Source organism: Trachurus trachurus, assembly GCF_905171665.1.
Source record: "Trachurus trachurus genome assembly, chromosome: 3".
Lineage (NCBI taxonomy): Eukaryota > Metazoa > Chordata > Actinopteri > Carangiformes > Carangidae > Trachurus > Trachurus trachurus.
The window spans coordinates 36,824,437-36,968,615 of record NC_139893.1 but is presented as its reverse complement, the minus strand read 5'-3'; the positions used below and the strand labels follow the sequence as shown (position 1 = coordinate 36,968,615).

General features: G+C 43.4%; 4 protein-coding genes and 1 pseudogene across 5 annotated transcripts; 3 read left to right on the top strand and 2 right to left on the bottom strand.

The window, feature by feature from the left end:
- Positions 1-1,321: 1,321 nt before the first annotated feature.
- LOC311001840 (uncharacterized protein) lies at positions 1,322-7,534 on the bottom strand (the record flags this gene model as incomplete). The annotated part of the gene is made up of 6 exons (XM_083993019.1): positions 7,522-7,534; positions 5,783-6,295; positions 4,754-4,956; positions 3,284-3,404; positions 2,389-2,566; positions 1,322-1,725 (listed from the first exon to the last, which is right to left on the bottom strand). Exons 2-6 carry the CDS (start codon positions 6,284-6,286, stop codon positions 1,322-1,324), a joined length of 1,410 nt encoding a protein of 469 aa, XP_083849145.1. The 5' UTR covers positions 6,287-6,295; positions 7,522-7,534.
- An 18,833-nt stretch (positions 7,535-26,367) lies between these two features.
- Positions 26,368-27,531, bottom strand: LOC311001830 (carbohydrate sulfotransferase 6-like; the record flags this gene model as incomplete). Its single annotated transcript, XM_083993009.1, has 1 exon — positions 26,368-27,531. One exon carries the CDS (start codon positions 27,529-27,531, stop codon positions 26,368-26,370), a length of 1,164 nt encoding a protein of 387 aa, XP_083849135.1.
- Positions 27,532-49,966: 22,435 nt separating this feature from the next.
- LOC311001823 (NLR family CARD domain-containing protein 3-like) lies at positions 49,967-57,054 on the top strand (the record flags this gene model as incomplete). The annotated part of the gene is made up of 5 exons (XM_083992994.1): positions 49,967-49,983; positions 50,169-50,297; positions 51,694-51,920; positions 54,956-55,245; positions 55,390-57,054. The coding sequence occupies exons 2-5, from the start codon at positions 50,188-50,190 to the stop codon at positions 57,052-57,054; spliced, it is 2,292 nt and encodes a 763-aa protein (XP_083849120.1). The 5' UTR covers positions 49,967-49,983; positions 50,169-50,187.
- Positions 57,055-63,851: 6,797 nt separating this feature from the next.
- On the top strand, positions 63,852-88,304 carry LOC311001816 (uncharacterized protein). The gene is made up of 13 exons (XM_083992982.1): positions 63,852-63,885; positions 64,630-64,803; positions 74,575-74,751; positions 75,016-75,192; positions 76,074-76,240; positions 76,577-76,759; positions 83,289-83,677; positions 85,724-85,776; positions 86,022-86,236; positions 86,416-86,684; positions 86,826-87,011; positions 87,099-87,240; positions 87,707-88,304. Exons 2-13 carry the CDS (start codon positions 64,634-64,636, stop codon positions 88,066-88,068), a joined length of 2,490 nt encoding a protein of 829 aa, XP_083849108.1. The 5' UTR covers positions 63,852-63,885; positions 64,630-64,633; the 3' UTR covers positions 88,069-88,304.
- A 1,124-nt stretch (positions 88,305-89,428) lies between these two features.
- On the top strand, positions 89,429-113,661 carry LOC311001806 (annotated as a pseudogene). The gene is made up of 3 exons: positions 89,429-89,543; positions 90,098-90,783; positions 113,561-113,661. The product of its transcript is annotated as an uncharacterized misc_RNA (transcript).
- Positions 113,662-144,179: the final 30,518 nt, after the last annotated feature.

Genomic DNA, 144,179 nt, shown 5'->3' with positions numbered 1-144,179 from the left:
CAACTTGGAATTGAGCGCACATGTAGAAGTGCCGAACTCCTCCCTGTCCACGCCTCCATTTAAATATGCAAATCAATGTAAATTAGACCTGCACCAAAGATTCCCTTCTCTTCACGGTCAGATAACACCATAAAAAACTGTGAGGAAGAGCAATTTAACAAAATTTGAGTTGAAGGTGCTCCTCGATAAAGTTGAGCCACGTAAACATCTTTTTTTTTTTTTTTCTGTCCTCCGGCACCATCACAAAGGGCAGTGGGAGACTGTGTGTGTGATATAAAGGTGAACGTGAAGTGGACGTCCGCTGTCATCCCAAATGAAAGCAGACAATGTACTCGATAATTAAATTATGTGAAATGGATTTACGATTTTCATTTGCTCTTTTTTATACACAGATCGCGTAGTAAATAAATTGCCAGGGAGGTTGATAAAGACACATGTCCAACTTTACGCACGTGTTTATTGACATTAAGTACTTCACACGTGTGTGTAGTTTAACCAGCAAAAAAAAAGAAAGTCACTGACAGTGTGATATTTGGGTGGACATGCTCAATGTGCATCGGGGGTTTATAGGACAATTAAACAAATACATTTACTTTGCGCACGTACAGTGCCAGCCTATGCTGAATGAATGAATCGTGCGCTGAACCAGCCATCTCGCCACAATGTTTGTGATCTGTGCATTTATAGTATAAAAATTCTTCCTGTTCACACAAACAAATCCATCCCATGAGGACGTTTTTATGGCAACGTGTGTGAAGTTTATAGCTCCCCAGCGTGGTCAGCACCTGTATGGATACAGACAGCTTGTGGCTCCCCGCCGTATCTAATTGCAACACATGGATGGGTTGTTCATAAATGTGTCTCTGATGTGCACATTACTCTGAGGACTAATTGTTTTCACATTATTAACAGTTTCCCAGCTTCACCTCTAAGTGTCGCCAAAGGAACAACAGCTGTAAAAACGTGCGTACGCCAGCCATGGAGTTGGCGTGGGGCACCGCACTTTTCCGCGGCCATTTCACTTTTGATACATCTGAATGTTGGCGTGGAAAATGACGTACGCCACTTTTTTGTGCGTACGCAACATTGATACATGAGGCCCCTGGTCTCTTCTCCTCTGTGTTGCTAACCCTCCTCTCCTCCATGTGCATTTGTTTTCAACAAAGCCGATGAGAAATTAATCCATGGAGCGGTGGATAACGTTGTGACATATGATATGTTGTCAGAAAACAAAAGGCGGCCTTTGTTGCTCAGGTGGAGGCCGTCTCTGAAAAGCTTCCACCTCTTCCAGAAAAGGTCAAAGTTGTTGATGAACCCAAGGTCATGGTCGCCGCAGACCGAGGACAGCCAGGTGTGGAGGCTGTACAGGCGGCTCCCACCCCCCCGACCCCCCACCACAGGCGATGGGACCAGAGATGAAGACGTTGTGGTGGAGACGCGTCACTGCCTGGAAAAGCTCCTGGAAGTCGCGCTTCAATAACTCAGACTCCTGTTTCTTGACGTCGTGGGTGCCGGCGTGGATGACGACGATGTCGACCTCAGGGTGGGACCTCATGATGTCAGGGAGTTGGACCGTGATGTCCTGGACGGTGGCCTCAGGAAACCACAGAGTGCGCCCCCCGCTCAGTGTCACGCCCTCCACTATTGAATCCCCGATGACGAGAGTGGACAGAGGAGAGGAGCGAGGCGCCGGCCTCCTGGACCTTCTGCTGCCCAGTCCCTGAACTGTGGATACGAAGCAGAAAGAGCTGAAGAACTGGTCTGAAGTCGCAGCAGGAACCTCCTGAAGGATCTTTTAAATCAATCAAATCAAATCAAATCAAATCAAATAGCCTTTATTGTCATTGCAACAGACAAGTGCAACGAAATTTGTGGTGCCACATCCATTCCAGGGCTAAAACAGACTAAAACAAGCTAAAAAGGACAACCTCAAAGACACGCATGTATACTCACACAAGAAAAAAATAAATAAGTCATCCAGTTATTAAAAATCAGTATTATAATAAAACCTGTAGGAATAAATAGATATTGCACAACCTTTTAAAGGTACTTTCATGGGGGTCCATGCCTATGTTCCCACAGCCCTATATTCCCACAGTTCTAAGATTTTTCTCAAAATTAGGCCCTATGTTCCCACTGGACTCTCTCTACCTATCTGGACTCTATCTATCTGGCCTGTCTAGCCTCTACCGGGTCTTTTTACTAAACTTAACCAACTCTTTTCTTCATTGCCTAAACCCAACCAATGGTGGGACCAAAGGGCTGTGGGAACATAGGGCCTAATTTTCAGTGACAACAAAAGTTAGAAATGTGGGAACATAGGGCTGAGGGATGCTCTTTACCCCCTTGGGACAAATAAAGTGTTTTTGAATTGAATTGAAGTGATACCTGCCAACGCCTCCTGCAGCGAGCGCTCCTTCTGTAGCGGCGCCTGGTACCAGGGCCACAGACCACACACCACCTCATCAGCATCCTCAATGAGGTCAAAGCTGTGATGGTACCGACCCTCGGCCTGATCGCAGAACGTCAGGCTCTGCCTCAGTGCGACATCAGCGAAGCGGAGCACCTGAAAAGTGGATCGGACCAGAACAAGATGAGGAACAGTAGTGTTAGTCGTCGAGCTAACCAGACACAGACCTTTTGACTGAACTGGCTCAGCGTCTTCAAACGGTCCAAGGGGCGGCAGCGGGCAGACATCTTGATTTTAAGTCGCGTTCTGAACAGACACTAGTGAAAAGAGCTGAGTGCCCTGCACAGGCCTAGAATCTGGGTCGAGCCCCGCCCTGGCACAACGGGGTGGAGGCCCAGTCCGGCCTTACAGATACTCAGGCCCGAACTCGAATCAAGCCTGACTTTTTTTTTTTTTTTTTTTTTTTAAACCTCTCCTCCCATAATAACCTGTAGGCTCTTAACGTTGCAGACATTTAAAAAGTTTAATTGGACGTTTCAGCCTGGTGTATAGCTACGTTCATTATATTTTGATTGAAATGGATGAAGTTAAATATAAATGTATTTACCGACTGTATTCTCCTATTTAATGAGACTTGATGCACAGGTGCAGTTATAGGCCTCTGTTAACCAATTATTAACTGTTAACTGATAAGATTATAATGCTCTTTTGAATATCTAGGGAACTGATCAGGTCCATTCAGTCCCAACAGAATCACAGAAGGTGGTCATGGCTTGATCTCAGGTTCTGGTGTTGGAGCCCAGTTTTGTGATGTGGTCTTTATCATGACCCAGGACCGGTCTCTATTGGTCTTAATGGAACTTGACTGATTACCTGTCCGTCCTCCAGGTGCAGGGCGATGGCCACATGATCCCAGACGTAAAACTTCACATCCGATTTAGGGAGCTCCACAGCCTCCACCTGCTGCCTGTCAGGTCTCTGGACCAGCTGGTACCTGCACAACATGAAAACACAGTAAACTGAGCTCCGTCTTTGTTCAATGATCCTGTTTTCTGCCCGTTCAGGTTGTGTTCACGTTCACGAGACACACAACCACACTGACTCGCTTCAGTTTGGTCAGGTCATGTTACATTTATCCAGTAGGTGGCAGTGTCAGGTTATATACAGGAATCTTGAAGTTAATTCTAATACCTTTTTAAGACTTTTTCAAGACTTTCTCAATATTTTTCAATACCTCACCACCACTTCAAGCTGTAACCACTTACATCAGTGACACTTTTGAATTAACTGTTTTAGTTTGTTATAAAAAACTATAGACCACTATGATACAACAGAATTCAAAATAGGCTAGGATAATAAATCAAAGGCAAAGTTTATAAAAAAAAAAAAAAAAAACATTGCTCCACTCTCAAAAAAAACAAACAACAATCTTCTTTTCTATTTTATGTACCAGTTCATCTTTGTTTTTTGACAAAATGAATAAATTCACACACTTTTATAATGTTTTCTAGGACTCAAACTCTTGGACAGCTAATTCAGAAAAAATGCCTTCAAAATTTAAGACTTTATAAAGTCGTGAAAAGACTTTTTAATACTTTCCCAAAATGTATTTATCACCTATTAAAGGGACAGTTCACCCAAAATTCAAATTTCACTCATTATCTACTCACCCTCATGTCAACTAAGAGCTGTGAGAATTTTCAGAGTCCTCCGTGCCTTCTCTGAGTTACGGGGGGGTCCGCGCAGCAGTATTTGTCCATATAATGGTTGTCAATGGATACCAACTTTCTTCGTCCAAAAAGACACACCAAAAAACATCCAAATACCTCCATAGTGCTCGTCTGTAATGTCCCTCTTGTATTGAAGCCCCGACATGAGAAATTGTTGCGAAAAAAATTAAACAAGTCTATATTTTAAGCTTGTTTGTAGCGGAAGCTCCCAGTGTCTCAGTTCACTGCTCTTCCTGTGTCAGTGCAAATCACCGACGGAACAATTTCTCATGTCGGGGCTTCAATACAAGAGGGACATTACAGACGAGCAGTATGGAGGTATTTGGATGTTTTTGGTGTGTCTTTTTGGATGAAGAAAGTTGGTATCCATTGACAACCATATAGACAAATACTGCTGCGTGGACCCCCCCGTAACTCAGAGAAGGCACGGAGGACTCTGAAAATTCTCACAGCTCTTAGTTGACATGAGGGTGAGTAGATAATGAGTGACATTTTAATTTTGGGTGAACTATCCCTTTAATACTTTTCAAGACCCCACGGATACCGTGAGTGTAAAGCTCCTGCTCCTGGTCACCTGATGGAGACCAGCAGACTGCTGTGCAGACTTCCTCACCTGTGTGTCTCACACATGGCCTGACACCTCCACATGAAGCGTCCGTTTCTGTAATCGCAGACGGCGTCCGGGTGGTCCCTGAGCAGAGGATAGTCCTGGTAGCTCTGATTGGCCGGGCTGTGGACCAGCACCACGTACATCACTTCCTGTTTGTACAGGACGGTCTCGAACACCCTCATGACGGGCCGAGTACCGCGGCAGAACTGGAGACAAAAACACAAGGTTAGTGGACGACAACATCACATAGCAGAGCGTCTCCATGGAGACAGCCCAGCATCAACAGTCTGTTGCTGCAGCACAGACGGTATAGACAAATCTGTTTCTATGAAAACTGAGCGGCAGGTGTTTCATCCACAGTTCACCTGGACCACACCTGGTTTATTCACTGTCGGCTCAACATGACTCAGCGTTTCACTGCTTCATTAGATTTGAAATTTACAGAGTCAATTGGGGATGTCTGATAATATCGGCCATCAGATAAAATTGGCCTTATGTTGGCATATAAATGTAATATCTGTCCATATTGTTATCTGTTTTTCTGCCGATAATAAAAACTCTATGCCTGGATTTCTGGACGCCAAACTCATTTTTTACCTGCCATTGGCGCTTGGCGGGTGTTAATTTTACACTCTGGTTGTCGGTGTGTTTTTTTTTTAATTGGCGGGTTTGATTCTATGTGTTTTATAACATTGGCAAGAAAAAAAACCATCGTTGATCGTCCTCTCAATCGCTATCGATAGCCTACTTCACAAATAGTTTTTAAGTTATGTGTATTGTGATATATATACAGTATATATATGATTGATATAGTATGACTGATTGATTTTGATTGATTGATAATGAAATTGTTTCATCATCCATCCTATGACATCACTGCTCCTCCATCTTATGACCATTAGATCATCTATTGATTATTATATTAGAACTGACTGGGCAGGTTGTGAACTGGTCCTTTACTGGTTCTCACGCAACTCAGCGACGGTACCGCTCAGACCTGGGACTAGTTGGACCGGGTCGGTCCGGACCCACCTGCTGGCTGTAGGCCTCCAGAACCTCGTCCACAGAGAGGGTGAAGCGGTACGAGCCCAGTCTGGATGTCTGCAGGAAGGCCGGGGAGCTGGCAAACTTCCCCAGGACTTGGCCCTCTGAGTGGTGGCCTGGGACCTGGTCCTCGTTGCGGAGCGGGAAGTTCTGGTCCAGGAGCCGAGTCTCAGCTGAGACCAGGTCCTCCACCTTCACAGCCAGACTCCACCACTGCAGCTGCTCGGAGCCCCGGGGAATCGTGCCCCTGAAGCCTCCGTCTCTCTGGATCCCCCATAAACCGGCCTGATCCGTGTCGTGTTTTAGGTGAGACACGTGCAGCTCGGCTCGAGGCGACTCTGGGACCGGCTCCTCGAAGATGTAGGGCCGGATCTGATGAACCGGGTCTCTCCTGTTAAAGTCTGCAGCTGCTTCTTTCAGCTCAGGCAGCTCCAGGTGTCGCCTCTTCACAAAATATTCATCTGCTCTTCTGTTGTTGGCGCGATGCTCCATGTTCACCTGCTACACATCAAAAACAGGTGAGTATAAGTCCCGCCCCCCGGCCGCAGCTTTACTTCTTTATTCAATGAATCACCGATACCAGCCTGAATTTTACTCAGATCGGAAAGGAAATTACTCCAGAGCTTTTTAATTAAGGTAAAAATGTAGCATAGCCACGGGAAGAATCCTGCTTAGTTCCTCTTTAATTGATCCAAACTAGTGATGCACATTTTGAATTTTATTCAGATCGATAACCAACGCTCCTAAATCAATTATTAACCATTCAAGGGGAATTGCCGTCTTTTTACAATCTTTTTACGAAGATAGTTGGTATCCATTTGCAACCGTTATGTGGACATGCACTGCTACGCGGAGACCCCCTATAACTCAGAGAAGCCACAGAGGACTCTGAAACTTCTCGCAGCCCTTAGTCGACATGAGGGTTAGTCGATAATGAGTGCAATTTGACTTTTGGGTGAACTATCCCTTTAAACTCCAGTATCTACTTTTATTATCCACCTGATATTTTGTCTGACGACGCTGTGTGTCAGTAATGCGGACTGTCTGACGGACAGAGTGCATTAATGCCCCGGCTGCGCTCTGTCCGTCAGACATGACGTCATTTTATTTTTTATTACAGTATTCGGTTACCCGGGTAAGACCAGGTGAGGTTACTCGGTTAGAAAATTATTTGAAATGCCCATCCCTATCGTTAACGGTTGATCACGTGCATCCCTGAGTCCAAACAAATGTTATTTAGTTCATGAAAATAATTTGACTTTGTTAACCATGTGTCTGTAACGTAGTGACTGGCCGAGTTATTAAATACTCTTTATGTCAGTGTGTGACAGTCGCCTGCGAAGTCCATTCATACTGTCGGAACATTAAGAGACTACGTGTGTATTAACTGTATTAGGCTACAATGTGTCATTTTGTAATTTCTTTAGTAAGTTAAGTGCTGCAGGATTTTTTTTTTTAAATCAACAAAATGTGCAGTGGAACAAAGAAGGCTGAAAAAACATGATCACTGCTGTCTGTTCCTGTTCCCTCTCTCCAGGTCACTGACCTGGTTGCCATGAGCAAAGAGCAAAAGCATTTGTTGTAGGCTACAGTATTTCATTCAACAGTGATTCGGAAGTTATACCATAAGTTTAGCAAATTACACAGTAGTGATCGTGATCTATGCTTTAAGACTGGAGAAGTAGAAGAAATGAGTTACACTGGAGTCTGAGCGAAGTAACTAGTACCTGGTAGACTACCTCGTAGCCTACTGTTTTGGTATCGCCCAGGTATCGCCTGAGTCTGGGTTCACCCCATAGACTGTAAAAAGAATGGACGTAGCGTCCGTGACGTCACCCATTGGTTTGGGGGAGTCTGTTTTGTGCCGCTACTACGGGGGTTTGAGCCGCGCCATGTTGGATTCTACTTGCCATATTTGGAGCGGTGCGGCCGTTGGCCGGCCGAGAGCCCGCCCACTGGCCTCGTAGCAGCGGTTGCCGAACCTGTCACTCAACGGTTCTGCGCCCTAATTGGCCAGAGCTTTAAACCTAATAATAGTAAAACGGTAGAGTTTTAAAAAAATTCACCCCCCTCAGAGTGTGTGCGGGGGTAGAAACTATCGATTGAGACCAAAAAAATAAAATGTACCAGGCTGTAAATATGTTTTTTTAAGCTGTAAAATCGGCTATTTTAACATGGGGCTTGATTGGAGTTGCTCCCTTCTGGAGCCAGCCCCCAGCGACAGCCGGGGGGATTGCAGCTTTTTGAACGCGGAAGTGAGCTTCACTTCTCAGACCGACAACTGCCCCCTTGGTTCACCCGAGCTGATACTAAAACGTGAGAGGCTGCGCAAGATGGCGGCCAGTGCAGTTGTGGGAATTCGTGGCTGAGCGGAGTTTTCAATTTTCACTCCTCTCTACTGCTTTTTATGGACTTATCACAAGCCAGGAACTTTTGCAATATTAAGACAATTCTCCCCCGCTTAATCCAACAAAGAAAGTGCTTTGCTATCGACGGTTTTCGTCGAAGCCCACCAAGCGCGGGAACGGGCTAACCGCTACGGTAACTATCAACAAAGACTCTGCTATCAACAGCCCTCATGCTAGGCTAACATCCTACGAAGCTAAACATCAACTAACATGCTCACAACCGAGAAAGGTGTTAAACGCAAAGAAAAAGAGTCGACTGTAACTACCAAGAGTTTAACTACAGTTCCACACAAAGACAAAATGTCAGCGGCTAATTCCAGTGCCCAGGCTTGCTCTGCTGCTCCTGCTGCTGCCAGCTCTGTCACCGACCACGAGTATGACAGACAGAGCCCTGAGTTGACGCCACTTCCAGAGTCCGACCCCAATACCCCAGGTAAACCAGCTGAAAAGAAGCTAAAAGGTGAATTAACACTCTCTCAACTACAAAACAACATTGCTGGTTTAATCAACGAGCGAGCAGACAGTCTGGAAAGCTTGGTCACCCGTAATACTGTAAGCATCGACGCTCTGAAAAAATCAATTGACTTTGTATTTACGGAAGTGGAGACCCTAAAAGCTGACATGAAGGTGGTGAACCGCACATGTGAAAACAACAACCAGAAGCTGTCAGAGGTCGAAATGAGAATCAATGAGGCAGAGCGGTATCAGCGCAGATGGAACTTGAGGCTTCACGGGATCCCTGAAAACAAACAAGAGAACATCAAAGCCAGGGTTGCCGACATTTGCTGTGCCGTTGCTGGAGAGAATCAGGCCAAGATCAAAGAAGATATCGACATTGCTCATCGTCTGGGTCGCTTTAACGACAAACAGAAGATGCCGAGAACAACCATCATCCGCTTCACCAACAGATCGTCCCGTGACCTGGTGTGGAGAATGGCCAAAAACAGCAGCTTTCTCAAGGAAAACAGGCTGAGATTCACGGAGGATCTCACTACCGCTGACAAAGCACTGCGTGAGAAACTTTGGCCGATCATTGAAGCCGCCAAGAAGGAGGGGAAAAAGGCACACTTCGCCGGGGTTCGTGTGATAATCGAAGGAAAGGAGATGCACCCAACGCTGTCTCCACTCTACTCCTGACCAGATGGACACAGCAAGACCCCCTTGATGGAAGACTACAACACTGTCTCCACTACAAGCACATGTACTCTTGCTCTGTTCTTCACTTTGAAACCTGCATGATGAGTATTTGTGCTCTCTCCTTAATCCACAATCTCTACCTATAGGTACAACCTTACATTAAGCACTACTGCCCAATTCTTTTATTTTATTTTTTTAATAATAGTTTTATAACTGTTTATTTGTGTGCACTTTTTTTTCACATTATTCGGCACAATCTCATTCACAGCCATGCAGTGCCTGAGTATCTAAATTAATATCCTTTTTATTACTACTGGGTGACTGTGTTAAATATACATTTTATTTATATATTTTTTTAATTTTAATGTACATACCGTGCTGCGATGTAGTCATAAGCTAAGCATTAGTGCTTTGAACGGTGAATTTCACCCACACCCTAAGAAACGGTATAACTTAATGCATTAATGCCTGTGACCTTAATTTCTTATTGGTGCCCTTTTCCATATGCACTTACACTATTATCAGCACAGTTTATATTTTTTTATTACTGTTAGTTGATTGTGCTCTTTGACATAAACCTGAACTTATACAGTCCTAAGGCGTAGGTTTGCGCTTAGCACTAGTAATCGGGGATATAAGCATATTGCTTAAAATTCATTGTTCCTGAAAAAACTGTTTCATTTATTGAGAGGTGAAAATTGGTTACTAAGTTCACAACACTTTCTACATTGTCCTTATCAATTTGTTCCCTAAATGCCAGGGGTTTAAGAGAAAACATTAAGCGTAAAGCTTTGTTTTTATTTGCAAAACAACAGAAATCTGATTTTCATTTTTTTCAAGAGTCACACACAGTGGTAAATGATGCTTCTTTTTGGAAAACTCAGTGGGGAAACAACCTTTGGTTTTCACATGGATCAGAGAGATCAGCAGGGGTTACTAGTTTAAAAAACAACTTTAATGGTGTTGTCCTACACTCAGAAATGGACCCTATAGGCCATTTTGTAATATTAATCCTTAATGTGGACAACAATATTATCCTTCTTGCCAACATATATGGATATAACTCTAAACCGGAAAATGACTTTTTATTTGATGCTTTAGAATCTAGCTTTCTACAGTGGTTGTCAAAGTATCCCAATGCGCTAATCCTTATGGGTGGAGATTTCAACATTGCTTTGAATAGTTCATAGATAGATGGCCCCCAAATACTAATAATTCTTCTGCTTCCACTCTGTCTATCTTCATGGAAAAATTTAATCTAGTCGACATATGGAGGAAAAAAAATCCTGACAGTAAATCTTATACATGGAATAATAGGGCTTGCACTTCGATGTCTCGCATAGATTATTGGTTAGTTTCTGCTAGTTTAGATGAAAATAACATTACAGCTAATATAATAACAACACCATTAACAGATCATAGGGCCGTGTCACTAACTGTTTCCTTTGGCTCTAACACTACTCACGTGTTTAGAGGCTCTTACTGGAAACTTAATAACTCTATTCTTAAAAATGTATTTGTAATTAAAAAAGTTCATACACTAATTAATTTCTATTGGAACAAAGCTTCAGCTGATAAATGTTTTTTCAGAAACTGGGAACTTTTCAAATTTGAGGTATCCAAATATTTAAGAGAATTTGGCACATCGTTATCAAAATCTAGAAAAATCGAAGAAACAAATGTGATTTCTAAAATAACAGCACTTACTGAAATTTCACCAGAAAATTTATCAGAAAATGACTTACAGGAATTAATTTCACAACAAGATAAGTTAAATGACATATACAGAATGAAAGCAGAAGGAGCCTTTGTAAGGTCAAGGAGAAAATGGTTGAAGGAAGGGGAACGTAACTCTGCATATTTCTTTCAACTAGAAAGAGCACGTGGTAAAAGTAACTCTATTCAAAAACTCAGTATTAACGATGTTATTACTGATGATCCTAAAAAGATAGCTACCTATTGCGCCACATTTTATAGATCCCTTTATAAGTCACAATATAATGTAACTGAAGCTGACAACTTTTTCACTCACCTCACTGAACCAAAGTTAATCACTGAAGATCAAAGGAGTATCTGTGATAGTCCTTTAACTCCAGACGAGGTCCTGTTTGCAATCAAACACTTAAAGCTTAATAAATCCCCTGGTGTTGACGGCCTGACGTCTGAATTCTATATTACTTTTGCGGAGCAACTGTCCCCCTTCCTCCATGCTGTGTTTGCAGAGAGCATCGAAGTACAAACCCTTCCTCCCACCTTATGTCAAGGACTCCTAACCCTAATTCCAAAGCCTGGAAAAGATCCTCTTTTGATTGATAATTTTAGACCGATCTGCCTTCTTAACAACGACTACAAAATTTTAGCTCGAATTTTTGCTATTAGAATGAAATCTGTTTTAGATCACATTATAGATGAAACACAAAGTGGATTCATGAAACATAGGCATATAGCTAATAACATAAGGCTTGTATTAGACCTTATTGATTATTCTGATCTTTGCCATGACAACAGCTTAATTTTGTTTTTAGATTTTAGAAAAGCGTTTGATACCATCGAACATGATTTTATGTTTCAAGCTTTAAAAAAATTTGGTTTTGGTCCTTTCTTTTGTGCAGCCATCAAGACCATGTATAATAATGCTAACTGTTCAATTAAACTACATGCAGGGACATCTCCCAGATTTAACCTAGAGCGCGGAGTCAGACAAGGCTGCCCGGTCTCTCCGTACTTGTTTCTTATCTGCACTCAACTACTTTCAGATTGTATCAAACTCAGCGACCTGAAAGGTATCACTATAGCTGAAAAAGAAATCATAATTAGTCAGCTGGCTGATGACACCACTTTATTTTTAAAGGACGCTTCTCAGGTTTCAGTAGCCGTTGACATAATTAAATCTTTTTCTAATGCCTCTGGGCTCTGCTTAAACATCACTAAGTGTGAACTGTTGGCTCTCAAAATGTGTAATGTTTCCTCTATCTCTAATATTCCTGTGAAAGATTCTGTAACCTATCTTGGCATAACAATTAACAAAAATCAAAGTACTAGATGCTCTCTGAATTTCAACCCAATTATATGTAAGGTACAGAAAAAGCTTTATTCATGGCTTCAAAGAGACCTGTCGATCAGAGGAAGAATCCTGCTATCTAAAGCAGAAGGCATTTCCCGTTTGACTTATTCTGGCCTTTCTCTTGATGTGAACAAACAGACTGCTGAAGCCATTGATAATATGTTGTATAAATTTGTATGGAGAAATAGGATTCATTATATTAGAAGGTCAGTTCTAAGGAACTCATATGAACACGGTGGTATGAATTTTCTTGATTTTTCAACCCTAAATAATACCTTCAAAATAAATTGGATAAAACAATTTCTTAAAAACCCATCCTCAACATGGAACTTTATCCCAAACTATCTGTTTTCTAAACTTGGTGGCCTTAAATTTGTTTTACTCTGCAACTACAACATTGAAAAGATTCCTTTAAAGCTATCTAATTTCCATAAACAGATGCTTCTTTCTTGGGCCTTAATTTACAAGCACAATTTCTCACCTCACAGATACTACATCTGGAACAACAGAGATATATTATACAAACGTAAAACTTTATTTTTTGAAAACTGGTTTGACCATGGTATCTATTTAGTCAAGCAGCTTCTCAACTCTAATGGTTTCTTATTGTCTTACTCTGATTTTCTCAACAAGTACAGTATTCCATTTTCTCCAAAGGAATATGCTGTTGTTTTTGACGCTATTCCGGCTGGTGTTATTATGCTACTTAGAAGCTCCATTACATCTGAACTGTCCCTTTTGGAGTTGGACCCTGCTGTCACTACTGTTGGTCAGATCTGTTTCTCTACTAAGAAAAGTAATAACAACTGTAATATACGTGCCTTATTTCAAAAGGACTTAATCTCTGTTCCAAATGTAATTTCTCACTGGAATAACTTTACTCCAGACTTGAACTGGAAAAAAATATGGTGCCTTCCCTCTAAATTTCTGATTATAAATAAGATTAAAGAAGTTTCTTTTAAAATGATCCATAGATTTTATCCCTGCAAACTATTTTTACGTAGATACAAAAAAGACATTGATGTGAACTGTTCATTCTGCAAACAATGTGAAGAAGATCTTTATCATCTGTTCTGGTCCTGCCCCTTTTCATCTGCTTTCTGGCAAGATATTTGTACTTTTATTTCTCAGAATATCTTGTCTGGTGTGTCTCTTACATATGTGAATGTGCTGTTTGGGTTCCACTCTTATCCTGCGAATAACAAAGATCATTATTACATCATCAACCTGCTTGTTCTACTTGCAAAATACCACATACACAAATCCAAATTCGCTAATCACAATCCATTGTTTTTAATTTTTGAGAAGGAACTCAAACAATACTTAACAACTATTCAATATTCATCAAACAAAAAAGCTATTAAAACCACTGAGTTATGCATTTTATATAATATTTTATTGGATTAATAGCAATGTTTTGTATACTATTTTGAATACTGCGACCCCCTGGCATTGTATTGTTCTTTGTTTTGTATGTTTTACTAAATGTAATACCGTAAAACTTCAAATAATGGCCGAGTCCCAAATTGCCGCCGGTCCCAATTAACCGCCGGGTGTAGCAAAATATTTTTTATATTAAACGCCCATCCCAAATAAACGCCGGGTGAAACATTGTTTTTCTGGTTGCCAAAAAATATTCTATGCAAATATAGCGGGTGTCTCTAGATATTAAAGACGGCCGAGGACCGACGAGACGTCAGCTGGTTGCTCCTGCCCGGTCTGTCCACTCCTCTCATCCGCACTTCAGCACCTGTCCTGGGCTGCTGGGCTCGGCTCGCTCCTCGTTTTAAATGACTATACTCCTTTTAAAAGTAGCGTAAACAGCCTACTGTTCTCTGATTACTCATACGCGTATTTAGTTAGGCTATACGTTGCATTATTATTAGTTACCTATAGGCCTACTTCATTCAATCAAAAAAAAAAAAGGACGGTGGAGCGAGCCAACACAGGTGCTTAAGTGTGGGAGAGAGGAGTGGAGAGACTGGGCGTCCGCAGGGTTTTTGCAACTTGCGGCTGATCAGTAAGGGCGGAGGACCAACATGACGGGGGTCTCAGTCTCCTGGTACCTGTGCGGGCGGGCCAGGACCGCGGAGGTCAGCGAGACCGAGAACGAGTCCGCCCTGGCCGTATTTACAGTAATGCCTTGAGAAACGCACGTATCATTCCACCGCCGCCTGCCGCCACAGAGTGAAGCCTCTTTCCCCAGAAAGAGGTCCAGGTTGAACAATATTAATAAACGCAGGTCCCAAATAAACGCAGGTCCCTAATAAACGCCTGTTGATTTGAGCGATTTAAGCAAATAAACGCCCGGGCCCTTATTTGGTGTTTTACGGTACCTGAATTGTCAATAAAATTTGCCTTAAAAAAAAAAAAAAAAAAGATACTAAAACGTGACGTCAACCGACTGCCGTCCACTGATTGGCCAGAGCGTCGTCACTGGATGAGTCGCGAGCATCAAACCCGCTAATTTTAAAAACAGAGCGGTAGCAGCATCCACTGACTAATCTGTACTGATACTGTTCTGTTGTTATTCTGTCACCTGAGTTAAATGAAAACCAGCTCCGTCATCGAGCTGCAGACGAGTGAGTTTGGAGCTGGAGAGAAATAAGACACCGCCCCCACTGACTGAGGAGGAACTTTGAACAACTGAGCTGTGATGGAAAAGCCGAGCCGAGTCTAGCTGTAAGTGAAAGAGCCATAATAAGACGAAACACAACGGGAAGTGGGGCAGGAGTTACACGCTGTAGCTACTTCTCTGGAAGTTGGGTAAAGTAGGACCGACGTAGTGAAAAGGGAGATACGTTCGCAAGTGTTACCGCAACTTGAGTAATAAACTGCTCCAAAACCTGAACTAAAACAACTCCTCTGTAGTCACACAAACAGATATCACTGAAGATAAGAGTCGGTTCCTACCTTCCTTTTTTAGTCTATGGTTCCTGCCTGAAGAGGCGAGCTGGAGAAACAGACTGAAGCCGCGCGACCACAGACAAATCAAACAGGAGCAGAAACCCGCGTGACGCCGACACGGGAAGACGGGGCTAGCATCGCGTCACCAGGCTCTCGCTCTCTACCATGGGATGTATTATTATCTGGATATCAGACCGGAAAATGGCAGCCGTTGATTTCAATGGAGTTGTTCGCCTGGCGTGTCAACAAGACGGTTTTGTCCGATTGAGAAGGGTGTAGATATCAGCTGCAGCCAGAGCCAAGCCACAGCCTCCACACGCCCCCTCCAAGACACGCCCACACACCGCTACGGTGGCTGTGGGCCTCCACAACCACCGTAGCATGTCGAAAGTAAACCAGTTAACAGAAGGGAAGAAGCAATAATGTAATTGAGCAATTTTAACAACTTTAACGGTTGATTCACTACATTAAATGCCAACAATGCGCTTGAAATAATAAATTGATTTTTTTTAAGAAAAGAAAGTAATGTAATGTAATTAAATAGGACTGCAGATGAACATAACATTTTTTTTGCTGAAACTGGTGCATGCATCTTTTCACCTTTTTTATTTTTATTTTTTTTACTATACTGTTATTTTGAACTAAAATTAATATTTACAATAATAACAATTAGTAGCAGTTATTTCAATTAAAATAGATTGTTTTCACAGGCATACTACAACAGATGACATAAATATCACTCAAAGGTGATCTCTTATGGGTTAACAGAAAAGATAGCTGGCCCTTTGACACAAATAAAATGTATTTAGAACTAAATAGGTTACCATAATTTGAATTAAGTATACAATTCACAAGACTAGTAAAATAAATGACCATACATAAATCTTTGAAATATGTAGGCTACCTTTTGACACAAAAGTTTAAAAGTTTTATTTTAGAAAAATATTATAATGTTTAAATGTTGGAACCTATACCAAGGCAATGTAGTATTCCACCAGGCTGGCTGTGTGGTCATTAAAGAATCAATCAACCAATCAATGAATTCAGACAAATGAAACGACCAGCAACAGCTTTTATTGTCAGTAAAATAAATATTATCACTTCCCAAACTTAAACAGAAAAGGGATGCAGGGAGCAACATAAAATAAAAGAAACAACAAGCAACAGATTGGCCAAATTAAAAGTATTTATTAAGTTAAAACTAAATTCAGTGTGGGGAGCAACCACACACACACAACAATAAACTTAAAGAGAGCTCCTGCTGACACACACACAAACACCAACTAAAGGGGTCGAAGCGCTAATCTGTCTGCGGCCTGCAAGAGAGAGGCGTGTCAAGTAGGGGGCGTGTCATGTAGTGCCGTCACTACACGACACACCCACCCACCCCCAGCCACTACAAGGCACACCCATGGATGTATATAATATAATATGCCCTACACATGTCATATGCCCTACACCGCAGGGCATAAAAATGATCCCAAGGAGAGTGAGAATTGGATCATGTCATGTGCATGGTTTGTGAGGACTGATTCCATGAAACATGTGGTGAGGAGAACAGCATCATTGAAGATGTAGAGGTTTTCACTTGCCGTGACTGTCTTGATGTCTAGCCAAATGTCCCCCACCTCACACAGCGGTGTTTTTGTCCCATTAAGCGCCAATTTGGACTTTCACAATGGAGAGACAAGTTCGTACACTGTACTTGCGCTGATCCTTGCTTTCTGTATTGTCAATAATAGCCATTTCTGGCAAAATATCCAATTCCAGAATGAGTCGCGGCTGCGCATATCAAAGCCAAAATATCTGAAGCATCCTTCCACTTCCCTCAAGTGGCAGCGGGGACTTTCCGTCTTCTTCTCTGTCTTAAGTGTTTGTGTGTGGCAGCACTACAGCGCCACACAGGCCTGGAGTATGTAGTCTACTACCGCGTTTTGGGTCGTTTTCACTGGATCCGTGTGGACGCAGATATTTCTGGAAACAGTGCCATGTTTACGGAGATTTTTTTCAAAACGATTAAGAAAAAGATCGGATTCGGTGAATCCGCGTACGGGGCCTTAGATGTCAGCATGGACAGATTCACCAGGGGTCCCCTCCTCCCATTGCTCACTAATCAGCATTTCCATGAATGGCCCCACTGGTCTGCTCTGCGGGGGATGTGCTCTTGAATGTGAATGTGAAGGTCTGGCCTGATGAGAGGGTACACTGAAAGTGGGGGGAGGTTGAGCTGTGTGTATTAGGCGTTTACTATTGCCTGTATCACCTTGCCACCTTTTGTCCCTTGAGGTTTGCGGGGTGCTTGATGTGGTCCGCTCTTTTGGACTCCTGGATCTGGTGGAGATCTCTTTATCCCTGGTGGGGGGCAGTGAAAGGGATGGGGCAGGAGATGGGGTAGATAATCTTGTTTGAAGACCTGGGTTGCTGGAACGATCCTCTGATCCAGAGGAAGATGCAGGGTGTTCCTCTGCAACCTCCAACTGGACCACCTTTGGCAAGTTGCTCTTTGAGCTAAACAAAAGACAAGACCAATTTGTTACATTTTTATTGTAGAATCTGTACAAATCTAGACTTCAAATATCAACATGTATAATGTAGCATATTAAAAACAGATTAAATGTTGTGACATCATTATTAATTATTATTATTCAAATTACTAGTGTATGAAATGTACTTCATACCTTCTTGGCTGGAGGTGGGATAAAAGGAAGGACATCATGTTTTCATATTTCCATTCCTTTGTTGGTCCAGCTCCAGATCCACTTGGCAGATTTTGCTTTTTTTTTTTGTTCTTAACAAAAGCGTCCCAGAGAGTTCTCCATCTTGGCTTACACAGGTCAACTGAAAAAAATCACACAAATTCATTACTCAATTATTATTTAATTACTAATTATTATGTTTTTGGCACGTGCCCCAGTAAAAAGTGTCTGGCGACGCGCATGCAGCTGAGTCCTTCACAGTTCCTCCTCAGGGCCGCGTTGTCTCACTCTTTATTCTCTCCTCTCGTCAGCTCCAAACACACGTGCACCTCGTTAACTCAGGTGACAGAATAATAACAGTCTCAGTAGCTGCATATCAGTGGGCGCTGCTGCCGGTGTGTTTTTAAACTTGGCGGGTTTGATCCTTGTCGGACGTCACACTAGAGTTTGTTTTTTTCTTCTGTCTAATAGGCCTATTTGTGTATGAGAAACAGTGTCTCAGATGCAAAAAATAAATAAATAAATCAGAAGGACACGTCTGACTATAACGTAATCAATCAATGTCGGTAAAGCGGAATGTTTGAAAAAATAGTAAAGTGCCGCTACTCCGACAATGAAAAAAAAAAAGTCGGAATAGTGGGACGCTTGAAAAATAATATCAATGCCGCTATTCCGACAATTAGAAATCAATGTCGAAATAGCGGCATGTCGGAATAGCAGCATGTAAACGGGAGACACATGGCTCCTGCTCGGAACATTGGAGGAAACAGAGCTTCAAGGGAGGCCTGTAACGTCAGGGAAATCTTCACCTCCTACTTTAAAGGGGACCTATTATGCTCCTTTTAGCACAAACTAAAATAGTTCCTGGGTGTCTGAAAGACATGTCTGTGACGTGCTTCGGTCAAAATACCCCAAAGATCAAACATCACAGCATTCTCAAAAACAGGGCTCTGCAAAACGGTCTGTTTCAGTGGCCCCTCCCTTTAAATGCAAATGAACCACTCCCTCAGCATTGCGTTACCATGACGATGTCTACTACTAGTACCTATACTGATTTGGCCAAAATGTAGTATGCAAACAAAAGCTAAATCTGCAGTAGGCAAATTGCCAGATCTCCAGTATGCATCTGACCAGTCTACATTGTGTAATGAAATGTGCCCATGACCTAGTCTCACCCTAACCAAAGATGGTATAGAGTAGTCTTTGCCATGTAGGCTACTGTAACCATGTAATAAAATAAATTAACTCTTTGACTGCCAGCCATTCTCACAGCAGCTTCCTCCATCTTGCCAGGCATTTTCCAGCTTTTTGACTGATTTCCGTAGACCCAATTATGTACTGTTACTACATACACATTCAACCCATCAAAGGAAAGATGAGGGTCTCTACTTTCCAGCAAAAAAAACCTGTTTGTTTCTATCTTGTTCCAGTCTTGTGAAATTGGCGGTTGAATATAGGTTAGTTTAGCCCAAAATGCCATTTTGGCACCAAAATCTTGAGAAAAAGAGGTTTTTGTGTCGGCTGTCATTTTCAGGTGAACCACTACAATTGGCTCCATTATATTTTGCTTTAGTGATGCCTCAGCAGCTGTACAGTTGTTCTCTTGTAAACAACAACTAAATCAACACTGACAAATGACTTTTGATGACAACAGACAAAACATTTAGCTACTGACACACACTACTGCAGCCTTTTTTCTTTCCTTTTTTTTAGTGTGTGTGCGTACGTGACGTGTGCATGTACGTGTGCGTGTGTGTCTGTGTGTGTGTGTGTGTGTGTGTGTGTGCGCGTGTGTCTGTGTGTGTGTGCGCGCGCGTGTGCGCGGATCAGTTCGACAGGTTTTTGTAGCCGAAACACGGCGCTTTAGATCAGATCCAGCTTCCTCTGGTCAGCAGGCAGCGGTCTCACTCACTCTCTCTGTCTCACACCTACACACACACATCTACATACACACAGCCTACAGCTCTGGCTGACGTGCCCCCTGAACTCAGCCACAGACAGTCTACGCTCACAACAGACACTCCCACCATCTTTAGCTCTCGTCGTCACGTTCGCCGGCGCCGTCCGCTCCTCATCCACACTAGATCGCGGGATTTTCAAGCTGCTATCTGTGATTTCTCGCAAAATCTGGCGACTTTCCAAACGCTCTTGACTAACGACGAGCGATCAACGGGGTTGTTGTTACTAACGTTTGTGCTTTGTATCACGGAGCTGCCGAGCCGCCATGAGCCCCGCCGCCGCCCCCGAAGCTCTCACCGGCGTCCAGAGTGTCACGGAGCGGCGCCGCTGCAGTCAGACAGACACCCGCTCCGCTCCGTGAGGGGGGAAAAACATGCTATATTTTTTATATCTCTCAATCCAAATGTGTTTTTCTGCACTTTATTTTGATGATACAAGTCTGATCTTCACAGAGGAGTAGGGCAAGACATTCAGCATGGCGTTGCAATTAAAAAAACGCTGAGACGAGTTATCGCGTCTTTGGCAGACTACGCTTGGATTCGCTAAGACGAGATAACTCGTCTTTGGCAGTGAAAGAGTTAAAAATATATGCAGACTGGTCAGTTCATTGTAAAACAGTTATTTATTGATGTAAATGTGGTGATTTGTGCACATAGACTACAGAGCTCCGCAGCACTGCTCCTCTCTATCCTCCTTCTCACAGCTTCACTTTTCATTCAAACTAATTCAACTGCCACAATTGTAAGATTTCATCAATGAGACCAACATTTATCTCCTAGTAAACGTCTAAAAATTAGCGATGGTTTTCACTACCGCGATGAGCACGGACGTCTGCCCGGCCAAGGAGGCCTGCAGACGGGCTCTGCCTGTGTGAGGAGCCGCTGCAGCTCCGGAGCTCCGGTGCTGCGGCGCTCCGTCGGTCCATCGTTACGTCGGTCCGACGAACAACGTCGCCCCGGCGGTACGTCGCTTCTCACACAGGTACAGCTTCACTTACATGAAACGTCGGCGTAAACTTCTAAATAAAACTTAGTAAAGTGACGCTACAGCGCTAAAACATGCAGGGAAGAAGCAGGAAGTATTCAGCTCCGCTCTCCGCTGTGACACCAGCCACAACAGAGCAGCATGGGAGGAGGCGGGGCCGGCTGGAGCAGAGACCTCAGCATGACCATGTAGGGGAGTCCGGCACGCCATGACGTCATGACGTGCCTCATGTCAAAAAAAGTCAGTGCAACTGAGTGTAACAGGTGTGCAGAGAAATCCAAGAGAAATCCCAATCATCTAGCAGGGTTTACCTCCAAATGCATTAACCTCAGGATATGACACTTCCACGGCCTCTAGAACCATTATCCAACATTTTAAACATATATAAAAGTCTGAAAAGCTGGAAAAGCATAATAGGTCCCATTTAACTCCCCAGAAGGCAGTGTGTCTTGGCAGGATAGAATGGTGTGAGATTTGCCAAGACATTGAGGACAATGATGTGTAGCTACATACTCACACAGCAGTTGTGTGGTTTGTGTTTGAAAATAAAATATTGCACACAATATATTTGTTGTTTACATACTTTTTAAATAAGTTTTGAGACCACCCCTTAAAATTACATTAAAAAATATTCCAATAGAAAATTTGTGAATTAATGCAGAGATGAAATAGAGATTTGCTTTAAAATGTATTCTTTTTTCTCTTCAAATCCCACACAACAAGACTTGTGATTGTAAAGTAAAGGCAGCTATCACAAGAATAGCCTAAGTTTATTTTCCAAATGAGTATGTGCTTTCCAGAGCTATAAAACAACATCATATAAGGACATGTTTCAGAATTACTAGTACCTGAATGTACTACTTTTTTCTCTCAAGTCAACTGATAGTGGGGGAGAAAATCTAAAAAGAAAAACCCTGTTCATTGTAATGCATGTGTACCCAACGGTTTTCTAGACTGAATAACATGTTAACAAGCACTTAATACAATTTGCACTCATTAATAAAACAGTAATTCGTGGTAATTTCTTTGTAGGTTTAACTCACCATCCACTCCCAAAACTTCGGCAATTTTGTTCCATGCCTTGTCCTTTCTGGTTGTGTCCTTGTAGTGAGGATGTGAGGTGTCATACAAATGTAAAATCTCCTAGTTTTATAATATTCATTCACCTCAGAGAAACACCAAACTTGTCGGCAGATTCCTGGAAGAATGCCAGGGTGGTTGAGGCCTGTTGTTTGAGGCTGCACCAAGATACATTATCTGCAGCACAAATACAATTACATGTCTATGGGGCACTCAAGTATTTAATAATTATAGAAATATGTGCACTTTGTCCAAACAATTGTGCTAACCTTACGAGAAAAACCATCAATGCCTCCAAACAATGTTGTAGTTGAAAGAGTTCGTGAGGGAGCGTCTCTGCACATCTATTTTTTCAGGTGCGTTGGACTAGGATCCATAGGTCCGGACTGATCATGAAAAGAAAGTGGAGTCCCGCACACTGAATAACTTGGTTCATCGAATATTTATTGCTGCAACGTTTCGGTCTAAACGACCTTCATCAGGCAAACCAGCTGAAAGCCTTAGCATCGTGAAAACTACAGCAAGGAAACACAGAAAAGGGAAAGAAGACATTCAAGAAATTACACAGGCAAAACATTTAATTTACAATTTCCCAATTATTACTGGTAACAAAACAACCCTGAAAACTTCACTGCACACAAATTTCATATAGTCTTCAGATAAAAAATTCCAACAATGCAATTAAATCCCAACTCAATATAAAAATAAAGATAACGTGAGCATGACTCCAATAAATCCAGAACATCCCAAGGATTTAATAATAAAACAGAAATTGAGAAATAATCCAATTCCAACAAAGGCGAAAGAAATTCAGCAGCACAGAGGCAGCCCCAACCCAGAGAAGACAATGGTGATGGAGTTGCGTACAGGTGGAGATTACAGGTCTCAATAGTCTCCTCCTTTTTGTACCTATGACTACTTATAAAGACTGGTCACTAGATGGCAGTCCAAGACCATTTATTGATATTCACCAGGCACTTGAGCGAAGGGAGGAGAGAGGCTCAACAGATAGAAAATACAGAAACGAGGAGGCAGAGGTGGAAGCCAAAGATAATTAACTGTTATTCAAAGTGTGGCTCTGCTGGTTCAACATTAAGCTATAAGTAAACTTACCTCCCCTAATGTGACTGTCACCACCTGAAAGATTACACTGTGCAAACCCAGCCCCAGATTCACTTTGTACATGGGATTGTGCAGCTATCACCAAAAAGAGCCCACATGATTCACAGGAGGCTAGGCAGATAAAGTGGAGAGTCATGAATGCTGTTGATTTTTGTTTTAAATAAAGCCTCTTCGTCATCTCACTTATATTTCAAACTGAATTATTTCTATGTGTGGCCTTGCTAATTATTTTTTAAGGCTGCTACACAGAGCCCTTTGTGTGGGGTCATTCCTATGTTCCCACAGCCTTATGTTCCCACATTTCGAACTTTTGTTGTCACTGAAAATTAGGCCCTATGTTCCCACAGCCCTTCGGTCCCACCATTGGTTGGGTTTAGGCAATGAAGAAAAGAGTTGGTTAAGTTTAGTAAAAAGACCAGGTAGAGGCTAGACAGGCCAGATAGATAGAGTCCAGATAGGTAGAGAGAGTCCAGTGGGAACATAGGGCTGTGGGAACATAGTGGTTCAGAGGCTTCAGGGCACAACTTGCTGTCAGCAAATGTAAGGGCGCATTCACACCAGGAAGGTTCGATAGTTCACTTGCTTTGGTGCGGACAAATTTTTTTTTTACTTGGTGCGGTTTGTATTCACATTGCATTTTTTCACAAGCGGATCAACTTTGTAAACAAAAGCACGTGTGTCCCACAGTGGCTCAATCATTGGATAAAAATTATCAGCAGGATCTTCCACGAAAAGTCCACAATGGAGGTCATGAATGCGTTTCTTGCTGCCCTTTCAATTTGGTAGTATTTCCAGTTGCACCTGTCCTGTGCTTATTCATCACTTGGAGGCTATGTGGCCGTTATGCAGCCGTCCCTGTGAAGGATGGTCAGACGACAAACACACAGACGTCTGCATGTGCGTCTGAAGGATGGTGCGCTAAAAAAAAAGGAAAAAAAAGGACAGCACAGCAAAAAAACATACCGTAGGAACCCCGCCTCCGCCTGTAAAGCCGGGTTTCCACCGTATAAACGACCTTTTTTTTCTCTCTCTCTTTTATGGCAACATCCATAGTCCTTAATGATGTTTGTTTGATATGTCAGGTGGAGCTGCCCATCATACTGACGCAGGAAGGCTGCCCCCCCCCCCCGTGTGCGCTCACGTCGGCGCTTTACATGAAAAGCACACCGACTCTGTTCACTAGTTTGCTCCTAAATACAGGCTTTGTAAAACGAATTTCGTTTTCTTTTGATATTATATTGATATTTCCCCCCTGAATGTAGGCTACACCTCTTCTACAACCAGTCTGTCCACTCCAGTCTGGAAAATAATTTCTGCGCCGTGCGTGTGTGAAGTGTGGACGTGAGTGTGCATCTGCCCAGCCTGCGCACGTGTACACACAGAGACACACACGCACACACAGACAGAGAGAGAGAGAGAGAGAGGGGGGCATAAGCCCAATAATGTCGGCGCAAATCGGTGAATTCTCTGGTCGTCCAATAAACGAACGTGGCGGTTATAGGTAAAAATGAGAAAACATGATCGATATTTTTTTGTGTGAGTAATATTTATTGTATTTAACAAAACGGGGTGCTGCCCAACATCATTTTAGTAAAAGTCACAGACTGGTGGACTTCAATGTATTTTTAAAATAAAGTTATGCACAAAAAATCAAATCAAAGTCGTCCAATGAACGGCAGTTGGCAGTTCTAGTGTTAAGCCTAGTCACATTCTGTTAACGGTTATTAATCGGATAATGACGTTCTGTTATCAGTTTAAAAAAAATATTAAGAATGTGCATCCTTAAGGTCTTTGCACACCGAGTCTGTTTTTTCGCATGCGTTTTTCGTATCCGTCATCCGACAAATAGGCTAACGTTACGCACAGGCTCCTTACACACTGAGTCCGTTGCGTTTTATTCACATGCGTTTTTATTTTGTGTTCCAAATTTCGGAGAGGGAGACAAAATCGTCACGCAGTGATGCACTTTGTGGTTCTCTCACTTGTTGAGAAATGAAAGAGAAACATTAAAATATTGTGTCCATGCTGAGAGGAGCCAATCTGCCTGCTTGCAAATGAGCAGCGGAACTATCATGATCACTTCAACAGTTAATTTTAGGATGTCAGTGGTCCAGTTTGATAGATATTGATTATTAGCTCACACATTAAACAGAAGACGGACAATTTCCATGATCCTGAACAGCGGCTGGCGCACGCACACACACAGACACAGACACACACACACACACACACACACACTCAGCAGTGATTCCCACCCGCCCACACAACCCCCTCTTTCTCCCTCTCCAGCCTTGAAACGCTGATGTGATTGGTTAAAAAGGCTCTTCACGGATGCGAAAAACGCATTAAATCGAACCTGTTCCGAAAACTTTAATGACAGACGAAGGTTTCGGACTGGGTGTGTAAACATGATCGACACAACATGAGGTCGAATTTATTTTTTGACGTGCGGCAATTTCGGACGAAAAAAACGGACCCAGTGTGCAAAGGCCTTTAACGGCGACGGGTGCGTCTTCCCCAGCATCTGATAAATGTTTTCCACTGACCAAATATCAAGGAGGCAGCGTGTCTATCTGTGCTCCATGTTGACCCACTCATTGTTGATCATTTCCACATTTTCTGACAACAAAGGAAGCCTGCTGAATCCAAAAAGGCGCTTGGATTTTGCATTTGGTTAGGGAAAGGTTCGGTTTGCATTCACACCGGACGCGAATCGCACCAGGGTTCGTTTGGGACTCTGGTGCGGACCAAACAAGTGAACCGAGTCCCAGCTGCAGAGGTGGTCTCGGTTCACTTGTTTGATCCGCACCAGAGTTCGGAAGTTTGTATTCACACCTCCCCAAAAAGTCCGCACCAGAGGAAAAGGGGGAGCATACATCAGTCCGACTGCCCAAAAGTCTGACGGCTCATTTCTCCGTTCTACAGTGTTAAGGTTAGGTTTAGGGTAAGGTTAAGGGTTAGGGCTACGTAAGTCGGAGAAATGGGAGGTCGGACTAATGGACACAAAAATAAAGAAATGTATGGTCGGAGAAATGGGTAGTCGGACAGACGTCATGCGCCCGAGGAAAAGTCAGTTTCAAGCGGACCAAACGAGCCTGGTGTGAATACGCCCTAAGTGAATCTGGTTCTCTTTTGCAGTTTGGCTGCACATCTGTCTAATATCTTGCATCAGCCCCTCTGTCCCATGTAGTCTCTTGGTGATAATGCCTTTGTCATTCATGTTTTACAACCTATCACTTGGATCTCTGTTTGGTTCCGTGGCACCAGCAGGTCGATGTCAAGTTTTTTCTGTTCTTCTTCACTGTTAACTGTCCTGTACCCAATCAATGACATGGCCTCTTTACACACCTCCTGGATGCGTTTGACTTTGTTGTGTGGCAGCATCGTACGCCAAGCCTCAGACACATGAGAGGTGTTTCGTAAATAGCCTTTTGCCGTCGCATCTTTGTCTGTTCCATGGGTAACTCTGTGGATCCACTCCCCCACCTGCGGGGTCATCTCAAGACCTGCAAATTCATACAGTGCAGATATTTTCTCCAGTGGGTTGCGTGCCACATCCTCATAACGGACCATTTTGTAACGCCCTTTTAAAAAAGGAGGGGGTTTCAGGACGGCCCTGTCATTGATGCGCACATGGCTACGGCAGACTTCCTGCATGACTTCATATGGCACCTCATAAGGTGGGAAGTTTCTCTGCTCCAAGACAGCACCGTTGTCTACGTTTAAGAATCGACTCACCGCCTCCCTAGACCGCAACACAGCCCGTGGGTCTCGGACCAGGTGGATGATGCGTAAGTCTAAGCTTGGATCCTGCAGAAGTGGGTAGAGGGATTCCAGCTCAAATAGACGCACTACTTTATACACCACATGACTGTAAGTGTGGCAGGCTTCCTCCACCTGCTGCATGTTGGGGGGCCGGCACGTGTGTTCGCAGCGATCCGGGTCGCTTAAGTGGCCGCGTGGTACGAAAGAACAGGCTGGAGGTGAGCACAGAGCTCGACTTTGAGACCACACAAACATGGACTGGTTGCTGTGAAGGTAGGGATCCATCACGGAGAAATCACACTGGAACAAACTCCGCAGTAGATCCCTCAGGGCCATTCGCAGCTCCCCTTTCTTGGGTTTCTCCAGCTTATGCCACACGTGCAAAGTGGGCTCCATAAGATAGAAGATAGACGGGTGCTGACTGAACACCTGGCCAAGGAAGGATGAGCCTGATCGCCACGATGCCAGCAGCAGAACGTGAACTTTGCCATTGGAGGAGGCAGAGCTGCAGGGATTGAACTGGACAAACCAGGCACAGAACAGCACCACTGCTGCACCCAGCAGGATCACCAGGAAAAAGATGTTGCTGAGGCTCACTCTGCGGCAGAACATCATGGGTAATGGTCTCTGTCAGTGGCCTCTGCGAGATGTGGATCGTTTTTTTACGTCTTCTGTGGAGCTGTGTTACCTCTGCAACAGAAAAGACAGAGAGAGACAGATATTAAACAGCTCTTATGGTTGGTTTGATAGACTAATACAACGGATAATATGTTCTATACACAAATAACATGGATGGACAAATTAGTGGACTGACCAGAAACATGATTAGTTTGAAACTACAGTTCTGTGTTCAGTATTATGAATGAACTGTGTTTCATTTGGTGGCTTGACTCTGATTCAATCAATCAAACTTTATTTATAGTGCACTTTTCCTACATAGACATGTAACACAAAGTTTCGAAACCCCGCCTTTCCCGAAAATAGACTTCCATTCATCGTAATAGCGGGGTTTTCTATCTTTTCTAAAGACCCCGCTATTCCGAAAAGGCTATTGGGGAAGCCCCCCACACTCCGAACAGGCAGACGGACGTAATCAGAAAGGTCAGAGTGGAGAGCCGTCCCCGGCATGGACACTGAGGATTGAGGAAGCGCCATCCACACTGGGAGGAGTCGCAGGCTGTGCCAAAAGAGGCTCCAGCGCCCAGGCCCCCCGACCCCGACAGACCACAGCCAGCCGAGCCGAAGGGACCCAGGGACAGCGCCCCCAGTAGCAGCCCAGACACAGCTCCCAGCGTGAGTCCGGCTGTGTTGGGTCCGAGATTCAACAAACCGGTCAGGTTTTACTGTTATTACAGGAAGTATGCCCATTTATCACCAATAAACACAGTAGATGAAGGGGGTAAGTGACTGTGTAAGACGGGTGAGGTGGGGGGTCAGCGTCGTGGAGCGGTGCGGGTCTCTGACTGCAGCGGGGACCATCATGTCTCTGCTCCGTGACACTGTGAGACTGACCGCCGGTGAGCGCTGTGGGACAGGACTGGGGCTCACGACAGCACCCGCTAGAGGGTGGATCAAAACATGGTCCAAAACAGCTTCATAATACGCACAAAAATCCAAAAGAAACAAAAATTAAATAAAAAAATGTATTAAATAGCATGAAGGGCTCCATGTGCATGCCTCTGTGACGCACAGAGGAATAAAAACACACCTGCAAACTGAACCACTGCAGGGCGGTCTGGGGACACACTTATAATAATAATAATAATAATAATAATAATAATAATAATAATAATACTAATATTATGTTTATATTATTGCTGTCAAATACAACGAAGAGCCAGTCGCTCGAAACATTGTCTTTTGAATAAAAAATGATTTTTCTACTTTGGGAGAAGACAGTATTGAGTTCTTTCTGCATCATAACTATAGGACAGTGCCATGGATTTATCGGTGAAGACTCAGTGAACTGCTGATATTTTGTCTTAGTAGTGCTGAAATATTACCAAGCACGCTGTCCGCTGTCTCAGTGCTGAAATAACGGGCAGTGTAGCATAGGGGAGCTCTCCCCGGTGCTGAACGCCAGCGGCGGATGCATTTACAGTCTGCAATCCCAGAACATCATACAGATGCAGGTCCCAATAGTCAGGACTGAGTTGGGGGAAAAGGCATTTACATTTTCTGCCCCAGGTGACCCCTATAGATGCATACTGTAGATGTCTGGGTGTGTAAACCTGTTGAACCAGCAGAGCCATCAACATGGAGAAGGTCATGTTCTACTGTGATGACTGATCACAGAGGAACAAAGGTCCCTTCATCATATTACAGAGAAGCATTACCAGCTTAAATTCAAATGAAATTTAAAAATATATAGGATAACATTATTATCATTTACCTAATGCTGATGTATTTGCAGGGTGTTAAAATAGGGGAAAACGGGAGTTACAACACCCAAGTGTTTTTCTGTTAATGTGTCTGCTGTGTGACCTGCAACAGCAAATGAGCCCATCTGTGAGAAGATAAGCTATTTCTAAATAGTAAAACCGGGAGGCAGTTGTCGGGTCAGACCATGGACGAAACAATTTACGGCACTCCAGAGATCAGAGACGGCACACGCTGCCGGAGATGTAAAATATGTATTTACGATGATGATTAACCCCCAGGGCACAGTTGGGACAATGTTTTTTTTTCTTTTCACTGAAAATGCACATAACACTGTCACTACACAAACGGTGCACAAATTCTTGCAGCAAGAGACTCCTGCAGACTACCTGTCTGCCACAGCTGCAGCCACGGAGTGAGAAGGTCCTCCACGCAGGAGGCTCGGTCTCACTAACCTCAGCGGTCCTGGTGCGCCAAAGGTTCTTAAGTATTTTAAATACATATCCAAAGTAATTTGCCTAAAACTGCTTACAAAAAAGTTAGTCTGGAGCCTTGACGTGCAAGCCAGATAAGCGTATTCACGACAATACGTACTAGCTCATGGGAAATGCAGTCTTCATTCCGGCAAAACGCAATCGCTTTTGGCCACAGGGACTGCCAAAATCAACACAAACTGAAAGTTCCTTTAATTAATTAAATACCGATCAGCTTTAATTAAATACCGATCAGAGGTGGAGCCAGTAGACACCTCTGGCAGCTGTGACAAAAAATTCCCCCATATTTGTGCCTATACAACCTGCAGCCATTACAGTCTGCAATCCCAGAACATCATACAGATGCAGGTCCCAATAGTCAGGACTGAGTTGGGGAAAGGGGCATTTACATTTTCTGCCCCAGGTGACCCCTATAGATGCCTATACTGTAGATCAGTGATTCTTAACCATAGGGACGGCGTAGATCAGGCATGTCCAAAGTCGGCCCGCGTCTCTGGCCTCCAAACAGGCTGAATGACAAGAGGGAGTGATCCTTGTCAGTCATCCAGGATCTTTGTCTCTGTGGGGGGAGGCGGGGCCGCTACCACACACACACAGTGCTGCATGTGAACCTGTGAGGAGCAACGCTAGGTAACGTCAGTGTTGCCAACTTGGCGACTTTCCAAACCCTCTTAAAGGTGTACAGAAAAGAAAATTTAATTTAAGCCCACTCTGGATCATAAAATTAATGTAATAACTCATCTATCAGACGATGTAGGCCAAACTTTGTGCAAAATTCTATTTTTGAGTAAATCCAGGATGAGTGTGTGTATTTTTTTTTTCGCATTGGATAATGCAGGCGCACGGATTATACGGCAGTCTGTACACGATTCATCAGCCACTGATATTGGATCCGTAATCCGTCATTCAAACGTCTGAGACACACACACACACACGGAGCTCGGGCTCGCCCCAAGCTTTGAATATCCCGCCCGCTCGATAACGACCAATCAAATTCGTTTTCCTTACTCGGGTAAACTCGTGTTGCAGCTCGTGACAACTCGGCGCGACAAACAGGACAAACGGCCATTTCTGTACACCTTTAACGACTTTCTTTTAGTCAAAAGCGACTAGCGACAAATCTAGCGACTTTCCGGTGCTGTTACAAACGTTTCTGGTTTGGAGACTCGGACGTGAAAGCACGTCATCACTGCTGTTTACAACGGTGCTGCCGTGAGCCTCCCGCCCCCGTCCCTAAAGCACTCGCCGGCGGTGTCACGGAGCTGTCCCGACTCCCCTATATATATACTTATAGCCTACTCCCTATATATATATATATATATATATATATATATATATATATATATATATATATATATATATATATATATATATATATATATATAATTGTTATTTAATGGGCCCCGGGCCAGTTTGTACTATAAAAATTGGACCTCAAGGTCAAAAAGGTTAAGAACCCTGCTGTAGATGTCTGGGTGTGTAAACCTGTTGAACCAGCAGAGCCATCAGCATGGAGAAGGTCATGTTCCACCTGCATCAGTCAGGACCACTGTAGATTTGACTATAAAAGGCTAGAAATAGCAAAAATGTAACAGTGACATTTTTTATATTTCAACAAACTGTGATATCCTCAGATGTACAAAGAAATTCAGTGAAGACAAGCACAAAAATCTATTCACATTGTGTCGTTTTATGTTACATCTGTTCCGTTCACATTTTGTTAAAATATATTTTTTTTCTCTAATATATGAAAGATAGCTGCTATTTTGTTTTCACTGCCTTGTCCTTGCTTCACATTACCACCGCCTGGACGTGATTAATGTGATGTTTAGGAGGAAACTTACCTTGCTCTCTGTGGTTCGTAATGCTCTCTGTTGGGATGCCTGCAGTCCTCTCCACCTCTTCCCTCTGCTCTGTGTGCAACTGCTCGACTTAATTATCAGAGCTTGTACAGCCGCACGCCCTAGGGAACTTGGGTCGTCAAACCAGCTTCTCCTGGCAGTACTATAGAGACAGAGCCTTCTTAGTAGCGACCCCTAAGCTGTTGAACAGCATACCTCTCCATGTTAGAGCTGCACGACCAAATTAGTTTTCCTTACTCGGGTGAACTGCAGCAACCGTGGAAACCAGAGCGATTGATATAACATACCATTATATCAATCGCTCTGGTGGAAACCAGGGGCGGAGTGGCCATCGGGAGGACCGGGAGATTTCCCGGTCGGCCGGCGGCCAATAAACCCAAGTGAGCCGGCCCCGCAAGCTGCTCTGCATGGCCGTGTGGTGATCATGAGTTAAAAGTAACTATATTCACAAGTCCCCACGATAATTTCCAAGCTCTACCTCTATACTGCATTAAAAGTCCACCCTTTATTTATACCCCTTCATGTCTCTCTACCTCTCACTCATGGTTGCGATAGTGAATCAGACTCTCATCAATCCAGCCTACTAAATGATTTTTGTTTAGCCTCCTATCTTTATATAATTATTTTTACTTCAATGTTACAAAACCTCCATGACCACAAAATATAAAATAACCAGCAATTTAATTAGTTTGTTTGTTCTTAAAGTAATGTAGAATGGTGCAAAGCCTCATGGGAAATGCGTCAGCCTGTCACTGTGAAAGTTATCATTAAACTACCGGCTGCGGCTAAAAACAGAACGACTCACGGAAGCTACCCAGCAAACCTGATCAGTCCTGCCCGTGTGTTACGTTATCTATAAGTTATATTAATTTAACAAGACAACAAAGTCCGTGCTTTACTGTAAGTGGGCCAGGGGGCGGCGGTACGCGGACCGCGGTACCGTTACGAGCCGGAACCTCTCACATCACAGCAGCAGCCTACCCTGTCTTCTCCATGGGCACCGAAGCATGTTGGTGAGTAGGACAAGACCCGAAACGAAACCGTGGCGTTTGCAGCGCGCTGTCAGTAAAATCCATTTGTAGAGTAGTTGAGAAGGGGAAATAAAGGAGTAAACATGACTGGATGTAATGTTATGGTCAGCAGTGTTAAGTAGGCTAAATCTGCTTGGGAGGCACTAATTGCAGCTCTTTCACATTCTGTATTTCTGTAATTTCTTTCTTTCTTTTTTTTAACTAGATAAAAGTAACAATGTGTTAAAATCATGGATGTATTGGTTAAAATGCACCAGAATATGGGAAATGGTGTAGCCTTTACAAAAAAAAATCTGGGGGAGGACCCCCAGACCCCCAAGTTGTTTCACCCACATTTTTTTTTTTTTTGCTTCTGGCACTCATATATTTTGCCATATGGAATGACACATAGCTCTGTTTGAGCGGTGAGCGGTACAGAAATATGTAAATGGTGTGTGTGTGTGGGGGGGGGGGGGGGGGTTGGGCCGATGGTGGGCCGGTGCGGTCAGAATTTTCCCGGTAGATTTTGGTGCCCCACTCCGCCCCTGGTGGAAACTCATGGAGGGAGGCGCGACAAACAGGACAAACAGCCATTTCTGAACACCTTTAACCCATTTTAACCTAAAGACAACAACCTCTGATAGAGCGCTGTATATAAGATCCTATTTAACATCAAATCACCATTTTTAACCATTCCTTTTCAGTCAGATATAAGTTCTAACCTTATCAAAGCTTAGGATAAAACACACAAATATGTCTTGTTGTATTAATAGAATGACCAATGAATTAACTGGCTTTGTCTTCTTTAAAGCAGAAGTAAGTGATATATTTGTGTTAATATAAGTCTTAAATAGTTATATCTTCCGACAGCAATCACTTATATAGAGTGTTTGGTCTGAAACACGGGTCTGTCAGTCACTCTGCTCTGCTCTGAGCCGAGGAGAAAACATTTATGGTATCCTACAGTTTTTATCCAATGAGGAGAGAGAACGGCATGCAGGGCTGTGTGTGCAGCCAAGGGACGCCGTGAATGTGGCGACGTAGGGACGAGGACTGTTATGGTGCGTTCAAGGAAACTCGTATTTTTCCGACCGTGAAGTCGTACCAGTTCGATCTGGTACGAGTTCACCGGTCGGAAGTTACGAGTGGCCGTTATAGTGACTTTCACCGGTAAAACAGGTCGGAAAAACACGAGTGGGTTGCCTGGAACGCTACAAAGTCGTAAGTTGTGACTTGAAGCTGTAATTTACGATTTCAAAAGCCTGCCTGGAACGCAGCATTAGCGAAAACGACCGGACCACTTACTTCTGCTTTAATTTAGACCGAAACAATGGCTCGGCTAATGCTGATCGGCGCTCCCACTAGCCGAAACACATTATCATAAATGATGTGTGAAAGGGTTAACCCTAACCCTAACCCAGGGGTCTGCAACCTTTAACACTAGAAGAGCCATTTGGGCCCGTTCCCACCAAATTAAAACCCACTCGGAGCCACAAAACCTATTTCACCACTAAATTGAAGATATTACATAGTTTCTTTAAACGTATGCTTTATGAGAGTGTGTTACCTTTATGAAATAAATAAAGAAAATGTCTGTCTTTTATTCTTTTTTTTTTCATTTTTAACAACACCAAACATCAAATTCTTATAATAATAATAATTAATTAATTACCTTTTTTCAACTAAAATATCCAATGCATGTCTGTTTGAGTCTGTTTTTAACTTAAAGAAATCTGCTTGCACCAACATTGTAAAATCTGAACATTTCAGGGCAAACAAAAAATGCCAGTTTTAGTCATGTGCCATCATACTTTCCTCAGGTGATGTGCAGCATCAGTTAAGGGTCTGATATTCATGGGTTGCAGTGACGTCACGTCGAAGGGACCGCCGCCATATTTGTGTCCGATTTGACAGGTCTCCTCATATGACAGCATGCAAACCACAGGATGGAAATGACAGTTTCTTGACAAAATGACAGGGTTTCATACATCCTGTCTGGGTTTATATCTCTACAACAACAGACAAACTCTATATTATCCCACTTATTACACAGTTTATGAATTAATTAATTAATTAATTAATTTGAGACGTAATGTTGATCAAAGTCCGAAGTCCGGTCACTTCTCCGCTGTTTGCTCCTCACCCTCCTCTCGGTCGACTCGTGTGTAGTTGTTTTCAACGAGCTTTTGATAATCAATCAGTAGATTGATGAATTATCATGTAAATGTTACGATGTGCGCATTTATGTCGTCCTGTCTGTCATAAGAGATGACGGTTACGGGACACGTTTGTGTCACGGACTCGCGGTGGCACAGACTCAGCTGGTCACAGCTGTGACACTGCGCTGGCCCGTCCGCTCTGATTGCAGGTTTGGTTTCCAGCAGCGGTGAGGGAGGCAGAGAGCCTCCACTCTCCCTCTAACAAGCTACAAGTCATTTTTCTAACATCACAATTAGTCTGAAGCTGGTAAAAATGAAACACAAGGTAAAAATCCTTGATAGTTCTTCTGCCCTGCTCCGCTGATCAGAGCGGTGTCCCTAGCAACGGCCCGTTTTACTTAGCAACGGTCTGTTATACAGAAATAAAAGACCCTAAATGCAGAATCAGTGAGTAATTAATAAGAAAGTAATCAAAATGCAGAATTCAATATATCCATGTTGTTAAAAAAAAGTGAACCCCCTCTTTTTGTGAGACTTGTCACAGCCCATGCTGCCACTGATAGACTGCCTGCAGTCAACCATTTATTCCGCCTATAACTTTACGTCTTTTGGGATGGAATAAAACTGCAGTCCGGGGTTTCTTTGGCGACTGCTATCACAGTCAACAGCACAATATAATCCTGGCATCTTTCAAATAACGTCAATTTTCGGTCTCTTGCTGATTTCCTCCTACTACTCCACTTGTTCTGGTAACGTGACGCTGTGATCTGTGCCCAGATTGCCCTGATTCGGACACAAATATGGCGGCACAGAAACACAGTGACGTCATGTGAATCTAATGAATAGAAATATATTTTCAAAATAGCTCATTCAATTATTTTTTCTCACCTGGTTAGTGAGACTTCTGCCCCTGCACTTCACTGGACAGCATATCAATATCTGGGTTGTAAGATGTCACTTTTCGCTTCATGCAGGATTGCAGGCTCTCATCCGTGAGCCGTGAACGATGTTTGCTTTTTATAAAGTTCATTATGGAAAAAACCTGCTCGCACAGGTATGTGGATCTAAAGACTGGCAGGACTCCAAACGCATACTTTTTCATGTTCACGTAAGTGTCGGGTATGTATGTAGTTTGTCTGGTTTGAGGAGGCTTTCAATGTCGCTCCATTTGTGCATCTGAGCAAGACCGGCCTTCTGACGAGCAACATCTTCAAGATCAGCGCTCAAGCTTTTGAACTTAGACACCCACACGTCTTTGTCAGCTATGTCGGCCAGTTCAAGCTCAAGATCGGGCTGACTTACAGCTGTAAATGCCGTCATATTTAACGGTTACATGCTGCCATTCTGAGATTCTACTGTAGTATATTATACTCCTTAAAGCTATGGTCTACGTTTTGAAAGAGGATGAGAAAAATTTGAAAAAAGCACCTCTCACACACCCCCGCCCCTCCCCTCCGAGCTCGTATGGCCCGCCCCTCGGGACCTCCTCGCGACACGCCCCCCTCCCCTCACAGAGCAGAGCGGAGCAAGCAACAAGCCTGCTGCTGCCTGCAGAAACCAAACGCGGCTTTGAATGCTGAGTAAAATGTCATTCACAGTCACAACTTCCACAATAAAACCAAAGATTACCTGTTCAACATAAACTCAGCACCGCTGCTGCAGCAGCCTGACCGGGTCTCTCTGCACCGCGGCGCCGCGGAGCTCCAGGCCCCGACTCTTCCTGCTCCTCTCCCCCAGACACAGGACCCTGTCCTGGGTCACCCAGCGCGAGGAGTCTCCCTGTAGCATGAGGCTGTGCTCGGCGCTAGCCTACTAATAGCGGCGGCGCCAGTCTCGATGCCGCCGCTGTGCACCAGCTGCCGGTAATGAGGCGATGCCAGTCGCCGTCGTCGCCGTCCCCGGCAACGGGACTGCGGCGGGCGACCGCTGGTACGAGCAGCGCCGCCATTAGCAGCCGTTAGCACAGCCTCATGCTACAGGGAGACTCCTCGCGCTGGGTGACCGGCCACAGGGTGCTGTGTCTGGGGGAGAGGAGCAGGAAGACCGGGGCCTGGAGCTCCGCGGCGCCGCAGTGCAGAGAGGCCGGTGAGGCTGCGGCTGGAAGCAGCTGTGTGTCGGGGAGAGGAGGAAGACCAGGAGCTCAGCAGGGCCACGGTGTGCAGGGTGCAGAGCACCCCGGTCAGTGCAGCTGGAAGCAGCTGTGTGTCGGGGAGAGGATCAGGGAGACTCGACGCGGCACCGGTACTAGTAATACGGGCAGCAACACATTCTGTGCTTCTGTACTGTGCTTCTCTGAATCCTAGTGGGGCTTTTTTCCGGCAGACCGACCGGGGGTGGGGGGCAGCAGGCGCCGAATTGGTGGGTTCATGTGTCTGTGGCTGAGCAGTTCAGACAGAGCGGTTACAAACTACTTGTAGTTTCTAAGCGGAGGGGGTGGGGACGAGGCGGGTCGAGGAGGAGCAGGCGAGACGAGGGGATTGGATGGAGGGTACGAGCTAGTGGGAGCCGGACGGGGCGCGCCGTGCCCATTGGTCAATTTCTATGCAGGCCCACGGCTGATAGACTGAATGGATTTTTTTGGTTCTTTTTGCTATTTATATTGTGTATATCGGACCACAGGACCATAATCGCTGTATAAATTATGTTAATAATAATTACCAATGCTCCAAATCGTAGACCATAGCTTTAACTTTCTAACTTTAATATCTTGTTATCATCATCATGTAGCCTATTTTTCTTTGTATGTATGTGTGCCTTGTTTGGAACTGATGGAGTGTCTGGACAAGATGCTCTACTTCATGGGTTCCATAATTTGCTTAGAAGTCATCTGACCCTAAGGGGATATGCATGGTTCAATATGACTGAATGATCCTGTTGTCTTCTCTAATGGGTAAGAGACATGAGAAACAGGGCATTGGGTTCGTACTAGCCTAAAAGTTAAAAGGTCAAGGGCCATCTGGACGGGAGGTTCCTCTCTGTCTGGAGATGGGGGAGTCAGAAAAGGTAGGGGAGAGTGGGGTAAAGTGAGACATTTTTTACATTTGCTCCCCTCTAAGCAAGCTAAAATGATTTATCAATCAAATTTACACATTTACTATTAATTCAGGATGTTTCCTAGCAATGGGAATTATCAGAATGTATTTAGAACGAAGGGCAGTGAAAATATGATTGTTTAAAAAAAAAAAGTGGTCTTGTGTCTCACTTTACCCCAGCTCAGGGGTAAACTGAGACAGACTAGAGAAATCAGTGGGGTAAACTGATCCACTTACTTGTTCCACTCTGAAACTACCATAACAACACATGTTGTAACAGTTAGAGTCCTGACAGCTAGCTTGACAACCACACTTCCCAAAACTAATGTCGGACTAGTAACAGAATCATGGGGATTGGTCAATTAAGCACTTTTTTTTTCTCAACACAAAGTGACTCAAGAACAAAATCAAATACAACACAGAATGTTTTAATTAACATTCAAATGACAGATAGAACCAGTTAGATAGTCTGGGGGTCAGATTGTAGGACCCGACAATCGTGACCATTTTGATCAAAAGTCCTCTTATGTGGGGGGAGCTGACAAAGTGCAATGTGACTAAAGAGTTAATTAACCAATAAAGAAGTGAGCTGACTGAGAGCACATAGCTTAACAAAGCAGTGTGGCTACAGATCATTGATCACGCAAGATTTCTGGCTTGGGGGACGAGATTCTAGTGTAAATCTTTGTGTATGGTCTGCTCACAGTGGCCCTCATTTATCAAACTTGCGTACACCAAAAAAATGGGTGTACACCAAATTCACCGCAAGGATTGGCATTTATCAATCTGAGCGTGAGCGTACGGTACGCACAAATCTCACGCCAGCTCTGACCAGGTGTACGCACATTTGGAACCAGCGTAGAACATGCAGGAAGGAGTGCTGCTGTGTCAGAATGATTATTAAACCATAGTCTAATAACGCAGCGATGTGGACCACATGTTGTTGTTGTTTATATTGAAAAAGATAAAAAGTAGCCAAAAAAAAAAACGATACCACCAAGTCCGTGTTGAAAATTTAACTCGACTTTTATTTTGAGCAACTGAGATGAATTAAAAACCACGACGTGACAGATGCTCATTAATCAGCTGTGTAAACAGAAACAGTCAATGACAGACAGACCTGTTATTGTAGATCACACACACAAACTTCCAACATCTCCTGCACCAGAGCATGACCGGACGGCTCCTCAGTCTCTCTCTCTGCCGGACACCGGAGCCCCCGGGCATAGGCGGCCTTACCTATGTTTCAACCGTTTCAATTGAAACGGGCCCCAGCTGCCAGCCACCAAGTAAAAGACAGTACAATAATTCATCACCTAGGTTTCACCTTAACACACACACACACACACACACACACACACACACACACACACACACACACACACACACACACACAGGCCTACATCCACCACACACACGAACAGCTCTGTCCACCGTGCGGTCACTCGACCCCTGATCCGCTCTGATGCGCGTATCATGCCACACCGCAACGGTACTAATCGCTCCTAATTAATAATACGGCAGGAAATAAACAACGTAGGCTTACCTTTGAAAACGGCCCGCAAAATATCAATAGACCCTCGTTTTCCTTCTCCCAGTATTATTCCTTTTCTAATGTCCTTTTGTTTTTCCTGCTTTCCTCCTGATGTGCGCCCAGTTGCGTAACCTGATGATTGACGTCTGTCAATCACTTTCCTCCTCTTTCCTTTTTTCCCTCGGGTTAAAATGCCTCCAAACAGGCGATCTATGAGTACGTCCTAACTTAACAGAGAAATAAAACACAGCGCGAGCACAACTAAAATGTGATATTATTGACAGCTTATTTACAGATGTTAATAATGGAGGAGACAGCTGTCTGTCTGCTGCTCCAGCAGCGCAGCACCGACAGGATCAGCACCTGTAGACGTCTGTCTGTCCGCATGTCTCGTCCTTTCCTTGTCCGTGGTCGTGGTGCTGAAATAACGCGGAGCACTTTGCTCTCATTACTTTTGTTGCCAATTTGAATTCAGAATATTATTATAAAGCCTGTAGTTTTTGATTGTGTTAAAGCAGATATCAGCTTCACGGCCGTTTCGGCTAATGCTGCGTTCAAGGCAGGCTTTTGAAACCGTAAGTTACAGCTTCAAGTCACAACTACGACTTGGTAGCGTTCCAGGTAACCCGTAGCTCGTGTTTTTACCATCCTGTTGTCTGTGAAAGTTCCCTATAACGGCCACTCGTAACTTCCGACCCGTGAACTCGTACCAGATCGAACTGGTATGACTTCACAGGAAGGAAAAACACAAAGTACGAGTTTCTTTGAACGCACCATGAGTTAGCAGCCCCCGCCCTTGTCAGGCATCAATTGGTCCTCGTGCTACGTCACCACATTCACGCGCATCCCTTGGCTGCACACACAGCCCTTCATGCCGTTCTCTCTCCTCATTGGATAACACTTGTATCCCACAAGGAAAATTTTCTCCTCGGGTTACAGCAGAGCAGAGTGACGGAGAGACTCGTGTTTAGGCTGAAATACTTCATGCAAGTGATTGCTGACGGAAAATAGGACTATTTAGGACTTATATTAACAAAAACATTCCACTGATATCTGCTTTAAGATTCCTGTTCATGTATTTGCTTTTTGATGAAAACCAACTTCAGTCCTGGTTTTTTCTGCTAAGTCCTGGTTTCTTGCCCTGATAGTGATTTTAACACTTAATGTGTTGTGCGTACCTGGGATGCATGGATAGTGGGTTTACTGCGTCCTTTCAGGGTTTAAAGCATCAGCGACACATGGGCACATAGCTGGCAAATAATGTTAGGCTATGTTTAACAGGGTATAGGGCCTCATATGAAATATTGAAACGGGCCCCCAGATGTCTAAGGCCGCCACTGCCCCCGGGGGCGGGGGGGGGAGAGAGAGCTCCGCTACCTGTCCAGGTGCAGCTGATCTCCGCGGCGGAGGGTTTTTTTTTTTTCACCCGCCACCGGGACCTGTCAGCGGGAGATCTGGCCGGTGTTTCACATCCCTCCATCAGCCGAACCATGCCAGCGGTGCTGATGGTCATAAAGTCGCGTTCGCAGCAGTAATATGCCTATGATTTCTCCTCAATCACTTGTGTTTAGTAAACTGCAGGAGCATTTCATGAGGTCGCTGGGTTTCCTGACGTGGTCGGTGACACGTGCGTCTGCAGCCTCCATCCACCGGGATGACGCTTATCAATCACAAAATCTATCAATCTATCAATGTCCAGATATTTAATGTTGCCGCCCTCTCCCTGTTCAACGCGGTAATGTCGGTAAAGTCCCTCTTCTTGGCCGTCTTCCGTGTCTCCATGTCGTAAAAGGGGCAGGGCGACGCCTCTAAAGCAGGAATATATCGGGGCGGGACAATTGCTCAATTCACCATCCCAAACAGGAGGACTTCCACATTTTAGATCTATCATAATCTAACATACAAAAGCAAGTTTTGATTTGAACCTCACTATCAGAAAAATAACACATCAGTTATTTTGGCAGCATACAATAGCAAATAAACATCATGTAAAAGCAGCATAATATTATCCCATACATTTTCAACCTCACCAACAAAGGTGAGTAACTGTGATGAACTTTTAACTTAATCTTCCTTTGAAAAGTCTTACATCAGTCACAGTCGGGCAGTGACAAAAGGACTCACTCTGTCACTCAATGAATGACTTCCACTCACCAATCACTTTTTTGTAGTGGGGGGTCAGATCCTGCTCATGAATTGAATCTTGAAGTACCGCTGTCTGCAGTGTGACAGTAGTGTAGAAATACACTTTGGGTAGTTCATGTGTATGGCATAGTAATATGCCATGAGGTAGAATAGTCCTTCATTAAGTCTGTCCATGGTGATGGTGATCACTGGTGTGTTTCCAATGGTGATCATTCAGTTGTCCTCAGAAACGAGCAAAACCGGACAAGACAGGGGTCGCTGCTGCATGAAATCAGGATCCTCAGAAGTCTAGATGACACAAATCAATGAAGAAGATTAGAAAAACATTACAAGTAACATAAAGTTTGACCTGGACTAGGACATCAGAGAAATCATATTGTACTTTAAAACACATAGTCACAGTGACCCCTCAGCCCACTGCAAATGCTGAATGCACCACAGCTAGTTCCAACAAAGTTAGTACTACACTATGGAGAACACTTCCCTTTTGGACCTTGTGAAATGATAAAAGTTTATCTCAAAGTAACTAAATCTAAAATAAAATCTATACCTGGAAAACTGGAACATATATGATGAAATATTGCAGTAAATCTCACCTCAAGTACATGGCAAAGTGCCTCGCTGCTTGAGCCCAGTTTCTTCAGTGGCATAGTGCTGGACGGAGGTGGCAGGGCTCTGAAGACAGCTGTGATGCTCCACTGGTTTAATAGAAAAGGCACAATACAAGGTCGTACCATAACTGTAACATAACATTACTGGTACATAAATAATTACAAGACATTATTATATAAAATAAACATGTCAATGTATTGTGACTTCACCTCCATTCAAAGTTTTTCGTGGCCTTCTTCAACCCTCCATAAACTGGACCTTTGAAGAGAAGGTTTTCCATATATTCTGCATCTCTGATGTACTGGGAGTTGGTTGGTTGGATGATTCACTGCAGCTCATCCATCACCTGAAAAATAGATTCAGATAAAGGAAACAAATCACTGACAAAAAGTCCATATCCTGATGACCAATGTTCTTCAAAATAAAAAATCTAAGGTGTAAAATGAACATTATGCTAATTATGTCATGCTAAACTCCTTTACAAACGACCAAGTGTTACTGTATTTTATTTTATTTTTTGTAGCTTAATTAAAGTTAACCTAATTCTAGATTGGAATCATAATGCAACACTGGCCCCTTTTTTAAATCTAGTTCAACGTTGGGCTAAACTTTAGCTCATTAGCCGAGAATCCACAACTTGTTAAGCTAGGTTAACTAACTACAATAAATATAACACCTGCACAACATAAAAGTAACCCTTAGCATACCTCTGAGAGTGGCAGTTGCAACCTCGTCCAGTTTGTCCATCTGCTGACTTTAATATCCATAATCCATGTTTGAGAAGCAGCAGCAGCAGCCGCCGGTGACCTCCGAAGTAGCGGTGTATTTCAAATTTCAACGGACTCCAAGCGGAGAGAGAGAAAAAAAAAAGTGCGACAGGGTGGATTGTACCATCTTCAAAGAGGGAACGGGGGTGGGCGCTCAGCCTAAAGATGTTTATTTTGCATTTATACAAACTATATCTAAGTAAGTTCACATTAACTTTATAATAATTAACATCGAGCCACATTTATTTGAAAATTGATAAATGGCGAGTCGTTTCTGCCGTTATTAGACACGGAATAATGGTACGTACCTCTATCACGTGACGTATCACCCACGTCATGGTTCAGAGGTAAAAGCATGGGTAAAAGCGGTCGGCAGCTAGGCTAACAGGCTAAAAACGGAATATTTTGCTGCTGTGTTATTTGTTTTGCGTTTGTGGCTCTATGTGTGTCTTTATTGAGTTATATAAATACTGCTCATACTGTAGCCGGGTCCATGGCACTGGTCCGACCTCCCATTAGTCCGACTTCCCATTAGTTCGACCTCCCATTGGTTCGAACTCCCATTGGTCCGACAATCGGAGTAATGAGAGTTCGAACTAATGGGAGGTCCTCATTAGTTCGAACTGAACTAGTTAGCATTAGTCCAACTCTCCATTTTTACCGTTCACTATGCATTTATATAATTATTCATATAGGCTCCACCTGTCAATAAGACACACGTGGAAGAAGAGGTGCAGTTTATTGTGTTTCACCAACGAGAAGCTGTCATTACGCACGACTTTTACGCACTGCTGCGCGCTCATTAGTGTCCATAATTAAACCTTGACACTCATATCAAATCAAACTTACATTACAGACAGGTATACAGACAGGTGGATTGGGTCCTCTCTCTCTCTCTCTCTCTCCCACTCAGAACGGACAGACGGACGCAATCAGAAAGGAAACGGAGGCTGCGCATTGATCCTTTTTTCCTTTCTGGGATCAAACGGATCATGTGCATAATTAACTGCAAAACAAGCACCTCATATTAATAACATATAACGCTCATTATACTTCCAGCCTGTCTAGCGTCTACCTGGTGTTTTTTACTAAACTTAACCAACTCCTTTCTTCATTGCCTGAACCTAACCAAAGCGAAATTTACTTTTTTTCCCTCTCTCAGTCTACTGTCAGCAGGAGCCGCGGCTGAAGCAGGCTCGCACCCGTGAAGTGAGTTCAAGCCAGGTTCAGCCACGCTCGAGCGGAGGGGGGGAGAGAAAAAAAAAGTGTATTTCTTTTACTCTATACTCTGGGAGGGGGGGGGCTTTGATTATCAGTTTACACATCTTGATCAGCATTTATGATGGTTGTGCGCGATCTGACATGATCTGGCTCCTTTCTGGGCCACGTGTGAGTGTGTGTGATGTGCGTTTGTGTGTTTCTGAGAGCTCTCTCTCTCTCAGTAATTCTCATTATTTTGCTCTCTCTCACAGAGAGAGAGAGAGAGAGAGAGATAAAGCCAAATGCTCCAATCAATGGAACAGCTTGTCACAAAGTAGCGATGACAGTTCGAACTAACGGGACCACCCATTGGTTCGACCTCCTATTGGTCCGACTTGTGGTTGATTTTGTCGGAGTAACGGAAGGTCGAACCAATGGGAGGTCGGACCAATGGGCAGTTCTCGTGGTGGAGAGGCTTGTGTACTCTAATGAACCTGAGAGCTATGCTGGCAGGGATTTTGTATCCCTGGCAAGTTTAACTAAGCCGGACAGGTCAAAGGAGAGGAGGCAGACAAAGCAGACATTATGACTATTTCATAGAAATGGTGGCCATCTTGAAAATGGTTACCATGCTGAATTTTTAAGTGGCACATACCTTTTTCCAAAAGAGAGTTCCTTGAAGAGTATTTGGTAACACTTTACAATAAGGTACACAACATTAGAGTAGTTAATGAGTAACTAATGAAGAACTAATGAGGAACTAATGAGTAGTTAGTGAGGAATTGAGGTACACAAAATTACAGTAGTTACTGAGGAACTAAGGTACACAAAATTACAGTAGTTGCTGAGGAACTACTGATTAATTAACTAGGCTATTAGTTAATGGTCAGTTCTTCAGGAACCCCTGATCAAATTTCAGAGGAGTAGTTACTGAGGAACTAATGAGTAGTTAGTTAGGGAACTGAGATACACAAAATTAGAGTAGTTACTGAGGAACTAATGATTAACTAACTATTAGTTAATGGTCAGTTCTTCAGGAACCCCTGATCAAATTTCAGAAAAGTTAATGAGGAACTATTAATGATCAGTTCTTCATTAACTCATGATCAAATTTCATAGAAAGTTAATCACAACTTGATGATTAGTGAACTAGTTACTTCATCGGTACAGAATCATTACTCAATAACCTGTCCAATAGTTAACCTTTATGACCTAAAGCAGTGGTCGCCAACCTGTCGATCGTGATCGACTGGTCGATCTTGGAGACTGTCCCAGTCGATCTTGATAATACCGGAAAAATGAGTTCAGAAACACATTATGCCCGATTGATGTTCGGCTTGCTTTTTTTTTTTTTTTTAAGTGCTGCATTAAATTAACCAATGAGATAAGAAAACAGAGGAACGCACAGTCGATCAGTGCTGCACAGAGAGTGGTTGTTACGTTGAGGGTTCTCGTCACCGAGCAAAGTGTGGCCTGTGGCCGGCGCCCGGCAGTTATCAACTGGGCATATCAACGTTTGTGCGGCACCGGTGCGGTAGTAAAAAGCTTTGCACGGACATGTCCGAGGAGGTGCGCTATGGGTCCGCGCAGACGACTGACAGACACCTGGCTGTGTGTTATGAGCAAAACTACAAGACACTCACAGTACTCAGTCACAGCCATCACACTGACGCAACTGCAACAGTTTTGCCTTTTGATGGCGTTGATGCTGCATGAAGACATGCAGCTGCAGCTGCACTGGCTGAGAATGTTGTCAGCACATTACAGTTCTTTCTGATACTGATAATGTTGTAACTTGCATGAAGCTTCACTTGATAAACGTAACACTTAATACTGTTAGTGGTTCCCAAACTGGGGGGCGTGGTAAACCGGCTGCAGAATCGCTGCGAAGTTCGAGTAACGGAAATCATGGACGAGCCGGAGCCCTCCCGTTCACATCATTACATTTATCAATTGTGTTTTATTTTGGAAAATTAACCGGATTCTGTCGTTTCTTTGTGCGACTTCCTGCCCAGCTTGACAGGATTGCTCGCGGCTCGCGCGCCACGGCGCTGCTGTGAACTGATGTGAACGACACAATCGTTAACATCAAACCATTCTGTGTGTGTTCATCTTGTGCGCGCTGTTTAGATACTGACTTAAACGCACACACAACCTGGAAAGTTGGCTCATCTGACAGCTGTCATTTGGGAGGTGAAGGCAGGGTTTTCCCTTAATTGTCCTGACGTTGATGGAATCACTACGAACTGTAGGAATATTGCTACACAAAAAAGTGGAAATTTTCTTATCAGCTAAAGGGGGGCCCAGCAGGGAAAGTTTGGGAACCACTGAGTTAGTATGATCTGTTTTTTTTCCCTTTATTGTGAACTATTAACAAATTTCCTCATAGTGATGGGAAATAAGCTACATGCCTTTATTTTTTTGTGATGGACTGAAATTAAGTTATTAAGAATTAAGTATAATGTGAATTATTATCAAGACAGAGATGGCCTTACAGTTACAGCAATTCTTGGTGGCATCAATTTGAAAGCTCGACCTTAGTGTTTGATGTAATTCAATTACAGTTAGGCTTGATAAAATGCCTCAAATTATAAATACAATCTGCAGCTGTCGTTTACTCTCAACGTTTCAATAGGTAGATCTTGCCTGTCACCAAGGTTGAGGTCAGGGATCTCGGGCCTAAAAAGGTTGGTGACCACTGACCTAAAGTGACACATAATGAGTGGTTTTTCATTTCTTCATCTTTACATTAGTAGTTCCTTAAAAAAAAACGGTTACATGCTGCCATTCCGACATGCTGCCACTCCGACATACCGCCATTCCGCCATTCTACTATTCAGACATGTCACCATTCAGACATACCACCATTCCGACATGCAAACGTCCTGCCATTCCGACAGTTTCGTCCCGCCATTCCGACAAGGCTTTTTTTTCATGTTTTAAGACATATGTACAGATGTGATACAGTCAGTGGAAGCTTAATAAATGAACACACACAAAGTCTCGCCATTTACAATCACACACTCTGATGTCAGTTTGTAACAATTTCCCTTACAATAAGGATATAAGGGGAACTGGCACAACTGCTGCAAGCGGATCTAGGCTCGCGCTACTGGTGCGTCCAGGGAAGCAATAATCAAAGTCGCTACTTAGTCTCTGTATTTCACTGAACTCAAAACGCGCCCATCACAGGCGGCATAAAATAAACTATTACACACAGATCAACAGAACCCGAAAGTCCTCCCCCCTCCCGCTGTCCATTAACGCCGGGTTCACACCGGACGCCGAAGCCCCGCGAATAGCCGCGGAACGGAGACCGCTTCCCTTCGGCGCCCAAGTTAACAGGTTCTGTAGTTCAGACCAGACGCGACGCGCCGCGAAGCGCCGCGATTCCTCGCACCGTGCAGTTATCGTTTCGGCGTCTGTTCTATTTTGTGCGCGAGCCGCGAGCAATCGCGTCAATCTTGGCAGGAAGTCACACATGAAACAACGAGAGAATCCGGTCAATTTTCAAAATAAAACACTTTTCAAAATAAAATACAGCGATTGACAAATGCGATCTTATTTATATTTGTCAGACTCTCAACAGAGAGCGAGAGAGATGAAAACACACACACACAGGATAGGGAGACACGGAGTGGGCTGGCTGCAGGGAGGAGGGGGGGGTCAAAACACACAAACAAACAGGGAAAGAGAGAGAGAGAGAGAGAGAGGCAGAGACGAGTTGTTGTAAAGTGAAGGAGGACGTGAAATTAATCTTGGAAGTGAAGTACAGGGAGTTGTGTGGCCCACAGCACATGGTGTTATAATTATATGATGTTATTTACTTATCCATGATGTAAAAAACACAGCTCTGAATGTGAGTGAACAACAGCTGAGGAGCAGAGGCGCTCGCGACCGCCGCGGAGAAATCAGCGTCTGGTGTGAACTGGAGGGACGCGGCTCGCGCGCGATTTCCGCGGCCGCTTCGCTTCACGGCGCTTCCGCGTCCGGTGTGAACCTGGCGTAACAGTAATAATGGTACGTAATGTTTAAAAAAACTTTTGTCCTGTATCACACATAAAACACACAACATAAAACCATCCATTCATCCACTCACTCTCTCATTATGAATCACTACAACTCGTCCACTCTGCTTAACTGTCAATCAACCCCTTCACTGCGCACACACACACCCACCCACAGCTGTGACACTTCATAACCGTGCGCCAGGTTCACACCGGACGCGGAAGCGCCGTGAAGCGAAGCGTCCCTCCAGTTCACACCAGACGCTGATTTTTCCGCGGCGGTCGCGAGCGCCTCTGCTCCTCAGCTGTTGTTTACTCACATTCAGAGCTGTGTTTTTTACATCATGGATAAGTAAATAACCTCATATAATTATAATGCTGTGTGCTGTGGGTCAAACAACTCCCTGTACTTCACTTCCAAGATTAATTTCACGTCCTCCTTCACTTTACAACAACTCGTCTCTGCCTCTCTCTCTCTCTTTCCCTGTTTGTTTGTGTGTTTTGACCCCCCCTCCTCCTCCCTGCAGCCAGCCCACTCCGTGTCTCCCTATCCTGTGTGTGTGTTTTCATCTCTCTTGCTCTCTGTTGAGAGTCTGACAAATATAAATACGGTCGCATTTGTCAATCGCTGTATTTTATTTTGAAAAGTGTTTTATTTTGAAAATTGACCGGATTCTCTCGTTGTTTCATGTGTGACTTCCTGCCAAGATTGACGCGATTGCTTGCGGCTCGCGCACAAAATAGAACAGATGCCGAAACGATAAATGCACGGCGCGAGCAATCGCGGCGCTTCGCGGCGCGTCGCCTCTGGTCTGAACTACAGAACCTGTTAACTTGGGCGCCGAAGGGAAGCGGTCTCCGTTCCGCGGCTATTCGCGGCGCTTCGGCGTCCGGTGTGAACCCGGCGTTACTTTACCTGGCCGCGGTGGTCTCTGAGACGGAGAAGCATCAGGCGCCGATATACATGATTGTAAATATAATAAGCAATTTTTCTCTCTCCATCTTCGATTAGCTCGATTAGTCTTTAGGATTTGATGTGACGGTCAGCTGTCAGCGTTGCTAGGCAACAGGAGCAACGCTTTGTTACGCAAGGACACTAACGGTGACGCAAAAATGACGTAGTCGAAGACCAAACCGTCTCATTTAAAGCAGAAGTAAGCGGAATGTTTGTGTTAATATAAGTCTTCAATAGTTATATCTTCCGACAGCAATCACTTCTATAGAGTGTTTGGTCAGAAACACGGGTCTGTCAGTCACTCTGCTCTGCTGTAAGCCGAGGAGAAAACTTTCCTTGTATCATACAACCTTTATCCAATGAGGAGAGAGAACAGCATAAAGGGGCGGTCCTCTCTGTGTGTGCAGCCAAGGGATGCGCGTGAATGTGGTGACGACGAGGGCGGGGACTGCTAACTCCATCGCTGACAGGAAGTTAGCCAAAACGACCGGATCGCTTACTTCTGCTTTAAGACATTTATATTAAGAAGAGTGATTTGAAATAAATAGGAGTTCAAAACAGTATCCGACTGCTTGTAGTAAGTGATGAAAAATTAGTCATGTTGTGCACAATGTGCAGTAATGAAAAAAAGTGAGAAGAATCGTGATGTATTGCAGAATCAAATCGAAGTGTGGCAACACACATAATTGTATTGAATGGGTTTTCTGGGCACTTTTGCAATACCCATATCCTGCCATTAGGGGTTGCACACGGCTGACCACGGGACTCATACGTTACTCTCTTATTCCAGCACTCTAGGTTTTATATACAGTCTATGGGTTACACCCAGTAGAAGCAGAAGAGAGGATGAGCTCTGCTTAGGTAATCATTAAACTCACAGACGGAGAACTGAAGCTGAAGTTTTTACTCAGGTGAGTCCTGTCGTTATTCTGTTGTCTCTGTGTGGACTGTGGAGAAGATGAGGATCTGTTTGTTGTATGAGGTGCAGTGTTTAACTGTGTACTGTGTGTGTGTTTGTTAGTTCCTGTTCTGTCAGACCTGGGTCTACTTCCTGTATTTATGCACTAACCGTTAGTGTTACTGGTTTGACTCTCAGACTGACTGAAGTACAGAAGATGAGTGGTTGTGCAGAGGAGGAGGGGGACACAGGAGAGACTCCAGGACCTGAAGACAATAATCCATCCAAAGATGATCCGTCCTCCAGTCATGAGCCTCCGGCTACAAGGTAAGAGACCTGCAACTATCATCCAGCATTTTAGCAGAGTGGACAGACAGGAAGAAAGTCATTTGGAAAAATACAGTCAATCCACGTGTAGTGTAAAAATGTGTGTATGAAGGCTTATATAGTGAAGGAGAACATAGAATGTGTAGGCCCTCCATTATAATCAAAAGTGTGTTCATTTATTATACAATTTATGCTTAAAGCAGAAGTAAGCGATCCGGTGGTTTTGGCTAACTTCCTGTCAGCAGATGGAGTTAGCAGTCCCCGCCCTCGTCCCTACGTCACCACATTCACGCACATCCCTTGGCTGCACACACAGAGAGGACCGCCCCTTTATGCCGTTCTCTCTCCTCATTGGATAAAGCTTGTAGGATACAAGGAAAGTTTTCTCCTGGGCTTACAGCAGAGCAGAGTGACTGACAGACCCGTGTTTCAGACCAAACACTCTATGTAAGTGATTGCTGTCGGAAGATATAACTATTTAAGACTTATATTAACACAAACATTCCGCTTACTTCTGCTTTAACTCTTACTGAGATATCATTCCAACATTTGACTGCCCTAATGAAGTTCCACCATTTAACCCAGATTTAGATGTGAGTGCATGGCATGGTCACTTTGTGAATTTCAGGCCTGTACTAGAACCCTAAACTAAAACTCTACTGCATCAAACTTTAACTCTATTCAGTGCCTGATTTGAAGACTCTATTTTATTTTATATGGGTGCATTGAAAACATTGATAAAGAGGCAAAATACAGAACTTCTCCAACCCAGTCCGGGTTTAAAGACACAAGATACATGTTCCTCATTGTTGGAAAATAGAAACTATACTAGGGTTGAGCAATATTCAAAACTAGAATCTCCGCCTCCTCCATTCAAACTAGTTCCCAAGTCACATTCTGTTTGTCCACAGTCACAGAAAACACAAACCACTTTGTAGCAATTTCCCTTAAAATAGTAAAGGTAAGGGAAACTGGCACAACGCCTTCTATGCTGCAGGCAGACCAAGGCTTGAAACACAAAGCAGAGCGCCAGATTAACATCGGCTACACGTGCGCACAGTCCGTGCGTCTGTCGGTTTGTGGTGCGGGTGAGAGAGAGAGTTTGTGTCCTACTGTCCACTCGGGAGAGACGCCACGGCAACAGACCTCTTGGACGCGGGATTGTTGCAACTTGTCTCACATTTTGTCTTAATTGTGTAAAGTCTTTTATTTACCAATATTTTATCAATTCATCCTAATTTAATCTGAAAAATCTCTGAAACAAGGGGAACGTCTTCAAATTTGTCACAACTGTTCACCTGGACTCAAGAACAGATTTTTGTCACTAAAGATCAAAGATCTAAGTCAAAACAAAGAAGTACAAAGATTAAACAGAAATGTGTCCATGTCTTCACAGAGAGAGGAAGAGGAGTGGTGTCTCTGTGGACGAGCAGCTGTCCTGCTGTGGTCTCTGTCAGGATGTCCTGAAGGATCCAGTCTCCACCAGCTGTGGACACTGGTTCTGCAGACAGTGCTTCACCTCAGACTGGGACCAGTCTGGTTCTTCAGGAGAACCCTCCTGTCACCAGTGTGGACAAAGACCCAGAACCAGAGGTGAGCTGCAGACAGCCAATCAGAGCAGCTGTGTGATGCACTGGACAGGTACGTGTTTGTAACTGTTGTGTCTTACTCGTCCAATAACACAAACTCATCTGAACCTGAAAATGTAGGTCTATCAATAAACAAATGAAACCAACAGGTGTTTGTTAAATTATAAAATATATTGATGAACAACCACAGCAGTAATGACAGGGAACTGTATTGTAATGGCCTCTAGACGAACCATGATGTGGTCCAGACTTTTCCACACTCATGTAAACAACAAACCTCCTCCTTGCTTCATGTGTCATGTTCAGGTGTCCTTCTTTTAGTTTTAAACTTTTACCTGACACTTGGCCTGTTTTAGGATAATGGACATTTAAAATGATGTCACTATTGGTAATGAGGAACAATAACTTCCAATATTTTCAAACTAATGTAAGATGGAATTCATTTTTGTGAAAAGTTGGTTTGAATGAAACATAAAGGGATTTTGTTATTGGTTAGATGTTTTCTATGATTAGAAAAATTCATAATGTGATTAAAAAATATTCTGTATGTTGTTGTGAAAATTAGGAACTACTTTCTACTCTGTAGTTTGTCCTTAGTGTTTTCATTGGTTTACACTGGGTGGAGTGATAAGGTGCAGTAATGGCAGTGCCACAGCACCATTTGTCTTTTTCTGGAGTGGACATTAAAAAAGTACACAAGTTCTTCTTTCCCTGTTAAAAGGGTTTTCCATGGAGTTTTTCCTCAGTTGATGTGAGGGTCTAAGGGCAGAGGATGTTGTTGTGATGCCATGTAAAGCCCATTGAGACAAACTGATTGTAAAAACGGGCTATACAAATAAAATTGCCTTGCCTTGCCTTCTTCTGAAGAAGCTGTTCCTGTGCTGTCTTTACTCATGAGCCAAACGTTCAGTTCAGATGACAATAACAAGCACCCAGCGTTACATTAACATACTCTGACAAAATTGGATCAAGGTCATCTGGACTTGGTTGTAGATTGCTGAAGACGTTTCACATCTTATCCAAGAAGCTGCATTTTTAAAAACCAGAGTGTCTCTGATGTTCTCAGTTCTGCTTCCATCAACTATGAGTGATGAAAAAACATTGGTCTCTGAATTATTGTTATTATTTGGTTTGAATGGGAGGGAGAAGCAGAGGGGAGAGGAGGAAGGGGAGGAGATTGAGGGAAGAAGGGGGAAGGAAGGGAGGGGAGAGAAAAAGGGGGAGGGGAGGGAGAGAGGGAGGAGGAGAGGAGGGGAAAAGGGAAGATTTGCATTATGGTTATTATTGTCACCATGGTTATATATTTGATTTTTACTTGATTTTTTTTTTTTTTGTATGTTTTGTTGATTATTGCTGTCATTATTTATTTACTCATTACAATCACCCTCCCTCCACCAACACATCACATTAAACAACATTGTTTTTTGAATTATTAATTGGTTCAAATAGGAGGGAAGAGTAGAGGGGAGAAGAGGAAGGGGAAGAGATAAGGGTGAGGAGTGAAGAAGAAGGGGAGGGGAGGGGGGGAGAAAGGAGGGGGCTGGGGACAGAGAAAGGGGGAAGGAGGGGAGGGAAAAAGGGAGAGGGAGGGAGGCAGGGGAGGGAAACAGGGGGAGGGAGGGAATGGGAAGAGGGAGGGAGGGGGGGGGAGGAGGGGATGGGAGGTGGGGGATGGAAGAAGGAGGAAGGAGGGGATGGGAGGTGAGGGAGGGAAGGGGAAAAGGGTAGATCATCATTATGGTTATTGTTGTCACTATGGTTATTTATTTTGTTTATTTATTTATTTTTTCCTTATCTTCATGTTCTATTGATTATTGTTGTTATTTTTGTTACTGTCAACCTTACCAGTGTGTAAACATGTTTTGGCATATTTATTTTGTTAATCAATGAATTATTAGTATAAATATTACTAATTCCACCATTCATATCACACATACATCTGACACTAATCCTCAACATTTACTCACTCTTATCTGTTTTTTCTTTGTTTCGTTTTGTTTTGTTCTGTTTTTTTTTCCTCTCTTTTTCATTTCCTCATCTGAGGGATGGGATGGCGGTGGGCTGGACCCTAAGGGCTGGGAGGTACCTGGGGGTGGAGGTGCTGGCGGTGGGTCTGGTTTAGGACAGCTTTCTGCCAACATGTCGGCCCGATATACAATTGACCCCGCCCGTAGGGGGGGGGTCGGTTTTATAAAGAAGTTGACCTGCAATGGACCGGCCACCTCCTACGGGTCTGGTGGCGGCCCAAAGCAAGCAACAGCTAGAGGCAGAGGGAGAGAGGAGAGGGAAACATAAAGAAATAAAATGGATAAATAAAGAAAGAAAGAAAATTAAAGAAAAAAAAAAAAGAGGAAACAAGGAATCATACCAAATTAAACTACTGAATTTATTTCAATTGAATTATATCGCAAAAAATAACAGGAAAACCACAGAAAACAAATTTACGATTACATTAAACTCTGTTCTTCCTCTGCTGTCCTGACTAGTCTCGCCCTAGGCCCACCCCGGGAAGTCCCGGTCTGCGGGGGCCGGCAGGAGGCGCCTCCCCAAAGCCCTCTTCTTGTGTTTTTTTTTTCTTCTCTTCTCTCTCTCACTATTATTATTTACTACCTATTTAATTATTTATTTACTATTGTTCTGCTATCTCTCCCCCCTTTCTTTTTGCCATATCTACATCAGAAGTCCAACATACTTATGCTCATCACACAAACGCACGCACACACACACACACTTACACACACAACGCGTATCCTAAACAAAAACATTGTCTTTGTTATTTAAATTGTGTTATTTTATTTCATTTTTTATTTTTCATTTATTGTTTTGTTTTTTGTTTTTTTGTTATTTCATTTGATTGGTTATAATAGTTATCACTGTGTATTGTCTTGTCCTGTGTTGCTATATATGTTTGTTTTTCACCCGTCTTACACACTTTTACACTTGTATTGTTTATAAAGGAAAAAAAAAAAAACTATGAGTGATGACATTCACCGTTTTTTCTCTCTTAAATAATCTGATCAGATTGTCAGACTCTCTGTCTTCAGTCTGACTCTGTCTCTTGTCTCTCAGCAGATCGTGGTCTGCAGGAGGTTTTAGATCAACATAAGATCAGTCTGAGGAGCAGATGTGAACGAGTGACTGAAGGAACTGAGGGAACAGGAAGTGAAACAGGAAGTGGAACAGGAAGTGGAACCCTCCTCAACAGGATCTACACTGAGCTCTACATCACAGAGGGACAGAGTGAAGAGGTTAATACCCAACATGAGGTGAGACAGCTGGAGACAACGTCCAAGAAAAAGACCTTCAATGACACTCCAATCAAGTGCAACAACATCTTTAAAGACTTACCTGTCCAACAGAGAGAGGACGTCTCTACGGTCTCATCTGTCCAACAGAGAGAGGACGTCTCTACGGTCTCACCTGTCCAACAGAGAGAGGACGTCTCTACGGTCTCACCTGTCCAACAGAGAGAGGATGTCTCTACAGTCTCACCTGTCCAACAGAGACCCATCAGAGTGGTTCTGACCAACGGCGTCGCTGGCGTTGGAAAAACCTTCTCGGTGCAGAAGTTCACTCTGGACTGGGCCGAGGGCTTGGAGAACCAAGATGTCAGTCTGCTGGTTCTGCTTTCGTTCAGGGAGCTGAACCTGATCAGAGATCAGCAGTTGAGTCTTCTCAAGCTGCTCCATGTTTTCCATCCAACATTACAGAAGGTCACAGCAGAGCAACTGGCTGTCTGTAAACTTCTCTTCATCTTTGACGGCCTGGATGAAAGCCGACTGTCGCTGGACTTCAACAACAGGGAGGTTGTGTCTGATGTCAGACAGACGTCATCAGTCAACGTGCTGCTGACAAACCTCATCCAGGGGAATCTGCTTCCCTCGGCTCTGGTCTGGATCACCTCCAGACCTGCAGCAGCCAATCAGATCCCTCCTACATGTGTTGACAGGGTAACAGAGGTCCGAGGCTTCACTGACGCCCAGATGGAGGAGTACTTCAGGAGGAGGTCCAGTGATGAAGATCTGTCCAGAAGAATCATCTCACACATCAAGATGTCCAGGACCCTCCACATCATGTGTCAAGTCCCGGTCTTCTGCTGGATCACTGCTACAGTTCTGGAGCACATGTTGACCACAGACCAGAGAGGAGAGCTGCCCAAGACCACGACTGACCTGTTCTCACACTTCCTGCTGGTCCAGACAAAGAGGAAGAAGAACAAGTATGGTGAAGGACATGAGACGAGTCCACAGGAGCTGACGGAGGCCGACAGGGAAGTTCTTCTGAAGCTGGGGAGGCTGGCGTTTGAACAGCTGGAGGAAGGAAACATCATGTTCTACCAAGAAGACCTGGACCAGTGTGGTCTGGATGTCACAGAGGCCTTGGTGAACTCAGGACTCTGTACTGAGATCTTCAAAAGAGAGAGTGTGATCTTCCAGAAAACAGTCTACTGCTTTGTTCATCTGAGTGTTCAGGAGTTTCTGGCTGCAGTCTACATGTTCCACTCTTTCACCAACAGGAACATACAGGTCCTGGAGAACTTCCTGGGAGAAGATTACGTTGATGCAAGCCAAGTGAACTTCCTGGGAGAAGATCACAAAAAGGGAGAATCAAAGCCAAAGCCAAAATCTTTCTTTAAGAAGTTTTCCACATTTTTTAGATTAAAGGCACACAGGCATCCACCAATCAATAACAGTCTTCCACCCCTGGATGACTTCCTGCAGAGAGCCATGCAGAAATCCCTCAGCAGTAGAAATGGTCACCTGGACCTGTTTGTTCGCTTCCTTCATGGCCTCTCTCTGGAGTCTAACCAGAGGCTGTTAGAAGGTCTGCTGGGTCAGACAGACCACAGTCCAGAAACCATCCAGAGAACCATCAACAACCTGAAGAAGATGAACAGTGATGAAATCTCTCCTGACAGAAGCATCAACATCTTCCACTGTCTGACGGAGATGAAGGACCAGTCAGTTCATCAGCAGATCCAACAGTTCCTGGAGTCAGAGAACAGATCAGAGGAGGAACTCTCTGAGTTCCAGTGTTCAGCTCTGGCCTACATGCTGCAGATGTCAGAGCAGGTTCTGGACCAGTTTGACCTGAGCAAGTACAACACATCAGATCAGGGACGACTGAGAATGATCCCAGCTGTGAGGAACTGCAGGAAGGCTCGGTGAGTCTAGACATGATCAATATGATTATTGATCAGTGGTTTAATCGAGTTCAGATGAACACAGTTTTCACTGATTTTCATTATTCTCAGTTTGACTTTCAAGTGAGTCATGCTTTTTTTTAAATTATATTTTAGATAATAAAATCAATAAATAATAATAATAATCAATGAATATATTATAAGTGTATAAGAGTCCTAAGCGAGATAGTCAATAACCGGGGTCCACCTTCTCATAAAAACAGGTACTTTTAGCTGTAACTGTCCAGTCATAGCCTATATTCCATCATGTAGACATGTTTTACTTTCTGTAACCACTGAGTGATCATGGGAGGGTCAGTCTTCATCCAATTGATAGTAATAATTTTTCTTGCAATCATTAACAAACCCCCAACCTCCTTGTGGCATCTGGATCATATGTTTTCCCAAGAGTCATCATCTATTATTGCATTCAGCTCCAGTTCCCATTGTTACTTGATGTGTAGTGTATTGTCTGACATATCCATCATTAACTTTACATGTGGGATATTAGTTTTTTGTTAAAGAACGGTGCTCAAACAGATGTATGAAATAGCTTTCTATATTTGTAGGTTCCTTTCGTATATTTTCCCAATCTGTATTTTTTGTGACATAATGTCTGATTTGTAAGTATCTATATAGATCACTTGAAGGTAAGTCAAATTTATCTCTAAATTGTGAAAAAGATTTAAATACCTGTCCATCCAGGAGTTAATTTATTATTATCAGACCAGTCTCTGCCCACGTGTTTTATTTTTTAAGGTGAAAAGCTGTGAGCTTCAACACGTGGATCTTTAGCTCGTTGTGATTGTTGTTGTTTAATCAACAAAAACACTCATTTAGATTTTTTTATTTTCACTCTTTGGTTTTATTCAAACCTGATGAATCTTCATCTAAAACACAGATCCAGATTAAACCAGTGCAGGTCTCAGAGTTTCCTGTCAAACTCAGTCAGAGAAGATGAGCTGAAGCTCAGATGTTCATCACATCATCACCCCTATCATCAGATGCATCAACTGTGTTTTTACTGCAGCTTTCATTTGATTTCATTCTGACACTTTGATATTTTCTCTCTTCACAGACTTGTTGATTGTCCACTCTCAGAGAGTCACTGTGAAGTCGTGGCCTCAGCTCTGAAGTCCAACCCCTCCCACCTGACACAACTGGACCTTGGTGGAAACTACATAAATATAATCAACCTGAGTGATTCATCAGTGGAGGTTCTGTGTGCTGGACTGGAGAGTCCAAACTGTAGACTGGAGACTCTGAGGTGAGTTCACTGACTGGACCTGTTGGACCTGTCTGTGTTCAGTTCAAATGTGTGGAGTTCAGTTTGAAGCAGCGACTGATTGTGACTCCATGTTACTGCAGCTGGTAAAAGGTGAAGAGTCAGAGGTCACTCAGAGGTCAGTGATGATGGTGATGATGATGATGATGATGATGATGATGATGATGATGATGATTGTTGCAGAGTGAATGTAGATCACTGCTGCGTTAGAGGGCTGTGCCCCCGGAACCTTTGTCAGTGGGCTCGTGTTACCCCGCCCTGGTATAGGCACACCTGTTGTGTTGCACATGCAATGTTCCGCCTGCTGGCTAATGTGTGTATGGAGCTGCCAATGTGAGTAAATTAGCAAACACGGTATCCTATGTCTGCGTGTGTTATTGCTAAGCAAAGCAACCACTCAGGTTACTACACTGGCAACGAGGATTAAAAAGCACAAGTCAAGCCAAGGATTTATGCCGAGTAGGTACCGCTGTGACTCAAAGAAGAAGTTGGCGCGCAGTTAACAGTAATGGCTCCCGTCGGTTCACTCACCGAGTTTGTCGAAGAGGCGACTGGGTGGAGTATATTGAAAGACTGGAGCACTTTTTCCTGGCTAACAACATTACAGACGAGGGAAAACAACGGTCGATTCTTCTCAGTGTGTGCGGGGCCAAGACGTACAAGCTTATGCGTAATCTTGCCACGCCGCGGAGACCGGGAGACATCGGCTTCAAAGACCTGGTGACTATGGTGCAGAATCACCACAGCCCCAAGCCGTCTGTAATTGTCCAGCACTTCAAATTACACACTCATGCACGCAAGCCGGGAGTGACGGTGGCTCCGTTTGTCACGGAGCTGAGACAGTTATCGGAGCACTGTGAGTTCGGAGCTGTGCTCGAGGAAATGCTGCGGGACAGGTTAGTCTGTGGGATTAATGACGACGGAATGCAGCGCCGGTTGTTGGGAGAAGCCACGCTAACCTTCAAAAGAGCGCTTGAGATCGCCCATGTGCTTGATGGTTGTCTGCTCTGGGGCTCCAGAGTGATTGTTCCTCCTCCAGGGCGAGCACAAGTGATGGAGGAGCTACATGATGCCCACCCTGGGGTATCCCGTATGAAGAGCCTCGCGTGAGCAGCTCTGGAGACTATGTTATGGTGCCAGTGACACCAGAGCACACTGAGTTGTCACATGAGGGACTGTCAGAGCACACCAATGTGGCACCTGCTGGACTGTCTGTGCAGGCTGCTAGACCTGTCCCTGTTCCTAGGTCTGGAGAGACCACTCCAGAACTAAGGAGATCAAAGAGGCAACACAAGCCTCCAGATAGACTGACATGTTGAACTGTTTAAGATATGCAAGAAAAAGAAAAGGGTTCAAAAATGGGTAACACTTTACAATAAGGGTCCCTTAATTAACGTTAGTTAGTACATTATTAAGCATTAATTAACTGTTTACAGATATATTAACAATCATTATTATGTATTACTTAGGATTAGGAGACACATTAATTAATGTAGCCTATTAGTAAGCAGTTAATTAATGTTTACTACTCAAAGTTAGTTAATAAATGTAAAAGTTGAATAATGTAATTAGTTATCATTATGTATGCATTACTCAGCATTAGTTTATATATTAATGCTTAATAATGTAGTAACTAACGTTAATTAAGGGACCCTTATTGTAAAGTATTACCCAAAAATGTTTGTGAAAACAAGATACAGTGGTTTTGTTGTTGGTTAAGAAAAGAAGTAATTTCTATCTGCTACAAATGTAAATGTTTGTTGTTGTAAAGAAGAAGAAAAAAATAATGCAGTTAAATGATAGCATGTGCTTTAAGTAGGCCACATTCTAACCACATCAGTGAGGTCAGTGGAACACTTGTGTTTGTGCAGGTGTGTGTGTGCTGGTCTGCAGGTTTTTGTCTCTGAGCTTCATTCAACATGTTTATACACTTGTTGTCATGCTTACAGAGTTCAACTTCTCATGTTTGTTGTCATGGCAACAGAGTTCAGAGTCACATGTGTGTTGTCATGCTAACAGAGTTCAGCCTCACATGTTTGTTGTCTTGAGCATCGTCAGTAAACCTCTGATCAATGTGGCTGCTCAACATGAGTTTGTATGGATGGAGCCACAGGTGGAGCTGACAGGTAAAGAGGCGGAGTCACTGCGTCTGTGTTGAAGCAGCAGCAGCTTCTCATGAATATTAAGTAGCTGTTTTCTCTCTATGTGACTGTTTAACCTGCTTCCTGTTGCTTCAGCTGTTGGACTTTGATTTTTTAAACGTGTTCTTTCTGAAGCTTCTTCAGCTGTGAACCAAGGGGGCAGTTGTCGGTCTGAGAAGTGAAGCTCACTTCCGCGTTCAAAAAACTGCAATCCTCTCGGCTGCCACTGGGGGCTGGTGTCAGAAAGCAGCATTCTACATAGACCCCCATGTTAAAATCGCCGATTTTACATCAGTAAACATGATCAAAGCCTGGTGTCATCCATAGACTGTAAAAAGAATGGACGTAGCATCCGTGACGTCATCCATTGGTTTTGGGGAGTCGTTTTTGTGACTCAAGTATGGCGGCCTGAACAGCGCCATGTTGGATTGGCCGGCCGAGAACCCGCCCACTGGCCTCGAAGCAGCTGTCCACGGAGCTGCTCGGACCTGTCACTCAACGTCTCTGCGCCCTAATTGGCCAGAGTTTTAACCTAATAACAGTAAAACTGTAGAGTAGAATTCACCCCCCTCAGAGTGTGTGCGGGGGGTAGAAACTATCGATTGAGACCAAAAAACGTTCTGACACCAGGCTTTTAACATGTTTATTGAGGATGTAAAGTCGGCGATTTTAACATGGGGGTCTATGGAGAATGCTGCTTTCTGACACCAGCCCCCAGAGGAAACCGAGGGGATTGCAGTTTTTTGAACGCTGTGTGTGTGTGTGTGTGTGTGTGTGTGTGTGTGTGTGTGTGTGTGTGTGTGTGTGTGTGTGTGTGTGTGTGTGTGTGTGTGTGTGTTTGTGTGTGTGTGTGTGTGTGTGTGTGGATGATCCACCAGCTTTTTATCATCTACTACAACACTGACACATGCTGTTTTCAAGAGAAACATTTAGTCATAAAAACACTGACAGCTGATGGAGTTACACAAACTGAAACACTTTACATGTGAGCAGTGGCGACTGGTCATTAGGGGCAGGTGGGGCACCAGTCATCACGAGAGGAAAAGAGTGCCAACACATTATGTTATTTCTAATCTTCAATGGTTATTATCTTGTATAATTTGTTATCTACGAATACAGCATTTTTCTAAATAATATATAATTTATGTTACGATTTTAGTTGAGGTTTATTTGTCCCTCCCTCGCTGCTTCAGACCGCAGTTCTTCTGATTAGCGTCTGTGGTAGCCATGGATTGGTTACGGAGTTGCGTCGGTGCAGACTGCGATCTGCGTCAGTAGGGCAGAGCTGGAGCTGCCCCTCTCTCTCAATGCAAAGTACTGTGTACAGGAGAAAACACGACTGAGCATGCTCAGAGCGTTTATACATTAATGTAGACGGCAGAAATTTGATGGACAGTGGGGCAGTCAGCCCGGAGCCCCACCACAGCGTCATCTCACATGGCAGAGCTGATTGGCTCTCTGTCTGTGACGTGTCTGGACAGTCGGCAAGAAGCGGGAAAAACAAAACTCTCTCAGAGGAAACTAGCTGATCCAGCTGATCTAGACAACACGAACTACCGTAACTTGGAAAAATGATCAACATCACCAGGTGGAACAGCGGATCATCAGCTGATCGATACGAAGCTGATTGACAGCTCGATCTTTACAGAGTTTGTCCAGTCATCTGAGTTTGACTGAGCTGTTAAATACGGCCTGAAGTCCGACCACCCGCTACCGCGGCTACCGCCACACGGAGCCTCACACCGGTGAAACGTCTCTGCCTCCTCCGTTCACGTTCATCCGTGAGAACACCTGCCGAGGCGGTGCCGCGGACTGACTGGAGCTCAGACCGACCGGAGACCGCAGTGCCCGCTGAGGAAATGTTGTGATTGTCTTGAATGGGAGTGAATTGCTCCGGCGGTCCATCTAGGTCCGGTTCGACAGGTCCAGCAGTCCAGTATTGGTGAGTGACAGCGTATTCATCATCATGCTGCCTTTATGGCACTGGTCTGTGCATTTACTATGTTTATTTATTTTATACAAATGGAACAATATGTTGTTATAGATTTAAAGCAGCGGGATAATTCATGTTTGTAATTAATTGTAATAGAAATCTACATTTAAAAAAAAAAATTTAATCCGCTATTGTTGTGCTGGATCTCCAGACGGTGACGAGTGTCATAAGGTTGTTGTTGTTGTTGTTGTCGTCATAAGGTTGTTGTCATAGAATGGATCTGTTCCCTAACAGATGTGTGTGTGTCTCCGTTGTGGCCTTCAGTACTGAGCTCTTTGCTGCTCCCTCCTTGTTCTCTCATTTGCTCTGAGTTTGGTTTTGTCAGCTTATGATGTGGAATCTTAGAATACATTCTTCATTTAGGCTTCTGTGATTGCTACAATGCATGGATCCCTGATGAACATATCAGTAACAACAGAAAGCACTGTGTTTTTCTGGTGTGCAGCCTTTCTATGAAATGATGGTGCCCCACCACTTTTTTACATGTAAAAACGCCACTGCATGTGAGTAAGTGAATCTTTATTGTCCCAAAACGGGCAAATGGTGTTACAGCAGCTGCTAGACATTTGAAGACACGACATACACTAAAATAGAGGAAACGACCAAGACGTAAGAAGCACAATGCACAATGATAATGGCAGGTAAAAGCAACAAAGCCACTATAAAATATATACAAAAGACAGAGAAGAAACAATAATGGGTCAAATTTAAAAGAAAAAAAAAGTCTGTCAGCTCTTTTACAACACACACTTTACTGTATTGATCATTAATTGTCTTTTACAGTTTCTTTTGAACTTAAAAAACTTTATTTACAAAGAAACAATCAGCATCATAGCAGCTGTTCACTTTTGTGTGAAAATACAATTAACAAACAGAAACTCATCAGTGTGTTTCAGTCACAGTGTGAACTGCTGTTCACTTCAGCTTCAGTTTACAACAAGAGTTTTCTGTTCTGACAAACAGTGAAAGAAACTCAACAGGAGTTGAGCTGTTAAAATCTGTTGTTTGGCCTTGTTGAGCTTAAACATTTTTACATATTTGAATTTTGTGTCAAAAGAACAAGAAACATGTTGATTGTACAGTCCACACAGACTGATGTGATGTTGTGTTCCCTGAGTTAAGAGTTTTGGAAATGTGGCTACAGAACGGAAAAAAAAGGTTCAGACACTGTAAAGAAAAACACACACAAGAAAAAAAAACAATCTTCTTTTATTCTTTATTCAGATTGGAGAACTGCAGTTTGTCAGAGATCAGCTGTTCTTCTCTGGGCTCAGCTCTGAAGTCCAACCCCTCCCACCTGAGACACCTGTACCTGAGTGGAAACAACCTTCAGGATTCAGACCTGAAAGATCTGAGTGGTTTTCTGGAGAGTCCAGACTGTAGACTGGAGACTCTGAGGTCAGTTCACTGACTGTTACTGTTATCCCGATTCTTATATTGGAAGCCCAAGAACAAACCAGAGAAGTCTCTCGTACAAAAGTAGTAGAATTTACTCAGGTCACAGATAAAGTACATCAGCGCTGGACTCGAAGTGACTTGTAGGATCTCTGCCAGGGTGTGAGCCTGACAGACCTCTCACAAGATCTCCAACAGAAGCGAGGCCTGATTTCAGGAAATGGTTCATATTTATCTTCTTGGGCTGGGCCTGCCCTGTACAGAGGTTGGGTCTCACACGACAGAATATAATTGGCCAGTTACCCGTGACGTGGACAGGTCAACCACTGTCCACGCATTTTCTCAGAATGTGATAAGCAACATGTGTGTGTGTGTGTGTGTTGTTGTTGATCAGGCGTGTATCTAATGCAACAAACCTAACTGACAGATTAAGAGAACTCAGCAGTTACATTATGTCCTTGTTTATCAGGCTAGAGTCACACTATCTGGCTTCATGTTCACACACATCAGGTTATGTGCGTTCACCAAAATACAATTAACAAACAGAATCTTTGTTGAGCTTAAACATTTTTAAATGTTTGAATTTTGTGTGAAAAGAACAAGAAACATGTTAATTGTTCAGTCCACACAGACTGATGTGATGTTGTGTTCACTGAGTTAAAAGAACCGCCCCTCCCACACACACACACACACACACACACACACACACACACACAACTCTATCTTATTCTTGTATTCTTTATTCAGATTGATGAACTGCAGTTTGTCAGAGATCAGCTGTTCTTCACTGGGCTCATCTCTGAAGTCCAACCCCTCCCACCTGAGACACCTGGACCTGAGCTACAACGACCTGCAGGATTCAGGAGTGAAGGATCTGAGTGGTTTTCTGGAGAGTCCAGACTGTAGACTGGAGACTCTGAGGTCAGACTCTGTTTTATTTCTGTGCTCAGATGAATGGGATGTGAAAGTTGTGTTGACACTGAGCTGCAGACTTGAGACTGATATTATCCTGATCCACACTGAGGGTCGTCATGGTGACGGCTGTGTTCTTCTTCTCTGCTCTCAGGCCCTGTTTACACGACAACGCTCACAGATGAAAACAGCAAAATATTTCATGGGATGTGCCTTTCGTTTAGACAGTGACGGCGTTTTGGGGGCTTGAAAACGCAATAAAGTGAAACCACCCTACAGAGTGGAAATCTTAAAAATGCTCTGCCGTTGCGTCCCCATGTAAAGGGTGAGAACGTTGGGTTACAGTGTAACCCTGGTTCTCTGAGAATAGAGAATATCTCTCCACCACATATAGAATATATGTTATGGGTTTTACTGACATTCTAGCAGCTGACGTGAAAACTTCTTTAAGACACGCCACGCCTACCGTGGCTTCCCCTGTGCCCTATAAATGGACCCAGCTGCGCAGGGATCAGCTGATTCACTCTGATTTGAACGGGTCCCGAGCGGCCTCGATGTGGAGAGATATTCTCTATTCTCAGAAAACCAGGGTTACACTGTAACCCCACGTTCTCTATCGTATGAGAATATCTCTCCACCACATATAGAATATGTGTTATGGGCTCAGTAAGACACACCATGAGGGTCCCAAGGAGACAGAGCAGACACCGCTCCAATAGTAACCCCATGAGGTAGTTTCGAATGAGACGTCCCCACCCCGGGTGCAAGGAAGAGGCCACTCAGATGGCCTGCACTCTGCTAGGCCACTGACAAGGATCATCAAGGGCACAGTGAATCAATCTTCAGGTTGCTCCCCAAAGGAGGTACTGGCGGCCACGTTCAAACTATAAAACCTTGTAAAGGTATTTGGCGTTACCCATGTGGCGGCTGCACACACTTCTGAGAGGGCCGCCCCGCGCCACAAGGCCCAGGAGGTGGATACGCCCCGTGTAGAGTGTGCTTTCACTCCCTCCGGCACTGGCTCACCCGTCTCACTGTATGCCCGGTGGATAGCCTCCACGACCCAGTGAGAAAGCCTAGCCTTAGAAACCGGCTTCCCCCGACGCTGAGGCTGTGCAGTCAGCTTATCCTCACCAACACGAGAGGCTTTTATAGCTGCTACTACACTCCTCAAGGTGGAGCTTAACTTACCTGATTCCAGGAGCTCTTGCAGGTATCTGAGTACCTCTGGAGCCGAGCATGACTTTGCGTCAAACTGGTTAGCATTGCACCATGACACAAAGAGCTCCCACCGATAGGAGTACGCTGCCCTTGTCGATGGGGCTTGAGCATTCTGCAGGGTACGAACCATTGAACCCGATAGCCCCATATCTAATAAGCTGGCCCTCTCAGTGGCCAGGCCCAGAGATTCAGCCCCTGTGGGAAGGGGTGGAACAGGGTCCCCTGCGCCTGACTCAGCAAGTCCCGGCGAACTGGGAGCTGCCATGGTGTCCCTTGCAACAGCAGTGTCACCCATGAGAACCACATCATGTGCGGCCAGTCCGGCGCCACCAGAATCACATGAACTTCCTCCTGACCGATCCTCTGCAGCAGGTTGGGCAGGAGGCTGAATGAGGGAACACATAGAGCAGCCACTGGTGTGCCATGGCATCGCAGCCCAGAGGAGGCAAATCCCTAACAGTGGGCAGTGAGCATTCTCGCTCGAGACAAACAGGTTGGCCACCGCTACTCCAAAGCGGCGCCAGATCTGCTCCACCACTGCTGGATGCAGCCTCCAGTTCCCTGGATGCGGCCCCCTCCTGGAAAGGAGGTCCGCCGCCACATTCACCCCTTCAGGCACATGCATTGCCCTGAGTGAAAGGAACTGCTTGTATGCCCATGTCCACAGTCTGTGTGCTATCCTGCACAGGTGTAGAGAGCCCATGCCTCCCTGCCTGTTGACGTATGCAGCTGCTGTGGTGCTGTCGGTTCTTATAAGCACGTGGCAGCCTTGCAGTACTGGCAGGAAATGCACCAGGGCCAGGTGAATTGCCCTCAGCTCCAAGGCGTTGATATGGTGGCCCTGCCATAGGGCTCCCCAATGCCCACTGGTCCCCCTGCCTTCATGGATAGCACCCCACCCACCAAGGGATGCATCCACAGAGACCACCTGGCGGCGCAGCACTGGGCCCAGCCTGCTGCCTCTCGCCAAGTTCTCTGGGACCTTCCACCACCTGAGAGCTGTGCACAGCTTCCCGGTAATGAGTACCGACGCCCGCAGATGCCTCTGTGGGCAGAGCCCCAAGCCATACAGGTACCTCTGTACAGGCCGCAGGTGCAGGAGAGCTAGCAGCACCACCTGTACAGCAGCGGCCATGAGACCTAGAAGGCGAAGACACAACTTCCATGTGACCCCGGCCCCCAGGTGAAACCTCTCCAGACAATCCTTGAGGGAATCCTGTCTTGCCTGAGTCAACGTGTCCCAGTCCTGGTATCCAGCCACATGCCCAGGAACTGGGTGGCCTGAGGTGGTTGCAAACTGCATTTATTTTCGTTGATGCGCCTTTTCTCTGCCTCTTCCTTTCTCACATGAAAAAATATAAAAACTTTATAAAGTGACACATAAACAAGCTACAACAGCTTTTAGCTGCTTTACCGCTATCGCTGTCAGCCAGTGACGTCACTCTGCTAACGCATTTTAATTTGACAAATTTGACATTTCAAGTTCAATTTTCATTTTGCTGGAGGATATTTGAAAATTAAATCTTAAATGTCCTTTTTCTTTATTATTTTATTTAAGTCACAGAATGAGCAGTCTTGAAGAAGAAAATGAAAATGCAGTTTGGATTATTGATTATTCATGTTATTTATGAGTCTAAAAAATTCAGCTATATTTTGAATAATCCGTTAATCCATTTTAATTTCAGACATGAATAAAACGTGGTAGGAGCGCACACCAGAATTGAAGAGGAGCTGACAGCCGGACCAAAAACATTGAAAGCCATGTCCACCTTTGTTGATTTTTTCATTAAACCTCTGGCTGAGCAGGGCGGTGCGTGGCGCAGTGGGTAGAGCGGCCGCCCCATGTAGCGGCTACAGTCCTCACCGCAGTCGCCCCGGTTCGAATCCCGTCGGGCAGCCCTTTCCTGCATGTCATTCCCCCTCTCTCTGCCTCCCCCTTTCCTGTCCGTCTATACTGTGTACTATCAAATAAAAGGCAAAATACCCCAAAAATATTTTTTAAAAAACAACATAAAATCTCTGGCTATACAGTTGCGTTAAAGATACGGGTCATATGATCTCCATCTTGGAGTCTTTAGATCCCCTGCCACCTGAATGTTTTTTGGTTACTTTTGATGTGGAGGCGCTTTACACTAATGTCCCACATAATGAAGGTATAGCAGAAAACCTTAGCAGAGATGGTCCTATCCTACAATTATTTCATGTTTCAAGATAAAAAAATTTCCTGCAACGAAAAGGTGTAGCTATGGGCTCGAATATGTCATGCAATTTTGCCAGTCTGTATGTGGGTTACCTAGAAAAAACGAAAATCCTCAATTAATTGGTCAATCCTTTTCTGCCCAGTATAGTGGTGTACAGGAGATATGTGGATGATATTTTTTGCTTGTTCCAGGGCTCCTTGTCTTCATTGTTGTCTTTCCGTGACTTCCTTAATTGTACTTCTGAGCATCTCAGATTCACTATGAGCTTTGACTAATAAAATCAGTTTCTTGGATATTTGGATCATTAGAGAAAATCATAAATTGCATACAGATCTTTTTGTTAAACCTACTGACCGCAATAGCCTATTGAGAGCAGATAGTTGTCATCCTCGTCCTCTCAAAGACAGCCTCCCATACAGTCAGTTTTGCAGGCTGAAGCGCATTTGTAAAGAGCCTTCTGCCTTTGCAAGGAATTTACAAAACATGAAGAACAAATTCAAACAAAAGGGGTACACGGAAAGGGAGCGTGCCTATGTTCCCTCAGCCCTATGTTCCCTCGGCCCTATGTTCCCTCTGGACTCTCTCTACCTATCTGGACTCTGTCTATCTGGCCTGTCTAGCCTCTACCTGGTCTTTTTACTAAACTTAACCAACTCATTTCTTCATTGCCTAAACCCAACCAATGGTGGGACCAAAGGGCTGTGGGAATAGGGCCTAATTTTCAGTGACAACAAAAGTTAGAAATGAGGGAACATAGGGCTGAGGGAACATAGGGCCTAATTTTCAGTGACAACAAAAGTTAGAAATGAGGGAACATAGGGCTGAGGGAACATAGGGCTGTGGGAACATAGGGATGACCCCCACGGGAAGACAACTTGAAGCAGCCACATCAAGAATTAACACTGTCTCTCGCACAGATCTCCTCAGAGGTTCCCAGAGAAAAAGTAATATTAGATATTCACGTTGTGCAGAACACATTAATCCCATCCTGCGCAAATATTGGGATATTCTTAAATCAGACCCTGCTTTAGGCGATTCCTCCACAGACCCCCCAATGGTGGTCTTTTCTCGTGGCAGAAATCTCAGAGATTCCCTATCCCAGATGGGAATTACAAATGTTGCGCGTGCGTGCAGTGCAATAGCACTTTCAAAACATCTTCTTTTAAACACCCAAATTCAGGTAAAAAGACCCCCATTAACTCATTGAGTGCCAACCACGTAATTTCTCGTTTTTCGTTCCCATGCGTTGAGTGCCAAAAACGTAATTTTACGTTTTTTGCTTTTTTTTTAAATTATGAAAATAGACACTTTAATACACATTATATGTAAATTTGGGGACTCTACGACGAGGAGAACTGAAATAGATGACGATCAAAGTCACATGACAGCTCATGATCTGGAAGTTTTTATCATAACTCGGCTTCTGCAAACGAGTTCTGCATGCAGATGCAGCGCAGCTGCTCCGCTCTCACCCGCGAGGCTGCAGCAGCTCGGAGCTGAACCAGGAAGCTCTCAGCCGACTGTCCGCCCGGTCTTCAGCTGGAGCAACACCGTGTCCTCCCCAAAGTCCTCCCGCGGTAAAATCTGATGGTCTCTGGGCCAAAGCAGACCGGCATCACCGACCCGTACCACAGAAGGACCGCGACCACCGGCGGGACCGGTCTTACCGAGCCGCGGTGGCCGACTGACCCTCACGTTCCGCGGGGAGAAGCTGTGACACGGCACGGTGCGTCTGTGTTATTGTTGTTTAGTGGCGCCCCCCCCGCCCCCGCTGGTGGTTTTGTGAATAGAACAACCATTGTTGTATATATTTATCTTATACGAGCCCTTTGATCCAGAAATGCGAGTGTGAGAAGAGCGACAGACACAAACAGCGCACCTTTCATAAAAGACGCTCTATCTCCTTTTCTAGAAAAAAAGGAGGGATTTTGGTGAAACCCAGCCATGTTTAGCTTGACTTTTCTCAGGAACGGAGGCACGTAGAAACAAACGGTTTGTGGCCACTTGACGCATTAAGTTAAACCTTTCAATTGAGCCACAGTATGTGTTGGTGGCAATAATATAGAATACACTGTGGCTCTACAAAAATCGTCAAAAATGGTCTAAATTGCCGGTACACTTGACTAAAACTTTGGAAAGGAGCGCGGCACTCAATGAGTTAAAGGGGTAATTTCCTGTCATTCCACGGGAGTTACACAATTTTCTGCCCATGCGGCAAACATACCCTGTAGCAGCGCACTTCATTGAAGCAGGCCATCCTATCTCCTCCCTTCGCTATCTTGGCATTGAAAAGGTGACCACCCCTAGAAGAGGTGGTGACCTTGACAACCTCCTCTTTTTAGATTTTTTCGTTGAAGACTATAACCCCAAATGGTTTAAATGTCGATTTTGAAACATTTTTTATAAATAGCTGCAAGTTTTTCCATTCCGCTTGGAGTTCGAGTGCTTTGTTATCACCCCTCCAGCTTTATTACCTGTTATGTATTAGTTCATTTTTTTTAATGAAGACACGCATTAGGCTATTAAGTGTATTCGACAGTCACCTACAATCGTCCGCCTTTGATGCAAGGGCACTGCCGTTTTGGATAAATTTGATTAATTAAGCTATTCTGACCCCCTCTTTTCCGGACTGTGCAACATCGACTGTACTTGACAATACATGTTAGTGTTGGGCGATCTTGACATTCTCAGATCGTCCTAATCGCCCTCCCAGGAGATCGCCTATAGGCGTATCCATCGCCGGGGGGGGGGGGGGTTTCGCTTTTACCGTGCACTGACTGCTGTCATGCATGCGCGCTTCGTGGCAGTAGATGGACGACATTATGGTCAGACTTCCCCAAGGCAGGCCTACAGATGGATTTCTAGGCATCTGGTATGTTGCCATAGCACTAATCCGGGGTACGTGCCAGGCGGGTGGGACAGTCCACGTGTTGATGTAAAGTGGGTAGATGGTCGGACAGGTCACAGGAGTTAAAGTCCCCGAGCAACAGGACGGGTTGGTTAGCTGCACGGGACAGGGCGGTGTTATAGCTCTCGGCTATCCTGGCTGCAGCTCCCACGAAGTCCGGCCCAGGTACATAGGCCAATATGATTGTAATCTGGCCAAACTCCCTCGGGAGGTAAAAGGGGCGAAATGAGACAACCAGGATTTCATGGTCATGTGTGCACACGTTCCCGGACGGTGTACTGGGTAGCCCAGCGTGTGTCCATATAGACACACAAACCACCGCCAATAGATTTCCGTGACGAATTAATGTCTCTGTCAGCCCGAATAATTGTGTAACCCGGCAAGTTGGGGTCTGACATCTCCTCTTTCAACCAGCTTTCCGTAAAACAGATGAGGTTACTCTGTCGGAACACATTATCATATTGAACTTTAGCGATCAGTTCATTCATCTTGTTGCTCAAAGAGCGAACATTAGAAAAAGTTATTACCGGTAGAGGATGTCTGCTGCCGCGCCTCCTTAGTCTTTCTCTCACTCCACCTCTCGATCCTCTTTTCTTTATTTTAGTCCCTTTTCGCGTTCCGGTGTTTTTGAGTTGCGGATACTTGACCAGGAGCTCCGGACCAGAGTCCCCCGGTTTGATTGAGTGCCAGCTGGTCCCGCATGTAGGTGAGGATGCCGGCTTTTCCATATAAACTCAATACTTCGGCGATTAAACTACTGAGAAGGCACACAGCCAGCCAAAGTAACATGCTGACGCTGAACTTCATTTTGCCACAAAGAGAATGCGGGCTCGATCACTTAAAACAACAAAAAACATAAAAATGACAGTAGACGAGACAGACAGGTGAGACACTGGGTCAGCAGCAGAGCCGCGCCCCCCCCAGATATCAGTGAACACCTCGTCGGGCTGTGACATCACAGGGCTGGCATCAGCAGCCTAGTCACAGTCACAACACCAGCTAAACGTGTTTCCTCAAATTTGAGGCGGAGTGGCCACCCTGTTTACCGCAGAGATTTTGTGTGCGGTCATATGACTACCTGGCTCCGTCTGATTGGACGTCGCCAGTGGCTGCATTTGATTGGTGAAACACTGTCATTTGACAGAGTATTGGAAGCAGCCAGAGAAGCAGCTTCATTAAAACAAAACAAACAGATCGCGCATTGGATCAATAAAAGAAAGTATGTGTGTAAAATCGGCAAGAAAACAAAACATTGCTGATCGTCCTCTCAATCGCCGATAGACGTTCGGATCGCCAGTTGGCACAACCCTAATACATGTCGTTGTTTTTTTGGTCCTATGTGAAACATTATTGGACAATCTGATTAATCCAGGTGTGCCTGACCATTGTGACTACTCAGACACACCTGGATTAGTCAGTGTGTCCAATAATGTAAGACAGGAAACAAAGGAGCAGCATTAAGTTCAGGAAGTAGTGGAGCTGTGCAAAGAGCCCATTCAATACCCTGGCATGAAAATCCAAGTTTTGGTTCTGCTAGACACTTTACTTACCCTTTGGAGTTGTTTTCCCATATTTCTCCACAGTTTTTATGTCGTTTATAGCAGACACCTATTTCGACTAACTGCTGTTTTTTTCTATTATTGATTGGGTCTGGTTTTTTACGTACATAGACATCTCTTTATGTAATTTTTTCCTCTGTATTATGTATGTGTTCTGGTTGTATTTCTGTGTTTTTTTCAACGGCACCACATGGATTTGGATGTCCATCAGATTTCCAATGTATTATACGCTCTTGTTTAGATTATTGTATTATTGTTGTTGTATCCATTTTGACACACTGATGGGGTTAATTTTCCTATTTATACTACCCTGTTGTCTTGGCTCGGTGACTCCCTATGTCGGGGGTGGATACGCCCCCCTCGTGTCCCACACACCTGCATCTATTTATTCCTCATTAGTGTTTTGTGTCACCATACCCTGAGGAAGACCAGGTTAGGTCAAAACGTCGGTCCCGTTTGAATTTTAATAAAATTATATTTTTCTACATCGAGGCTACGAGTCGAGCGACTGCTTTTTTCTCCTTTCACAGTTTCAGACATGAGACATTTTTGCTTTGATAGGCCAGTGTGAACCTGACGTTCAGCTCATGTACTTTACGTTTCACTGGCCTGAAAACTTTCCTCTTCTGGTCCAACTCCTGCGACATGTCTGGAAACATAGACAGACGGCATTCAAATCTTCCCTTTCCTTTAATCTGTGCTGATCACCGTGTCCCTGGTCCACTGCCTCAGGCAGTGGATCACAACCGGTCTCAGGGACTGATCCATATTCTGCATCATCTGTGCCAGTTGCCTGTGCAGCCATTCCCTCTAATTCCTCATTTCAACACCGAGCTCCTCTGAAATGATCTTCTGAACACAATCAGGCAGAGTCCCGTCAGTACCAAAGGTCTCCTTCAGTCCCACCAGTCTGCTTTGGTTCAGAGCCTCCATGTGTTGATCCTTCCTCCCCGTCACTCAGCAGCTGCTCCCACGTCATAAATAATCAATAGTCTGGTCACTTAAAGTGTGTGTGTGTGTGTGTGGTATTCTGTCCTCAGTGTGTGTGTGTCTGTCTGTACACACATCGACAGATAGCGAACAAGAGAAACTCAGAGACTGGAGTAACGTTAATGGTCTTTACTGATGTCTTCATTCTCATGAAACAATTTAGTAAAACTGAAATGATACAAAAGGCTAATTACTAATGACTGGGTTGTTACTAAAATAACATCATATATTCACATGATCATGCAGATAGCTGTAGGTCCACTGTTTATTTAGCATTAGCAACATTTACATGGAAATAAACTAAACATTTATGTAACATATCAAAATGCACAACATGAATACCTGTGTAACAACAGAATTAACTGAAAATGTGAACACAACTCACAAGTGATAATTTTCCTCAGCACAAACAGCAGGAGGAAAAGAGACGATAGCTGGAGCTGCAAGCAGACCGCATGGCAGGTAGAAGCTAATGCTTCTCTGATCCAGCTCTCTGCATGGTGTCATGTGACTAAATCTACCTATCAGAACAAAAGCTGGAATTAAACATGAACTAATGAGCTACTCTTAAACACCAGTAGGGGGAGAAAAAGCAATACGATTACAGGAAAAGTTCACTAGAACATGACAGTATGTGTGTGTGTGTGTGTGTGTGTAGTCCTGGATCAGGACTGGACCTTCAACCTTTGATCCAGTTCAGTCCTGAATCAGAGAGTTGTAGTCAGTGTTTAGTCCAACAGGTATTGATCAAATATTGATGATTGATTGGCAGACTGAGCTGAGGTCGGCAGCAGCTGATAAATCTGTGCTGACATGTGGATGATGTGTAGATGGCCATATGATGATGATCCACAACACATCCGATCAATCATTCAATCTTCTTCGTGTATTCTTTATTCAGACTGGAGTGGTGCAGGTTGTCAGAGATCAGCTGTTCTTCTCTGGTCTCAGCTCTGAAGTCCAACCCCTCCCACCTGAGACACCTGGACCTGGGCAACAACTGGAACCTGCAGGATTCAGCAGTGAAGGATCTGAGTGGTTTTCTGGAGAGTCCAGACTGTAGACTGGAGACTCTGAGGTCAGTTTACTGATCTTAGATCTTTGATCCACAACTGAACCTAATTGATCTTCACTCAGAACTTGAATCATTGACTTTGATGTCATGAATGAAGGACGTTTGAAATAGTTGTTGTCTCATGTTTCCACTTGTTCTCTCACACTGACAATGACTCTCTTCACTCCATAGTCATCAATAATCAATTATCTGATCCCTCCAAGTGTGTGTGTGTGTGTGTGTGTGTGTGTCTTAAAAAAAGAGACATTTCTTTCATTCTTTATTCAGATTGGAGTTCTGCCATTTGTCAAAGATCAGCTGTTCTACTCTGGTCTCAGCTCTGAAGTCCAACCCCTCCCCCCTGAGAGAACTGGACCTGAGTCACAACAACAACCTACAGGATTCAGACCTGAAGGATCTGCATGCTCTTGTGGAGAGTCCAGACTGTAGACTGGAGTCTGTGAGGTCAGTAGAGCGATGGATCAGTCCATGCTGCTCTCATCTCTGTTCATCCTCAGTGTAGATTATGTTGGCAGGTGCTGTAGATGTCCAGGAGTGAGGCACCAATGACCTTTCTTCCTGCACTGCAGGGTTTTTCAGTTGGAGGTGGTTCAGTTTCTAAACCACACAGTGATGCAGCAGGTAGAAGGAACACATGATGAATACCAGGGCTGCTGGGTTTCATTGGCCAGTGTTGTGATGTTGTTGGTCCTCTGTGACGTGGACATTATGTTACACATCTGGTCTCATTAGTGACAGGTACAGTAGACGTTCCTGTTACTGATGTTATTATGACAGTTGAGGTTCCTGTCACTATGCCCCCAATTGATGATGCGCCCTGGCTACTTGGCCAAGGGGATGTCCCTTTGGCCAAGTGGCAAGCGCGTATGACTCTTACCCGGGAGGTGTGGGTTCAATCCCCGCCCGGGCCCTCTTCACCTTGCCACATTATGGATGAGTTCAAAGTGTTGCTTTTACTAGTCAGCTAACTGCTAGCACTGCTGTAGTGTATCATGACAGTGCTAGTGTGGCGCTAACCATTCGGCCAAAGGGACATCCCCTTGGCCATAGTGACAGGACCCTCAACTGTCACACTAGCATGTGATAATGGGCCAATGGCTGAGGTTGGTATGTTTTATAGTTGACACTCAAGTTGACAGTAACAGGGGTAGGCAGAGGTTGGTGTAGTAGCTATAAATTTCACTCAAGTTAGAGTATTTTTACTTTAGAATAATATTCCACCCATCCATCTTCTTTCGCTTATCCGGGGCCGGGTCGCGGAGGCAGCAGTCAGAGCAGGGACACCCAGACTTCCCGCTCCCCAGACACTTCCTCCAGCTTTTCAGGAAGGATCCCAAGGAGTTCCCAGGCCAGCCGAGTGACATAGTCACTCCAGCAAGCCCTGGGTCTTCCTCTGGATCTCCTCCCGGTGGGACATGCCTGGAATACCTCCCTAGGGAGGCGTTCCGCCACTTGTATCTGAGATCTTGTTCTTTCAGAGTCATGGCCATAGGTGAGGGTAGATTGGCTGGTAAATAATATTACTCAAGTAAAAGAAAAACATAGGCATCAAATATTTCCTTGAGTAAGAAAGTAAAAAACTACCTGAGTAACCTCTGATTTATTGGTTTTATAGTCAGAGCATTAAAGCAACAATATGTAGTTTTTCGACCTTAAAATAATGTTTCTAAACTCATTGAAGTGGTAGAAAAATGGTTAATAATAGGATGAATGGTGCCGCCGCTGCAGTCTGAGCGGGGTCACGCTGGCTGAAACGGTATTATGTAACTTTCACTGTGCGGGTAGGAACACTGTGATTCTGGTACACCGCAGCTCCGCTGAGCTCCAGAGGCCCAGTTCAAGCCCAGTCTCCCTGCTCTCACCCACACGAGTGCCTTGTGCTGGGCTGCATGGACTCCCCTCCAGAGCTCACACAGGGGAGGCTGGCTGGCCAGCTCTGGAGCTTTGCTTGGCAATGGCAACGACAACGGTACCAGTACCAATGACTGCAACAATGACGGCAACAGTACTGGTAATGACAACGGCACCAATACCCAGGGCCGCCCCTGCCTACACGCAGAACACGCACAGTGCGTAGGGCCCCGCGATCCAATAGGGGCCCCGTTTTGCACAAAGGATGCGCATATGCACAACCGTGGGGTGCACTACTAGATCAGCTGTCAGCGCGAGGCAGGAGTATGTAATCTGCAATGATTGACAGCAATCGATCTGACCAATCACAAAACAAGAGGAAACTCGTGCTTCTCTCGAAGGTGGGTATTTGTTGAAGTTAGTGCTGGGCCGTATTAACGGCGCCGTTAACGCCGTTAATGTCTGTTAACGCTGTTGTTAACGGCCCAGCACTAGTAAAAATGTAAAACTTTGTGGCATAAGCAAGCACTAAACCTCCATACTCAGCACAGCTGCTGCTGCTATTCAAGAGGTAGGAGTAGAGATGCTAGCCTCCAGTCCATTTAGCTAGAGTCTAGATGTGGACTGTGGTCTGGAGATGAAAGTAATTTTCCAGCAGCCCTTACCATTTATTAAATGTCTTGTTAAAACCTTTGTCTGCATATGCATTCACCTCTGTTGAAAGGCAGTGGTAAATGTATCAGTTGTCATATTTTCGGCAAAAGTTTATTATCTATTTTATCACCACACAAGGATTTGGCTAATGTTATTTTAATGGATGTAAAATGTCGCCATCTGTTGGTAAATTTAATCTATGACAGGCAGCTTTGGAGGAGATATTAGAGATAAATATTGATAGAAATGAGTGTATTTGATACTTCAGCTGACAGAAGGAACTAAATTTGAATGTAGCTACATTTTGAAATATCAGTCTGTTTGGTACTGAATTAGTATGTTTGGATTGTATAGCCTATGTAGCATCCCCGGCTAAATGATGGTCGAACTCTCAAACTGATGGTTCACAATGTTTTATTCCTTGGACCGTATTCAATGTAAACACACCGTAAGAGCTATGAAAAGAAGAAAACAAAATACAGTTACCTTTACTCTTACTTGACATTACCTTTAACTGCCTTTATCACAATCATGTAAGTTGACTTTTTATCGAATAAACTTATTGTAGACTCACAGGTTTTACTCTATGAATTATATTTTAACTGCTACGATTGATGTTACAATCATGAGGGAAAATTCACATTTTAACTGAAAGACAACCTCACATAGAGTGCAATATAAAACAATATTTGACATGAAATTAGCATTTTTAACCGTTCGTTTTTAACCTTAGCAGACCTTATATAAAACAGACAAAATACATCCTGTTGCATTACTAAAACAACCTACGAGTTAGCTTATAGCTTCATCTCACTTCAATACAGACCGACACGGCAGCTCGGCCGATGCTAATAGTAGCTACCGCTAACCACAATACGTTTTATGCATGAAAATATCAACGGCGACCAAACTCGAGCCGGACATAAATATAGCATGAAATGGTAACAAAACAAACCTTGTGCCCCTTATTAGCCAGGTGCTAGGGCGTTCCATGTGAGTTAGGCACACTTTGCTTGCTTTTAGCATTGAAGACACACTCTTAGTCTTGCAGACACACTTTTCCTACTGCCGGTAAAGTCCGAAGCACCGGATGTGTACGAGGTCTCGGCGAGACGCTTTCAAAATAAAAGCACTGAATATCCGTCTGCTTAATATATATAAAAATAAAAGCCTGGCTTTATAGAATGTTACTAAGTAAACATAAAAACACATTTATAAAAATACTATGCTCATATTAAAGGTCATTTACAGCCTATATAATAATAATAATGATGATAATAATGACAATAATAGTAATAATAGATAGCAATTAGCAATCTTTTTTTTTATTTTTTTTAAAATATTGATATTAGTATATGTATAGAAGTAGTAGTAGGCTACTGCCAGTATTAGTGGTTGTAGTTCGGTTATATAATCGGTTATAGTAGGGCCCGAAGAAATCTTTTCGCTTAGGGCCCCATTTTGGTCAGGGGCATCCCTGCCAATACCAGCAACAAATTCACGTAGGCTGTGCTTTTCTGGCAACAAGATAGCAGACAGTTCTTCCAGCACCAGGTTCAGGTTCAGGTTCAGGTTCAGGTTCAGTTTATTTCATGTCCCAAGGGGCAATTTGGGTTGCAGCTCATAGGATCACATAAAGGTGTAAAACATAAAACATAGAAACATATAGTGACATGAAACACGCATCAGTATAAATAGCATGTGCACTGACTGTGTCATATGACTGTCATATAAGAAATATAAAATATAAGAAATATGGCACTGAATTCTACATACTGGGGCTTTAATGTAATCAAACACCAAAATATAAAAGAGGCAATGAACAAATTCAGATAAGGAATATCACTTAACAACAAAATCTTTACAGAGTAACACAAATTAAGGCAAATTCAGCCACAAATAACATCCATAAACTGTGTGTGTGTGTGTGTGTGTGTGTGTGTGTGTGTGTGTGTGTGTGTGTGTGTGTGTGTGTGTGTGTGTGTGTGTGTGTGTGTGTGGTCATACTTCGTGTTGGATGGTTAACGCAGTTGGCTGCCTATGAAAAAACACAGATAGCTGTCAGGACCAGATGGACAGGACAGGACCCACAGAGCAGATCTGAGACGAACGGGTTCAATAGATGGAGTTTATTACCAGGCAAGAGTCGATACACAGGAAGTCAGTCCACAGGACTACAGTACAAAATCGTGAGGCAGAGGCAGGTCGAGAAACAGGCGAGGGTCAGATACCAAAAACGGGTAACACAGACTACACTAGGGAAAATCCACGAGGAACAGGGCCGGAACACTACAGACGCAGACGAACTGACAAAGACATGTGGGGAGAGAGGGGTATACAAGCACAAGAGGGATGAGACACAGGTGCTGACAATCAGTAATCAAGGGAGAACTAGACAGGAAGTGAGGAATACATGCAGGGAGAGAAAATAAAAGACAAACAGGAAACACAAAACAACAAGTCAAACTTTACGGGCCCTGACAATAGCCAGCACTCATAGGTTTGTACTCTTAATCTCTCTCTTTAATCCAGGCAGCGGGGGCCCACAACGTACGTGTTTCAGCAACACAGCTTTTTTCAGCGTTGTGAGGAGAGGCGAAACTGACGTGGTATATCTAACAATTTCATGCCATAACAGCTGAACACAGCGTCATTAAGACATGTCAGACCCCTCAAGAGTAGACTAGCCAGGAGAAAAGTAATAAATATATATGTAAATCACAAATAACCAAGAAATAATGCTTAAATTTAGCACATAGATGTAGACATACTGGAATCAGAACATTGTTATATTATGGTGAGTTGTAACAAAGAACGTAATAAGTGAATTAAAAATATAACAAACCATGTGACCGTCTACAATCAGTAGGTAACAATTTTTATGTAATGCAAACAGCAGAACCTACGTTCTTTCCGTGTCATGGTCTGGAGACTAGCAACACTACAAGTATCACCCCGACCAATCATCATTCACGACTGATCACGACCCTGCGTGTTCATGGGCCGTCGGGAAGGCGTCACAACAACCTGTCAGTCATGGATACTGTAGCGCTGTGTGTGATGCCGTCTTCTGCTCCGACAGGAAAAATAACTGGAAGAGAAAGTGATGATGGCGCCGTTCCTGAGTCTGACTGTCTGTTCTTCACAGAGGGATACATGAGGGATATTAACGGATGTGTTCACCTCAAAACCATTCAATTATATTGGGCACATGAAGCACATGTTCACTGTGTGTAAACAATGCGTCAGAGCTCTGTCGTCCTATTGGTCGACATAAAGATTAACGTCGTAGGAAATGTCAGACTAGGAGAAGAAATGCAAAAAATTCTCACATGCTAGATTTCTGTCAGAGCGTCGTAGAGCATCGTAGACGTAAAACCACCAATCATCAATTATGTCACACTACACGTTTGTTTGTTGTTCCCGACGCTGCCGGGCACGATGCTGGAAATGTGTCCGCCATGACGAAATCGTGTTAAAATCGACCTGAAATCGTGTCGTCTGAACCCATCTTAAGAGTCAGATACAGAATTATGTGCAGCAGCTGGAATATCAGGACAGCACTGATCCTGAACTTCCTGTAGTTACGGTGGCGTTAGTTTTCTAGATCTGATTGATTAAGATCCATCTTCTCTATTTTCTTTGATCTGATCCTTTAAACCCCACCTGGTCCAGATCAGATTTAGTAAACATGGTGACACCATGGTAACCTGGTTGAACATGAGACTTAAAGCTCTGGTTGATCCCAAAGTTCACTGACTAACACATTGGTCAGGATTAGTTAGAACTCAGCTGGGTTAGTCTGATCCTGGATCAGCACAGTTTGGTTTAATAAAACGAACTCGAACAAAACCTGATTATTTCCCTCTGACTCTGTTGTGTGTGTTCCTACAGGATCGGCAGGGGAGAGGTGATTCAAGCTTCCAGAGACAAAACCTGTGAGTACTGAACCTCTTCATCAGTCTGACTATGAAATGAATCTGGGCTCATTTCACCTCCAATAGTTTTATGAATTGCATGTTGTTTTTTTATACTTTATTTTTTGGCTTGAATACAATACATAGGGACAAAAAAATGAAACAAAGGACAACAGAGAGGGTCATCATAGGCAAGAAGTGATGTTTCAATTTATATGTGTATGAATCTTTTCTTCCTTTGAAATCATCAATTTTCTTTATTTTCACTGATTATCTCCTGTGGCAAGACAAGGCAATTTTATTTGTATAGCCCATTTTTACAAACAGTTTGTCTCAAAGGGCTTTACATGGCATCATAACAACATCCTCTGTCCTTAGACCCTCACATCGACTGAGGAAAAACTCCATAAAACCCTTTTAACAGGGAAAAATTGGAGAAACCTCAGGGTGAGCAACAGAGGAGGGATCCCGCACCCAGGACGGGCAGACGGGACATAAATATTGTATACAGACAATAAAATAGTTTACAACACAACAATATGTAAAAACATAGAAACAAGAGCTGATGAAGGCAGCTTCAGGTGGGAGGAAAGACAGGGACTGGATGGCAGACTGGTTCATGGGAAGGGAGGACAGGCCGGTTTAACAGCAGGGGAAAGGGTGGTGGGGGGGGTGATGCAGACGGCGGTTGGTGCAGAGAGATGGAGCTCCGGTGGATCTGTGAGACACAGAGAGAGAGAGACACCAAGGCCAAACTACAAAGTTAAACAGATAATTATAATGACACGAGGAGAGGAGAGGAGAGGAGAGGAGAGGTGTTTCATTAAAGCAGAAGTAAGTGGTCCGGTCGTTTTCGCTAATGCTGCGTTCCAGGCAGGCTTTTGAAATCGTAAATTACAGCTTCAAGTCACAACTTACGACTTTGTAGCGTTCCAGGCAACCCACTCGTGTTTTTCCGACCTGTTTTACCGGTGAAAGTCACTATAACGGCCACTCGTAACTTCCGACCGGTGAACTCGTACCAGATCGAACTGGTATGACTTCACGGTCGGAAAAATACAAGTTTCCTTGAACGCACCATAACAGTCCTCGTCCCTACGTCGCCACATTCACGGCGTCCCTTGGCTGCACACACAGCCCTGCATGCAGTTCTCTCTCCTCATTGGATAAAAACTGTAGGATACGATAAATGTTTTCTCCTCGGCTCAGAGCAGAGCAGAGGGACTGACAGACCCGTGTTTCAGACCAAACACTCTATGTAAGTGATTGCTGTCGGAAGATATAACTATTTAAGACTTATATTAACACAAATATATCACTTACTTCTGCTTTAAGTGTCGGTAGTGTTGCACCGTGGCCGTGAAGCAGCCCCGGCGGCATTGGGGAGCCGTGTCCGCCCTGGACTGGAAGCTGTTTATTTTGTTCAGCCTCAAGCAAATAAAATGTAGGTTGAAAAAGTTTCCATAGTACCACGTTCACCCGTGCCCCAGTTTAATCTACAACATGTGAACGTGTGGTGGTTTTGCCTCTTTTCCAGCGATGTGAATCTTTGGGTGTCTCACGATTAGATTCAAAATCGATTCTCATATGCACACCCTCATAAATTTGCATTGCCTATAACAACGGCGCTGATAAAAAAAAAGGACGGCGCTCCGCTCTCCAGCTCCACAGAGGAGCTGTCAGAGAAGCTCTGCGGCAGGCCATCAACTCCCTTTGCAGTGCTCCAGAACAGTCCAGTCGCTGGCTCTGGATGAAGAGGAAAGACAGTGTCAGCAGTAGCAGCTGAGTAAGCAGGAGATCCAGTGCAGAGGGGGGCATACCTGGGATGCCAGGTGGTGCTGATGAGCCCTCTGGAGGTGTCGGGGGCTAGTCATTGAAACACCGATGAAGGAGGGTGCTCACCAGACGATCCCCCCGCCCCCATCAGCATGAAGAACAATATTGCACCTAGTAACACCTGAAAACACCTAGTCGTATCTTTGAACTGAATTGAACTATTGACAGACAGCAGCATGAACCACATGGTCAGGTGGAGTTTATTTCTGACTTGCATATGATAAAGAGAAGGATAGCAAACACTAATTTCTGAGATGTTCCTTGTTTCTTCTCTTTCAACAGGTGACTCAAAGCTGACGGTTTTTGGCGATGACACAAAGCCAAAGGTCTCTGAGGACGACTCAAAGCCGAAGGTCTCTGAGGACAACGCAGAGCTGAAGACCTCTGAGGATGACTCAAAGCTGAAGGAATCTGAGGATGACTCAAAGCTGAAGACCTCTGGGGATGACTCAAAGCTGAAGGAATCTGAGGACGACTCAAAGCTGAAGACCTCTGAGGATGACTCAAAGCTGAAGGAATCTGAGGATGACTCAAAGCTGAAGACCTCTGAGGATGACTCAAAGCTGAAGGAATCTGAGGATGAGTCCAAGCTGAAGGCCCCTGAGGATGGCTCAAAGGTGAAGAGGTTTGATGAAGACAGCTTGAGGCTTAAGGAAAACGCAAAGCTGAAGGTGAGAGAAAAACATTGTATCCTGATTTTCCAGACAGACTTCAGGGCTCAACAGAGGGCTAAAAATATTCAGAGGATGGTCTCAGTGACAGCAGGTCAAGTAGAGGGTTCCAGATGTAATGATCTGTCTGTTGATCTCCCACTACATCCTACCTTCACTCAAGACACGAGATTTCTCAACTCCTTCACTTGGGGCAGCAATTCACCCTCAAACCAGAGAGAGAAGCAGTGTTTTCTGGCTGAGAACCAAAGCCTCAGATTTGGAGGTCCTGATTCTCATCCCTGTTTACCTCTTCTCGGCTAAGCCTTGAGATCCTTCTCATGAATATCATGAACAGGATTGGGGACAAGGGACAACTTTGGTTAAGTCCAATTTACACTGCAAATATGTTTGGCTTTCTTCTGAGAATACAGACACATCACTCACTCTTTGGTTGTACATGGACGGAATGGCTTGTAGCAACAAGTGTGTTACCTCATAATGGACCCCCCACAGAGTGTCCAGGGGCACATGGTTGTAAGCCTTATCCAAGTCCTCAATACACTTGTAGACTGGCTGATCAAACCCCCATGCCCCCCACAGAGCTCCTGCAAAGGTAAAGGGCAAGTCAACTGATCCACATCCAGGACAGAATCCATATTGCTCCCTCTGGTTTGAGCTTCTCTTCCAGCCCCCTGATGTGAAATTATCCAAGGAGGCAGAGTAGTATGTAATAGTTGGAGCACAAAACCCTGGTTTGCCACTTCACAGGTTTTGTACCCAACCTTCACATGACATTGAAAAGATGTGTAGGCCAAGACAGCCCTACAATATCAGGAGCCTTAAGCATCTCAGAGTGAATCTCCACCCTAAGTCCTCCTACTTCAGCTTGGTAGCTTCCCTCCTGCTGAAATCCACCAGTGAGCTCTTATGTTGCTACAGGCACTGATGACCTTGAGGCCACAGCTACCAATGACTGCCTCTGCAATGTTGGCTCTGTCTGTGACCTCGAGGGGATGAAGGGAATACAGAAAATAAACAAGTACATGAATAATGTATAGTCGCTCACCCACAAGAAATGCAGCTCAAACTATTTGCCAACAAGAAATGTCATGGACCTAGTGTTTCACGTGAAAAAGGTCTACAATTAACAGAAAACCCAAATTAACAATGATAACCTCAAGGATGAATTTATTAGATTATAGTCACGGTTATGTCACAATATAATTCTCTACAGAACCTGCTGCTTCTCAGATGCAGTCTGTAAATTTTTACACTGACATCAAATCCTGGTGTCACAATCAGTACGTTTACATGCACAGCTTAATCGAGCTGTGTTCAAAATTCAATTTTGCCGTCTAATCGGACTTCTGTCCTTGTCCCAGTTTACATGCAATTGAGAAAATCAAATAACTGGCGGGAACGTGTCCTCCTCCTTAACACCAGGTCGCGATAGTGCGTCGTTCCATGGGTTAATACGGAACCTTTTCCTGTTGACCTATTAGCCAGGCGGAAAACCAGCATTTTCTAACAACAGCAACAGCTTTGTTCATCTCGAACGTTACTTATTGTGCAGATAAGGTGCACGCTATCCCTCGTGGTCATGGTGATTTCAAGAGGCAGACAAGAATGCCATATAACGCTACAACAATAGCTTTTGCCACCGGCTTTCTTGGATGTTTTTGTTCCGGGGTCTTACACCAGTGTGGGGGGTGTGGAGCATGCGCATATGTGTTGTCCAGTTATACTCCGACTAAGGCGTATACATGACGGAGAAAATCGAATTCCAATCGCATTATCTGGGTGTCTTAATCAGAGTTCTCCAACTCCGATTTCAGTCAGACTAAGGTGTTTACATGCACTTCAGTTGTCCACTTATAGTCGGATTAAGGCAATAATTTGTTTTTTTCAAGTGTCATGTAAACATACTGACTGTCAGTCCCCTCAGACTCTGTCCACTGTGCCTCAGGTCACTCAGGACTGTGGAACAAATCCGTTGGCTTCACTCAACACAATATATTTTTAATTGTAATAAACCAGCTTACATTGTTTTTCTCTGAATTGCAGCAGTCAAGCTTCAAACCTGAACTGGAAACTAAATCTACACAAGTCTCATACAGGTAAACATGCAATAAACTCAGTCAACACAGCTTTTGCCAAAGGACCCTCCTCTTCCTTCACAGCTTCTCCTGAGCCACAGCAGATGTGTTTCTGCAGCGTTGGTCTCATGGTCGACTGTCTGAGGGAACATCGGCTGGATCAGCTCCCAGTCAGCTGAGTCAGGAGGAACACGATGTTTTAGCCAATGTTGAACCTTTTTCATCTCAGGGTCTGAGGTGGTCACTCAGCCTTCTGTGCCCCACAGGTTCAGGTGTCCTGGTCCAGGCCAGTTCCAGTGTTCTTCAACTGGACTGGTGTTTGTTACGGCTCAGGAGGCGGAGCTGTTCTACAGGACTGTCCAATGGGATGAGAGCAGCCTCCACTCAGTTGGCAAGATGGCTGCAGGACCGCTGTTCAATATCCAGTGTCCTGAGGATGCCGTCCGCCAGCTCCACCTCCCACATTGTGAAACAAAGGATGGTGAGCAAGTGATTGTGTTGTGTGACCATCTAATTGACATGTACGTTTATTACAGGAATATAATGGAAAATCGGGGCACTGTCCTTCACCAGCCTCCAGATTAATTTCCTGATGTTGACAACAGTGACTGAAATGATCACTGCTGTTGTAATGAGGTTGTTGTCTCTGTGTTTCCACAGCTCTGCTCTGTGACGGTCTGCTGTCTGTCGCCCACATCACTGATGATGGAATGAGCTTTATCGAGCCCCTGCAGATCACAGACACTCATGTGATCATTTCAGTTCCTCATCTTTCTGCCTTTGGTCTGGTTAAGAACAGTATACAGAGGTGGTTGAACAACTTGAAATCAGTTCGCAGCCAAATTCTGCTGTTCCACCAACCAAACCTCACGGCACGGGGGCAAAGCCTCAATGTGCATCTGCTGCCTAAGAACGTCCCCCTGGATGTGGTAAGGCTACAGATTGAAGTGTTAGAGCTTCACTTTGCTTCACTTTCCAAATTCATCACTAACAGACCAGATGTCATGAACCAACACATCCACATTGTTTCATGGACACCGTGTCTCTGTGTCGCCTGGTCACCACTTCAGCAAGTCTTACGCAAACATTCACATGAATTCAAGGATGACGGTCAAAGATCTAATGAAATGCTGGTTTTCCAGGTGAAGGCGAAGCACAATAACTGTGAGATCATCACGACGACTTCTGACAGCACACTCGTCAAAAATAAAACTTACAAAGTTCACTGTCCACACGCCAATAGAGTCCAGCCTAAGGTGAGTGTTTCAGGCTAAAGCTGACATGATTCCTCAAACTGCTGTCACTCACCTGGAGACACTGACGCAGGTGCTGCTGCTTTTCAGAAAAAAGACTTTGACCTGGACTATGGACCAAATTACCACCCGACGTTTCAGATCATCCTGCCTTCAAGCGCAGAGGAAGCCGATGTAGAGGTCCGAGATGAAACCGAGACAGCTGTGTGGGAGTGTCAGATTCTTCTGCCAGGTAAAGTCTTCATCCGCCTGACGTAGACCTGACTGCTGAGTGGTGTCTCTGTCTTATTGGGCCTCAGATCATCTTCTGTCTGCTTGTATTCTGTGGTCTATTCTTGTTGAGCTATACGGTATCCCACACTTCAGTTTCTCCAAGTTCCTGTTGATGTGTCTGTAACTTGTGAGTCTGCCACATGTCGTCGTCCCAGAGTCAGAGCTCGTCACTTTAAAATCATTAGAGCTGAAAATGCTCAGAAGTGATGTTGGATGGACTTTACAGTTGTGTTCGGCCTAGTGTGATCACTGGTGACTTCTGGGTTACTGCTGTAAGGACTTTCTACAGAGCCCTGAACTGAGACAAGCAAACTGGACGAGATTGTTTTTCATGAGTGGTTCCATCCCAACACTTGTTATTGAATTTGCTTCTAAAGCACAGATGTGTTTTTTGAACACAAGTATCTTTCTTGTTCACCTTCCAGGTCCTCCTCGAGAACCAACTCCAAGTGTCTCCGCTCCGACTCCAAGTGTCTTGGCTCCTTCTCCAAGTGTCTCAGCTCCAACTCCAAGTGTCTCAGCAGCAGAGAGGCTGAAGTCTGCTCGGACTGAGTTCATTGAGAGAGTGACCGAACCGGTTCTTCATAAACTACTGGATAAACTCCTGGACTGTGAGGTGGTAACTGACGGTGAAATGGAGTCTGTTGCTATGATAGCAAACAGGGAAGACAAAGCTCGAAAGGTGATCGACACCGTACGAAAAAAAGGAGAAGCAGCTTGTTCAGATCTGATCAGAGTTCTGTGTGAGGTGGATCACTGCCTATCAACACAGCTGAAGCTGAGTTAGAAACAGTCTCTCCTGTGTTTGTGTCTCACACAAATGTCTTAAATGCTTTTTGTTATTTGTTTTGGAACATTTGGTAAAACCCTTTAAAGTCCCAGACTTGTCAGAGTCACCTGAACTAGGGGTCGACCGATAGTGGATTTTAAAGGCCAATATAATAACAATACTTTGGAGAATTGAAAAGCCGATAGCTGGTTAATTGGCCCATTCCTCATTAACTGTATTTGTGACAAGTTTAATTTTTGTGGTCTATTTTGTTTCATATGTCGTAAAAAAGAAGTTAATCTAAGTTCATCAAGGTTTTTTTTTTAGAAAGACATAAATGATAATAAATGCAGTGCAATAAATAAGATGTAAAATGGTTAACATTGATGAATAATTTGATTAAAACTATGTCAATGTAGAAGATAATTTTAGTCTTGAACTAAACACCTTGATGTGAGGTTTGAAAGGCATCTGGTCACATGACTGGGTAGAGGCTTACACTTCAGATGGACAGTATGTGTTTTCATGTGATTCTTATTTATTTCTGTTATGCTAACATGGTAAAGCCTTATAAATGATGGATGAGGGTTGATGAGGGGGGGCAGTGCTTGGTAACTTTGTCCGCCAAAATTAATTATAAATAATCATAAAGACTAGTGGTCTATTTGCTTTATATTAAATTGTTTTTGACCTTTGACCTTCATTCCAAATCTCTGCAACTTCTGTTTGTTTTTTTCTTTACTTCTTTACAGGCGCGCTGGAAGTTGATTTCAGTGGGGGGGGCTGGGGGCTGCTACCTAAATGTATAACATAGGCTACGCAGCGAGGGGGGGGGGGGGGCGTGAGCGCGTTCTGGGTTCGCCTATACTGTATTGATATAGAAAATCAATAAAGGGGACAGGAGACGAGATAGCGTGTCTAGCAACTCTGCTTCACTTTACTCCTCCAGACCAAGAGACACACCTACACAACACTAGGGCTGTCAATCTCCCCCCCAAATCAGGTTCGAATTTCTAACCCCTCTCATGTTAAATATTCAAATAGGCCTAATATTAGAATTTTTCGGGGCACACTTTCCTGATCCACCACTAATATATGTCAGATATAAATACATGAAAGGAGGCTCCCACATGCTTGAGCCTAAACTGCTGAATAATAACACATGTCCTGTTATTTTCAGCCTTCTATGAATATATTTCAGCCTACAAGTCAGGGTCCTAAAATGTGTTTCTCTTAATAAACATTATACACATCTCGGGGTTTGCAGGTATCACACACATCACACGCACACACATGCACAGACACACCTGTTGCTGTGTTATCTCTCCCTCCTCTGCCTCCGGGCTGGGCTGCCTGGCTGTTTGGGCTCCCTGTCTGCATGGACTCCTATGGGCTTAGATTTGAGTTCTCAACGGGCCAGAGCGGCTCAACCAACCCGACTGGACGCGCCAGTTCGAGGTGGGTTCAGCCCAAGAATGTAGAAATGAGACACGGTCAGGTCGGGGCCGTCAGGTTGTGCCTCGCGCTTCTTCTTCTTCTTTTTTTCCCCACGGTGTCGTTGCCGAGATGGTTTTGTGTGTCACCGGAGCTCTGGAGGGGAGACTGGCTGGGCGCTGTGCAGCCCAGTAGGACGCTCGTGGGTGAGAGGGGCAGGGAGACTGGGCTTGAGCGCAGCAGAATTCAGACGTATCAGGGCCACGTTCCAGAGTGCAGCCGCTCAGGTTGCAGCGGCGACACGATTCACCTAATTAATCGTTTTTTAGAACCATTATTTAATCAGCACCATTTAAGATACTCCGGCACGGGGGGCGGGCGCTCTGACAGGGGGGGCTGCAGCCCCGGCAGCACCCCCCTTCCCGCGCTACTGCTTCTTTACAACTACAGCACTGTTTTTATAGTGTTTCAACAACACACTTTCAGAGTTTAAAATTTGGCACTATTCTCCCACAGTATAATTTTGTTATCCAGTTTTGAAACCTTGTAAATGGAGATCTGAAAACTGGTGTGAATATATTTAAGGGAACATGGTCTGATGACCATTCACCAGGAGGTCCTGCAAGAATTCCGGTCGAGAAGAAGGTGGTGATGCTGCTTTGGTATCTCGCCACCCAAAACTCATTCCGCGAGATCTCAGACAAATTTAACGTCAGTCAAGGGGCAGCACATAATGTGATCGTTGAGATGCTTGACCGTACCTGCGCTATTGCTGAACGATACGTTGTCTGGCCAAATGACTGCCAAAAGATTACCCAAGCAGCTTTGTTTCGAAGGTCGTGTGGAATTGACGGCATAGTTGGTGCAATAGATGGATGCCATTTCAAAATTCAGCCAATTCGGCCACCTGTTAGAGATTATTTAAACAGGAAGGCATACTACTCTGTGCTGCTGCAGGGAATTGTTGACGACCTGGGAAGGTTCACTGATATTTTTGCTGGGCCTCCTGGAAGAGTACATGATGCACGGATGCTTAGGCTATCCCCTTTCTTTGACACTCATGTACAGAAGTTGGGAGACTACAAACTACTCGGGGATGGGGCATACAGTATGTTGGCAACAGCTTCCCATTCATTGTCACTCCAAAACGAGACAATGGAGCCTTGGGTAAAGATGACTTGCACAGAAATGCAATGATCTGCAGAGGGAGGGTAGTAGTGGAACAAGCGTTTGGTCGCTTAAAGTGTAAATGGAGGCAGCTCCGTGAACTACAAAACTCTAGATATTCAACCAGATATTGTGAGGAGTGCCATTTTCTTTCCTGTCAGCTGAGTTTCTTTCAGTTTCAGTTGGACCTGCTATGTGTGTGAATTCAGCACTGGCCAGTGCAGGTCCAAAGTCACAACACCAAGTATTTTTGCCCGAGAAAACGGTCTTAAACAAGGTCATTGGTCTTCAGTCTTTTGACCCCATCAAACTAGACTCTGTGGGAAATGAAAACTAAGAGGGAAATGTCCCAGTTTTACTAAGATCAGTTATTATTCTATTATTTCCCAGACTATTATACTGTAATACATATTAAGGGGCAATTAAGGGGTTAGAAAAATTAAAAAGTAATGATTGTTTTATATGAATGGCAAGAATGGATGTTCATTAAAAACTTTTTGCAGTGAAAGTTAAAAAAAAAAAAATCCCAAAAATTGCAGCATCATCACATGTCAGTGTCTAATGTACAGTTTCTCAAATCACCGTGTGTATTGTTTTGCAAAAAGAGTGAAGCTGACATGCTTATAGTGGTGAAAATCTGGGCCGATGTTTTGCTCCATGAGTGTAAGGCTTCGATAATTGTGTAATACTTTTGATTTTAGTGTTTTTGCAATAAAGGAAATGTTAGTAAGGCCGGTACTGGTGCACTACCAGCGGTTGCCTCTCTTCCTAGGGGAGTTGGTGGTGTGTGAGGTGTGTTGATTGTAACGTGAGGGGTGCAGGGGTGAGTATAGTTAGTAATTGGTATATTAGAATTACATAAAACAAATCAGCTCTATCAAAAATTTATTTTCAACATTATCACAACAGCTTATAAAAACTCTGTTTTAAATAGGGCCAAATAGAAAAATAAAATGTACTTTTTTTTTTTACAAGAAATATGCATCCCTGGTGTCTGTACAGAAAGAACATGAGACAGACTGGTTGTCCTAAAAACTGTTTCAGAGAGCAAGATGTGTTGAATCAATGGCTAGTACAATGGAATTAGATTACATTTTACATTAAAACACTAAATTAAAATAAAGGTACGACCCTGAGGATATGAACAAATGAGCATCAAGTTACCTAAACACAAACATGCTAAGGACTTTTCACAAGAAGGGCCATTATATCCAGTGTCAGATGTTGCAATGCATGCTTCAAGGCCAGGGATGCGTAGGCACTGGTAACAAGTCGATGATTTTGGGAACTCTGTCTCCACACACAACCTCAACCCTCAGCTCGTCAGGGAGAACCTCTCATCCAGTCCAGAACTTCAGTAGGTCCTTGCGAGACTGTGCTGTACCTACAAGTACATAGAAAAATGTGTAATTATTTTGTTGCAATATTAAAATACATACCATAATATAGTAGATCATCTTTAGCATGTGTTTGCACGTGCAATCAAGTTTGCACATGTTTTAATACACGCAATCCTTTAGTAGATCCGGCTCTAATGTCCTTTTCTTTATCATTTTAACTGTCACAGAATGAGCAGTCTTGAAGAAGAAAACCAAAATGCTGTTTGGAACATTGATTATTAATTTTATTTACACAGTCAGAAAATGCAGCTATATTTTGAAAATGAAAAAGGATTAAATTAGCTTAACATTTCTTTCTTTCTTTCTTCCTTGTCTTCTTTTTATCATGTGAGAATAATTCCCAAACATTATCAGTTTCATATATTGTATACAGTTTTCAAGATAGTGATGTTTTATTAATGTGTCACCCATTAATGTTCTTATATAATGTTTTGTAGTAGGTAAAATTGTAATTTTAGTTTTACCTGTCTACGTGTTTACCTGAGAAATATGTAGTGTTTTACTACATATGAATACATTTTTTGAAGACATAGGGGACACCACACTCAGCAATCCACTCGGCAAGGTCGTGCTGCAGACTAACAAGTTAACTTGCTAGTCGATAAACAAAGTGGATTTTAAGTCGCCTCTACAATCAGTCAAACTTTATTTATAAATCGCTTTTCATACAAAATGTAGCCTTAAAGCAGAAGTGAGTGATATATTTGTGTTAATATAAGTCTTAAATAGTTATATCTTCCGACAGCAATCACTTCTATAGAGTGTTTGGACTGAAACACGGGTCTCTCAGTCCCTCTGCTCTGCTCTGAGCCAAGGAGAAAACATTTATCGTATCCTACAGTTTTTATCCAATGAGGAGAGAGAACGGCATGCAGGGCTGTGTGTGCAGCCAAGGAACGCCGTGAATGTGGTGACGTAGGGACGAGGACTGTTATGGTGCGTTCAAGGAAACTCGTATTTTTCCGACCGTTAAGTGGTACCAGTTCGATCTGGTACAAGTTCACCGGTCGGAAGTTACGAGTGGCCGTTATAGTGACTTTCACCGGTAAAACAGGTCGGAAAAACACGAGTGGGTTGCCTGAAACGCTACAAAGTCGTAAGTTGTGACTTGAAGCTGTAATTTACGATTTCAAAAGCCTGCCTGGAACGCAGCATTAGCGAAAACGACCGGACCACTCACTTCTGCTTTAAGTGCTTTACATGTTTGAAAACATGTTTTTCCCCACAACGACTTTGACGTTCATGGATTTAAAACTGAATCACTAACCGGTTTTGTTGAGAGCGACTCGAGGCTGCAGGAGAACATCCAGCAGGTTCCTCTGCTGCTCGATCTCCTGTCTGAAGCCCGAAGCCTCCGCCTTGAACCCGGCTACGACTCTGTCCACGGCCGCTAAGATTTCCTGGGAGACGGCGGTGAGTCTCTCGGTAACAAATCTTCTCAGATCCTCGACCTCAGACATTTTCCTCAAACTCTCAGTTTGTCCCGCCTAATGGCTCCGTTGTTTCCCCCAGAGCGATAGATATAACAGAGTGGCGACACTCTTTGATGTCGCCGCCAGCGCGGTCACGTGGTTCATAGCTCCCAATAGTTCCAAACGAGGCTGCCGCTGTCATGTTCTGCTATGGGACAGACAGCACTGAGCTTGCTTTTGGACGGTAAATATTAAAAAATAAACCGTACAAAGGTATATTTACAACTGTTACTGAATTACTGTATGTACATCAATGTCAGTTTTCAAACAAAAGGCAAAATCTTCTTGCTTCAAGGTTTTATTTGTCACTCTAAAGTGAAGATTAGCCTGCCCTACAGTAAAAATGGCATAAGAAGAGGAGTAAAGCAATATATTAAAGCAGAAGTAAGTGGTCCGGTCGTTTTCGCTAATGCTGCGTTCCAGGCAGGCTTTTGAAATCGTAAATTACAGCTTCAAGTCACAACTTACGACTTTGTAGCGTTTCAGGCAACCCACTCGTGTTTTTCCGACCTGTTTTACCGGTGAAAGTCACTATAACGGCCACTCGTAACTTCCGACCGGTGAACTCGTACCAGATCGAACTGGTACCACTTCACGGTCGGAAAAATACGAGTTTCCTTGAACGCACCATAACAGTCCTCGTCCCTACGTCACCACATTCACGGCGTCCCTTGGCTGCACACACAGCCCTGCATGCCGTTCTCTCTCCTCATTGGATAAAAACTGTAGGATACGATAAATGTTTTCTCTTCGGCTCAGAGCAGAGCAGAGGGACTGAGAGACCCGTGTTTCGGTCCAAACACTCTATGTAAGTGATTGCTGTCGGAAGATATAACTATTTAAGACTTATATTAACACAAATATATCACTTACTTCTGCTTTAAGCGGGAATACATTTAAAGCAGAAGTGAGTGATATATTTGTGTTAATATAAGTCTTAAATAGTTATATCTTCCGACAGCAATCACTTACATAGAGTGTTTGGACCGAAACACGGGTCTCTCAGTCCCTCTGCTCTGCTCTGAGCCGAAGAGAAAACATTTATCGTATCCTACAGTTTTTATCCAATGAGGAGAGAGAACGGCATGCAGGGCTGTGTGTGCAGCCAAGGAACGCCGTGAATGTGGTGACGTAGCGACGAGGACTGTTATGGTGCGTTCAAGGAAACTCGTATTTTTCCGACCGTGAAGTGGTACCAGTTCGATCTGGTACGAGTTCACCGGTCGGAAGTTACGAGTGGCCGTTATAGTGACTTTCACCGGTAAAACAGGTCGGAAAAACACGAGTGGGTTGCCTGGAACGCTACAAAGTCGTAAGTTGTGACTTGAAGCTGTAATTTACGATTTCAAAAGCCTGCCTGGAACGCAGCATTAGCGAAAACGACCGGACCACTCACTTCTGCTTTAAGCATCAAAGATGTTCAATCAAACCCACACAGTTTGAAACAACGTTCAAAACACACACAGCCAGTATCACAACTAAACATAAAGCCCGTTAGCTTAATGCTAACGTATAATGCAAAACCTCATAGACGGGCTAACAGAAATTAGCATCGACATTTCGCGGCAACCAAGCCATAGCAGTAAAGCTGCCAAAACCTGGCTTTAGCGCTGTCAACACGTCACAGTTTTAATATTTTTTTCATGCAAGAAAGTCACCGTTTAATCCGGAGTCTGTGGTCAGTTCATAACGTTTGTTAGGAACTTGCACCGATGTTTGTTCTGGGAGAAGTGCAGAGTCTGTGTGAGCCCCGACCGGGGGACCAGGGCAGCGGCTGTCACAGCAGCAGCAGCCGCTCTACTGAGCTGATCTGCCGGCGGGGCCGACCGTCCTCCTCCCGTCGGAGGAAACGAGCCAAGTAACGTATCCGCATGCTTTTAGAGGTTTACTGCTGGCTGGTTAAATTATTTTAAAGAGATTAAAGGGACAACGAGGAGTTTTGGAAAAGCGAAGCGTTTTCACACTACATTTATGAGCCTCCGCGCGCACCGTAAAATTATTTTGACCGGCGCAAGACGGACTCATGTTTTCATTCATCAAGAATTAAAGTCAGAGGTTCAAAGAGGTTACCATCGTAGTTCCCACCATAAACGGCGATTCAGCTGCGTTATTCTCATGACTCGTTGCGAAACCGAAAGTAAAAAACGCTGGTCGGCTCGACCAGCATCTCCGCCACCACTAATAATAACAAAATAACGATAGAGACAGAACGATATATTTATCGAAAATGGGCCCATTAACAAGTGTGGGTAGCGGAGATTCATCCACATTAACGTGAGACTTTTTTATAACCGAATAGAAACTCCTCGTTGTCCCTTTAATGTTGGTCTCATTGATGAAATTTAAAGGGGACATATTATGCTTATTTCTGCTTCTTGACAAGGTACCTTGATGTCTAAAAGTAATGTTAGTAACATGCTTTGGTCAGAAAAGCCAAAAGATTGAGCACAGCTGGGTTCTCTACACACCAGTTTCACAGCCCTGCTCTAAACGGTCGGTTTAGAACCTTCGCTCTGGTAGCTGAGGTTACCATGGGAGCGAGGGCTTGAATGTTCACATCACCCGGCTTGTGATGTAATAAGCCGAGTGAAATTAAAAACGGCTTGTTAAGAGACATAATTTCTTACGATGGCAGTTTACAAAATATTGACGTAGTTGTCAAGACTGATGTTTAACTCATTGGCTGCCAGCCATTTTCAGAGCAGAGAGCCCCATACTGCCAGCCATTTTAGAGCATTTTGAACGATCTTATAAGACCCACAGAATATTGTGTTCTGTGACTATATAAACACCGAAACTACCAAGAGAAAAGTAGACTCTCTTTGTTCAATAGGAAAAAAAAAGTTTGTTTCTACCTTTTTCCGTTCTTTTGTAAACAGCAGTAGAACATAGGCTGGTTTCGCCAAAAACAGCAGTTTTTGACCAAAACACTGAGAAAACGAGCTTTTTGTGGAAAGAAACATGTCAAGCAGAACAGTGACTTTGACGTTGATATTTTTTGCTTTAGTGACACCTCACACATCTGAACAGTGTTTTCCTTCTATAAAACAACAAAAACAACACTGAGAAAGGACTTTTGATGGCAAAATAATAATTTATTTACAAATATCAGTAAAAATGCATTAACTTTTTTGTACGTTTGTAGCTGTCACATGACCTCTGCCCCATGGTCGACCACTGCTCGATCCACCACCTGTAAATTATAGAAATATATAGAATTACCATAAAAATACATCTCTTAGATGTAGTCAAGTGTGATGTGGAGTTTTTTTTTTTTTTTTAACCTTTCCGATCAAAGCGATCCGCCCTTCTCTAAGCAGTAAAAGTTAGCTCGCTAGCAAGTTAGTTTATTTTATTATTTTTACCATTGATGTATTATATTATTACCTTCATGTCTTTCTGGAGCGTGGGGACGCTGCTGCTCCTGGTTGATCCGGACGGAATCGCTCGGGTCACGTCCACCGAGCCGTCAGTTGAGCTGGGCTCTGGTCTGTGGTGACACCGTCAGCTGCTGACTCTCTCACCGGCCGCTCGGCCCGGCTTGATCGCCGGTGTCCAGCGTCGGTGTCGGTCGTCGGTGTCTTTTTCAATGATCTCCGTCATTTTCTCACGATCGCGACCCTCTTCCTCTCCGAACTACCGCGACACATACGGTACATAATGTGCCGACGTGCGGAACACATAGGCTCCGTGCATAAGTTTCTTTAGCATATCTCTTGTCATCTCGCTTCTTCTTCTCATACCGTAATACATGCTGATCTCTCATCCAAAGAGGGCACTGCTGCCCCCTACAGGCCGCTACACATCTTTACACTAGTTTACAAGCCTGATATTGATGGACAAGCTCCGCCAGACCGTCCTCCAGCCCTTCCCGTTGAAAAACGCAATTGACGTCTATCGACGTCAATGGCAGTGAACGGTTGTAATTAGATTGACGTCTATAGACGTCAATGGCAGCCAATGAGTTAAGGGGTGAGGAGGCACTCCGGATACGCAAATACACATACTAAAGCAATGAAAAAGTGAGTTTTGCATAATATGTCCCCTTTAACAACTGTGGCAGTGGCATAGTTTGTTTGAATGAAAAGTGAGCAGGGCTGCTTCTGGGCTACGGACTGAAATCACCACAGTTACATAAATAAATAAATTTCAATGAACCGATCAGTCTAATAATTTTTATTTTGTTAAGTCAACATGGTTACTGTACTTGGGAAAGATTATTACCACTTTATAACTTAAAATTGGTCGGTATTTCATCAACGTAGCTCAGTAGTTTCTTGCTGTGCAGCCATAGAAACAGACGTGGTCCAGCGCCGCGGGAGGAATGTTTGGAACTATTGAGGGCTCCATTACCCGGAAGTCGGCCCGCCATTTTTTACAACGGAGTCCTATGCAAGGGGGTGGATCGGACTGCACGCAGGCGTAGTTCACAGTCGGCCATATGAGGACGGGCAATTTGCTCTGACTCTGGCTGCAGTTACAGTGCAGTATAGGTGATCCAGTCATCTGCACTAAAAAAAACGATTCATAACTCTGTGAAAAATAAATCAGTATTACTTTAACTATTTGCATAATGTCACTATGTTACTTTTACAAAAAAAATACATTATTAAAATTATCCGTGATTCTAAATATGCTGCATCATAACTGCATAAACGTTCATAAAAATCAAACCGTTTTGAAATCGGACAAAAACTGAGCAAGTTATGGTCATTATAGCAGAACATGCACCATAGGCTTAATGCTCTGAGGGAGAGAGTTGCCCGTCCCAAGATGGCCGCCGTACTGGCTACGCCGTGTCATTGGGAAACAGCTGCGGGTGAGTCATCTAGTTCTTATATCTATGGTCCTATGCGTCGCCACTCTGTTATATCTGTCAGTGCCCGATCCGTACCCGGAACACGGTCCGTTCCAGGGCGCTTCTGCGCATGCGCAAGCACATGCGCACTTCCCCCTTCTTTTAGTTTACGGCAGACACCGCGGATATGCATGAAAACAGAGACGTTCTATGAGGAAAAACACAAGCACGTCGCAACGAATTCCCCTCTGTTCTATTTCTGATTAAATTAAATGTAATGTAGACCGATCAGTTAATTGTAAAACATTTATTTATTGATGTAAATGTGGTGATTTCTGCACATACAGACAGCAGCAAGTCAGCACTGCTCCTCTGACCAGCTCCTCCTGAAGCTTCACTTTTCATTTACACAAACTAATCAATGAGACCATAAATTAATCTGCTCGCTTTCTCCACCGGCATGACGACGTCTGGGTGACCGGTCGATCACCTCAGCCGGCCGGCTGCTGCCTCTGAGATGAGCCGAGCAGCGAGCTAACGTTAGCTCCCGGTGGCTACTCCCAGCTCTGCACTTCTCCCAAAACTGGAGCAAACTTCCAAACAGACGTCAGTTGGATAAACTGACCACAGATTAGGACTCTAAAATGTGACTTTCTCGCATGAAAAAATATTTAAAATTAATAAAGTGACGTTTTAACAACGCTACGGCGGCCTTTTAGCTGCTCTACTGCTAGGCTATCAGTTAGCATAGCTTTGAAGCTAATGCCGTAAAACGGCGCATGCGCAGAAGCGCTGGAACGGATCGTGTTCCGGGTACGGATCGGGCACTGACAATAGCTGTGTCCCAATTCAGGGGCTGCATCCTTCGGAGGGTGCATTTGAAGGCCGATTACGTCACAGCGCTGCGCGAAGGCTGTCCCAATTTGTCCAAATTCGAAGGGTCCTCTAGCCTAGAAATCTAGACGCACCCTAGCGGCAGCAAAAATATTTGCTCCGTAGGTGGGTCTAGAAACGAGCCATAGGAACTTTTTGAGTCTCGAACACCGATTGTGTTCACCAATCACAGCGCTCTATCTGTTTAGAGAGTCGTTGGGCGGGCTTAACGTGATGACGACGTACATTTTAATTGGCTTGTCAGGCTAACGTCATCCTGCTCTTTGTTCTGATTGGTCGTAGCGCTAGCTAGCGCTACCCTATTGCGTGCAGAGGCAGTTTGAAAGACAGCCTTCATCCCGCCCCCTGGATTGAGCCGAGGTCTACCGGTCGTTTCCAGACTATACATTTTAGTGATATAGTCTGGCTTGTCAGGCTAAGGGTCCTCCAAATGCAGCCTCCAAATGCGTCCTCCTTTCCCCTGCATTCGGAGGATGCATCGCTACTATCCTTCGCGGCCTCCCGTATCCCAAGATGCTTTGCTGCACCGTTGTTCTTATTAGCAACCTAGCCGTTAGCTATCGAACGTAGCAGCTCTGTGCTGTAGCCACGGTAACCGGCTCTGCGGCCGGCTCGGAGGCGTGGTCGCCCGCTGAGCTGAGCTCTGCTCTGGCTGCACAGGTGAGGAGCGGAGGTGTGTGTGACAACTTTTAATAAGAAAGCTATGAAAACACATTACTTGTGCTCTTTATTCTCTATTCACTTAATAGCCTGAAGCCTCCCCCCCCCCCCTGGCTGCTGTTCAATGGTTTGTTTATTAGTATATTAATGATAACTGCCCTTGTATTGATTCTACTTCTTGAAAAAAAAAAAAAAAAGGAGGAGGAGGAGGAGGAGGAGCGGTAGAGCCGTTACAAGCGGCACTTTTAAATGTTTAACGTTCGGCCGTTGTTTACGTTCGGATCAGGAAATGCTCTGAAGGCTAGACCGTCCCATTTACCGACCGTTGATGCGGCCGACGGAGGAGTCTCCGAAGCCGTTGCCTCCGGAGACCGCGTAGGCTGGGTCCTCCGAAGGCTGCAGCCCCTGAATTGAGACACAGCTAATATCTATCGCTCTGGTTTCCCCTAACAGCGACTCCCTTCCGGTTTGGGTACGTGCACAAATATCATCCGATTAGAAACCGCAAGTTGTCTTCTTCTTTTGATTTTGATTGGCGGCTGGCATTGTCGCCACCTACCGAGTGGAGTGTGGTACAATCATTTAGCAGGAAACAAAACAAACAACCAAAACACCCTGAAAAACAAACAATCTTCTCCATTAACCCTGTTTCCCTCAAATACTTACTAATATTTTCTGACCTTATTGCAGCAGGTTTCCTAATGTAAAGCTAATTTTCTCCCTTTGCAGGACTGCTTTCAACTCTCTCCTCTCCTTCTCATACTCCTACACTCCATCAGAACATGCTGCACTGTCTCATGTTGGCTGCAAGTTTCCTCCTTCTTCTGATTTTGATTGGCAGCTGGAATCCAACTTAGCAATATATATATATATATATATATATATGTATATGCCAGGTTCCTTTTGTCAATAGTTCTATAAGTGATTGTCGCTGCCTGTGGATGTCGCCAAAGTTCTTCTCAGGATAAATAGTCAGGATTAAAAAGTCTTAAACACAACACGTCCCAGTTAAGTCAATAAGGATAATTTTTGTCTTCCTATTTAAGTTAAAATTATGACAATAATTCTTTCAACTCAACTCAGTTTGAAGATCTTTCACAGGTGATCATCACATATACTTGTATCACAACTGTTTCACACAAACTCTGATATCACTGGAGAATATAATGGATGTTATTAAACTCAGTGATGATTCTTTTTCTTTTTTTTAGACTTGGAGCTTTTACTTTTATTTGGTAAACAGACAATAGTGGAGGATTCAAAAGCAAAGGGACAAATATATTAAAATGTAATTTTTCTTTTTTGTCCTCAACCAGTTTTTAACATTAACCCAAAACTTCAGAGAAAAAGATAATCTAGTTTAAAATAAATGACCTCTGAATGTATTCAGAAACAAACGAAGGATGTTTACACCAATATACAATTATACCAGAAAGAGATTTTACAGAATTCGTTACACATTTAAATCCAAACAATAAAAATTCAACACATGCTGTTCTTTTTTTTTATTATGTTGTAGTAAGCCGTCACATTTAAACTTAACCAACAACTCTGCAGCCTCACTTTCTGCTTCCATCAACACATGGGTTTCCATGTACTACAGACATGTAACATGTATTTGTAGCATTGATTTCATGAACAAGCTGTTTCATACAACAGTTTCAAGATAATACAAACTTTAACGAAAATATTTTACATGTGGAATTCATTTCACTCTATTGTGATGAGCCGTTCAGTTGAATCAACAACTCTGCAGCCTCACATATGTACACGGGAACAAGTAGGCCTATTTGAGGTAGTAATTTCATGAACAAGCCGTTGTATAGAAACAATTTCATAACTCATACAAACTTTAAATATTTTACATGTGGAATTCATTTTCACTATTTTGTGATGAGCCGTTACAGTTCAATACCTGCAGCCTCACACACTGCTGCTGACTTCAGTAACATTCCTGAGTTTACATACACTCATATGTTTCCTCTTGCCAAAAATATCAGAGAATTTCTGGCTACAAAAATTGCAACTGTATGGTTTCTCTCCTGTATGGATTTGTATGTGTCTTAAGATATTTCTTTGAAACAAATCTTTTCCCACAGAGATAACAAACAAATGGTTTTGCTTCTTAATGGGATTTCATGTGTCTTCTGAGATTCTCTGCTGTTCACAACTACAAAAAATAAAGGTTTAACTTCAGTGTGGACTCCCTTATGCTTCTCAAGATCGTCACATCGGGAAAAAAAATCCCACAATCATTACAACCCAATATTTTCTTTCTTTTATGGGATTTCATGTGCAACACAAAATTCTCCAGCAGTTTTCCCACAAAAACTGCAACCAAATGGCTTCACTTCTTTGTGGAAGAAACAATGCATCTTCTGGGCAAATCTTTGTCCACAAATAACACAAATGTTTTCTCCTATGTGTGGAATCTTATATGGTCTTTAGGAGTGGTTTTATGTCTATTTCTTTTTTACCAAAGGTAGCACAGTCAGTGGCTGTATGAAGTCTGACGTGGTCTATAAGACCCCGTTTATATGAAAATATTTTCCCACATGTAGCACAGTCAAATGGTTTCTCCCCTGTATGGAGTCTTATGTGGTCTTTAAGACTATCTTTATACCGAAATTTTTTACCACAGGTAGGACAGTCAAATAGTTTCTCCTCTGTATGTATTCTCATGTGGACTTTTAGATTCCCTTCATATAGAAATGTTCTGCCACAGGTAGCACAGTAGAATAGTTTCTCCTCTGTATGAAGTCTCATATGTTCTCTAAGGCCCCTTTCATACGTAAATTTTCTACCACAGGTATCACAGTCAAATGGTTTCTCCTCTGTATGGATTCTCATATGGACTTTTAGATTCCCTTTAAATGTAAATTTTCTACCACAGGTAGCACAGTCAAATGGTTTCTCTCCTGGATGGATTCTCATGTGTGCCTTCAAAACTGTGTTTGAGGTAAATGTTTTCCCACACTCTGAGCAGCTGACAGACTTCTTACCACTGTTACATTCTTCATCATTTAGAGGAGAAGCTTCACTGTTCAAACCGGACTCAGATGCTCTGGTTTCTCCCCAGTCATCATCACTGTCATCATCAGTCTCAGAGGACGACTTTGAAGAGGATGACTCTGAACAAGACGACTCAGAAGACGACTCTGAAGAAGACGACTCTGAATCCCCATCATCTGTATCTGGTTGAAAATCTTCAGGTTGATCTGAGTTCCTGGCTGGTTCAGATCCTCCACAGTCGTCTCCATCAGCCTCTATCTTTACCTCTATCTGTTCAGCTGAGCTGCTGGATGGAGGCTCTGCCTCAGTTTGTCTTTGATGAAGTTGTAGGGACTGAGGTTTCTCCTCCTCATCCTCACTCTTCACATGAACAGAAGTGAGGGGGAACTCTGGAGTGGTCAGTAGTTCTTCCTTTTCTTCTTTAATATGTCGACTCTCTGGGTTCTCCTGATCCAGACTAGTGGTCAACTCAGGAGGATCCTCTGCTTTTATCATCAACAGGTGATGATCACCTGCAGAAACAATGAAACACACATCATGAACAACATTGTCTTCATACTGTCACTCATAACTGGTGTCTGTATTAGTGCTGCACGATTTATTTGAATCGCAATGTCACGCTGTGCGTTAACGTAATTGCCCAAAGTCTGGGATTTGCGATTCAATGTAAATATATGTGCATGCCCGTCAGCCTGAAAATATTTATTTCTCCATAACAACCGACTAACTCTTCATTATCCTGCTTATTACACGTCTTATGAGTAAAATAATTAATGCGTGACATAATGTTGATCAAAATACGACTTTCATGGATTTAGAAAATGCATCGGTTAGCACAGTGGGTCTCAAACTTTTTACACCAAGTACCACCCCAGAAAATACTTGCCTCTCCAAGTACCACCAAGTCGGGTGGGGGCAGTGGTGTGTATCCCAATGGTGCGTTCCAGGCAACCCATAACTCGTGTTTTTCCGACCTGTTCCTATGGTTACCCGTTAGAACGTACAGTCAAACTCAAACTTCCCACCTGTGAACTCGTACTAGATCGATCTACTTCCAGTTCCCAGTTAGTAACTCGTAACTTGCCTGGAACACTACAAACTCGAAAGTGGTGACTTGAAGTCGTGACTTACGGGTTCAAAAGCCTTCCTGGAATGCACCATAACATTAGAAAGCTGTCTTAAAGATCATATTCTGAAATTACTCATATTTCACCCAAGAACCTGCTCTTTCATCTTATACAAGTTACCTAATTTACACTTAAATGGTATTGATATTAGTCAAAATGTAGGCTTGGTCCAAAATATTATTCTGATCTAAAAAAAAATGTTTTTGGGCTGTAAAACCTACACACTTACTGACACAGCCATGCAAATTCCCATGCAATGTCAGGGACGGAGTGGGTATACATGATATTGAGCACATGTTGGTGAAAGTGATGCTGTTACAACCATCCCCAGTCTTTCCTAATAATAATAGCCTAATTAAGAATTAAGAATTAAGAATTATAATAATAGCCTAATTAAGAATTAAGAATTAAGAATTATAATGGCGGTATACAATGATACGTTGTTTCATTTTTCAGCTCATACACGTTTGTTTTCACTCGGGTCCAAAAGCCACACCACTGACAGAGCGTCATGTTTCCATGACGACTTCGGAAAAGATTAGCAGTATGTCATGTTTATATGACCCCCGATCGTAAAATTAAAATCTGAGAAGTAACACTAAACTTTAACATCAGAGACACACGTAGGCTACGCAGTACACAAGTACGCAGGTTATTTGAAGCGCTGCTCATTTCATTTCATTTTCAGTGTGAAAAAAAATGCACGTTTATTGAGAGTGAGGAGTCACGTGCCGATGGTCGGCCATGATGGAAGGAGACGCTATCGGTTGCCAGGGGCAACGTCATCAGAACAGCACAGAGACGGACTAAATTCTAGCTCTTTTTTGCGCCAACAGATCAACAAATTACTAGAAAGAATAAGGAGAAAGTAAATCACTGAAGCAGTTTTTAACACAGCAGTGGTTTCCGGTATTGTAAAACAGTAAATTACGGAGTAGACGATTTTGTTTTGCCCATAGACTAGTAAGGTTTTTGCCACCGGAATCCTTCCATCATGGCGGAGAAGGGGGGAGGGGCTCTGACACGGATGTATAGAGTGCCGAAGCGGAAGCAGGAAGTAACGGTCCCATGGGTCCTCAATTCGAAAAACAGGGTCTCTGCAGGTTTCACCAGCTCAAATTTAAGACTTTTTAAGACCTTTTTAAGACCATTATGGATGAAATTTAAGACCTATCATGACAAATAAAAAACGTACAAAAGAAATGCGGAGTCACAAAACTAGAAATTGATTGCAATATATAAGTTGCGTGTTAGGCTTGTTTGTAGTTGAAAAAAATACATTCAATAAAGCACAATGAAGTGTCGCAGGAGCATCTAAAGTAAACTATTTGGGGGCACAAAAAGAAATTGGGGAGTGAAATTAAAAATGTTTATGTAACACATTATTTATTTAATTCACTGGCAACCAGCAGGCAGATGGCTTTAAGCCTTGAATAATGTTAAGGGTCACACGTGACCCCTTTTTACATTGGAGAACAGTAAAAACACCAACACTTCCCCTTTGGCCTGAAATGTGATGACTTCTAAATGTGACCCAGAATAGACAAACATGGAAATATTTCAACTTCTTTGATCAACAGACACGAGCCACAACCTGTTCTGTATTATGACCAGCACAATATTTGACACATGAAGTAAATAAATTGGCTTTTGGTCAGCCCTATATATTATGGTATTAAATAATGCTTGAATAAATGTGAACTACCGTAAATTCCGGACTATTAAGCGCACCAGCTAAATTTTAAAAGTAAATAGATTTTGTACATATATAGGCCGCACCTGAATATAAGCCGCAGGTTTTTCATGTTGTAACATGAGACACAGAAAGACAGTACACGGAAGATGTGTGGAACTATACAAGTCCGCTCGCTTTTCCGCTGTTTTGGTTACGCTCCTAGCCATGTGCATTTGTTGACAACGAAGCCGGCGAAAAATCAATAAATGGAGCGGTGGATAACGTTACATAACATACGCGTGTGTGTTTGTGTAGTACCGTCATGAACAAAAGATTATGGGTTACGGAGCGCGTTTGTGTTGCGGTGCAGCAGAGACGAGAGCTGGGACACCAGCGACCAGGTTTTCAGCCGTGAGACGCCAGGTGAAGACAGAGAGCCTCCGTTCTCACTCGTAACAAGTCATGTAGCGCAAAACCATCACAATTACTCCGGATCCACCAACACGGCATCAACACAGCACCAACAGACAGTAACATGACTGGTTAGAAAATAAAACACTGCACCAAAACGCAAAATTAGTGTCTTCTTCGGCGCATAATCCTTCCCCACATGTCTGTCTCACTAGCGCTTCCTGCTAGAGCGCCTCCCGGAGGCCGTTAGCCAGTAAAAATCTATAAATTAGCCGTATCGTTGTACAGGCCGCAGGGTTCAAAGCATGAGAAAAAAGTAGCGGCGTATAGTCCGGAAATTACGGTACATCTTTTTATTTAAAAATGCTCGCCCATGCTCGCCCATGGTGGGCAAAAGAAAATTTAAGACCTGTCTAAAATTATTTAAGACTTGAACACAATAATTCAACAAATTTAAGACATTTTAAGGCCTAAAATTTAGATTTTCAAATTTTAGACTTTTTTAGACTTTTTAAGACCCCGCGGATACCCTGAAAAAAGGCTCCATTCAAATGAACGAGACTGCAAGATTTATTTCGTGATCCGTTTGCATTGCGCCATGAGAAAAAAATATGTCCTCTACCTGTTTAAAACATCACGTTTCATCCCGAGAAATCAGCAGTTTGTTGTAAAACTATTGTAAAATAAAATTCGGAAGAATCCGTAACCAGAAAGACTACAAGTCGCGTAGGTGACGTCACACACCAAATGCCGCCCTTTCCCGTGTCAGTTGGTGACGTATTTTTTGTGGGACGCAGATCTGTAGTCCGTAGAGCGTCGTCACACAAAATACATTCTTCTGTTGCCGTTTTACGATAAACTGCTGATTTATCGGCATGAAACGTGATGTTTTAAACAGGTAGAGGACATATTTTTTTGTCATGGCACAATTCAAACGGATCACGAAATAAATCTTGCAGTCTCGTTCATTTCTATGGAGCCTTTTTTCGAATTGAGGACCCATGGGGCCGTTACTTCCTGCTTCCGCTTCGGCACTCTATTAGGGCTCTGAGCTGTGACGACAACTCCTCACTCTCTATAGACCACTTCGGCGTCGACGTCACAGTGACGTACTGGTGGCAGAAAAATACCGGAAGTAAGCAACAAATACACGTCCTGACCATAGGTCCTGACATACAGCTCAACTTTAAAAAGCAGCGCAGCTGCTTGGCTGCAGCACGACCCTAATCTGTGATGATGAGCCCACATTAGAGGGTGAATTTTATTTAATTTTCGTAATCGCGGTGCAGAACAGTGAGTTTGGAGCTGACGAAAGGAGAGAAAAAAGAGAGTCGTGCCGCGGCGAGACCGATGAAATGCTGATTAGAGAGGGAGCGATCAGCGGTGACCGCCGCGCTGACGGACCCGGTGGAAATTGGGGTGATACAACCTGTTTTCTGTTGACAAAACATTAAAATAATCAGAGAAGGCCTCTGTATGATCCATCTTCCTCTGATTTGATCGCTCTTGATGCCGGCTTTCCACTGTTGACACCAGATCAGCTGTCACGTTCTGCCACCAGTGAAGCCCCGCCTACAACATACGTCATCAATGTTTATAAACATAGAAATGGTCTATAGATAGATATCACGTGACGTCACACAGCGTTCGCAGCCGGTCACAGCGCCATCTTGGGTACCGACTTCCAAAGGCAGTCTATGGGCTGTGACCTAATCCATCCATGGCTGTGACATCAAATCTCACAAAAATAGTGGATAAACCTTTTTTTATTACATGGCTCTATTGAATGTCGTATTCCGATAAGTTATTGATATTTCTGATATTTATTTACATCTTGATTTTGCATTTAACAGTCTGTTATTCCTGTTTAACAGATCGTTGCTAAGTAAAATACACTAGGTAGGGACGCCGCTCTGATCAGCGCAGCACAGAAAAGAGAAACTATGTAGGATATTTACTTTGTTTCATTTTTACCGTCATTAAACAGCTTGGGAGACATGTACGCCAAGTCAGGCTGCCCCACTCTACTGAGTGTGAGCGGCACGTACGTTCACGTTGCTTTCGTGAATTGTAAACACAGACGCCCCCTCGGTTTTAGCGTCCAGCAGTTTAGCGGCTAATTCAACAGCAGTGATGGATAACTGTACCGGAGAGGCTCCACAACTTCATGAGCTTCATTTGAGGAATAAACGGCAGCTTTTACCTGACGGGAGACCGACGCCTGAGCTACGGTAGCTAACAGCAGCTTTTACCTACGTTTCCTCTCTCCCTCCCTTTCTTATACACGCACACACACGGCCCAGGTTGTCTGTCATATCTGTTGTAAACCTTGTAATAACAGCTTGTTGAGTACAGTTAAAACTATTGTTGCTTCGGTTTGAGTGTGGATTAATTGTTAACGGTTTGTGATAAGTAACTGTGTAGATGGTGGATTGTGATGAGAAGGTGTTGCACATTTTAAGACTTATCTGTGCAAACCATTGTGCAAAACCTGTTTGTTGTGACTTTTTGCGTGATAAGATGATTTGCCGAATTCTTCTTCCATTCCTGCAGCCTTTTGTCTCAATGTTAACGATGGCAAAATGTCCAGATATTTTATTACTTTATGAAAATAAATGTCTGTGAGTTAAAAAGAAGTGGGCTACGCATTTCTGATTTGATTTGGCTTTTCGTGTATTTGGTTAAACACATAGGCCTATAAGTAACAGGTTGAGAGAGAGAGAGAGAGAGAGAGAGACGTGGAGAGAGACGAGGAGAGAGAGAGAGAGAGATCAGCTGGGTGAGCTAGATTAACTTTTAACGGGAGAGAGAGCGGCGCACCGCGCTGTCAAAGCTCGTCTCAGCAGAAATGGTGTGTGCTTTCAAGGCAAGGCCATCAAAATGAGAAATATCCATATCCAAACTACATCAGGCAGCAGTCATTTCTGGTCAGAGAGGATGTGGCTGCACTGAGCTGAATAGAGGTTAACTCAGTGTTCGGTACCCAGCATGGCGGCGGCCCGGTGGAACGCACCGTGACGTCACCTACTGATAAGCATCTTTGACAGCGAACTTTGACGGGAGCTACTTGCCCGGTTGAAGAGCGTTAGCTGGGCTGCAGGCTGCCTGCCTGGCTCAATACTGGAGCCACCTCAATAAAAGTATTGTCCATCACTCACCTACAGAAAAACATATGAAAACAGGGCCCATGTTGAAAAAACCTAAGTTTCCGTTTAAGTGTGTGATGAAGACACGATTCAACATTTGAACCTATTAATCTGTAGATTTTTTTTCTGACTCCAAAATAAGGGTCTGTTTCCTAATAAGTCGCCTCTACAATCAGTCAAACTTGATATAAATCGCTTTTCATACAGAATGTAGCCTTAAGTGCTTTACATGTTTGAAAACATGTTTTTCCCCACAACGACTTTGACGTTCATGGATTTAAAACTGAATCACTAACCGGTTTTGTTGAGAGCGACCCGAGGCTGCAGGAGAACATCCAGCAGGTTCCTCTGCTGCTCGATCTCCTGTCTGAAGCCCGAAGCCTCCGCCTCGTAGCCGGCTACGACTCTGTCCACGGCCGCTAAGATTTCCTGGAAGACGGCGGTGAGTCTCTCGGTTATGAATCCTCTCAGATCCTCGACCTCAGACATTTTCCTCAAACTCTCGGTTGTTCCCGCCTAATGGCTCCGTTGTTTCCCCTAACAGCGACTCACTTCCGGTTTGGGTACGTGCACAAATATCATCCGATTAGAAACCGCAAGTTGTCTTCTTCTTTTGATTTTGATTGGCGGCTGGCATTGCCGCCACCTACCGAGTGGAGTGTGGTACAATCATTTAGCAGGAAACAAAACAAACAACCAAAACACCCCGAAAAACAAACAATCTTCTCCATTAACCCTGTTTCCCTCAAATATTTCCTTACATGTTTACTAATATTTTCTGACCTTATTGCAGCAGGTTTCCTAATGTAAAGCTAATTTTCTCCCTTTGCAGGACTGCTTTCAACTCTCTCCTCTCCTTCTCATACTCCTACACTCCATCAGAACATGCTGCACTGTCTCATGTTGGCTGCAAGTTTCCTCCTTCTTCTGATTTTTGATTGGCAGCTGGAATCCAACTTATATATATATATATATATATATATATATATATATATATATATATATATATGCCAGTTTTTCCTTTTGTCAATAGTTCTATAAGTGATTGTCGCTGCCTGTGGATGTCGCCAAAGTTCTTCTCAGGATAAATAGTCAGGATTAAAAAGTCTTAAACACAACATGTCCCAATTAAGTCAATAAAGATAATTATCGTCTTCCTATTTAAGTTAAAATTATGACAATAATTCTTTCAACTCAACTCAGTTTGAAGATCTTTCACAGGTGATCATCACATATACTTGTATCACAACTGTTTCACACAAACTCTGATATCACTGGAGACTATAATGGATGTTATTAAACTCAGTGATGATTCTTTTTCTTTTTTTTAGACTTGGAGCTTTTACTTTTATTTGGTAAACAGACAATAGTGGAAGATTCAAAAGCAAAGGGACAAATATATTAAAATGTAATTTTTTTTGTCATCAACCAGTTTTTAACATTAACCCAAAACTTCAGAGAAAAAGATATTCTAGTTTAAAATAAATGACCTCTGAATGTATTCAGAAACAAACGAAGGATGTTTACACCAATATACAATTATACCAGAAAGAGATTTTACATAATTCGTTACACAATTAAATCCAAACCATAAAAATTCAACACATGCTGTTCTTTGCTATTCTTTTTTATTATGTTGTAGTAACACAACACAAAACCGCCACATTTAAGCTTAACCAACAACTCTGCAGCCTCACTTTCTGCTTCCATCAACACATGGGTTTCCATGTACTACAGACATGTAACATGTATTTGTAGCATTGATTTCATGAACAAGCTGTTTCATACAAACAATTTCAAGATAATACAAACTTTAAAGGGATAGTTCAACATTTTTGAAAATTGGCCCCTCGCCATGATCCCCCTAGTAATAGCAGTAGGTTCGTTACCTTTAATTGTTGGTCCAAGCTGCTTTTAGATCGGGGGAGAAGAATACCGAGCGGCGCAGCTACACTACGGAGGCTAATGGAATTTCTTGGTTTTGCTCATCAAACTCAGCAAATACACAACCAAAAAACTCAAAAACGCTGTGGTGGACAAGTTGTGACCTGCACATTCACCACGCTATGAGATAATAGCGGAAAGTTGCGAGATGGAGTTGTTTTAGAGGCAAAGTCGGACTTTACACTCTAGACGGCTGCTCGGCGGAGTGATTTCAAAAGCGCCTGTTTACTGCAGATACGTCCGTATACTACGGCACTGGCTGAGGTGCGCACACTGTGTCCCTCCGACCAGTGGTTCACTGAAGAAAGTAGTTCCGAGTATTTGCTTCACTTCTCTTAACTTTCCGCTATTATCTCATAGCGTGGTGAATGTGCAGGTCACAACTTGTCCACCACAGCGTTTTTGAGTTTTTTGGTTGTGTATTTGCTGAGTTTGATGAGCAAAACCAAGAAATTCCATTAGCCTCCGTAGTGTAGCTGCGCCGCTCGGTATTCTTCTCCCCCGATCTAAAAGCAGCTTGGACCAACAATTAAAGGTAACGAACCTACTGCTATTACTAGGGGGATCATGGCGATGGGCCAATTTTCAAAAATGTTGAACTATCCCTTTAAACCAACACTAAGTAACTTTTCAACCTTCCTAAAATATTTTCATAACTTTTGTGATGATACATCGACTTACAACAAGTTGAATGATACCTCTGTCATGGCCTGAGGGGGTCTGTAGCTCTTTCTCTGGCACTAAGCAGCTTTGAGGAGCATGGTAGGAACCCTGCTCTCACTTTACTTTCACTTTCACTTTTGCGAGTCACAACAAGGAGGGAACAGGCAAAACGGCACTTTAGCAATGGATTATGTTTGTGTTTTCACTTTGAAATGATCCACTGGAAACAGAAACTTAGTTTTGATGTCTTCTGTTAATTTTAATGCAGGATATTTACAGGGCTTCACGCTAGTGTTCATGGGAAATGGAGTCTTCCTTCAGGCAAAACACTACCGCTTTGGTCCACAGGCGCCGCCAAACTCAACCAAAACTGAAAGTTCTTTAGTACTGCTTTAACAAAAATATTTTACATGTGGAATTCATTTTCACTATTTTGTGATGAGCCGTTACAGTTCATTACCTGCAGCCTCACACACTGCTGCTGCCTTCAGTAACATTCCTGAGTTTACATACACTCCTCTTGCCAAAAATATCAGAGAATTTCTGGCTACATAGATTGCAACTGTATGGTTTCTCTCCTGTATGGATTTCTTTGAAACAAATATTTTCCCACATAACAGAGATAACAAACAAATGGTTTCACTTCTTAATGGGATTTCATGTGTCTTCTGAGATTCTCTGCTGTTCACAACTACAAAAAAAAGGTTTAACTTCAGTGTGGACTCCCTTATGCTTCTCAAGATCGTCACATTGGAGAAAAAATTCCCACAATCATTACAACACAATATTTTCTTTCATTTATGGGATTTCATGTGCAACACAAAATTCTCCAGCAGTTTTCCCACAAAAACTGCAACCAAATGGCTTCACTTTTTTGTGGAAGAAACAATGCATCTTCTGGGCAAATCTTTGTCCACAAATAACACAAATGTTTTCTCCTATGTGTGGAATCTTATATGGTCTTTAGGAGTGGTTTTGTGTCTATTTCTTTTCTACCAAAGGTAGCACAGTCAGTGCCAATGGCTGTATGAAGTCTGACGTGGTATATAAGACCCCGTTTATATGAAAATCTTTTCCCACATGTAGCACAGTCAAATGGTTTCTCCCCTGTATGGAGTCTTATGTGGTCTTTAAGACTACCTTTACGCCTAAATTTTTCACCACAGGTAGCACAGTCAAATAGTTTCTCCTCTGTATGTATTCTCATGTGGGCTTTTAGATTCCCTTCATATATAAATTTTCTGCCACAGGTAGCACAGTAGAATAGTTTCTCCTCTGTATGGAGTCTCATATGTTCTCTAAGGCCCCTTTCATACGTAAATTTTCTACCACAGGTAGCACAGTCAAATGGTTTCTCCTCTGTATGGATTTTCATATGGACTTTTAGATTCCCTTTAAATGTAAATTTCTTACCACAGGTAGCACAGTCAAATAGTTTCTCCCCTGTATGGATTCTTATATGTTCTTTAAGACTCCCTTTGTGTCTAAATTTTTTACCACAGGTAGCACAGTCAAATGGTTTCTCTCCTGGATGGATTCTCATGTGTGCCTTCAAAACTGTGTTTGAGGTAAATGTTTTCCCACACTCTGAGCAGCTGACAGACTTCTTACCACTGTTACATTCTTCATCATTTAGAGGAGAAGCTTCACTGTTCAAACCGGACTCAGATGCTCTGGTTTCTCCCCCGTCATCATCACTGTCATCAGTCTCAGAGGACGACTTTGAAGAGGATGACTCTGAACAAGACGACTCTGAAGAGGACGACTCAGAAGACGACTCTGAATCCCCATCATCTGTATCTGGTTGAAGATCTTCAGGTTGATCTGAGTTCCTGGCTGGTTCAGATCCTCCACAGTCGTCTCCATCAGCCTCTATCTTTACCTCTATCTGTTCAGCTGAGCTGCTGGATGGAGGCTCTGTCTCAGTTTGTCTTTGATGAGGTTGTAGGGACTGAGGTTTCTCCTCCTCATCCTCACTCTTTACACAAACAGAAGTGAGGGGGAACTCTCGAGTCGTCGATAGTTCTTCCTTTTCTTCTTTAATATGTCGACTCTCTGGGTTCTCCTGATCCAGACTAGTGGTCAACTCAGGAGGATCCTCTGCTTTTATCAATAACAGGCGATGATCACCTGCAGAAACAATGAAACACACATCATGAACAACATTGTCTTCATACTGTCACTCATAACTGGGCCAGCCACCATTCCGGCTCTGTCCTTCCTGCGTCCAATCAATGCGTGCCTCATTAATACAATGAACATCCGGACCAGTCAAAACCTCACGCTTACTCCCACAAGAGAAAATTGCCGTATGAAAAAGTGTCAGAACAAGCTCTATGTTTGAATTAAAAAAAAAAATGTTTCCAATAAGTTTTAAGAATTGATTCAAAGCAATTTAAGGGGGATTGGATACGTAAAAAAAACAGGTGATGACTCCTTTAAATAAATTTATGTTTTCACCCGGGCAGCATCAGGTACACCAGTGTGACCTAGAAAAATGATTAGTCGCACTCTTAAAAATTTTGGTCGCACTCTGGAGCCCTGTGTTACCATTGTTACAATTTAGTAGATCTTGTTGAATGTGTCCAACATGTACTGTTATGACATAAATGGTGGTTAAATCCTGAAATAGAAACATATCTGCAAAACTCCTAAACTAAAATGTACGATTCAAATGTCCCTTATCTAAAATTTAAAGGTATAATATGTAGGAATTCCCCCCATCTAGCGGTGCGGTTGCATATTGGAACGTATTCTTGATGTTGCATTCACGTGAAATTGGGCAGACGTCAGACAGACAACAGACGCTGCATGTAACAGGAGTGCAGGTGTATGTGTACCATGTGCTCGCTATGTGTGGTTTTAGATGCAGCTGTGTCAGCACTTGTGCCCAAGACAAGTTTCCTGTCAAGGACTAATAAAGTATATCTTAATCTTAATCTTAATTAACAAGTGTCTATGTAAACAAGTGGTCCGCCAGCACGAGGCAAAACAATACAGGCGTGACAATATGTTGTCATGGTGATGACATGGTGACCGACGTTTTACCGTCTTTCTCTCGTCGAGTAAAATGACATCCGGTTGGTTTGCCGACGGCCGTCTGCCTGACTGCACCTGAATGCAACATCAGTGCCTCCGTCCTTCCTCACACTACACAGTGGTGACAGTTTTAACAGGCGCTACCTGGAAAACTTTCTCCCCGAGCCGAGAGCTCCGCTGAGTTTCCGTGGTTACCTACAGTCACGCGATGGCGATGCAACATGGCAGCCTCGGTTCGGTGCTTCGCCCACTTATGTATTTGTAACGACTTGTAACAACTCATTCTAAGGTACGAGAAAGCTTTCATTTGTATAAGCCGGTGCATATTCTCATTTGCCCAGGTCATAGTATTTCAAAGGAGGTTAAATCGAAAGCAACTGGACTTAGTTATTTGTCTATGTGGGTGTGATTCGCCTTCAGTGAAATACGTATTTATGAAAGCATTAAGCAATATTTGATTTTTGCTCATAAAAAGACAAATAACTTACACACTGTGGCTTTAAGGGAAACCTGGGCCCTGTTTTCATATGTTTTTCTGTATACGTGAGTGATGGATAATACTTTTATTGAGGTGGCTCCAGTATTGAGCCGGGCAGGCAGCCTGCAGCCCAGCTAACGCTCTTCAACCGGGCAAGTGGCTCTCGTCAAAGTTCGCCCTATAAACGTGCATTTTTTTCACACTGACAGGCTCAGATAGTTACAATGAGTGTCCCACAACATACTAGAAAGGAGAAATGAACGCAATAGTCTCTACTTTTAGCTGGAGGTCGCTGTTTGCTGTGATCTGTGTCCAAATCTCACCACACTAGAAATCTCGTTCTGAAATCTCACGATCCGCAGCAAAACACCGGTGGGAAATACCTGTTACCTGACTGAGGTGAAGGGAGACGACTGGAGAATTTACAAATTGTAGCAACAAAATGTTGGGCCACTCTTCGCGACCACAGGGTCTGCTGTGAGCACTTTGACCGAAGTCAGAAGAAGAAGAGACGTGCTAAAGGTGGACACATACGTTCATTTCTCCTTTCTAGTATGTTGTCTGACACTCATTGTAACTATCTGAGCCTCAGTGTGAAAAGAAATGCACGTTTATAGGGCGAACTTTGACGGGAGCCTCTTGCCCGGTTGAAGAGCGTTATACTCAATACTGCAGCGACCTCAATAAGAGTATTGTCCATCACTCACGTACAGAAAACCGTATGAAAACAGGGCCCAGGTTGAAAAAGCCGAAGTTTCCCTTTAAGTGTGTGATGAAGACACGATTCAACATCTGAACCTATTAATCTGTAGATTTTTTTTCTGACTCCAAAATAAGGGACTGTTTCCTAATAAGTTAACTTGCTAGTCGATAAACAAAGTGGATTTTAAGTCGCCTCTACAATCAGTCAAACTTTATAAATCGCTTTTCATACAAAATGTAGCCTTAAGTGCTTTACATGTTTGAAAACGTGTTTTTCCCCACAACGACTTTGACGTTCATGGATTTAAAACTGAATCACTAACCGGTTTTGTGGAGGACGACCCGAGGCTGCAGGAGAACTATTTCCGGCCGACTTGCATAGTTCTGCTTCAAATTAAAATATTAATGTAGTACAAAACACGCCTTTCTTTTTTACAACCAGGACTTTGAGGTTCGTGGATTTAAAACTGAATCACTAACCGGTTTTGTGGAGGACGACCCCAGGCTGCAGGAGAACATCCAGCAGGTTCCTCTGCCGCTCCATCTCCTGTCTGAAGCCCGAAGCCTCCGCCTCGTAGCCGGCTACGACTCTGTCCACGGCCGCTAAGATTTCCTGGGAGACGGCGGTGAGTCTCTCGGTTATGAATCCTCTCAGATCCTCGACCTCAGACATTTTCCTCAAACTCTCGGTTGTTCCCGCCTAATGGCTCCGTTGTTTCCCCTAACAGCGACTCCCTTCCGGTTTGGGTACGTGCACAAATATCATCCGATTAGAAACCGCAAGTTTTCTTCTTCTTTTGATTTTGATTGGCGGCTGGCATTGCCGCCACCTACCGAGTGGAGTGTGGTACAATCATTTAGCAGGAAACAAAACAAACAACCAAAACACCCCGAAAAACAAACAATCTTCTCCATTAACCCTGTTTCCCTCAAATATTTCCTTACATGTTTACTAATATTTTCTGACCTTATTGCAGCAGGTTTCCTAATGTAAAGCTAATTTTCTCCCTTTGCAGGACTGCTTTCAACTCTCTCCTCTCCTTCTCATACTCCTACACTCCATCAGAACATGCTGCACTGTCTCATGTTGGCTGCAAGTTTCCTCCTTCTTCTGATTTTGATTGGCAGCTGGAATCCAACTTAGCGATACATATGTAGCCTATGTATATGCCAGTTTTTTCTTTTGTCAATAGTTCTATAAGTGATTGTCGCTGCCTGTGGATGTCGCCAAAGTTCTTCTCAGGATAAATAGTCAGGATTAAAAAGTCTTAAACACAACATGTCCCAATTAAGTCAATAAAGACAATTATCGTCTTCCTATTTAAGTTAAAATTATGACAATAATTCTTTCAACTCAACTCAGTTTGAAGATCTTTCACAGGTAATCATCACATATACTTGTATCACAACTGTTTCACACAAACTCTGATATCACTGGAGAATATAATGGATGTTATTAAACTCAGTGATGATTCTTTTTCTTTTTTTTAGACTTGGAGCTTTTACTTTTATTTGGTAAACAGACAATAGTGGAGGATTCAAAAGCAAAGGGACAATTATAGTAAAATGTATTTTTTTTTGTCATCAACCAGTTTTTAACATTAACCCAAAACTTCAGAGAAAAAGATATTCTAGTTTAAAATAAATTACCTCTGAATGTATTCAGAAACAAACAAAGGATGTTTACACCAATATACAATTATACCAGAAAGAGATTTTACATAATTCGTTACACAATTAAATCCAAACCATAAAAATTCAACACATGCTGTTCTTTGCTATTCTTTTTTATTATGTTGTAGTAACACAACACAAAACCGCCACATTTAAGCTTAACCAACAACTCTGCAGCCTCACTTTCTGCTTCCATCAACACATGGGTTTCCATGTACTACAGACATGTAACATGTATTTGTAGCATTGATTTCATGAACAAGCTGTTTCATACAAACAATTTCAAGATAATACAAACTTTAACAAAAATATTTTACATGTGGAATTCATTTTCACTATTTTGTGATGAGCCGTTACAGTTCAATACCTGCAGCCTCACACACTGCTGCTGCCTTCAGTAACATTCCTGAGTTTACATACACTCCTCTTGCCAAAAATATCAGAGAATTTCTGGCTACATAGATTGCAACTGTATGGTTTCTCTCCTGTATGGATCTGTATGTGTCTTAAGATATTTCTTTGAAACAAATATTTTCCCACAGAGATAACAAACAAATGGTTTCACTTCTTAATGGGATTTCATGTGTCTTCTGAGATTCCCCGCTGTTCACAACTACAAAAAAAAAAGGTTTCACTTCAGTGTGGACTCCCTTATGCTTCTCAAGATCGTCACATTGGAGAAAAACAATTCTCACAATCATTACAACACAATATTTTCTTTCTTTTATGGGATTTCATGTGCAACACAAAATTCTCCAGCAGTTTTCCCACAAAAACTGCAACCAAATGGCTTCACTTCTTTGTGGAAGAAACAATGCATCTTCTGGGCAAATCTTTGTCCACAAATAACACAAATGTTTTCTCCTATGTGTGGAATCTTATATGGTCTTTAGGAGTGGTTTTATGTATATTTTTTTTTACCAAAAGTAGCACAGTCAGTGGCTGTATGAAGTCTGACGTGGTCTATAAGACCCCGTTTATATGAAAATCTTTTCCCACATGTAGCACAGTCAAATGGTTTCTCCCCTGTATGGAGTCTTATGTGGCCTTCAAGACTACGTTTATACCTAAATTTTTTACCACATATAGCACAGTCAAATAGTTTCTCCTCTGTATGTATTGTCATGTGGACTTTTAGTTTCCCTTTGTATAGAAATTTTTTGCCACAGGTGGCACAGGAGAACAGTTTCTCCTCTGTATGGATTCTCATATGTTCACTAAGGCCCCTTTTATACGTAAATGTTTTACCACAGGTAGCACAGTAGAATGGTTTCGCCTTTGTATGGATTCTCATGTGATTTTTTAGTTTCCCTTCAAATAGAAATTTTTTACCACAGGTAGCACAGTCAAATGGTTTCACCTTTGCATGGATTCTCATGTGATCTTTTAGTCTCCCTTCAAATAGAAATGTTTTACCACAAGTAGCACAGTTATATGGTTTCTCCTCTGTATGGAGTCTTATATGCGTTCTAAGATTCTCTGTGTATCTAAATTTTTTACCACAAGTAGCACATTCAAATGGTTTCTCTCCTGTATGGATTCTCATGTGTGCCTTCAAAACTGTGTTTGAGGTAAATGTTTTCCCACACTCTGAGCAGTGGTGAGACTTCTTATCAGTGTTATAGTCTTCATTACTTACATGAACAGCTTTACTGTTCAAACCTGACTCAGATGCTCTGGTTTCTCTCCAGTAATCACTGTCATCAGTCTCAGAGGACGACTCTGAGACCTCATCATCTGTATCTGGTTGAAGATCTTCAGGTTGATCTGAGTTCCTGGCTGGTTCAGATCCTCCACAGTCGTCTCCATCAGCCTCTATCTTTACCTCTATCTGTTCAGCTGAGCTGCTGGATGGAGGCTCTGCCTCAGTTTGTCTTTGATGAGGTTGTAGGGACTGAGGTTTCTCCTCCTCATCCTCACTCTTCACATGAACAGAAGTGAGGAGGAACTCTGGAGTGGTCAGTAGTTCTTCCTTTTCTTCTTTAATATGTTGACTCTCTGGGTTCTCCTGATCCAGACTAGTGGTCAACTCAGGAGGATCCTCTGCTTTTATCATCAACAGGTGATGATCACCTGCAGAAACAATGAAACACACATCATGAACAACATTGTCTTCATACTGTCACTCATAACTGGTGTCTGTATTAGTGCTGCACGATTTATTTGAATCGCAATGTCACGCTGTGCGTTTACGTAATTGCACAAAAGTCTGCGATTTGCGATTCAATGTCCCGTCAGCCCGTCAGCCTGTAAATGTTTATTTCTCCATAACAACCAACTAACTCTACATTATCCTGCTTATTACACATCTTATGAGTGAAATAATTAATGCGTGACATAATGTTGATCAAAATACGACTTTCATGGATTTAGAAATTGCATCTTTTAGCACATCTGCAAGTCCAGCCACTTGCCCACTGTGTTACTAACCCCCCTCACGGTGTTACGCCAACACCAGCCGTGTGCATTTGTTTTCAACAAAGCTTTTTAAAATCAATCGGTGGATCAATGGATTATCATGTACATGTTACGATGTGTGTATTTGTGTAGTCTTTCTTTACTGTCATAAACAAGAGATTACGGCCTTTGTGTTGTAGAATCGCGGTGCCACCGAGACGAGATCTGTGACATCGGGTCAGGGGCTCTGAGCAGGTTTGGTTTTCAGCAACAAGTTACAAGTCATTTATCTAACACCACAATTAGTCCAAAACTGTTTAATGAAGGTAAAAATGAAAAATAAGGTAAGGAAAATATCCTGCACAGTTAAAATTAATTTATGTTTTCACCCGGGCAGCATCAGGTACACCAGTATGACCTAGAAAAATTATTAGTCGCACTCTTAAAAAATTTGGTTGCACTCTGGAGCCCTGTGTTACCATTGTTACAATTTAGTAGAACTTGTTGAATGTGTCCAACATGTACTGTTATGACATAAATGGTGGTTAAATCCTGAAATAGAAACATATCTGCAAAACTCCTAAACTAAAATGTACGATTCAAATGTCCCTTATCTAAAATTTAAAGGTATAATATGTAGAAATTACCCCCATCTAGCGTTGCGGTTGCATATCAGAACGTATTCTTGATGTTGCATTCACGTGAAATCGGGCAGACGTCAGACAGACAACAGACGCTGCATGTAACAGAATAAACAAGCGTCTATGTAAACAAGTGTTCCGCCAGCACGAGGCAAAACAATACAGGCGTGACAATATGTTGTCATGGTGATGTCGTATTGTTTACCTCACCCACGTTTTACCGTCTTTCTCTCGTCAAGTAAAATGACATCTGGTTGGTTTGCGGACGGCCGTCTGCCTGACTGCACCTGAATGCAACATCAGTGCCTCCGTCCTTCCTCACACTACACACTGGGGTGCCGAAAAGAGGGGGTAAAGGAGACAGATTCTAGGGGCCCATGATTGAGGGGTGCCCAGAGAGGCCCCTAATGATGATGAAATGATAATACGGAACAAATAATGACACAAGTTATTAACTAACATATAGGCTAATCACAAATGTTTTATTTTCAATGTCCTGGTAACAATAACTTTATTTGTTTTGGAAACATCAACGCCTGCAGCCCCCCCCCCCCCTCTATTTATGTAAAATGGTTCAGTCTGACTGGATCAGCTGCAGGTAGCGCACCAGCACACAGCGCCACAGCGGGCAAGGAGGCGAAGACGGCAGTAGGGGAGAGCAGGGTCGAAAGTAACATTTTTCAAATAAATGTCATTTAAAAAGATAGTATTACAGAGAGAGACATTTTTTTGTTGTGATCACCATCTCATATGTGTTCTCTATCAATACCAGGTGTTATTTTGTAAAAATGTGAAACGACGTTGGTGTAATTTGACTTTGAAGAGAAGCTGCGCTTTGTTACTTTCGTCCCTCATGGCAGGGACGTAAGTAACAGGGGGGTGGGTCAAAAGTAACACGACAATATAAACTGGACTAGTTCCTATTTTTCTTGTTTTTATTTAAAATGTCTGACAATGCTCTTGTTAATATGTGATTACAAACATTGTGACCTTTAGCTTATTTAAAAATTAAATAATTTAATTTTTAGAACGAACGATCAATGTCGCACATTTGGATTTTTTTAACATTTGTAGATTGCTTATTAGCATGCTGATTTTCTCTAAATTCCTGCTATTTTCTCTAAAGTGTGAATTGGTGTTAAATAAAATTTATTAACTTTTTTTTTTTTTTTTACTATACTACACCTTGGGACTCGGCCAGAACAGATCTCTGCCGCCCTCCTGCTGACAGCCTGTTGTCCTGGTCCACTATGACTGGACCATAGTGATCCACTGGTCATGCCCTCCTCCTGCACTTATATACAGTCACATTGTTTACGTTGTGTGTTTTAATCCCTCCCGTAGCACAGTGACAGATTTTTTTTTTTTGCACAGAATTGCTCATTGTTAATGTGCAGAGGGACGAAAGTAACAGTAACAGCCTCCAGCGACTGACACTCAAACCTGAGCTGCTTCTATACTGAAAAACTCTGACAAGTCAAACTTTAGTATGTGTTAGAGGACTAATTAATGTGTCTAACCATCATAATTATAACACCTGAAACGGTAAACACAGCTGATCAACCCAAAAAATTACCGCTCAGACGAATTTACTTTTCGTCACTGAAAACAGGTTCTTGAATGTAACTCGGTCAAAGTCAGACATATTCTTAAGATTTGCAGTTCTGTTAGGTCCTGCATGATATACATACTGACCAAGTTAGACATGTCAGACTTGTATGGGCTCGGAGAAAATCGCTTTGTTACTTTCGTCCCGCGTTACTTTTGACCCGGCTCTCTAGTGCTGGGCGGTATACCGGTTCATACCGAATACCGGTGATTTTTTTATTTTTCATATACCCCAATACCGGTGAGTGTGTAGCGTACAAAACGTTGGGAACACAGAGCGGCGGAACGTCGTGCCGCGGGACATTGCTTGAGAGGGGGACTGTTTTGCAGTTGTACCAAGCAAGCTGCATGCCTGGGTTGAGCGGTGAATAACATGTACGGAGAAAATGTCACAGACACAGAGGAACTTATACCAAAAAGAGGCGCCGTGTCGGTTGTGTGGAAGTACTTGGGCTTTTTTTTTTTTACTTAATTAATTATCCTAAAAAAAACGAGTCTCCCCCACACCAGATGGTTTAACCCAACCTGACATTTGACGCACGGCATCGCCTGTTAAAGCAGAAGTAAGTGATATATTTGTGTTAATATAAGTCTTAAATAGTTATATCTTCCGACAGCAATCACTTACATAGAGTGTTTGGTCTGAAACACGGGTCTCTCAGTCCCTCTGCTCTGCTCTGAGCCGAGGAGAAAACATTTATCGTATCCTACAGTTTTTATCCACACACACTAACGTCAGCGCGCCACGTGCAGCACCACGCCGCTACAACAAACACTACCGCGGCAAAAAGAAAAAAAGAGAAAGAAAAAGAACTTCCAACTACCGCCGCTACGTCTTCTTGTTACGTTACTGCTCCATGGTCGGGGCAACATCGACACCTATGGCTGTGTGGGTTAAATGGTGGATAATGGCCGTCCGGCGGTCCACCGGTCCTACCCCCCCGCCCCTCCTCTCAAAAAAAAAAACATCCCTGAGTTTGAAGGGAACTGTGAACTGTGCAGGGAAGGAGTGAACAACGGTTCCTCACTTCGCCCAGTTCACCGGATGTTGACAACCGATATTACCCATCAGCCAGTGCGTTACGTAAATTGGCAGGGCTAATGGTTACCTGTCTAACTTTAATAGCTCAGTGGCTCAATAAACGGTCCATGAAAAAATATTTTTTCCGGCGAATATCTTAGTTACAACATGATTGAGCTACCAAGAGTAGTTTCATGTCGTGTCCGACAACGGGAGGGTTTTAACAGCTGACGTCCTGTTAGCTTAGCTTAGCTGCCGCCGTTAGCTTAGCGACAGCCGTTAGCTTTCCTGTCAGCTGAGCCACTGATGCTTCACACCCTGATGCCCCGAAACTGAATAAATACCACGCATTGTAACACAAAACTGCTTTGCTCGTGCACACAGAAATAGTAATGTTTCTTCAATCATTTCAGATCTGTCTAAACGGTGATAGTGGCGTGAAACATTTTGAAACTTAAAAACTTTATTTTTAAACTCGACCGGAAACAGCTGTGACGTTGCAGGGTGTTCCGATTGGTGTAATATCGGTTAAATGAAGTTTCCTACGGCAGATTCCCTGTGCAGGGAGTAGGGAGTAGGGGGCTCTGTCCAAGTAAACTGTGGATCGGAACGCAGCTTATAACGCGCCCCATTGAATTAAATTGAAGTCCACTTTCATCATGGCGTCCGTAGCTACCGCGAGTGGAACGTGACGTCACGTGCAAAGGGTCAATTTGTAACAACTCATTCTAACTGTACGTTCACACCAAAAGCTTCCAAAGCGTCAAAAACACCGGAAGTCAATTCATTTTCAATGAGAGCCTGGCGACACTGAGCGTCCAAAGCATCAACAGGCGTTGCCGTGCTTCCAAAGCGTCCAAAGCGTCACCAGATGAGAAGTTGAGCCAGGTTTAACTTTAGGGTAATTAGCTATGACGCGGTTAAGCGGCAACCGGCGGCAACCTGTCAGAATAGAGATGTCCGTCGGCTGCCTTTTTTTTCTTCTTTTTTTTGTAAGCCGTTTTGGAAGCTGTCTTGTCTGACGCATAGATATATAAACGTAGATGCCGCGTTCTATATCTGGCGATACGTCAGCGGGGCCGCCATATTGTGCAGGACACAGAACGTCTAAGCCTGTGAATATTCTAATTTGTCCAGGTCCAAGAGGCTTCATCAGTTGCGTACATGAACTGATGAAGCCTCTTAGATGAGAGGTGAAACGTCTTCCTAGACAAAATAACCGAGTCCAGTTGCGTTTGATTTAAATTTATTTGGGGATATCTACAGATCTACAGCTCTAGGTCACTGAATTGTTAGACTACACTACAGTAGGTCATTTCAATTTGCGCGTCTGTGTGTTTTCCTTTTTATTTCTTATATAGGCCTAATATTCATATGCGGATCAAGAGTGAGCGAGTGAGCAAGCGCGAGAGAAACAGCAGATGCGCACCAGATGCAGGTTGACCGGGCAAAAACTGAAACGAGACGGTTAAAGAGAGGAAAAACACAGAATATAGCTACAATAAGAGACTTTGAGTGGATCTGATGGCTCAGGTTTAGTGATGAGAAAATTGTCACTGTCAGCTGCTGCTCGGGCGCATGACGTCTGTCCGACTACCCATTTCTCCCACCACCCATTTCTCCGACTCCGACCATACATTTCTTTATTTTTGCGTCATCAGTCCGACCTCCCACTTCTCCGACTTAAGTAGCCCTAACCCTTAACCTTACCCTAAACCTAACCTCAACACTGTAGAATGGGTAGTCGGAGAAATGAGCCGTCGGACTTGTGGGCAGTCGGACTGACGTATGCTCCCCCTGCTGCTCCAAACAGTCACTAACTTTAATTTGAAGGGACAGATGTTGATTTTGTTAACAGGGACTTTGTTGCACCCATATCACCGTGGTGCGTCTTTTTTATACAGTCTATGGTGGGTGCGTCTTGAAATCCCTCTTCGTGCAAAGCGGGAGATGACAGAAAGAGTCAGAGAACTACTTAATTGAAGCTACATTGTTGCGAGTTGGCTCCGGCGTACAGGAAGCTCTGCGCCGTGCACACTGTTTCAGCTGCTTCTAGGATAATGTAGTTAAAGCTGGGGTCTGTAATGCTGGAAAACTAGCAAGAGAGCGAGCAAGATTTGAAAAAAGCACCTCCTCCTGCCTCCTCTAAGTTCCTCCCCCCTGCTCCCCCTCCCGTCAGTGAGTCCGTCCAAGCCACGCCCCCACACACAGGGACGCGCACACCAAAAATGACAAGCGCGGAGGGGAGCTAACCTGGAGCTAACCTAAAGAGCTAGCTATTTCGGAGTATTTTGGAGGACAACAACGAGCAGAATCATGTCTCATTTATCTGTAAGTAAACTATATTATTGTGTTTTTTGTTTTGTTTTCTAGCACATCAGTCTGTGCAGACCCAGAGGCAGGTCGGGTCTGAATCTGCCGAATCTCTCCAAGGATCCGGCTGGATACAGACCCATCAGCTAAATTACATTGTAATAACTGTTACGTGTTATTCACTGACAAACGTGTTTTATTTTTATTATTATTGTTATTAGTCACATAGCATGTTATAGCAACTCGGTTTTTTCATTGACAATAATGCAGGGTAATGCAAAAGTGTTAGAGAAGTAAATTTGGGCCAATATGTCAATTTTACTCTAAAAATTAGTTAGGCAGAAATGCTATTAGGCTAACGATATCTTTGTTGTTTGATTATTAGAGTTTACATGATCAGAGCACTGGCTCAGATCCGAGCTACAGTCCGCAACCGAGCACGTCTTCAGCTCCAAGAGGAACGCGGTCGTGCTAGAGCCAGAGGAAGCCGTGCTCGAGGGGCTGCAAGGGGCAGAGGCCGAGGAACTCGAGGTCAAGGACGTGGAGCAAGCCGGACTGCGACCGGAGAGCGTTTACAAGATGAGGATATTCAACGAATGGAGAATCTGCAAGCTCAAAGAATTGCAGATGAGCAGGTAGCCTTTCTAAAATAGCCTTTTGCCCCCCATGATCTCCACATTATCTAGAACGGTAAACAATGACATGCCATTTACTGTGAGCACAACATTTCTGTTAGTTTATTGTCATTCATAAACTGTAAAAGAAAAATATAAACAAATTAAAATTTCAACTCTGGTCTGGCAACAAACCAAAAATACAATAATATTAGTAATAATAAAGGACAAGGTCTAATCTTCTTGATGAACTGTTTTTTTTTTTGTTTGTTTGTTTGTTTTTACAGGCTAGAATTGAACGACTGAGCTTGGAAGAATCCCATCAGGTGCTTCAGATCTGCCTGACAAGGGACCCAAGCCTCCTGTTCGATGTCCTGCAGATCTCAGCATCAGGAGATGCTCCTCCACCAGGCCCTCCAGCTCCACATCTACCCACTTGGTGTGTGTGCAGGAAGTGCCGCGAGATGCCCACAGATCTAGAAAAAAAGTGCTGTCGGCAACAACCTGTTTCCTGCATTTCCATGCTGCCTCACATGGAAGTGTACATTTTACAGGAAGGGGTCTTGCGATTGGCTCGAAGGATTTGGAATGATGTCCGGGCTGAGGAGGATCTTCCAGACCCCGGCGAAAGCAATAAACAGTTCCGCTACGCTGCATACCGTCAATATGTTGTGTGGCAATATGGGGCACTGGGTGCTGGGCACAGAGTGGTTATTCCTAGTTGCTGTGTCTGGAAAATCAGAGACCGCTACCCAGACCCCAATGGACAGTACAAGGGTTTTGTCCCTAGCAGAGTCTAAACAGATTTACACTAGAGCCCTGCCATTTATATGGCAACATTTGCACTGAGGTTTACATTATTCACATAACAAGGTTGTTTATATTTGACTTTTATTTAAAATTTGTCTCTTGTTATTTATATTTTGTTATTTATATTTTGTCATTTTGGAATAAAACTTTTGAAAAAGATGAATGCCTTTCATTTTACTATATCTGCAAAACAAGCAATAGATTTTCTCACCACCACATTCAAAATAAGTGATTACAAACAACAACAAAATTGGTATAACTCTTTTTATTGTTACATAAATAATCTGTAGATTTTCAAGAATAGTATATACATGGTGTTTCCAGGGATGGGAGACGGGTCAGGCTGTGTGGAGTAGTTGTCAGCTGTGGTGATCTACTCCTTTGGCAGTGATTTACCTTTAGGAAGAATATCACAATTACACATCTGATAATAATTAATACATTTTTTGAGACAATCAAAGAATAAGAATACTTAGAGCGTGTATATAATGTGTACATTATGTTAAAACTTCATCAAGCTACAATATTGTAAGAAAACTCACCTAGGCCTCTGCTGAGTTGGGTCTGCAAAAGTTCCTGCATCGATGGAGCTGGGACACCTGACAGAACCCCATGTTGACGTGGATCATCTGGCCTTTTCCTTGCAGTCCGTGGCAAACCCCCAGTAGCAGACAGCCTGCACCGCAGAATTGCACTTTGAAGGTCTGGAATGTAGCTGTAGTCCTTCTCCACCTTTTCTGTGTACAGGCTCCACTTCTTTGACTTTTTGTTGTACACCTTGCTGTATCTGTAATAAGAGAAAAGATAAGAAGCTTTGTGATACATTCATATTAGCATAGAATTTAGTCAGGGTGGAGTTGTATGCGTCAAGGTCTGAGGCATAAAGCTCTGCCCCCAGTTGAACAATGTCTGAAGGGAGCAACATATATCATAACCACTGTAATTTCAACTTATTTCTAAGACACACAACCTCCCACATTCTCACCAACATATCAGACTTTTAAATTGTAATTGTAAATTGAATCCCTTTAGATTTCAACTACCTGAGACACCAAACATCTCACTTTCTCATCAATACTCAAATCCTTTTGTATTTTAAATTGTGCTGACTAGACCTCTTAGCTTCACACTTCAGGGGGTCACTGCCCATCTGTGAAAGACCAAAGAGTGTGAAAACACACCCTAGGTAAGAGGACGACCCTACAGCAGACAAAGGACGTAAAGCACACATCAGAGGTGGGCTTTTACTCAGGTGTAAATGTTTCCCTTCATTTTGAACCGCAAGCATGTTGATTGACCTTTTCTTTGCAAAGAAAATAAAAATCTTGTTGGCTGAAGGAAGTCTCTATTCTTCACCCTTGTGCACCCTTATGAAAAATGTACGTTCTTAACATTTGGGGACAAAACTGTCCTCTTCAAAAACACAAAGAAAAAGGTATGTTAATATTTTTTGGGCTTTTTTTTGGCTCATCAGTGTTCACATGCTTGACTGTGCTAATCCTCCTATAAAAAAATAAACCTTGAATGTATGTTTTTAACCAAAATCTGTGCACTGTGATGTCCTCTTGAATTCTGGAAATTAAAAATAAGTATTTTATTTTTATAAGATAAAAATGAACATACTGAATCGAGCCATCAGTCCTTTTCTTGACTGGTCTGTCAACATGGTGGTTGTAGTCCAGGACAGCCAACATGACTCGAGCGGCGTACACAGGCGGTGAAAAGGAGAAGCGTTTGCTCGCATACATCAAAATGTGATTATGGAACGACTCCAATTCTGCAGTAGACCTGAGAGCACAGAGAGCATTTAAAATTACTTCAGAATCTGATTATGACAATTATGACTGACAAGAAGTCAAAGTTTCATTGTGAAAACAGTAAGTGGAACATAGACCTTTACTGACTTACCGGAATTGTAGATATTTGTGTACATTCTTTAGCCAGCGTGCGTCAAGGACAACTTCTCTCAGTCTCTGGTGTGCTAAAGAATTCTTCTCGATCCAGGTCTTCTCTCTGTCCTCCACCAAGGGACCATGGTGACAGGCACCTAAGGCCCACGCATGTGTTCCTGACACGTGGTGAAGCAGGCCAGCCCACATGTCCTGAGAAAAATAAATGTGGTCAATAACAAAAGAATCAATTTCTCCAAAATAAAATCTGGCCTAGATATTTTTATTTCTATAATACTTACAAAGAACTCTGTATACGTATCTGCAGTCTTGCAGCAATACCAGAAGTGGTTGCAGATGTCTTTGGTCCACATCTGAAGGATGGCACACCCCTTTTGTTGTCCTGCCTGGACATTGCATCAGAATTACATTTTAGGAAATGTCAAATTATTTTCTGAAAAGAGAATTTCAGTAGATGATATTTTTTAAATCCAGCTATATCAATCTACACAGAGATCATGTACTTACTGCATGAATTTTTTTCCCCAAACTTTTGGACCCATGCCACATGTCCAGGGTGTGCCTGACGCCACAATCCTTATATTTCCCTTTTTGGTCTGTAGGACAAAAAGCCAAATTAAATATGCTCAGTCATAATTGTAATTATTGCCCATTCATAATAATGAAACTAATATTTGTGGTATGGGACTCTATTTCTGTAGTCCAGCAAATCACGATAATAAACTTACTGAAGAGGGCTGATATCTGTGAATGAGCATCTGTGCAGAATTCCTCAATTTGGAGTTCTTTACGTAGTGTCTCAAATGCTCGCACGAAGCCCTCCTTCTCCATGATGACAGAGTTGCGCATTGTCTCACGCTTGTCGATGTTGACCGTGCACATTATCTTCTTGGATTCATGGTCCATGGCAGTATATGTGCAATACTGTGCACAGAATCCAGGACTGTCCATGCGACCATCTCCTTTGAAAACAAATTAGAACAAATCAAATTTGTCATTTATGTTGATCAAACTTTGTGAGAAGCCACTGTCCAGCCCTTCATATAAAAAATATATTGTATCCTGAATTTTTATGTCAACACTGAAGAAGACATTCTTCACTTTTGCTAAGGCTAAGCACTTCTTCACTTCTGGTATAAATGTGATAATTACATGATATCTGGAGAGGGTCCTTGATTGTCACTGCCCCCTGATCTAGAATACACTGTCATTGTCCTCCGTAGTACACCCGGCACCACCTACACTCTACTACATAATAGACTTTTTAGTTTTTGATCTTTCTATCAATATTGTTTTGCCCTGACAAAACCATTCCTTGAGAATACATTGATAATATTGTGCTTTAGATGAAGAATGTAGGTTTGTGTTGAATGTTTATTTATGTGTCTGTAACTCACCCAGTGCTACAACAGGACCTTTTGCCTTGAGCTGGGTGATGACTGCGGCTCTCTTCTCATCCCAGAACTCCTTTATTGTGTCCACACAATACGAGTCCTGGATTCGGAAGAATGTCGACCTGTCTACCATTCCCATGTTCATATACTTGAACAGTAGTGAGGTCTTGGCGTAATTGTTGCCCGACAGCAGGATATTACTGCTAAGCATGAAGTCTCCAACTAGCATTCCGTATTTCAGCATTGGTTGGGAAGCCCACTTCCAAACAGTGTGACCACGATGACACATCTGGGGGGGGGGGAAACACAGAGAAAGACAGCACATTATAGTAACCTTCTTTGATTTTATCCACCTCCAGAGCTGATTGCTCCCCTAACATAGATTGTTTCAAAGGAAAAGATGGGACAAGGGAGGGTCTATGGTAGCGGGTGGGGATGTTGTGCAAATAGGAAGAAAAGTGGGGGTGAGCTTAGTGGGGGAATGAGATGGCATACTAGAGGTGTCAACGAGCGGGGTTGCTGCAGTAATGGCTGGGCTGGGGGGAGGGACAGATGTCTGATCAAACCGGTTGAAGAATGAAGAGCCTTCAACTACAACTTGTTACCTGACATAGAGGCTCTCTTCTTCCACCCTAAAGCATTTATGTTAGGAGCTCTTCCCATTTGTGTATGTTGAACTTGCTTCTGAAAATATGGCTGATGTAACAGCAAAAGAAAATACAAGTCCCACAAAAAATGAATAGTCTTTTATAACTTATATAAAAACTCACCCATTCAATAACAGCAGATGTTCCCCTGGACCTGATATTGATTTCGAATGGTCCAGGTGCCTGGCACTTAACATTGCCGTTTGGATCCTTGGCAGGACACACGCTGACCGGAAGGAGGAGATACTCAGCAAGCTGCCTCAGGCTGTCATGATATGCAATTGATGCAGGATGACCAATTATGTCATCCTCAACCACAACTTTTGCTGCTTCTGAGAATGTTGGCATATCTGACATAGTTGGATCTGTGGCATTATCTGGAGCATCATGCACAGTGTCCTCAATGCTGATTTCCTTGAGCGATTCCAATGCAATTGGAGTCTTCAGAGCACCACCAGTCCTGTTATAACAAGAACAGCTATGAGAACTAAAAAAAACACAATAACTTCACTGTAAGTGTAGCTAGAGAGTATTGAACTTACCTAATACAAATACGAGGCCTAAAATCTAAATCATCACTGTCATCATCAGAGTCCACTTCCTTGGTTACATCTTCTTCAGATGATGACACAGACTGTGTGCTCATGTCTGGATTCCAGGTCTGGTCTTCATCTTCCCATTCAATGCTGTTGAAAAATAAATTTAGAGAACGTAATATAGTTATACACAAAATGAATAAGATAATCAAGTAAAAATATATCTTCACTTCATGCAGAAACTTACATGGAGTTTCGAATATCGTTAAATTCATCAGCATCAACAACAATGTTTAGGTCCAGTGACGACATGCTAAGAAAGAGAAACACACACAAAAAACAGGAAATATTACATCACCACATGTCGCTGAAATAATGCACAGACTATGATTTTACAGTAAATTTTACTCTGCAAATTATTGGACAAAACCATCTGACTAATCTTAAAATAAATTGGACCTGGTGTGCTTCTTCCTCCCTCGTCACAAATTGGGCCGCGCGGCCGTGACAAAGGAAGGAGAAGCACACAAGGATTCAATAAACAAAAAACGCAAAAAGAACAAAATAAACTAAGCATGGCGTGTGTGGTCAGTAACATACCTTGCATCCAATTGCTGAAGAGCTGTCTCCTCTGGGCAGCTTATGTCCAAATCCTGAACCCCAGCTACTGAAAAGTCTTCATCGCTGTGAAGATTACAAAATTAGAGAATACTGTCAGTGCAGCATCAACATACATTTACCCTTCATTCATAGAGGACAAAACATGGAACTGTTTGTGTATGTATAATGTAGAAATAGAAGTCTTGGGTTTGGCAGTTGGACCAAAAAAGCATAAAGATTGATATAAACTGAAGATCCAGTTGTCCCTATCCTCACTGCATAGCATGTACAGACTACTGCAGCCCATGACAAGCTTGTAACATGATCAATTACTCCACCAACACCACACAAAGTTAGAGGTACAACTTATGGTAGCTGTGTTTTATTTTAGTGTTGGTTGTTGTTTTAGTTGATGTTAACAACTCTGTGTTGAGTGCTGGACCTCCTAAGGTGAAGGACAGTGATCTAATCACTAACATTTACATGTATGTATAATGTTTGTATAATGATATGGCAGATATCACTGATAATAATACCTCAAATAGCACTTTGAGGCATATAAAACAGGCTAGATGTGAAAGCGTTGACAAATTCATATTCACAGCAGCAGCAGCAGCAGCAGCAGCCAGTTGAACTCACCGGTCGGAAAGAGACTCAGACACAATAGTTGAAACTGGCGGGGGAGGTGGCCTCATCAATCCTTTAGACGGCGTCGAGGTTGATGGATCCTTCTCATAGCTATGAAACATAAATGAGCTACATCACCGCGGTTGTAAAAGCCAATATATGTACGTCTTTTATCACAATAACACAGACACAGACGACTATGGTAGTAGAGTAATATCTTTTAAAAAATCAGTATACTATAATCTATTCAATACTAGCGTCATCGGCCCGTTTTACACCACAGAGAAGCTAATATTAGCATTTGGCTAATACAAGCTACAATAGTAGCTACGTTAGCAAAAGTTAGCCTACATTTTCATGAAAATAAGAAATCCTCCCTGAAGCAAAACAAATAATTACCTGTCCAACAGAAAGACGGCAACCTCGACATCACTTTTGAGTCTCTTCAGATCCTTCAGTTGTCTCCACCGCTCAAAAGCTGAACCAATGTTGACTCTGGTTTTCGCTCTTGCTTTATCCAGAAGCTTTTTGTTTGCAGACTTTTCTTCCTCTGGCTTTCTCTTTTTTGCCTTTTTCTCTGGAAGAGCCGTAACAAGTAACCGTTGAGGCGGTAATTTGGGCTGCGTTTTCTCAGCCATTGCTCAAATGATCACGAAATCCGTTCTGTAACTCTGTAGTCCTGCAGAGGTGTACTGATTTTTCGGCAGCAGCAAGACCTGAAGGCTGTGCGCGCTCCCGTAGGAGGGGGGCGGGTGCAGAACTAGACATGAAGGCATCTGATTGGTTCCTTAGTCTCCGAGCAAACTTCGACCAATCCGTGCCCTTCGGTCTGAAGGATACAGATTGGGCGGAGTTTTCTCAGTCTTGCGGCTGTCACAGAGCTCTGTTTTTTTCCGTTCCTTTTCCTGCTGACATAGCGTACCGATTCCTCTGAAATTAGACGGGCCATTTCCCCCAGTATAAGAAAAAGTGCTTCTGAACAGGACTACAGACCCCAGCTTTAACGTCCCCAGCGTAAATGACGCCTGTGAATAGATTTAGGCCCCATCCAGACGAATCCGTTTTTTTCGAATCCGGATAAATACTTTATCGGATTGGCCTCGCGTCCACACGGATCCGGTGTTTTCAGGGGGTGAAAACGGTATTTTTTGAAAACGGGTCCCAGAGTGGGAAAATTTGAAAACGCCGCCCCAGCGTATCCGTCTGGACGGCCAATACGGACTTTTTCTAAAACGATGATGTCATGCCCCCCGCCGCTCTACCTGTAACCTGAGACACACACACACACACACACACACACACACACACACACACACACACACACACACACACACACACACACACACACACACAGCTGCAGCAGCTGCACACTGACAGTCTGGACGTAACAACAACGGCCGACTAACGTCGCGTCGCTCAGACGCTGCGGCTGAATCACGTCTGTTTAATCATCACTGATCATCATATTTACTCTGACACGACTCCCTGTCAACATTTAATCCATGTCTGAGTTTGAATACAGCGGGGAACTTCTTCTTCTATTGAATTACAGCGGGGACCCCGTCTTCTTCAGCTGTCTTAAGTGTTTATGTGTGGCAGGCAGCGCTACAGCGACACACACACACACTCCACACACGCCTGCAGTATGTAGGTACTACAGCGTTTTGGGTCGTTTTCAGGTGATCATGTGGACGCAGATATTTTTGAAAACGATGCCGTGTTTATGGAGATTTTTTTCAAAACGATTAAGAAAAAGATCGGATTCGGTGAAGCCGCGTATTCGTCTGGACGGGGCCTCAATCAAAATCTGGGGTTACAACCATGGTTACAGCGTTTAGAACGGCAGTCCTTTAGAACTTATGCCCTGCACAACATGGCGGCCAGTAGACGCATGGTGGCGCTGTTCGGCAGTATGGAACGCGGCATCTCTGACGCCCACCCTCGAGCGTTTTTGACGCTTTGGAAGCTTTTGGTGTGAACGTACAGTTAGGTACGAGAGAGCTTTCATTTGTATGCGGGTGTGATTCGACTTCAGTGAAATTTATGAAAGCATGTGATTTCTGCTGATAAAAAGCCAAATAAGTTACACACTGGGGCTTTAAGTAACCTATGTGATGAAGACACGATTCAACATCTGAACCCATTAATCTGTAGATTTTTTTCTGACTCCAAAATAAGGGACTGTTTCCTAATAAGTTAACTTCCTAGTCGATAAACAAAGTGGAGTCGCCTCTACAATCAATCAAACTTTATTTGCAAAGCGCTTTCCATACAAAATGTAGCCTTAAGTGTTTGAAAACATATTTTTCCCCACAACCACTTTGAGGTTCATGGATTTAAAACTGAATCACTAACCGGTTTTGTGGAGGACGACCCGAGGCTGCAGGCGAACATCCACCATGTTCCTCTGCCGCTCGATCTCCTGTCTGAAGCCCGAAGCCTCCGCCTCGTAGCCGGCTACGACTCTGTCCACGGCCGCTAAGATTTCCTGGGAGACGGCGGTGAGTCTCTCGGTAACGAATCTTCTCAGATCCTCGACCTCAGACATTTTCCCCAAACTTGCAGTTGTTCCCGCCTAATGGCTCCGTTGTTTCCCCAACCGCGACTCACCCATGGATGTATTATATTGGACTCACTTCCGGTTTGGGTACGTGCACAAATATCATCCGAGTAGAAACCGCAAGTTTTCTTCTTTTGATTTAGATAGGCGGCTGGCATCCAACTTACAGGTGCATTGCCGCCACCTACCGAGTGGAGTGTGGTACAATCATTTAGCAGGAAACAAAACAAACAACCAAAACACCCCGAAAAAAAACAAAAAAACAATCTCCATTAACCCTGTTTCCCTCAAATATTTCCTTACATGTTTACTAATATTTTCTGACCTTATTGCAGCAGGTTTCCTAATGTAAAGCTAATTTTCTCCCTTTGCAGGACTGCTTTCAACTCTCTCCTCTCCTTCTCATACTCCTACACTCCATCAGAACATGCTGCACTGTCTCATGTTGGCTGCAAGTTTCCTCCTTCTTCTGATTTTGATTGGCAGCTGGAATCAAACTTAGCGATATAAACAGGACCGGTTCTAGGCTGGCATATGAGGGGGCAGTCAGAAATGTGAAGGGGGCATCATGTGAACACATCAAGCTCCAGCACTTTTTTTCTCTGTGCTTATAGTAACTTCTTTGAATTGGGTTGTTGACTATGTGTCCAACCCCAACCTGGAGAAGTGGATTGCACTTTGACAGGCCTCTACCTTCAGACCTGCCCAACTCGGGGCCGGGGTGGCCAACCAGGGTCTTAGAGCCCAAATTTGTTATTGTCGTAATGCAAAGAGCCACATTATATGGGGGGTTAGGGGTGCATATACCTGAAGATGCATTGCAAACCCAGAGGGGGTGAAAAAGGTGAGTAGCTAAACCCCTGTAGGGGGGTCTGGGGGCATCCCCCCCCCCCCCCAGAACATTTTTGTGATTTTAAAGGAGCATTATCGCAAATACAGCAGTAATAGCATAAAATAAGCTGAAATATGCAAAAGATGGGTCGGGGGGAGCCATAACTAAATTTACAAAAAAAATCGCCAACAGTATAGTGTCCGTGGGGCAAATGCAGCATTTGTCTTTGTTATGATCCAAGCCGGCCCAGCGCTTGCTGCGTTCAATTGCACTCGGAACTCGCAAATCCGACCTCCGAACCGGAAAAATGCAACAGTAAATAGTAATGTAGCAGTGTCAGGCTGCTTACAGTCACTGAATCGCTCGGTAGGTCACTTTGTCTCCACGTCCCTGTGTCCTTCTTCAGCTGTCCTCTCAGCGTTATTAAGGAGGAGGAAGTTGCAGTTGCTGTCGTTGTTGTGGTTGTGCGCGACGTAGAGCTGCCGCTTCCACTAGTGAGTTTTCTTTTTCCCGCGATTGCACGTTCATTCAGCCTGGTGAGGGGGGAGGAGGGAGGAGGAGGGGGGGGGGACTAAACGAGGCTGCTCTCTCTCTCTGACAGCTGTCCACTTGTTTATATCTGATAAGCTCCGCCTGGCTCCATCTAGTGGCCGAATTAAGGATTTGGATTTGCGATAATGCTCCTTTAAAATGTGAGTGAAGCATTCTGGTGTACTCTGAGAAGAGGGGGGGGGTCTACTATGGTCAAGATTTACAAAACTGAAAGGTAGTCTTAAGAATACTAAAAAAAGAAAGAAAAAAGAACAGAACATTTTAGAAAAGAATAGTGTCCCTTTTTTGGCAGATTTTTGTGCTATATACTGCAGATAATTTTGTCAACTTGTAATATAAACATTTTTTGAGTATATTAAAATGTGCTTTCTCAACTTCTAAAATTTGGATTTGAGGGGGCAAGACATTTATTGGAGGGGGCGCTGCCCCCTCTTGCCCCTGCGTAGAGCCGGCCCTGGATATATACTGTATATACTGTATGTATATGCCAGTTTTTCCTTTTGTCAATAATCGTCGCTGCCTGTGGATGTCGCCAAAGTTCTTCTCAGGATAAATAGTCAGGATTAAAAAGTCTTAAACACAACATGTCTCAGTTAAGTCAATAAGGATAATTATCGTCTTCCTATTTAAGTTAAAATTATGACAATATTTCTTTCAACTCAACTCAGTTTGAAGATCTTTCACAGGTAATCATCACATACTTGTATCACAACTGTTTCACACAAACTCTGTATTCACTGGAGACTATAATGGATGTTAATAAACAAAAAAGTTTAAAATTTTTTGGAGCTTTTACTTTTATTATGTAAACAGACAATGGACAATTATAGTAAAATGTATTTTTTTGTCCTCAACCAGTTTTTAACATTAACCCAAAACTGCAGTGAAAAAGTAATTCTAGTTGAAAATAAATGACCTCTGAATGTATTCAGAAACAAACGAAGGATGTTTACACCAATATACAATTATACCAGAGATTTTACAGAATTCGTTACACATTTAAATCCAAACAATAAAAATTCAACACATGCTATTCTTTTTTTTTATTATGTAGGCGCGTTCACACCAGACCTTTTATTTTGTCAATGTCGCTTGTATCGCTCCGAAAAAGAAAACACTCCGTCGCTCAGCTGCATTCGCTCGTCAATTTGGCACAGACTCGCATTTTCGCTTTGATGACGTCATGCCTAGGGATGCAAACAATTAATCGACTATCGATTAATTGTCGATAAGAATTTAATCGATTAAATTAAATTACTTGCAATTAATCGTTCCTTTTCAATGGGAGTTTTACTGTGAAATGTAAACAAGCAAAGCCGACATAATGTAGCGGATCTCTGTGTAAACGTGTGCAGCGCAGCGCACTGCAGCACTCAAGGGAGAGAGGGAGAGGAGGTGAAAAGAGACAACAACACCTGTTGTAGCTTTACGGGACTCAGGCTGTACCATCGCTAACACACAGACGACCAGTGAGTAACGAGTCAAAAAGCCGCCGACACGGAGCTGCCTGAAGAGTTGTAATGCAGCCTGAACGCAGCTCAAACCCACGGTGCCTCAGCACGGCGACCAAGCTTTGATAAACACACGGATCCGCGCTGGTTTACAGTATCCTTCCATAGTTTAGCCGGCCGCTACCGGAGCTTAATTTAAAAAAAAAAAGAAAAAGAAAAAAAAAGCGCTCGTTGCGGAGCCGCGGAGAACAGCGCGTGTGTCCACGCTGTGTTGGTAACTTGAGGGGACAAATGAACCACATATTTATTGTCATGCATTGCTGACCTGGGCATTGTTTCTCATTAAATTAGAAAACCCTTTCCTATCATTCCCCTTTTCCGTGCATGGTTGAAGGAGACTGGCTCGCATCCACACTCCCACTCCCTCCTGCGCCGACATGTCACCTTAAGTCACATAAACCAGTACGGGTGTGTGGACACAACCACCTATATTGTTGTCAGCGCCTCATCACCGCTGGTGTTTAAAAGGCTCCGTTCTTTCTGCAGTCAGGTTAAAGCGCACATCCGCCGTGTTGGTAAACATATAGTCCCTCTGTATCAACGGAGGAAACCGTGCTTGCAGGCTTGGGTTGGAGGTGGTGTGAGTGCGGGCCAGCGGGGGAGAGAGGGGAGGGGGCATTAGAGCTTCAGCGCGGTACAGAACAACTGGCCCTAGTGTGAGTGCGCCCTTATCTGTGGCCGCTGCAGCGCCACACGGGCTTTGCCTTTCAGCAATCAAGCGCTGTTTTTGTCAATGTTAAAAACAATAACAGCAACAGCTGTCGGCAGCTGAGATCGCTGTGCCGTCACCATAGAAACGCAAGACGCATTACGGCTCATTAGCAAAATACCTTTCAATGGAAACACCCGCAAATGGCAATTGCACTTTTTCGAAGTTTCAGAAATATCGCTTTTATTTTGCAAAAATCTGTAATGGAAACGCAGCGGTGTCTCTCATCTCATCTCATTATGATAGGACTTCAACCTCAGAGCTCTATGTCCCAATAACGTGCTACTTAAACATTTTCATTGTGCTGTGCTCTTAAAATAAACTAACAAATACTAGTGTAAGTCCATAAGGAATGTTGATCTTAAATTTTCCCCTAAAATTTAGGTTCTCAGGAAAATCGCCGCTTATCAATTAATCGATCATCGATCGATAAGGTCTATCAACTATCGATTAATGAATTACTCGATAATTTGCATCCCTAGTCATGCCCACTGCATTGTGTCTCTGTTTACACCAGCACCACCGGGATTACTGCAGCCAATCAGCGCTGAGCGACGAGCGACTAACGGCCGGAGAGTTGGATTTCTCATTTCAAACGCTCCGTTGAAATGAGAAATCCGTTGCTCGGAGCCCCAGCGATTTTTCGCCTGGGCGATAAAACGCTCAATCGCTCGTTTACATCGACTTAATATGTAAACTCGTCGCTCGTTTGAAAAACAAAAGGTCTGGTGTGAACGCAGCGTAAGCCACATTCACAAGTCACATTTAAGCTTAACCAACAACTCTGCAGCCTCACTTTCTGCTTCCATCAACACATGGGTTTCCATGTACTACAGACATGTAACATGTATTTGTAGCATTGATTTCATGAACAAGCTGTTTCATACAAACATTTTCAAAATAATACAAACTTTAACAAAAATATTTTACATGTGGAATTCATTTTCACTATTTTGTGATGAGCCGTTACAGTTCAATACCTGCAGCCTCACACACTGCTGCTGCCTTCAGTAACATTCCTGAGTTTACATACACTCATATGTTTCCTCTTGCCAAAAATATCAGAGAATTTCTGGCTACATAGATTGCAACTGTATGGTTTCTCTCCTGTATGGATTTGTATGTGTCTTAAGCTATTTCTTTGAAACAAATATTTTCCCACAGAGATAACAAACAAATGGTTTCACTTCTTAATGGGATTTCATGTGTCTTCTGAGATTCTCTGCTGTTCACAACTACAAAAAAAAAGGTTTAACTTCAGTGTGGACTCCCTTATGCTTCTCAAGATCAATGCATCTTCTGGGCAAATCTTTGTCCACAAATAACACAAATGTTTTCTCCTATGTGTGGAATCTTATATGGTCTTTAGGAGTGGTTTTATGTCTATTTCTTTTTTTTTTTCAGTTGAATCAACAACTCTGCAGCCTCACTTACACATATAATGTACACGGTAACAAGTATTTGAGGTAGTAATTTCATGAACAAGCCGTTGTATAGAAACAATTTCAGAACTTAAAATATTTTACATGTGAAAGTCATTTTCACTATATTGTGATGAGCGGTTACAGTTCAATACCTGCAGCCTCACACACTGCTGCTGCCTTCAGTAACATTCCTGAGTTTACATACACTCGTATGTTTCCTCTTGCCAAAAATATCAGAGAATTTCTGGCTACAAAAACTGCAACTGTATGGTTTCTCTCCTGTATGGATTTAAAGATATTTCTTTGAAACCAATCTTTTCCCACAGAGATAACAAACAAATGGTTTTGCTTCTTAAAGGAGCATTATCGCAAATACAGCAGTAATAGCATAAAATAAGCTGACATATGCAAAAGATGGGTCGGGGGGAGCCATAACTAAATTTACAAAAAAAATCGCCAACAGTATAGTGTCCGTGGGGCAAATGCAGCATTTGTCTTTGTTATGATCCAAGCCGGCCCGGCGCTTGCTGCGTTAAAATGCACTCGGAACTCGCAAATCAGACCTCCGAACCGGACAAATATGCAACAGTAAGTAGGCTAATGTAGCAGTGTTAGGGTGCTCACAGTCACTGAATCGCTGGTAGAACACTTTGTCTCCACGTCCCTGTGTCTTTCTTCAGCTGTCCTCTCAGCGTAAGGAGGAGGACGTTTCAGTTGTTGTTGTCGTTGTTGTGGTTGTGCGCGACGTAGAGCTGCCGCTTCCACTAGCGAGTTTTCTTTTTCCCGCGATTGCACGTTCATTCAGCCTGGCGAGGGAGGAGGAGGGGGGAGGGAGAAGGAGGGGGGGCGGGGGGGACTAAACGAGGCTGCTCTCTCTCTCTGACAGCTGCCCACTTGTTTATATCTGATAAGCTCCGCCTGGCTCCATCTAGTGGCCGAATTTTGCGATAATACTCCTTTAATGAGATTTCATGTGTCTTCTGAGATTCCCCGCTGTTCAAACACTACAAAAAAAAAGGTTTAACTTCAGTGTGGACTCCCTTATGCTTCTCAAGATCGTCACATTGGAGAAAAACAATAACAACAATATTAAAATAACAACAACAACAATAAAATGACATCTGGTTTGTTACCGACACCCATCTGCCCGTGAATGCAGCATCAGTGTAACGCTCCATTCCTCCTCACTGCGTTACCGCGGTGACTTTTCACAGACGCCACCTCCACCTGAGCCGACAGCTCCGGTGTCTCCGCTGAGTTTCCAGTTATTTATTTTACCACAGGTCACCACGGTCAAATGGTTTCTCCTGTATGGATTCTGATGTGGTCTTTAAGACTGTCAGTATGTCTAAATTTTTTACCACAGGTAGCACAGTCGAATGGTTTCGCCTCTGTATGGATTCTCATGTGGACTTTTAGATTCCCTTTATATCGAAGTTTTTTACCACAGATAGCACAGTCAAATGGTTTCTCCTCTGTATGGATTATCATATGGTCTTTAAGGGTGCTTTTGTAGGCACATTTTTTACCACATGTAGCACATTCAAATCGTTTTCCTTCTGTATGGAGTTCCTCCTTTGTGTGAATGCTCATATGTCCTTGAAGATGCCCTTGTTGTCTAAATTTTTTACCACAGGTAGCACAGTCAAATGGTTTCTCTCCTGAATGGATTCTCATGTGTGTCTTCAAAGTCGTATTTCTACTAAATGTTTTACCACAAGTAGCACAGTCAAATGGTTTCTCTCCTTTATGGGTTCTAATGTGGTCTTTAAGATTATCTTTATCTGTAAATGTTTTACCACAGGCAGCACATTGAAATGGTTTCTCTCCTGTATGGATTCTCATGTGTCTGTTCAAACTTGCCTTCGAGGTTAATGTTTTCCCACACTCTGAGCAGCGGTGAGACTTCTTACCAGTGATACTGGCTGGTTCAGATCCTCCACAGTCGTCTCCATCAGCCTCTATCTTTACCTCTATCTGTTCAGCTGAGCTGCTGGATGGAGGCTCTGTCTCAGTTTGTCTTTGATGAGGTTGTAGGGACTGAGGTTTCTCCTCCTCATCCTCACTCTTCACATGAACAGAAGTGAGGGGGAACTCTGGAGTGGTCAGTAGTTCTTCCTTTTCTTCTTTAATATGTAGACTCTCTGGGTTCTCCTGATCCAGACTAGTGGTCAACTCAGGAGGATCCTCTGCTTTTATCATCAACAGGTGATGATCACCTGCAGAAACAGTGAAAACATGCATTATGGACAACATCCTCATACTTAAAACCCATTTCATTTTATTATTAGAAATATATATCAATGTTTGTTCCTTCCAACTTTTATGTATATCACGTTTTTCATTGTTTTTAGAGGCCAGTCAGCCTAAGCTGCCAGGAACTTATTGTTTTCGCCAGTATTCTTCTTCTTCTTCTTCCTAGGAAATTCTGCTTCCCATACATGAAAAATCACCAAACCTGACTCAGGTGCTCTGGTTTCTCTCCAGTCATCATCACTGTCTTCAGCTTCAGAGGACGACTCTGAGACCTCATCATCTGTATCTGGTTGAAGATCTTCAGGTTGATCTGAGTTCCTGGCTGGTTCAGATCCTCCACAGTCGTCTCCATCAGCCTCTATCTCTACCTCTATCTGTTCAGCTGAGCTGCTGGATGGAGGCTCTGCCTCAGTTTGTCTTTGATGAGGTTGTAGGGACTGAGGTTTCTCCTCCTCATCCTCACTCTTCACATGAACAGAAGTGAGGGGGAACTCTGGAGTGGTCAGTAGTTCTTCCTTTTCTTCTTTAATATGTCGACTCTCTGGGTTCTCATGATCCAGACTAGTGGTCAACTCAGGAGGATCCTCTGCTTTTATCAACAGGTGATGATCACCTGCAGAAACAATGAAACACAGATGATGAACAACATTGTCTTCATACTGTCACTCGTATACTGTGCCTTGAAAAAGTATTTGCCCCTTCCAGATTTCTTACTTTTTTGCATATTTGTCACACTTCAATGTTTAAGATAATTAGGGCTGTCCCGATTAATCGACCTAATCGATTACGTAGATGACGTAAATACGTCGACAGGTACAACCGTCGGGTTGTGAACCATAGACTGTAACACGTGCAGCAGAAAAACACATGCTGTACCACAGCAGCACCACAGCCATGAACTAGCACCTGAAGCTGCAATATCGTTCCGTTCATTCATCTCCGCTCTTTCGCCGTTATTGACGCGCTCTCTCTCTCTCTCACTCACACGCACACACACACAGAGCGAAGGGCGCATGCAGCAGTGCGCCGGTAAAAACGAAACTCGTACGGTCCAATCGCGGACCCCCGCGTCCCTCTTCCTCGTCGGACAGACCAGACCACCCGCCACAGTCTCCTTGCTTTATGTAGATGTAAACACGTCCTTGTGTTGTCTTTTTTTTATGTTTTAATCTACTCCGCTGCTGCTCTCTGTGCACCCGGACACAGCACTGCATGCAGATCGTAAGTGAGGATGATGTCCTGTGTCCTAGAGGAAACACTGGTCTGCCCCATGACTATACTAAATAAATGTGCCTATTCAAAATCATTGTGCTAATATTTCAGTGTGCACTCTGCTTTATCTGTCTATTTTCCAGGTTAAAGCAAACTGATGTGGCATAGTTTTTCCCCTCCAAAAACAAAGATTTAGAGCATTGGTTCCCAACCTTGGGTCCGGGCCCCCCTCAGGGGGGCGTCAGAGATATCAGGGGGT

Excerpts from the sequence above, each read along its gene's own strand:
- LOC311001816 (XM_083992982.1), top strand. The coding sequence starts at position 64,634 with ATGAACTGCAGTTTGTCAGAGATCAGCTGTTCTTCACTGGGCTCATCT. Across the intron at positions 74,752-75,015 it reads TGTAGACTGGAGACTCTGAG|ATTGGAGTTCTGCCATTTGT; the intron begins GTCAGTTTACTG and ends TTCTTTATTCAG. Across the intron at positions 87,241-87,706 it reads GTGTCAGATTCTTCTGCCAG|GTCCTCCTCGAGAACCAACT; the intron begins GTAAAGTCTTCA and ends TTCACCTTCCAG.